Genomic DNA, 114,319 nt, shown 5'->3' with positions numbered 1-114,319 from the left:
ACAAACTTAATTTCAGGCAGTTAATTAGCAGGAATATAACAATAATGCGTTTTATTGAACGAATTAATGCAGTTATATCGTAATACATTTGCGCGTGTTCATTATACGACGATGAATTGAACAACGCAAAAAATAAATAATAACGTTTCTTATTTTCTTAGAAATTGTAATAATAATTTTACCTTATCGTAGTTATTTTAATTTGTTTGTATTAAAAAAATGTGTAACATTGTTTCTGAGTATATCAGCAACAGACAAAAGGATACAATCTAATAACGAGCTAAAATGGTATCAAAATTAATCAAAAATTATTTAGGAGTTTAGGCGTGAAAACATTTTTGCTTAAATCCAATATAGAAAGAAGAAAAAAGAAAGAAAATAAGTTAATTCACTTTTTAGTGTCACAAACAGTACATCCTATCTTAGATATTACATGACTGTCTGTGACACCAAACAGAAAGGGTTTACAGCTCAGCATTAGCCGTTCATCGCTGGAAAGCAATGCGCAGCGCTGATTTTCAGCTGAGACCCGGGTGACGTCACAGTCAGTTATAATTATAAACTAAACATCTAATCAAAATACTTTAAATACATTCAAAATAAAAATTCATATAATAAGACACAAAATAAAAAACCAAAAACAAAAGCCTTGATAAGAGCGTATAAATAAAATGATAATAACATAAAGATAAATGCCAACATACAATAATTAATATGACATATAATATATATAAATATGAATACTTATACCAATTAATAGACTGTACCTAAATATGTTATTTGCATCTAAAGTTCCCACTAAATAATTGATGCCTCCACTGCATAATATTCTAACTCTTTTTGCCTATATAACATGAACTTTTTCAATTTCTGAGAGAAGCTAAATTTGGATTGAGACTCGCGAATTGGTGGCGGAATGTTGTTCCAGCATCGAGTGGCGGCATATTTAAAACATAATAATATTTGGGTTTGAGCTTTTTTAATATCAATAAAAAAGCTCAAACCCAAGCATAGTAACAATATCTACACCGTAGCAACAATATGTAAATTAATAGTAACTTAGTAAACAAAAAAAAACACGGATAAAAATTTTGGAAACAGCTGTTTAGGTTAAGTAATGTTATGTAGACACTTACTATTTTAAAAAACAAATTCCTTAATTGTAATATAATTTATGGCCGTGGATAGTAAATACTTAATTACTATTTTAATTATTATTTTAATGAACACATACTCTCTGAACACGTATTCGGTAAATATGTACATGTATGTATTTCATATTATACAGCTCATAATATCATTCAGGGAAAAATGTCGTGACGTACGGAAATGGAACCGCGAAGGGAAAAGCAAAACGCAGCGCGAAAACGTACAAGCGATCGGCCAGTTCGTTTGTGGCAAGCGTAACTAACACAATACCTCCGAGAAAAATAAATACCTACCTGCGTTTTTCGGGAAAAAATTGCAAAATTTTCGTAGTTTTGTGAGTGTTTTTTTTACTGTATAACAGTTAAAACTTGTTTTTTTATTTGTGTGAGTGTTTTATAATCTGTATTTTGATAATAAAAAAATAATTAAATGTAAATTTTATTTGTAACAAAAAATCAATTAAATGCTAATTGATAGTTAGTCGTGGATGAATAGAAGAAACTACAGGTAGGTTTATATAATTGTAATAATAGTAAGTTATCATTTATTTATAATTGCATACGTACAAAAAAGTACCGCAATTTGTTTGTAGGTATAATAATATTGTGGAATCACTTCGTACCTAATTACTTTTTCGAAAACTATAAAATAATGTTCATCAAAATAGAAGACGATTCGCCCGAGTTGTTTACGATCCCATAAGGGTACGGGGATATAATATAGCCTATGTTACTCCTTATAACATCAGCTGTCTGCCAGTGAAATTTCGTTAAAATCGGTCTAGCCTTTTCAGAGATTAGCCGGAACAAACAAACAGACAAACAAAAATTTTGAAGTTAACTCCGTAGAGCGAAAGCTGTTAATTTAAGTTCACAAACAGATAATTTATATCATGATTTTTACAATATTACTTACTATAAAAATAATATTCATTTAATACTTTATGTAATTACTGGATAAGCAATTTTGGTTAAGGTTAGTATTATGATGGGTATTTAAATATAGAGGTCCGAATACGGCCTTTACTTCGTCAATAGTAATATGTTTGACCTTAAAGTTCTTTTTCTTAGCAAACTAGAGTCTCGCGATTTCTATTGTGCGTAATGATTACAAATTACAACCCAAAATCTTTGCTTTTTAAAACATACATACTACCAGCCGCCCACGACTTCTTTTTTTATTCGTTACAAGTTAGCCCTTGACTACAATATCACCTAATGCTAAGTGATGATGCAATCTAAGATGGAAGCGGGCTAATTTGTTAGGAGGAGGAAGAAAATCCACACCCCTTTCGGTTTCTACACGACATCGTACCGGAACGTTAAGTCGCTTGGCAGAACGTCTTTGGCGGTTGGACTTCACATGCATACAATTATGTTTTCTTCAAATGAAATGAATGATTTTCATACAAATCTTAATGAATGATTTTCATAAAATAAAAAATAAAATATTTGGAATGGTATTGGTATGAATAAACATAAGAAGAAGAAGATAAGCATGATTGTACAAAAGATAGATTAAAATAAGTTCATCATTAACATTAAAACATTATATAACATTATATTCGCTCACTGTTGAGCACGAGTCTCGTCTATGTCTAGCGTTTTGGCTTCTCGTTTCCGTACTGCGAAGTTATGGAATGACCTTTCAGCTTCCGGTTTTCCGTACAACATACAATATCTTCAAGTCAAGATTGAATAGGCATCTACTATGCAAGCGCGTTCCACCATAGGCTGCATCATCGCTTACTATCAGGCCTGATTGCATCCAAGCGCTCGTCTACTCAGACTAATTAGATAAAGACATGCCTCGCAAGACATTATTTTTCTGTCAAAGTATATGATCAACGATCTTATGCGATTATAAACACTGTCTCTATAGAATCGATGTTTCATAGTTTACAATCGTGTCCGTCGGTTAAAAACCTCCGTAAAAATACCTTTTTGTGTAGTTAAATGGTGTAAAAAACGAACAAAAACTGCTAGTTTAGTATAAGATATGTGTGAAATCTAAGCTCGTTTTCCTTAGAAAATGGCAGAAAATTTTGTTTGTGAATTTGGGTGCGATACTAGTCCTTATGTATTTAGTCTGAGGCTCGTCTATTATAAAAAAAATAATTTTGAAGGCGATAAACGATTGAAGGTTATTTACGTAATTCTATCTAATATATCCGGATGCGATGGTGTTATTGTTTTAACTTAGTTATTAGCACTATGTCGAATACATTTGAATGTACCGACTCAGATGTATTGTTTATTTTTCGTCTGTCTGTCCGTCTTTTAGTAGACCGGGCATCACACTGAAATTACTGAATGAATTCAAACGAAACTCGATTTTAATTTAGGAGGCACGATTTAAGACCATAATACGAAAAGGCTTATAGGATACTTTTTGTCGCAAAAATGAAATCACGAGGGGGAGAAACAGGGGTTGTTTGTAAGGAGAGTCCTTAATTTTTCAAGTTACATTTTTAAAAATTGGTAATACTAAAAATAATCTCATTCATTAACAAATTACTACTCTTAAAGGGTGTAAAAAGGTGTTGATTTTTTAAAAATATAAATCGTTCATGATATTATGAGTAATATGTAAAATGATTAGTGGAAAATGAAATACATAAAACATGCAAAAATATAAATAGAAGGGAATGAAATAGGGGTCGAATCGATTTCTACGCGGTCAAAGTTGCGGCTGTTTGCTAGTATTTTTAACCGACTTCAAAAAAAGGAGGAGGTTATCAATTCGTCGGAATCTTTTTTATATATCTGCTGGCTGCTGTGAAGTCCCAACCAACTATATAAGAGAAAACAATATGTTTTTTTTTGACGCAGTTGAATCACGACTGTGATGTTTGAAAGTCCCTAAAAAGGCCAATGTAGACGTTCATCGGCTGATGTGATGATGATGATGATGATAATGGGACTTTTAGGGTAGTGGTAGGGATAGGGAAGGGTTAGGGAATAAGTGCATAAGTTAAAGGTAAGCTTGACCGGGTCTGCTAGTATGTTTTACGTATACAAGTGAAAGTAGTGGGAATGTATGTATATGAAACTTTGCAATTATTATAATAGGTGGATATCTAAACATTGTCCCATAAAATATGTATTTAATGTGGACATAATTGTATTGACTATGTGTCTACATAATAAATATTTACATTTATGGTAATAATAAATACATAAATGCATTTATGTTAGTGCATTAACTGTAATCAATACAATCTCAATGAAGGCTTGGATACTCGGTAGAAAAGTATAATATGTAAAAGACGCACTTAATGCTACTTATCTCCTGGTATTTTCTATTTGCGTTTTTTTCTTTTCTTTGTAATAATGGTGAGATAAGTTAGTAAGAGCCGTGATAGACCAGTGGATACGACCCCTGCCTCCGAATCCGGAGGGAGTGAGTTCTAAACCCGTCCGGGGCCTGCACCTTCAACTTTTCAATTATGTGCATTTTAAGAAATTGAATATCACGTGTCTCAATCGGTGAAAGAAAACATCGTGAGGAAACCTGCAAACCAGATAATTTTCTTGATTCTCTGCGTGTGTGAAGTCTGCCAATCCGCATTGGGCTAGCGTGGTGGACTACTGGCCTAACCCCTCGACTCGAGCTCAGTAGTGAGCCGAATATGGGTTGATTCCGAAAATGGTAACCAACTGATTTATTTGCAAATTATTATCAACGTATGGTCAAATTACCTAGCTCAAAAACTATGGGTTGCCAACCAACTGTATAAAATAAAACAATACGATTTTTTTTTTACCTACCTTTCCTAAAAAATCCTTCAAAGTACACATTAATGTTAAGGTACTTAACAACATAACATTGTAATTAAATCACTAGAAGTATGAATTTTATGAGTATGTGTGTAAAAAGGCTCTAATGGCATATTATTTAGCCAAATTGTTAGTTTTATGATAAAAGCGCTTAAGACAGAAATTATCACTCGTAATTTCTGAGAATATTAATTCTTGTCTGGAGGGCAAGAATGTCGATTTCGAGCCCATGAATGAGGTTTGTAATTTGTATGTTTTCTCAACTTTAGAGGTAGAGTACGTATGAAACTTATTACCTTAGGTAAAGACGCGCCGCCATCCGATTTAGCGTTCCGGTACAAACCAGTTAGGGTATTCGGTAAGTAAGCCTCACCCACGTACTTCCAAGTCAGCGATACCTTAGATAGTATCATCACTTACCGTCACATTAGATTGCAGTCAATTTGTCCACGAATAAAATAATTCTTACAAAGTTAACCCAAAAATGCTTTTTTAATGATCACGATTTTAAGTATCATAACCTTATGAACATAATTAAAAGAGCCGATGGACGTTGGGGTCCCAAGGTGCTAGAATGTTGACCCCGCACTACAAAGCGCAGTGTTGGTAGACCCCCCACCAGGTGGACTGACGACATCAAGCGAGTCGCAGGGATTCGCTGGATGCAGGCGGCTCAGTATCGTGATGTTTGGATGTTCCTACAAAAGGCCTATGTCCTGCAGTGGACGTCCATCGGCTGATATGATGATGAAGGTTCAATTTCCGGGTTAAAATTCAAACTGTAAACTACTTTGGAAAAAGTTCGTTTTTGAACGTAAATGTAATCCAAGTACCTTTAACTATATTATATTATTAGGTTGCGTAAATCAACTATTTTTTTATGATCTGAATATTAAGATGCTGTTATTTCACAACAGACAGATACTTGAATTTCATTTATTTGTGTAGATACGATAATGTAGATTGTTTTTTAACATTGAACTAATTTACAAAGGTCAATCTTGGTAAAGGTGGATGCAGACTGAATACACGCTTTTGGGTGTGTAACCACGTGGTTGCTTCTAGCCAAATAAAGACAAAATCTAAAAGACATAATATGGAAATTAACAACTATGAACTCAAATAAAATTATATTTAAATGAAAAATATTTTCTGATGATTTTTAAGTTAAATTAAAAAATTAAGAATAATAAAGAAAAAATCTAAAATTACAATGTCATAAATAAAACAACCTATGAATTTAATTAAAATTATGAAAAATATTATCTGTGGACATTTGAGTTAAAAAAATTGTGTTATTGGACACTACACATAATTATGATAGATACTTATGTTGTTTTAGAGAAAAAAAGCTTCTTATGTATTGTATTTCAAGTATCCATTACAAACTTAATTTTTTTTATAGCCTCAATAGCTCATTGGTAAGAGCAGTCGGACTCATCACCGAGGGGTGGTGGTTCGATCCCCGCCCCGTTGATCTATTGTCGTACCCACTCCTAGCACAGTCTTTCCCGACTAGTTGGAGGGGAATGGGAATATTGGTCATATTTTAAAAAAATATGGCATATTCTTTTTATTTTTTAAAAAAACACCAGTCTCTAGTTTTAAGTGGGTCGCCATATTTATTGACTTTTATTATAATAATTTTAACTGTTGTTATCCGATAGGGAGCGTTATGTATGCGTCCATTATTAATAATGTGTATCAACCTTAATATTTTTAAAAGTTTACCTATAAAAAAGAGTCGTGTTACCTTGAAAAATTAAAAGCTTGTTTTTTAACGAATACAAATAACGCTTCAATAAATAACCAGTTCTAAAACTTTAATATTATTAACTTTGTCAACATAAAGATGATGTAACTTTCAATTTTAAGGTGCATAACATAGACTATGTAATAAGCAGACGGTATCTGATATACAGGGTGATTCGGACTTTAGTACCGATATTTTTTTTCGTGGTTCAGTATCATTAATAGAACATAAATCTACAAACAGTTCGATACATTTTATGTAATTTTTTTTTATCAATTTATGTCTCAGAAATAACAAAATAATGGACACATTACCAAACAAACTGCGCAACTGCTGGCGGCACTTTGTAAGACGCCGACAAAGAAATACCGGCCGTAGGCATATCGCTTCGGCTTCGACTGACGGGGGTGGCAGAGGTGAGGGGATCGAAAAACCCCTGAGGACGCCTACCGAATTGCCGATGGGCGACCAGTGACAGACAATCTGCCGTCGCTTGCGCATTTACTATGTCGGGATTTTCAAATTGCGACTATTACGAAATGGGGTGAGTGTATTTGCTCAGCAATGAACGCCTTCGTGCAGCTTGCACAATGTACGAGTGAGTGTTCCTAGGCCACGAGCCCAAGGAATCCTGAACCCCGCAGTGCCTAATGTGAGGAACAAGTGTTTTAAATAAACTAAATGAAAATTTTATTAAAACGTGCTCGGTTGTGCCTTGATAGGAATGGACTTCATTTCGAACAATTGTTAAAATACAGTGATTAAAATTTTCAAATTAACAAAAACAAACTTAGTAAGTAGATATCATTGATTAATGTAAATATGCTGATTACAATTTTTTAAATACGCCTTCAATGCAAAAGTTTGCGAAATAATAATCATCATTTGTATTTCATTATTTCAATCGAAAGTTCATAGTTTTTATTATTATTATTACGCATGCACTTCAGGCATTATTGATGGTCCTAAGCCCAATAAAGTATGAAAGGAATATCGGTACTCAGCTCAAAAGTGACGACCTTTAATTATTATAAAAATAATAGGTATCAAACAAAAATAAAATAAACGCACAAAGGTCAACGGCCCTCGGCGCGGGCGCTCGCTAACCTACCTACCAGCTGATTTTGTAGTTTTTAGTACAGCGATAGGGTGACCCTCAAATTCTGTTTAAACGTAAATAACTTTAGCTAACGATAACTTTGTTATTTTTGAGTTAAAAAAAAAAAGAAAAAATACGTGTTCATTAAATTTTGTTTATGTACAAAATATAAAAATATCCGTACTAAAAAAAATTTCTTCCTGTATAATGACGCTGTGTCTATGTGTGAATGTGAAGGGTATTGCCTGATTTAGGATATCAATGGCGGTTTGAAATTTTAAATGGTGAAATTGTCATTTGAATCATTAAATACTTAATAAATAATTTGCATGCCAAATTGGCAAGATACATTTACCATCTACATCTACCGACCACTTGTATATATATATATATAATGCATGTATCTGCAAATAAATAAATAAATTAATTGATTGATTGATTGATTTGTCTTCATATTATGTGCATATTATGTCTGCGTGTTTGCGTGTACGTATTTTATATGCGAACTGGTAGAATTAGGGGTGCGTCACTTTTTGGTTCAGGAGACGGAGTCTGGACTTTTTATTACGTCTATGGTGTATAACATATTATGTATGTGTATAAATAGTTTCTTATTTATTATTAGCTGATTGTCGCGAATTTTCACATCTGAAATTAGGGTCATATAGGTATATATTACCTCGTTGATCCAGAGGTAATCCTATGTGGTTTTGAATTAAGCGATACTGGGTTCAAATCCTGTGTCGGCTCATGGAATACCTACTAAATAGCGTGGTGGGTGTAAGCTCCATATACCTATACTTTCCTGTAAGGATTGAGCACTTTTATTCTTTACAAGTTAGCCTTTGACTGAAATCTCACTTGATGGTAAGTGGTGATGCAATGACGGAAGCGGGCTGACTTTATAGGCGTAGGATGAAAATCCACACCCATTTTTGTTTTTATATGACGTCGTACCGGAACGCTAAATCGCTTGGCGGTACTTCTTTGCCGGTAGGGTGGTAACTAGCCACGATCTAACCTTCCCACCAATTATGAGAACCTCAATCGGCTCAGCCAAGATCGATCCCAGGACCTCCATCTTGTAATTTCACCGTGCACCACTGATCCACGGAGGCCGTCAAAACGCATGGCTTTAAAATAAGTAGATAATGATGGAATACTTCGTGATTGAAAAGAATCATTCCTATTGTTCTTTTTTAAAAAACTACCAACGTACTAAACGCAATATTGTAATGTTAATTTTCACAGACATCAAGTGATTTGCTCAAACAATGAAAGGTCGGGGCTACGCTGTGAAGTGGTCGCGGAGGCTTTGTAAACGCGACCTGGGAACTACGGCTTGTTCCCACCAAGCCAACGATAGTGAGAGAGGTGGGTAATATTCGTATAACTAAAGTGGTGGTAAGTTAAAAGTAAGCTAAAGTTTCTTCTATTCTAAAGAACTTTACAATAGAAGAAGCTTTAGGTTTACTATTTAAGGTATCTTTGACAATCGATTATTCTCCGGTCGTGTTGTTCTCCCTGCCTAGCCATTAGAGCAGCTTCGGATAACCGTTTACAACATTTTTTGAAGTTTGTAGTTAATTTTTTTTTTTTTACACCAAACGGAACTTAAGCTAACTTATCCTAATAACTAACCAAGTCATGCCCACGTGGAATGGTGGCAAGAATACTGGCTGCATTTCCACGCTGGACAGCCAGGCTGATCCTTTGCGCAAAAAATGAGCCAGCCCTTCTGTCACCAGTTGAGGCAACTAGCCGCGGTGAAAATTAAATTACCTGTACCTATTTATTTTACGCGAGTAACACTGCGAGGTGCAAGTACTATAATAATCATCATCATCATCAGTCATTATGCATCCACTGGACATAGGCCTCTTCTAAGCAGCGCCAGACCGCTCTTTTGGCTTTTTGCATCCAATCGATGCCCGCCACCTTCCAGAGTTCGTTATGTCATCGTCGTATGTAGTATAAAATAATAATATAATCGTGCAATGCTTTCGATCTATGATGCAAACCGATTTATATTTCAGTTTTAGATAGTTATAGTATAATAATAATAATAATAATAATAGCCTTTATTAACAATTTACCTTAATATAAAAACTATACAATATAAAAAAATTACGACACCAGTAAATCGTCTTGCCTTTCGGCATAGGCCTCCCCCAAGATCTTCCATGCCTTGCGATCATGAACTTTCCTTTTCCAAAGTGTTCCTGCTGTCATCTTCAAATCATCTTCCCATCTTCTTAATGGCCTGCCGCGTTTCCTTTTGTTGTCTCTAGGGTACCAAACAGTTACGTCCTTAGCCTCTTAGCCTTAGTTATAGTATTAAGTTGCAAAAAATGTTGAAATACATCTCTTGATTTCATTATTTTTGTTGCACATCCGTAGAGATAAAAATTTATGATGACATTTAAGATAAACCTCATTAAGTTTTATGGAGATTTCTAGATTGTTTAATTACTTAAATGCAGTTTCATGTTTCAAAATACATTTCCTTTTTATTCATAACGGAACGGTTACGGTGTTTATGTGAAATAATTTCGGGACAAAGGATATGGTCCAAAATTGTATGGAGCCCAGGATCAGTCATTGTACCCTGGCGGAAATAAAAGAATATTTTTTTTTTTAACTATTTTTATTATACAAATCTACGATTTTATTTTAATTCTTTCGAAATTATATTCATTCTCTCCCAAGAAATGCAACACTATTCAGGGTAATAATGGCAGATTGATGACGATTTCAAGGCAGTAGTCGATTTGACGTTTGCTGTCAATTGTCATGTCATTGCTTTAAGGGCGCCATCTTGTTATAACTCAAAAATTCCGGTTTTAATTTTATTTATTTCTTTTTATTTAGTTAGATTTATTCACTTTAATAAATTTTAATAAAATCCTTGTATTTTTTAAATTTTATTGATACGGGTTACAAGAGTGGACCTGAAATGGACCATCTCCTTCAACATTTCATAGTTTTTTGTTAAATTTTACTCCTTATTCTCTTACTGCTCTACTCTCTTATTTCCTTCGGTCTTAAAACATTTTTTAGTAGAGTTGGAAGATCGTTTAATATTTAGTATCATCAACTTCTCAACTTGACCCATCAACTGAGAATTGTTTCACAGAAGACTGACAGAAGCTAGTCGTACGAAAACTGCATGAGTTACATATAATTATTAATCCGGCTATTATTGAATAAAATTGATTCGTACGGCTTACAGCAATAATCACTTTCTTTACAGAAAATAGAATCTCCTAAATCTTTAACTATACTAAGGACCTGATAGGCTGCTAGTCGTAGCAGATATCTTTAACCAAGCACGCTATCGCTAACATTTGGACTTTAAACACTGAAATAAGTGAATTGCCTTCTTCTTTCCTGGGCCTTTTCCGCACTTGGCCACTAGTGGTTAGCCGTTGTACGTAGGTCCATTTAGTGCTGGTCCCGCTGGAGTCACTCCAGCTAACCAAGCTCGCTCCAGAAACTTAGCAGGCCGTCCAGGTCGTCGAATGCCTCTTGGAGTGTTGCTGGGGATCCAATGTGTGCTGCGCGTTGTTCAGATACACCTTATCATAACATGTATAGGGGTTTCCTCTTCCTCCATGCATGCTCTGCATTGCTGTTGTGGGTTGCCTTGTTAACTTAGCTAACTAAGATACGCACCTAACTAAGGATTGTTTGATATTGCATTAATCTTTATTCTTATACGTACATAATACGACTCTACAAAAAAAAATTCGTTCTTTGTCCTAAAGTTTATACTATTATTTTCCAGTTAGTTATGCACAAAAAGGAAAAGAAAATACCTTTTTTCGGTATAAAGTTTGCTTTTGTGATAGTTATAATAATAATACTCATTTTTAAATTCTTTCATAAATTTTTATTGATTGATTGATTATAATCGATATCCCTTGTACTTTCAAAACTTAAATATAATAGAATTGATTAGTTAATTTATAAAACAATCGAAGACTGGATTGTTCAATAAATTTAGCTAATAACTTTTGCCATCGCGACCAACACACGATCAGTTTTATCTGACGTCAAACCGTTAGCGCTGCAGGCATGTGGATTTATCGAATAGTGAATGGCTAGCGTACCATAAGTTTTGACTTCCTCGTACATAACTCGACAACGTATGTATAAGTTGCAAGCGTGTTTTACCGTAGGTCGTGTCTTCGATTGCAATTGCCATTAGGTGGGATTGCAACTAATAAAAAAGTTGGAAAACTATGCAATTAATACATTCTTATTAGTAGTGTAATAGTAATTATTTGCATAATGCCCTGGCAGTTAAGTTATATGAGCCGTATCAATGCACGATTGGGTGATTGTTGCATAAATGATCCGATGAAATTGCTAACAAAATTAACGTCATATCCATTATATCGATGCATTAAACAATTAAAACACACTAGCCAGCGCGGTTTTAACTGTATGGTTCCCGTTCTCATGGGAATACGGGGTTGTGTGTGTGTGTGCCTATGATACTCACAAATAACGTGGTTTTCTATTGGTAAAATATTCAAAATCAGTTCAATAAGTCCAGAGATTACCCCCCACACCACAAACTTTATCTCTTTGTAATATTAGTATAGATTATTATCATATAATATTTATGTAGGTAAAAAGAATATAATCAAAAATTAAATTTGGTTTTTTTTATAGGTGGTATAGCCTCACGACAAATCGCCAGTCACAGAACCAGGTCAACCCACGCTGCAGCGACTTCTGTTCTGGAAACCCTGGTGCCGTCTGTGAAGACCTGGGACGAGGTGCCTGGTCCCAAGCCGTTGCCGCTGCTTGGAAATACTTGGCGATTCATCCCTTATATTGGTGAGGATTTGTTATTAAGTTACAATCTACACCATGATTTTGATATGGCATATAAGAACAACTTATTTTTTTCTGAATGTGTATGGAATGGATTTTCATCCTCCTCCGAACTAGTTAACCCGCTTCCATCTTAGACTGCATCATGACATACCATCAGGTGTGATTGTAGTCAAGGGTTAACTTGTAAAGAATAAAAAAAAGAGTCCGATCGAATGTCAGCAAGTTGATCTAATTTAGTTTCCTTAATTGACCCTATATTTATGCATTTTCTCCGACTGGCAAAAATCTTGTAATGAGTAATACTCAGAGGCACATTCATCCGCCCTCCTATACTCGCGTCATATAAGTGGGCGGCTAAATGTGCCTCTGAGTATATTAGTATGGAGTATTTATCTTTACTTGGAGTAAAGACCGGATGGATTGAGCAATTGATTAGTGTATTTGTATGGACCTTCTAATAAATTGTTAATAGGAAGTTTGTCTTTTCTTTTCCTTTCTTGATTATAAAATCAACGATATTTTCAATCCTGACCTTTTAAAACTTTTCTGCATAATATATGTGTTTTACATTGAAATTGTTATGTTTCATTTTCAAGGTCAACATAGCTTGATTTTAAAACCGGCTGATTATAGTTTTATTATTTTTTTATCGATTTGAATGCATATGTCCATAATTTAAATAAATATGTAGGTCTAGGTAGGTATTTACCCTCGACTGATGATTTTTATTAAACGAAGGTGTTTATAGAAAATTAAATTTGTAAATTACGTATTGCTACATACGTCGGTAAACAATTTTAAATAGGTATTAGCTATGAAGCATGTACCTATACGTCCTACTACGTTATTGGCAATGATGTTAAAAACTCTACAGATGGAGCGGCTACGACAACGTCGTGTTCCGTACGCTCCATCTGTATATTATTGATTAATCTGTGTTAATATGTATTAAAAGCAGATTTTCCCAGTTTGGTTAATTTTTCTTACTTTTTTTTTTTATTGTTTACAAGTTAGCCCTTGACTACAATCTCACCTGATGGTAAGCGATGATGTAGTCTTAGATGGAAGCGGGCTAACTCGTAAGGAGGAGGATGAAAATCCACACCCCTTTCGGTTTCTACACGGCATCGTACCGGAACGCTAAATCGCTTGGCGGTACGTCTTTGCCGGTAGGGTGGTAACTAGCCACGGCCGAAGCCTCCCACCAGCCAGACCTGGACCAATTAAGAAAATCTCAATCTGCCCAGCCGGGGATCGAACCCAGGACCTCCGTTTTGTAAATCCACCGCGCTAACCACTGCGCCACGGAGGCCGTCAGGATATGCATATCCTGATCGTCAACCTTATGCACACTGGTGCAGCATACAAGAATCGAACCTTAGGCCTTTCCAATCGGAATCTAACCCAATATGCCAAAAATTCAATTAAAATTAATGTTTGTGAATCCACGATTTTCAGAAATACTTAATGATATTCACAAAATGTTTTTTTACTAATATTTTAAAGAGTAAAGTTTGTGGTACTGTAGAGGGTAATCTGTGGATCTACTGATTCGTTTTTAAAAATTCTTTACCACTAAAGCCACGTTATTTGTGAGTGTCATAGGCTATATTTTATCCCCGTATTCTCACGGGAACGGGAAATACGCGGGTGAAACTGCGGGGCGTCGGCTGTAATTCTAAAGCGACTCTTTTTTCTCCGTAAATATGCTCAGAGGCACAATTATCCGCCCACTTTAATATGACGCGAGTATATTAAAGTAGGTAGATAAGTATACATAACAATAGAAATAAGTTGTGATAGGAGGATAGTTATGTCGTCGTCATCAACCCATATTCGGCTCACTGCTGAGCTCGAGTCTCCTCCAGTCTCTCCAGTCCAGTCCAGTCTCCAGAGGTTAGGCCAATAGTCCACCACGCTGGCCCAATGCGGATTGGCAGACTTCACACACGCAGAGAATGAAGAAATTCTCTGGTATGCAGGTTTCCTCACGATGTTTTCCTTCACCGATTGAGACATGTGATATTTAATTTCTTAAAATGCACACAACTGAAAAGTTGGAGGTGCATGCCCCGGACGGGATTCGAACCCACACCCCCAGAGGTCATATCCACTGGGCTATCACTGCTCTTATGATAGTTATGTAATAGCAATCTTTTCTTTAAGCCTGTATCTTTGTCGGCGTCTATCTATTCGAATAAAAAATCACAGCATCGAATTTAAAGCGATAACCTTGCCCCGGTTCCCGTATTACGTAACAGCTCATCATCATTATCATTATGAAAGTTTGGTGCACGATTTGTATTCAGTACATACATTGTAGTGTATTAAACGTTGCACCTATCACGCAAGTAACGCGTCTCTTCAACGCATACAAAATGTTTGATTCAAAAAATTTTTGGTTATCTTGTGGCGAACGAACTCTTTCGTTCGCCCACTTTAGGTTAGGCCATCTACATTCACATTCCAGATTCATTTCATATTTAGAATTCCCTCGACCGCGCATGCGTGGATATATTGTTTCGCCCATTCATTACATCTTGACCAGTTCTCCATTCCACACCGCTTCATCTATTTGATAGTACTTTTATTTTATATCCTTTTACAATTATTATAATCAGTGAAAGAATAAATATACATCAATACAATCGTCGCCTTATATCAATATACAAATATAAAACCTCAATGGCGATAATCTGTATTGATTCTGGTTATTGTTATTTTTAACCGAATTAAAAAGGAGGAGTTTCTAACTTCGATGTGTATGTTTTTACCTCAGAACTTCGCTCATTTATTAACCAATTTTGAAAATTCTTTTTATGTTTGAAATAGATACTTCTAGATTGGTCCCATTTCATTTTCATGAAAATTGGTTCATTAGTTTTGTTTTAAAATCCAAATAACTGAAATGCTTCTTTGAAGTCGATTCCTTTTTTATGTTAATAAGATTTTTGTTTTGACACGGTCAAGTGGGTAAGTGTGATCGAGGCTTTATTAATCGCTACTTTTAGAGCATCTTATATTATATTACTTACCCGCGACTTCGCGTGAATTTGGGATATTTACTATCCTGTGGGGACTGCCTTTTAGAGAGAGAATTTCGGAAAATAAAACGACCAACTCATTCCAGAATTTTAGTCTCTCTAACTAACATTATTTGTTTTTTTTTTATAAATATATAGATTTTACACTTTATATCGTCTTTTGACTCATATTATAAGAAAATTAGAGTCGACCGCTTTCTTGAATTTGTGTCATTAATTAAAAAAAAAACAAAAAGATTTCTTTTTAGTATGTATGACTCAATAAATGATTGTTGATACAGTTCTTAAGCTCTACGTAGTAGCAAGTCCAACTTCCTTCGGAATTTAAAACTAAACACGTGTCTTGCGTAAGCACTAAGCATGGTGCACCGGTTTTAAATGCATTCCAGTAATTACTGACACTCGTGTGTCGCAAGCTTGACACGGTCAAGTGGGTGAACATGGCCGAGGCTTTATTAATCGCCACTTTTGCTACAAAGATCTTATATCTTACTAGCTGATGCTCGCGACTTCGTCCACTTAAAATTGGAATATTTCCTATACTGCGGTGGTGAATTTTGGAAAATGAAATAACCAAGTCTGTAGGAGATACCAGGAAAGAATGTTCGTACGTACCTTGTCTAGCTGTTGTTTCCGTCTCTCCGGGTTACCCCTGCTTTGCATAGCTGCAGATAGGCTCTTTTAAATACTGTCTGACAACTGATTAGTTGGTGGATGGATGATTCTCTGCTCGTATTAGAACATGATGATATGAACACTGACTTGTTGTTTTAAGCGTTTGAAGTAGAATAGGCTCTTGTGTTGACTGACAAGTGACAGCTGACAGCTAATGACGTCCAGAAACGTCTGAACAAATCTCCTGATTTATGTCATACACTACTTTATACCTTTTGTCAATACTTGTGATAACACCATAGAAATTAGAAAGCCAAAGTCATTCTCAAACTAACAGCTATTGGTTTCTATACACATAAATATATATATTTAACGTTTATATATGTGCTTGTATATAAAAGCAAAGTTGATTGCTCCCTTGAATTTGTATCATGAAGAATTAATTCATATTTTTTTAGTACTTATACGGGCTAATAAACGGTGATTGTTACATTGCAAGTCCAACTTCCTTGAATATAAAACTAACTTGCGTCTTGCGTAACCACACGGTGCACCGGTTTCAAATGCATTCCAGTAATTACTGGCGCTCGTGTGTCGCAAGCTTTATACGGTCAAGTGGGTGAGTGTGACTGAGGCTTTATTAATCGTTACTTCTCTAGAAACTTATATTATTGTAATTGATTTTCGCGACTTTGTCTGCGTGTGTCCTTAGAACATATCGCAGAAGTGTGACCGAGGCTTTATTAATTGTTACTTTTCTAGCATCTTATTATATTAGTCTAGTTGATACTCGCGACTTCGTTCGCGTGTGTTTGGGATTTTTATTGTTCTGCTGAAACTCCCCTTAGGAACACCTCGCGTAAGTGTGACTGAGACTTTATTAATCGTTAATTTTTTTAACAACTCATAATACTATTCTATTTAATACTCGCGAGTTCGGCCGCGTGTTTTTGGGATTTCGTTTTATTTTTGGGAATATCTACACTTTTGAGGAACACTTCGCAAAGCGTGTCGCTCTGTTTAGGCGTGTTTTTTTTAGGCTATAATTTTTATAGGCTATAACATTTACTTACTATAATAAATCCTACTTTCAACAACCTCATGATACATTATGCACTATTCAAATTCTATCTCGTTAGTCAAAATGTTAATCTGTGGCTCCGAATCTTGAGGTACTAGGTTCGAGTCGCGGTTCATAATAAAATATTGAGGTTTACCTACTTTTTTACAAAAAAATCTTAGTTACAATTCTCAGCCCAGAATTGAGAGGTCTTTGTACACCTGTCCCTCGGAGATAACGTTAAGCCCTCTGTCTCAGTCATTATCATTATCATCATCCTGATATCCATCCAAATATTATCATCCAAGCCTGCCAACTTGCATTGGAAAAACGTAGTGTATCTTAACTCCATACCCCATAGAGGTAAAGTTTGTAATATTGTAGGGGTAATCTCTGAATCTACTGAACCGACTTTGTTAATGCCTTTACCACTAGAAAGCCACATTGTTTATGAGTGTCATTCTATTAATATTATAAATGCGCAAGTTTTTATGGATGTTTGTTAATCTTTAACGCCGTTACTACTAAAGCAATTTGCCTGAAATTTGGAATGAAAGTAGATTTTACTTTGGATTAACACATAGGATATTTTATCCGACAAAGTCCACGGTTCCCGCGGGATTTGTAAAAAACTGAATTTCCCTCGGACAAAGACGCGGTCGGCTGCTAGTAGGCTATATTTTATTCTCGCATTCTCACGGCAACGGGAACTACGCAAGTGAAACCGCGAGGCGTCGGCTTGTCTCCAATAAGGAGAAAGGCCTGGCTTTGTAGTGGGTCAGGCTGATAATGATTATTCAGATTCGGGCTAGTACACAAGCACTTTCAGAGTGCACAAATTTCATTGCAACTCCTTTTATTGTAACTCGTCAAATCAAAAAGCGTGACCGCACTATCGTTACGCGTTACACAATGCAACAGAGAGATGTATGCACGGGTAACTTAACACGATACTTCAATATGAATAACTTGCTTCCTGTCCTTTTGTTATTAAAAAGGGGATTTTTGGATTTATAAGGTAACTCCCATAAATAGGGAGTATACCTTTAAGCACGTTGTTGAGTCATCATCATCATCACCATAAGCAGATAGACGTCCACTGCTGGACATAGGCATGGATCTCCAAGCACAACGGTCTCGAGCCACCATCATCCAGCGAAACCGCTTTATATCCTCGGTCCACCTTTTGGGGGGTCGACCAACACTATGCTTTCCGGTGCGAGGCTTTCCATTTCAGCACTTTGGGACCCCAACGTCCAAAGGCTCTTCAAACTATGTGGCCTGCCCATTGCCACTTCAGCTTCGCAACTCGCTGAGCTATGTCAGTGACTTTGGTTCGCCTGTGGATCTCCTCATTTCTGATTCGATCACGCAGAAACTACAAGCATAGCTCGCTCGCTGATTGACTTTGAGCCTTCTACTGAGGCCCATAGTTAGCGACCAAGTCTCGGATCATCACTGGCTACACGCACTGTTCGAAGACTTTCGCCTTCATTTCCACACACACACTTTGGCTGGTGAGAGGCTTCGGCCGTGGCTAGTTATCACCCTACCGACAAAGACGTGCCGCCAAGCGATATAGCATTCCGGTACGATGTCGTGTAATAACCGAAAAGGGGTGAGGATTTTCATCCTCCTCCTAACAAGTTAGCCTGCTTCCATCTTAGACTGCATCATCACTTACCATCAGGTGAGATTGTAGTCAAGGGCTAACTTGTAAAGAATAATAAAATAAAAAACTTCGTTGTTGAGTAGTTCCACCAAGTAGAGTCCTTCATATTGGTAGAGCAAATAAGCCAACAACCAGAAATGCTCAACAAGCACATCAGATAAGGATTAAGTTAGTCTAATAGTTAGTCTTTTTCGAAATGCACAGCTTTTAGCTATTACTAAAAGGTGTGCATTTCGAAAATGTAACTATTAGAGCGTAACCTAATGGAATGGCAGGGTACCAACGTTACAAAAGAAGAGAAATATCCTTGTAATTCTCTTCTCGGGCCACGAGCGCAATTTTTTTTATTTTGAAGGAAATAATCTCTCAAAAGCCGTGACAGCTCAGTGGATATGACCTCTGCCTTCGATTCGGAGGTTGCAGGTTCAAATACGATCCGGGAACTCTAACTTTTCAGTTATGTGCATTTTAAGAAATTAAATATCACGTGTCTCAAACGGTGAAGGAAAAAAACCGTGAGGAAACCTGCATACCAGAGAATTTTCTAATTCTCTGCGTGTGTGAAGTCTGCCAATCCGCATTGGGCTAGCGTGATAGACTAAGGCCTAATACTGTTGAACCAAATATGAACCCCTCCCATTCTGAGAGTTTCCTCTCAGAATGTTAGGGGTTCATATTTGGCTCAACAGTGAACCGAATATGGATTGTCGATGATGGTGAATCCCCTACTATTACGTAAAAACATATTTTTCTGGTAATAAAGAAAAAGAGTTTAGGGCACAACTAAATAAAATAAATTAAACTTTCATTAATTTATTTTATTTGATAAATTGCTTTAAACTCCTTAGCACTTATACCACGGTCTTTACGTAGGAATGTAGGTATGCCCTTTTCTAAGTACTAAACTAAGTATTGCCATGTAAACCGCAGTGAAACTTGCCTAGACTGGTCCCGTCCTATGAACCGCTCTGTCTGAGGCAACTCTCACCCGATACTACCTACTAACTACGGACTTATATTAAGCTAGATACCGCAAGACGTCCACCTAAGTGTGTCCGAAAAAGAGCCAAGCGCCTATTTGTCTTTACTTCTTCTTTAAATAGTATCCTATTTTAATTTATGTAATGTAAAATACGTACTTATTAATTTTTTATACAATCAGTTTGGCGATTGTAATCTTTATATTTCGGATATTTATACGAGTATGTAGTAACACTTAATTAAACAGGTGCAAATAATAAATTATATTTTAATATACTTGTACTTGTCATCAACCCATATTCGGCTCACTGCTGAGCTCGAGTCTCCTCTCAGAATGAGAGGGGTTAGGCCAATAGTCCACCACGCTGGCCCAATGCGGATTGGCAGACTTTACATTTATATAAGACGCAGAGAATGAAGATAATTCTCTGGTATGCAGGTTTCCTCACGATGTTTTTCCTTCACCGATTGAGACACGTGATATTTAATTTTTTAAAATGCACACAACTGAAAAGTTGGAGGTGCATGCCCCGGACAGGATTCGAACCCACACCCTCCGGAATCGGAGGCAGAGGTCATATCCACTGGGCTATCACGGCTCATACGAGTATGTAGTAACACTTAATTAAACAGGTGCAAATAATAAATTATATTTTAATATAATTATAAGAAAACTTGTTGTATTTAATTTGCTTTTATTTTTTGCATATAAAAATAAATACATTTCCAAATTGAAAATATTCAATACTTATTGAATCTTTATCGTATAGAAAAAAGAACTATTTTGATCATGTTAGCTTTCACACAGTAAAATTGCTTCTCAATCGGCCCATTCGTCTCGAAGCTACGATGCCGCAGATATTCACACAGATACGTCAATCTTATAACACTGTTTTATCTTACGTAGGGATTTAAAATTCACATCGTTGGATTCCCTACTGACTAGCAGCGTCTAATATAAATGTAAGTGCATGCTAAAGTGTATTCTTGTGTCTAGAGAGTTGATCTGAAACTGAGATTTACTCTGCTTCTTAGTTCGATAATCCCGGAAGTTCTGTTTAGATTATAAAATTTTGTTTATTTAAGCTAAGATACCACAGATACACGTCAAACACATAACCTTCATTTTACGTCAGAGTTTGAAAAGTAACAACATTTATTCGTTCAGAATAAACATGCGGTGTCTGTATAAATAAAAGCCCGTGCTACAGTAGATTCTCGTGTCTAGAGAGTTGATCTGAAACTGAGATTTACTACGCTTCTTGCTTCGATAATCCCGAGAAAGGTAAAAGGAAATGTTTTAGAAGGTTTGAGCTATTGTTATTCAATACGTTTTGACTGACGACTATAAAACTGTTGGAACTTCAGAGTGCAGTTTCAAGTAGTAATTTTTACGACTAATCTACGAAACGGCAGAACTGGTGTCTGGTGTAGTAATTAAGGCTATTTTTTTATTTCAATATTTTTTGAGTAAATACTACGTACGTTCGGAAAAATAATATTTGCTAAGTAGATTTTGTCCACTTTCCGATTAGTTTGTGTATACGACAATAGTCAAGCGGACAAGATCGAACTGCGAACTCTCGGTGGTGAAGTAAGGATTTTCCCTATAGAAATGGGATCCATATTATTAAAATATTATTCTTTTAATTACAGGAGGCTATTCAGTAGAACACGTAGACAAAGTATGCTTATCGCTACGAGAAAAGTATGGGAAATGCGTCAAAATGGCCGGTCTACTGGGCAGACCGGACATGCTGTTCGTCTTCGATGCCGGCGAGGTGGAGAGAGTCTTTCGAGGAGAAGATGCTGCTCCACATAGGTATACAGTTTTGTAGGGGGGATAATCCTCTCGGGCATTCGTGTTCAGTAGTATGTAGGTTATTAACTATGGTAGACAATATACGAGTACGTCATCATCATCATTCATCATTATCAACCCATGATCGGCTCACTGCTGAGCTCGAGTCTCCTCTCGGAATGAGAGGGTTAGGCCAATAGTCCACCACGCTGGCCCAATGCGGATTGCACACACGCAGAGAATTAAGAAAATTCTCTGGTATGCAGGTTTCCTCACGATGATTTCCTTCACCGTTTGAGACACGTGATATTTAATTCAACATCCTCATCCATCCATCCATTATTTAATCATGCAATATGCAATGCAATTATCCATCAAATGCACGCCATTGCTCGTCTTGGGTAAAAGTGACTCCTACCGGCTAAAAATTCATGCCTTAGAAAAAATAATCTTAAGTCCCACCTGTGCGAGCAAATGCAATGCAATGCAATTAGACAAAATGTCATCCAATGGCTGTGGAGTTGTCCCAGTACCATCTCTTTCGTCTCAGCGCATTGGAAGAGATAGCGGTATTTCCGGTTGCGCCACCATTGGTTGACGACATTATTTCGTTGGGTGCATATTAGCAGCAGGGTCGGCCCGTCTATACGGCGAACGGGGCAGTCGCTCCAGGTGCTAAATCCTAGAGAGCGCCTAAATGATAATTCTAGTCAACCATAGACGGTACTGCGCCTGATTTTCAATTGGTCACCCCAGAGTATAGTCGAGATCTTCGCGTTCCATTCTTACTTTACACTCATAATTTGGTATAGTTATCAGCTTATTATTAGGAGCGAACAGGAGAGGCGCCTTATTTGCATCTCGCTCCATTTTAAAATTTACTACGGGCCGGCGCTGATTAGCACTACTAATAGGTAAGGTAATCGTTTTATTCTAACTTACATTTTTCAGGCCATCCATGCCATCGCTAATGTACTACAAGCATACACTGAGAAAAGATTTCTTTGGCGCGGAGAAAGACTGCGGTGGTGTTATTGCTGTGTAAGTAAATATAATAGCAAATGTTTTAATATGCTCCATTGCGTGTTATTTATTTCGATTTATTTCCACACGCTAATCTAAACTTACAAATATCTATATAATAACAGTATATTGTTTCATAATATTCATCATCATCATCATCATCATCATCATCATCATTATCATTAATAGCCGATGGACGTTGACGGCTGGACATAGGTCTCTTGCATGGAATTCCAAACACCATGGTCTCGAGCCGCCAGCATCCAGCGGCTCCCTGCAACCCGTTTGATGTTCTCGGTCCATCTAGTGAAAAGATCCAAGTTTGACCTTTCCGGTGCGTGGTCACCATTCCAGCACCTGGGACTGAAACGTCCGTCGGCTCTTCCAACTGTTCCCTGTTCATTGCCACTTCAGCTTCGCGAATCGCTGAGCTATGTCAGTGATTATGGTTCTTCTGCGGATCTCCTCATTTCTGATTCGATCACGCAGAGAAACTCCAAGCATAGCTTGCTCCACCACGCGTTGAGTGACTTTGAGCCTTATAGAGTATATTGTTTAACACTGTGTAAAAAGAGGAACTCTAGATTCCATAGATGCTGACATCTGTAACACCGTAGGGTTTGGCTAAGCTCAATTTTCAATGGAGTCACAAGCATATTCTGTTGTACAAATGTGATGAATACCTCTTACATAATTTTACTCCAAGAAATTTGTGTTTTTCCAGACATGGCGACTCGTGGTCAGCGTTTAGGACAAAGGTCTCTCGTGTAGCTCTGAGCACCGGCGCAGCTGCACAGTATACGCACCAAGTTGGGGAGGTGGCTGATGCTTTTGTCGACAGGTAGTAATTTTTGACGGCCTCCATGGCGCAATGGTATGCGCCACGGAGTGTTGTGGACTTACAAGGCGAAGGTCCTGGCTGGGCTGATTGAGGTTTTCTTAGGTCCTGGTCGGGCTGGTGGGAGGCTTCAGCCGTGGCTAGTTACTACCCTATCGACAAAGACGTGCCGCCAAGGATTTAGCATTCCTGTACGATGTTGAGTAGAAACCAAAAGGGGTGTAGATTTTCATCCTACTCCTAACAGTTAGCCCGCTTCCATCTCAGATTGCATCATCACTTATCAGGTGAGATTGTAGTCAAGGGATAACTTGTAGAGAATAAAAATAAAGTAAAACACCATCAATTTCCCAAGTCCGTGTCAATGAAAATTTCTTGGAAGAAAGAAAATATCAATTTTCATAGTCCGACCTAGAATCCGAAGGAACTCATGGTCCGAACCTAAAGGTTACCAACCACGGGAACGAGATCAACATCAATTACTAATATTGTAAAGAGAAAATATTTGATTGTTTGTTTGTTTGAAGGCTTTGAAACTACTGGACTGATTTGAAAAATTCTTTCAATAGTGGAATCCTACATTACCTTTATCAATATAGGATATTTAAGCTCCATGTTATTATAGTGACCATGGGACAGCTTCAATAGCCCCATGGTAAGGGTGCTAAACTCCCATCAAAATTTCATGGGTTCGATTCCTGATGGCTGGAATATTATCGTACCCACTCCTCATAAGTTATTATGAGAAATAAAGATTACTAAATAAAGGAGGCTAAAGAGAGAATGTTACTAAATGAAGGAGGATAAAGAGAGAAAGGCGGCTCGAGACCGTTGTGCTTTGAGGTCCGTGGAAGAGGCCTATGTCCAGCTGTGGACGTCTATCAGCTGATAAGTAAAGAGAGAAGGGAAGAGACACAATTAATTGTAATATTTTCTTTACAGAATACGTGAAACAAGAAACCCGGACTTAGAAACGCCAAACGATTTTTTAAATGAAGTACACAAATGGTCTTTGGAGTGTAAGTTTTTCATGTTTTTTTTTTCACTGATTCGCAACTAAATTAAGGTGTAATACAACTACTATCAGCGTATTTTAATAGTCCACTATAGGACCAGGGTCTGTAGTCATGTGGAACGTTGATTCTCTTTCTACAAAAGCTAACGCTTCGAAAATAAAAATGTATTGGAATGACATTTGCTATCGACAAGTCACGTAATCAAGTTGTCGATCGCTTCTGTCATTCCCCTACATTTTTTTAGTTTTCGAAGCGTTAGCGTTTGTAGAAAGAGAGTCGACGTGCCCACTCAACCCAGACTTTCTCTTGTGATACAGCAGAGTCAGTGGAGTTCTGATGATGTTTGTTATGTAAATGATGATTATAATGATGATGGTAATCATGATTCCAGCCCTTGGACTAATAGCCCTGGATACGCGACTGGGATGTTTCGAGTCACATGAAGGGTCTGAAAGCCAGCGTCTCATAGATGCTGTGAATACGTTCTTCCTTTGCGTCGGAGAATTGGAGCTCACAGCTCCGTGGTGGAGGATATACCCGACCACTATGTTCAAAAGATATGTGGCCGCTCTTGATACTATTCTCAGGTATGAAATACCTATTTCATTCTTGGTTAGCTAGATTTTAAAAATAGGGTATGAGAAATGAAGATAGAGTTATGACTTAATCGTGATACAAAATATTTCATGACTATGCTCATCTTGCTGTTAAAACTTTGTGTATGTTACGATTGTGGCGAGCCGCTATCAACAAGGCAAACCATGGTGGTAGGATGTTTTACTTTCAAGCCATCTTCCAGTATTTGACATAACAAAAATATGCCCCCTGAAAATTGTCTCACATGGTTACCAATATTCTAGGTTCACGAAAATCGAAAATCATGTTTAATGACATTTTTTTTAGGATCTTGCTCAGATCACTTCCGCTCTAATTGTGTTACCAGCTTTTTCTATTTCTTCTAGGAGAGTTACCAATTGATTTTAAATATCTTTCTTTATCTATTCTGGAAAAATATTTTATACTACTAAAAAATGCATCTGAAAATACGTATCCATAATATCTTTTCTGCCTTTAAAAAGTCTTTGGCGCGAATATTTCTATTCTACATTTGTAATGTACATGAATTTCCTATAAATTGTAATTTTCCAGCGTAACTCTGAGTCATGTAGAGCGAGCACTGAAGGAATGTTCAGTGAGCGGGAGCAAGTCCCTGCTGCAAGACCTGGTGACCGCGGCCGGGCCCAGGGTGGCTGCTGTGGCAGCCCTTGACATGTTCCTGGTGGGGATCGACACGGTACGGCATATGATAATGAACTATCCATACTATAATATTATAAAACTAGCGGACGCCCGCGACTTCATCCACGTGAAAATTGATGTAAACTTTCAACTACCCCTACCCTACCCTACCCCTACCCTACCATACTCAACCCCTACCCTACCCATTAAGGCTGCACACGCGACGAAAGCTTAAAAAATGGAGTAACTTCTCCCGTTTTCCCAAAATTTCCCTTCACTGCTCTGCTTTTATTGATCGTAGCGTGATGAAAAGTATACATATATAACCTGCCCAGGAGTATGAAGAACAATTGTACCAAGTTTCGTTAAAATCCGTCGAGTAGTTTATGTTTCTATAACGAACATACAGACAGACAGTCAGACAGAAAGACAGACAGACAGATAAAAATTTTTCTGATTGCATTTTTGGCATCAGTATCGATCACTAATCACCCCCTGATAGTTATTTTGGAAATATATTTCATTTACAGAATTGACCTCTCTACAGATTTAATATAAGTATAGATGTTTAAATAAGTTTGTCTGTCTATTTGTTATTCTAAGCTGTTGATCAGATTTGAATGATAAATTAATTGTAACTTGGAGCAGTACATTGGCTGCTTTTATATCGGAAAAATCCATGCCTGCCACGAGATCTGTAAAAAACAGAAATTAGTCTGCTAATAGAATATAAGCAACAGTTACGGATAACTAAGCAGTTTATTACAATAAAAAGTAGCTTTTTTTTATTCTTTACAAGTTAGCCCTTGACTACAATCTCACCTGATGGTAAGTGATGATGCAGTCTAAGATGGAAGCGGGCTAACTTGTAAGGAGGAGGATGAAAATCCACACCCCTTTCGGTTTCTACACGGCATCGTACCGGAACGCTAATTCGTTTGGCGGTACGTCTTTGCCGGTAGGGTGGTAACTAGCCACGGCCGAAGCCTCCCACCAGCCAGACCCGGACAAATTAAGAAAATCTCAATCTGCCCAGCCGGGGATCGAACCCAGGACCTCCGTCTTGTAAATCTGAGGCCGTCAAATTATATCAGGTTATATTTATCTCTTTACCCAAATTTAGTATAATCGATTCTGTGGTTTAGCCGTTGTAAGGTAGGTAGATAGACGGACTTTAGCATTTATAATAAAGAAGAAATATATTCTTCATGATGACAGTTATTGATGTAGATACCTAGACACAACAAAAGCTTACGTTTCTCTTAAACCAAAGCATCTTCCGAATCAGTTGACTCATATATGCTTTATTCTAAATTTTTAAATTCGCTGGTACAATTAAGTTTATAAACGTTCAACAATTGGGTTGGTACATTTGGTCTTCTCTATTTTAACATTCTTCTTATGTTATGCCTTTTCTAGACCTCAAACGCTGTAGCATCGACTTTGTACCAGCTGTCTCTACGTCCAGACGTGCAAGAGAAGTTGCATACTGAAATAACAAACGTTCTCCAAGGTCGTCCGTTGAGAGCTGGAGATGTCAGTCAGATGCCGTATTTAAAAGCCTGCATTAAAGAAGTTTTAAGGTAAACTTTCAAATTAGTCTCTTTACTCGCACCTATGAGAAATTATGTCGCCAAACGCTCCTTTACGACCCTTTGCAGAAAACCGTTAAATTAATCTTTAACGGTTTTCTTCGAAGGGTGTTTGGCGACATGATTTCTCATAGGTGCGAGTATTATCTCATTATTTATATATTATAATTGAAGATCTGGACTATTACCTCAAAAGCAATCCTTTACCTCACTTCATACTTGCTTTGCGAACATTTTCTGCATGCACTGTCTCAAGTAAATATTGTAAAAAAATGACAAATAGGCAGAGATAGTGCTTAGGTAATGCTTATATAATAACGCTTCATTGCCAACGAGCTTTCTTGCCATCCACCACCGATTCCCAAAACAGCGAGCTACCTACAAAATATAAAATACAAGAATCAGTAAGATGTTTGTTTTCTGTCACCAAGTAGCTTTGCAGTCAGAAGGGTATGGTTACTGGTTTAATTACAGGCATAATGACACATCGTAATATCAGTCTATGCTTTATTCATAAAAAACAGCGCATTGTATTTTGTAGTATTTGCTGTGCAGTGCTTTGTTATTGGCGCAACCATTCTAGTATTACTATAAAATAAGCACTTATGACTGGTATATGTCAGTAGCAATAACTCAAGTAGAAAAATGTATACACCAGCCCCATTTGTATTTCTTTTATGTTTATTTCTTTTGCGTTTCGATATTTAAAATTGTATTAATAAATCTATAATTATTCCTAAAACTTTCTTTCTTTTTAGGATGTATCCAGTTGTAATCGGTAATGGACGCCAGTTGACTAAAGATACTGTTATTTGCGACTACAACATTCCTAAAGGAGTAAGTATAATTCGTTTTTGGAACTTTTTGCTGCTTCTGTGTTTTGCTAAAAATGCTCTAAATTAAATAATTACTGGATAATTGCACTATGAAAGAACAAGTCGTGCATCACTGTTATGAAATGAAGAAAAAATATTATGATGACAGAAGCGCTGGCCTATATTTTTGCGGAAAGGACCAGCCTTATATTTTCTGTGACCTGGCTATCCAACGCGATTAAACAGCCTTATTTTTCTCCTCGTAGAAAAAACAATTTGCTTAAAGATACCATAATGCTCTTTTCAGACCCAAGTGATTTTCCAACACTACGTAATGGGTAATAGCGAGGAATACTTCTCAAAAGCGTCAGAATTTCGTCCGGAACGCTGGATACAGCGGTCACATTACAAGCACCATCCATTCGCATCTTTGCCTTTCGGATTTGGCAAGCGAATGTGTCTGGGTCGAAGATTTGCTGAACTGGAGATGCATGTCGTGATTTGTAAGGTAATATGACTATCGCAGTGAGTTTTTGGATGCAGGTGACTCAGGGCTATGATGCTTGTATTCCTACAGCATAAGTCCTGCAGTGGACTTCCATCAATCCATGTGATTATGATGATCATCACTATCAATATTAACAATCCCCGCTCACATGGGTGTAATCTATACTAATATTATGAAGAGGTAAAGTTTGTGGTTTTGTTGGGGGTTATGTATGGATCTACTGAACCTATTTTAAAAACTTCTAGAACGCCACGTTATTTGTGAGTGTCTTAAGCTATATTTTAGCCCCATATTCTCACGGGAATGGGAACTAACCGGTAAACGGGCGGTGTCGGCTAGTTAGACATATAGTCGTATAGCTCGACGGTTAGAATCAAACTATCTTTGACGAACGACCTTTCAGACGGCATTTTATTTTATTTTAATTTTGGCATATCTATTACAAAAATAATATTCCTTACCCTCCAAGTACCTGAAAAATGACTGTCTAGTCATCTCAAATGTCTAGTAGGTTGTGATCGAACCACAACTTCTCAGTGTTCTCATATTTCCCAGTGGGAAAACAGGCTCGAATCCAGTTCCTAGTGATTGTTAAGCTAACCCTGGCCCAACGACGTAGTTATATGCTTATTCACAGATTATATTTTGCAGATGGTGCAAGCCTTTAAGATGGAGTATCACCACGAGCCGTTGGACTACCACGTGCATCCGATGTATACGCCCAACGGACCGATACGACTCAAACTGATCGAACGTTGATAAATATTTGTGTACTTCCCACTTTACAAATATATAAAAGTAACGGAAGCTCGCAACTTCGTCCGTGTGGAATTAATTTTTTCACAAATCCCGCGGAAACTATTGATTTGTCGACGATAAAAGTGAGCCTATATATTGCTTAATAACCGCTCTTTCTTTTCCATTAAAATCGGTTCTGCCGTTTGAAATATTAGTACGACAAACAGACATTTTCTTAAAAGTTCAATTGTGTTTAAGTATTGTGTAAGTACGCACTTTATAAAATACAGATGTTTGAAAATCACACACATACATTTTTTTTATTTTATTTAATATAATACATATTATATACTTGTAAGGTCCCTTACTGTAATAGCAGTAAGTCACCGTCTCACCACTACACTGTTATATACTATAATGGCCAGCAGCACACGTCCGCCTCCTCTCGATGCCAGAGACAGACTGACTAACTTTCTCTCACTACCGGTGTATATATACACAAACACTACATCCCTACCTTTTTAACAACTTTAATTATTTTTATATTTCCTCCATTCTTACCATACATAGTGATTTCCAACCACATGTGGTTCAGAATTAAAGTAGTCGAAAGTATTTTCCATTTCCTTCCAATACTCTCTTTTTTTCCTTTCCGAAGTTTTTAACCCAATTTCAATTTAATGAAATTCCGAAGTCTTATAATTGATGATAATCTTAGAACTCGTAATAATAAACTCGTTTTCTATTTAGCGGCCCTCGCTTTACGGCTCGTGCCCTAAAACTACCTTGTATATAATGGGCCTTTTTAGCTTCTTGTATATCAACCTACTATTTTTAGTCAGATTTTTTTTTATTTCTAACGCCAACAAGCAATGTTATGTATTGGTTCCAAGGATTAGAAAGGGGAAAATTGAATGGAAGAATAAGAAAAGGCTTGCACATTATTGCAGAAGAAACAACAGAAGCTTATTCGATCAGAAAACTTTTTTGATTAGAAACTTTTTAGAAAACAATCTAGTTGTTTAATGTTAAAATTTGAGATCAATCGGTAACTGTTGTTATTGTCGCTTCTAATTGTCTATCACAAGACCCGTATTAGAAACGATCTTCACCCATCTGTTTATTAGATGAAAAGAGTTTTATATCAAATTTAGTACGTTAAAAGTATATTGCCTATTGGTCCTTAAAATTTCCTGGCAAATCATTATTAACTATTATTAATGATAGTTTGGCCACGAGTTTTGAGGCGAGCTACTTGCAATATATTTTAAAATTTGAGAAACATTTAATGTATCTCACTTAAACAGATGGGTGAAGATCGTTTCTAATTCGGATATTTTACTATCTTATATAGATGCGTTTGTCACAACATCAAGTGTACCCTTAATTATAAATTACAAATGACAGTGACAGAAAATTTGTGTTTTAATTTTGTAAAACTTTTCATAATAATTTTCGATGTTATTTTTGTAAGCATGTACATTGTACATACCAAAGGATAAAATAAAAATACTTTTCCACATTCATAGAATGTTTTATTTAGATTGACTCAACAAGCAATCCTACTAACATTTAATTTCTTCGTTTAAATTCTTTTACCTGTCATTCTGTATTGTGGAAAACGAACTCACGAATGGACGGAGCATTAGCACCTACTCAAACGTAGTTCGGTTCAGAACACATCGGAAAACGTGATTTTCTTATATTGGCGTGATCCTAGAAACCTTTTAACTTATAACAAACACGCAAGAAGCTCTCCAATAAATTTATATTGCTTATAAGTAACCATAACGACTTTTTTAATAGCTTTGAAAACATTTATGTTTTTTTCTCCAAGTTAAGCTGTAGAGTTTTCAATATATCGTGTTGTTCCAATTAAAAAACTTGTAGCTAGAATTTACATTTTGCAGGTAGAACATAAAAAATGTACAATAAGCAATGTGTAATTCTACTAAACATACGTCAAACTGAGTTTTGAAAGATCAATGGAAGACATCTTGATTTAACGTCTGCAACAATTAGCAAAATTTTTTCATGATTTTTCACATATGGAATAAGGTTAGGTTAGGTTAGTTATAATCATATAAACGTCATAATGAAAAGGCGTGTTTTCCGTCGCGTCTGAACTAGTAACAATATTAATTTAAATATAATAATTATAATTGAGAGTATTATCATTTGTAAAATTTTCTCACAACACAGAATTGAGGTTCACATAAATCCACACAATATTATTAATATAGATTGGCAAAAACTTAACTATAAAATTTAATGGCCACAATATCGTACTATTATACTGGTAAATATTTACAAATATATCACAAATTAGTATATAATATATGCATAAAAAATAATAATGATCGAAAAAGATATAAATTTAATAGTTTTCTTTTTTAAATATACATAGTGTTTATATATTGTTGACTAGGTTATAGGTAATTGTTTTATCATTCGGAAGCAGTATCAAGCAGCTCTCAGATATAGCTGTTCTAAGCCTAAGCGTGCATGCTATAATTATTTGTTAATACAAAAAAATCACAATATATCGATTCAACGATGAAAATATCATGCGCGCCTAGTCTTTTATCCTATGGCACTATTTTATTTAATATTACAAAATAGGCATTTAGATTGCCTGTATATTTATTTATAAAGCATTTTTAGGCAGTGAACGTTTCAATACAATAAAAAATAATATATTCACGGGAAATATGACAATTATATATCGTAATTTTATATATAAAAACATATTACTTACATAATTAGACACGTATTCTCATATATCACAAATAAAAGTTATTGATTAGCAAGGATGAGTATTATTTTCTATACCTTTAAGGTTTTTCTTCGATCTTACAACATGTACAACTAATATAGCTATCGACATAACAACAATGATGGACCCTATTATTCCGACATATGCATTCTCAGACAATGCTGCACCAGATTGAACTATATCTAGAGTTTTCGACAAATCTCTTGCGTTTCTAGTTCTTGGCTTAGTTCTAGCAAAGTCGAAGTTATCTGAAAAACAAAATGGATACTCTTAATTTTATAATAATATTGTGAATGTATGGTTTGGAATGGTTAAATTAGAACTATTCGGATTGTCAAAATAAATATTCGTTAGAAATTGTCTGATATTTTGAATATTGTAGTGTAAGGTAAGCAAAAAGTGTTTAAAAAGGGATGAAAGTCGATCGAAAGAGAAAGAAGAAAAAATAAATTGTACTTGTATAACATAATAAATATGAATGTATGTTTTTAATATGTAGCCGTATGAAATTTGTTCTTACCAATTTGTAACTCTGTATCGTCGTAGTAGTCAAAACTTTTCTTGACTAATCTTCTAGCGGATTTTATTTCATTTTCTGCGGGGTAGGGTGGCAAGTATGTAGTTGGGGGATTTGTGCTACTGGGCGCGAATGGTTGGGGGCATTTTGGATCTTTAGAACCAGGGTAGCAAGAGCTAGGTGTTGAAGTTGGTGTTGTTGGTTTGGGACAACGTGGGTCGGTGCTGCCAGGGAAGCAACGAGGAGGTTCTGGTGTTGTGGGTTTGGGACAACGTGGGTCTGAGCTACCAGGGAAGCATCGAGGAGGTTCTGGAGTAGTGGGCTTGGGACAACGTGGGTCAGAGCTACCAGGGTAGCATCGAGGAGGTTCTGGAGTAGTAGGCTTGGGACAACGTGGGTCCGAGCTACCAGGGTAGCATCGAGGAGGTTCTCGTGTCGTGGGTTTAGGACAACGTGGGTCCGAGCTACCAGGGTAGCACCGAGGAGGTTCTGGAGTAGTAGGTTTGGGACAACGTGGGTCCGAGCTACCAGGGAAGCATCGAGGAGGTTCTGGAGTAGTGGGCTGGGGACAACGTGGATCCGAGCTACCAGGGAAGCATCGAGGAGGTTCTGGAGTAGTGGGTTTGGAACAACGTGGGTCTGAGCTACCAGGGAAGCATCGAGGAGGTTCTGGAGTAGTAGGCTTGGGACAACGTGGGTCTAAGCTACCAGGGAAGCATCGAGGAGGTTCTGGAGTAGTAGGCTTGGGACAACGTGGGTCCGAGCTACCAGGGAAGCATCGAGGAGGTTCTGGAGTAGTGGGTTTGGGACAACGTGGGTCTGAGCTACCAGGGAAGCAACGAGGAGGTTCTGGAGTAGTAGGCTTGGGACAACGTAGGTCCGAGCTACCAGGGTAGCATCGAGGAGGTTCTGGAGTAGTGGGTTTGGGACAACGTGGGTCTGTACTGCCAGGGTAACATCTTGGAGGTTTAGGTGTAGTAGGTTGAGGACACCGTAAATCTGTAGAACCTGGGAAACATTTAGGTCCTGGTGTTGAAGGTGGTAAGTAAGTGGGTGGATTTAGAGTTGTTGGTCTTGGTGGTTGAGGACATTTAGGGTCTGGTGATCCAGGATAACATGCTGGAGTTGTTGGCTTTGGTGTGGTTATTTTAGGACAACGTGGGTCGGTGCTGCCAGGGAAGCATCGAGGAGGTTCTGGCGTAGTAGGTTTGGGACAACGTAGGTCCGAACTACCTGGGAAGCATCGAGGAGGTTCTGGTGTCGTGGGTTTAGGACAACGTGGGTCCGAGCTACCAGGGAAGCATCGAGGAGCTTCTGGAGTTGTCGGTTTGGGACAACGTGGGTCCGAGCTACCAGGGAAGCATCGGGGAGGTTCTGGTGTTGTGGGTTTAGGACAACGTGGGTCTGAGCTACCAGGGAAGCATCGAGGAGGTTCTGGAGTAGTAGGTTTGGGACAACGTAGGTCCGAACTACCTGGGAAGCATTGAGGAGGTTCTGGTGTCGTGGGTTTAGGACAACGTGGGTCCGAGCTCCCAGGGAAGCATCGAGGAGCTTCTGGAGTTGTCGGTTTGGGACAACGTGGGTCCGAGCTACCAGGGAAGCATCGGGGAGGTTCTGGTGTTGTGGGCTTAGGACAACGTGGGTCTGAGCTACCAGGGAAGCATCGAGGAGGTTCTGGAGTAGTAGGCTTGGGACAACGCGGGTCTGAGCTACCAGGGAAGCATTGAGGAGGTTCTGGTGTTGTGGGTTTGGGACAACGTGGGTCAGAGCTTCCAGGGAAGCATTGAGGAGGTTCTGGAGTAGTAGGCTTGGGACAACGTGGGTCCGAGCTACCAGGGAAGCATCGAGGAGGTTCTGGTGTTGTGGGTTTGGGACAACGTGGGTCTGTACTGCCAGGGTAACATCTTGGAGGTTTAGGTGTTGTAGGTTGAGGGCACCGTAAATCTGATGAACCTGGGAAACATTTTGGTCCTGGTGTTGAAGGTGGTAAGTACGTTGGTGGATTTAGAGTTGTTGGTCTTGGTGGTTGAGGACATTTGGGGTCTGGTGATCCAGGATAACATGCTGGAGTTGTTGGCTTTGGTGTGGTTATTTTAGGACAACGTGGGTCGGTGCTACCAGGGAAGCATCGAGGAGGTTCTGGAGTTGTGGGCTTAGGACAACGTGGGTCCGAGCTACCAGGGAAGCATCGAGGAGGTTCTGGTGTTGTGGGTTTAGGACAACGTGGGTCCGAGCTACCAGGAAAGCATCGAGGAGGTTCTGGAGTAGTAGGCTTGGGACAACGCGGGTCTGAGCTACCAGGGAAGCATCGAGGAGGTTCTGGTGTAGTAGGCTTGGGACAACGTGGGTCTGAGCTACCAGGGTAGCATCGAGGAGGTTCTGGTGTTGTGGGTTTAGGACAACGTGGGTCCGAGCTACCAGGGAAGCATCGAGGAGGTTCTGGAGTAGTAGGCTTGGGACAACGTGGGTCCGAGCTACCAGGGAAGCATCGAGGAGGTTCTGGTGTTGTGGGTTTGGGACAACGTGGGTCTTCACTGCCAGGGTAACATCTTGGAGGTTTAGGTGTAGTAGGTTGAGGGCACCGTAAATCTGTAGAACCTGGGAAACATTTAGGTCCTGGTGTTGAAGGTGGTAAGTACGTGGGTGGATTTAGAGTTGTTGGCCTTGGTGGTCGAGGACATCTGGGGTCGGGTGATCCAGGATAACATGCTGGAGTTGTCGGCTTTGGTGTAGTTAATTTAGGACAACGTGGGTCGGTGCTGCCAGGGAAGCATCGTGGTGGTTCTGGCGTAGTAGGTTTGGGACAACGTGGGTCCGAGCTACCAGAGAAGCATTGAGGAGGTTCTGGCGTAGTTGGTTTGGGACAACGGGGGTCCGAACTGCCAGGGAAGCATCGAGGAGGTTCTGGAGTAGTAAGAGTTGGAGTGGTTGGCTTAGGGCATCGTGAGTCGGTACTGCCAGGGAAGCATCTAGGAGGTTCTGGTGTAGTTGGTTTAGGACATCTTGGATCATTGTTACCTGGGAAACAACGTGGAGCTTCGGGAGTTGTAGGTCTCGGGCAACGGGGATCTGTACTGCCAGGGTAACATTTTGGAGGAGCCGGAGTAGTGGGCTTAGGGCATCGTGGATCAGTACTACCAGGGAAACACCTTGGAGGTTTAGGCGAAGTAGGTTGAGGGCACCGTATATCTGTGGAACCTGGGAAGCACTTGGGTTCTGGCGTTGTAGGTGGTAAGTACGTGGGTGGATTTAGAGTTGTTGGTTTTGGTGGTTGAGGACATCTGGGGTCGGGTGATCCAGGATAACATGCTGGAGTTGTCGGCTTCGGTGTAGTAACTTTAGGACAACGTGGATCTGTGCTACCAGGGTAGCATCGCGGGGGAGCTACAGTTGTAGGTTTTGGACAGCGAGGATCTAAACTACCAGGGAAACATTTAGGAGGTTCAGGTGTAGTAAGTTTGGGGCATCTTGGATCCGTGCTTCCAGGATAGCATCTAGGAGGAGCTGGTGTAGTTGTTTTTGGGCATCGTGGGTCCGTACTTCCAAGATAGCATCTTGGTGGAGCTGGTGTTGTTGGCTTGGGACAACGTGGATCAGTATTTCCTGGGAAACATTTTGGCGGTGCGGGTGTTGTTGATTGTTGACAACGTGGATCACTGCTACCTGGGAAACAACGTGGAGGTTCAGGAGTTGTGGGTCTGGGGCAACGGGAGTCAGTACTGCCAGGGAAACATTTTGGAAGTTCAGGGGTTGTTGGTCTTGGACATCGTGGATCTGTGCTGCCGGGATAACATCTTGGTGGGGCAGGTGTTGTTGGCTTAGGGCATCGTGTATCAGTGCTGCCAGGGTAGCATCGTGGAGGTGCTGGGGTTGTTGGTTTTGGGCAACGCGGGTCCGTGCTTCCAGGATAGCATCTTGGTGATTCGGGCGTTGTTGGTTTCGGACAACGGGGATCTAAACTGCCAGGGAAACATTTTGGTGGCGCAGGTGTTGTTGGCTTTGGACAACGTGGATCAGTGCTACCAGGGAAGCATCGTGGCGGTGCTGGAGTTGTAGGGACTGGTGTAGTTGGGCATCGTGGATCTCTACTACCGGGGTAACATTTAGGTGGTTCAGGTGTAGTAGGCTGAGGGCATCGAACATCAGAAGAACCTGGGAAGCATTTTGGTTGTGGTGTCGAAGGTGGTAGATACGTTGGTGGATTTAAAGTGGTTGGTCTTGGTGGTTGAGGGCAGTTAGGGTTTGGTGACCCAGGATAACATGCTTGAGTAGTCGGTTTAGGAGTGGTTGGCTTAGGACATCGTGTATCAGTGCTGCCAGGGTAGCACCTCGGTGGAGCTGGTGTTGTGGGCTTTGGACAACGGGGATCAGTGCTGCCAGGGAAACATCGCGGGGGCGCTGGAGTTGTTGGTTTTGGACAACGGGGATCTAAACTACCAGGGAAACATTTTGGAGGTTCAGGTGTGGTTTGTTTAGGGCATCTCGGATCCGTGCTACCAGGATAACATCTTGGCGGTACAGGTGTTGTTGGCTTTGGACAACGTGGATCAGTGCTGCCAGGGAAGCATTGTGGAGGCTCAGGTGTAGTGGGTTTCGGGCAACGGGAGTCTGTACTGCCTGGGAAACATTGAGGAGGCTCAGGGGTTGTTGGTTTTGGACATCTTAAATCTGAGCTACCGGGATAACATCTAGGTGGAGCAGGTGTGGTTGGCTTAGGACAACGTGGATCAGTACTTCCAGGGTAGCATCGTGGAGGAGTTGGGGTTGTCAGTTTTGGACAACGAGGATCAGTGCTGCCTGGGAAACATCTTGGTGGTGCAGGTGTTGTAGGCAGTGGCGTGGTGGGCTTAGGGCATCGTGGATCTGTGCTACCTGGATAGCACCTTGGTGGAGCTGGTGTGGTTGGTTTAGGACAACGTGGATCCGTACTTCCAGGGAAACATTTTGGTGGTGCTGGAGTTGTTGGTTGTGGGCAACGTGGATCACTGCTACCTGGGAAACAACGTGGAGGTTCAGGTGTAGTGGGTTTCGGACAACGGGAGTCTGTACTGCCTGGGAAACATTGAGGAGGCTCAGGGGTTGTTGGTTTTGGACATCTTAAATCTGAGCTACCGGGATAGCATCTAGGCGGGGCAGGTGTTGTTGGCTTAGGACAACGTGGATCAGTACTTCCGGGGTAGCATCGTGGAGGTGCTGGGGTAGTCAGTTTTGGACAACGAGGATCATTGCTGCCTGGGAAACATCTTGGTGGTGCAGGTGTTGTAGGAACAGGCGTGGTGGGTTTAGGGCATCGTGGATCTGTGCTGCCAGGGAAACATTTAGGCGGTGCGGGAGTAGTAGGCTGAGGGCATCGTAGATCGTTGGACCCAGGGAAGCATTTAGGTTCAGGCGTCGAAGGTGGTAAATACGTTGGTGGATTCAAGGTTGTAGGTCTTGGAGGTTGAGGACAATTAGGATCAGGTGATCCAGGATAACACGCTGGTTTTGTCGGTGTTGGAGTTGTTGGTTTAGGACATCGTGGGTCAGTGCTGCCAGGGAAGCATCTGGGGGGTGTTGAAGTTGTTGGTTTAGGGCAACGTGGGTCTGTACTACCAGGATAGCACCTTGGAGCGTCTGGCGTTATCGTTTTGGGGCAACGAGGGTCAGTGCTTCCAGGGTAGCACTTTGGTGGAGCTGGAGTAGTAGGTTTTGGACAACGGGGATCTGAACTACCAGGGAAACATTTTGGAGTCTCAGGGGTTGTTGGTTTAGGGCACCTTGAGTCTGTGCTGCCCGGATAACATCTAGGTGGAGTTGGCGTGGTAGGTTTTGGACAACGAGAGTCATTGCTACCAGGGAAGCATCGAGGAGGTTCTGGTGTTGTTGGTTGGGGACAACGAGGGTCAGAGCTACCAGGGTAACATCTTGGTGGTTCTGGTGTTGTCTGTTTAGGGCAACGAGGGTCAGTGCTTCCAGAATAGCACTTTGGTGGTTCTGGTGTAGTAGGTTTAGGGCAACGTGGATCATTACTGCCCGGGAAACATCTCGGAGGTTCTGGTGTAGTAGGTTGAGGACAACGAGGGTCAGAGCTACCAGGATAACATCTTGGTGGTTCTGGTGTAGTAGGTTTAGGGCAACGTGGATCATTACTGCCCGGGAAACATCTTGGAGGTTCTGGTGTAGTAGGTTGGGGGCAACGAGGGTCAGAGCTACCAGGATAACATCTTGGTGGTTCTGGAGTTGTTGGTTTGGGGCATCGAGGGTCAGTGCTTCCAGGATAGCACTTTGGTGGTTCTGGTGTAGTAGGTTTAGGGCAACGTAGATCATTACTGCCCGGGAAACATCTCGGAGGTTCTGGTGTAGTAGGTTGAGGACAACGAGGGTCAGAGCTACCAGGATAACATCTTGGTGGTTCTGGTGTAGTAGGTTTAGGGCAACGTGGATCATTACTGCCCGGGAAACATCTTGGAGGTTCTGGTGTAGTAGGTTGGGGGCAACGAGGGTCAGAGCTTCCAGGATAACATCTTGGTGGTTCTGGAGTTGTTGGTTTGGGGCATCGAGGGTCAGTGCTTCCAGGATAGCACTTTGGCTCTGATGTTGTAGGTTTAGGACAACGTGGATCGTTACTACCGGGGAAACATTTTGGTGGTACGGGTGTAGTAGGTTGTGGGCATCGTTCATCTGTGGAACCTGGGAAACATTTAGGTTCTGCTGTGGAAGGTGGTAAATACGTTGGTGGGTTCAGGGTTGAGGGTCTTGTTGGTTGAGGACAACTAGGGTCAGGAGATCCTGGATAACACGTAGGCTTAGTCGGTGTTGGAGTCGTCGGCTTAGGACAGCGGGGATCTGTGCTACCTGGGAAACATTTTGGTCGTTCCGGAGTAGTTGGTTGAGGACAGCGAGAGTCAGAGCTACCAGGGAAGCATTTAGGTGGTTCCGGAGTAGTAGGTTTCGGGCAACGAGGGTCATCGGTGCCAGGGAAGCATCTTGGAGGTTCTGGAGTCGTGGGCCTTGGGCAACGAGGGTCATTGCTGCCAGGGAAACACCTTGGAGGTTCTGGTGTCGTAGGCCTTGGGCAACGAGAATCATTGCTGCCAGGGAAGCATCTTGGAGGTTCTGGAGTTGTAGGTTTTGGGCAACGAGGGTCATTGCTGCCGGGGAAGCATTTGGGAGGTTCCGGAGTAGTAGGTTTTGGGCAACGAGGGTCATTGCTGCCGGGGAAGCATTTGGGAGGTTCCGGAGTAGGTTTTGGGCAACGAGGGTCATTGGTGCCAGGGAAACAACTTGGAGGTTCTGGAGTCGTGGGCCTTGGGCAACGAGGATCATTGCTACCAGGAAAACACTTTGGAGGTTCTGGAGTTGTAGGTCTTGGGCAACGAGGATCATTGCTGCCAGGGAAGCATCTTGGAGGTTCTGGGGTTGTAGGCCTGGGACAACGAGGATCTGTACTACCAGGGAAGCAATTAGGAGACGGAGATGTTGGTTTGGGACAACGCGAATCCGTCGAGCCTGGATAACATTTAACCGAAGGTTCTGTGGGTATTTGACATCTAGGATCCTTAGAGCCCGGGTAACATTCTTGTGGTCTTATGGTTGTTGAGACTTCTTTTGTTATACCAGTGCAGCTTGAGTCACAGCTGCTTGTGCAAAGCTGAAAATAAGAATTATTCATTAATTTTTGACCAACTTGTATGTGAGGAGAGAACCTGTGATTGAAACACAGCAAGTACATAAATTGATTTTGCTTTTTAGTAACAATATTATAATATCATATAACTTACCTCAACATTACATGTGAGATAGACTTGGTCGGTTTCTGGAAACCGGAAAGCGCTTATTTTGCTGTATGCAATCAACGTTGCGCCACTTTTGCCTGTGTTCGTAGACTTCTGCCATACATCAATGAATTTCTTTTTCCTAAAAAATATAAAATAGTTGTAGGGGAAAAGGAATATTGGCCATATTTAAAAGATATGGCAAATATTCTTTTATAACGCCACCACGAATTCAGATCCAACAAGGGCTTAGCAGGCTTCAAGTAAGTTAGCGGTCTTAAGTCAAGGTTCCGGAATCTATCCAGAAGATAGTTCTATCGAAAAGATAAATCTATCCAAAATATAAATCAATCTTCTGGATGGCTATAACTTGGCAAACCAGGTTAGGTATAGGTTGGTGACACTCCCATGAAATGCGGGGAAAGACTGCGCGGGTGTGAAATCGTGCGTGCGGGAAAGTGAGGTGCATCATTCGTGGGGTTTTCATTCATCGCTACACGCCCTCCGCATGAACCATCGGGAGTGTTACGAACGAACTTGCCAAGCTATAGCGAATTTTGTTATACACTCACTTGGGACATCCCTCCTTGTCAGTAAGTTGTATTTTGTTCGTCTGCGGGCTGTCATACTCCTCGTTGTCGTATGCCCAACAATCGTGGATCTTCAAATTGAACTGATTTCTGATGTCCTTCAGGTAAATCAAGATGGTGAGATACTCGCCGATCTTTATAGAACTTTCCAGTGGAGTAGTCTGTGGAATATAAAAAGGTATATCATTTAAGTAATATTATGCGTGCGTAAGGTATATCATGCGTCAGGTGACACAAGAGCAAATAATTTTACCCTAAAAGTCTTGCCTTTCAGAGGGTAGTCTTGCCATTCGCGTCAGCGTATTGGGTACCTTGCCTATGGGTGAACAATTAGATGGTGTGTATTTGTTATAAGTATTGTATTTATTTAAAATTTAGTTTTTTTACTTATTATTTTTCTTCGTAGTCTTTATTCATTTTAATTTAATTTAGTAGACTTAGTTTACAAGCACTTTTGAAACATCAAGTTTGACTATTTCTAAATTTCCGGTTCTGTTTAGAAGAGCCGGCAATAAATTCAACTGTTGCTCTTTCAATGCCTCTGCAAGAGTGCGTGGTGTTTAATTTGCAGTTACTAAAGCGTCATGGGGACTGATTTGTTTGATTGATTAGATGAATAAATCCTTTTTTCGATGATTTCACCGGTGGGGAAAAAAAGCTACAGACCTTAAAGACAATTTTTATTACTTCGGCATACTGAAATTGTTAGAAAATTTTAGCGATTTTTGGGGAATTAATTCCTTAAAAATGAAAAAAGAAAATGGTTTGAGAACAGAAAAATGAGGGTTTATTTTGTGACTTTGGAACCCTTTCATGTCCTTAGGATTTGCGCAAATCGTTAGATTTTTGAAATGCACACCTTTTAGTTATTAACTAACTTTTTTGGCGAGCTAGTTACACATTTTTGAAGTTAGTTTTTTTTTCGTTGTCTGAAACGTACCCCCGGGCTCATATTTGGTGGAGGTACTCAACAACGTGCAAGATATACTTCCTAATGTTCATCTACTGCGCTAAAGTTAATTAGCAGCCCGTATTGTCATGACAGCTAAGCATTATTTCCGACGCGCGTTGACATTTAAAAACATTTTAACTTTAGTCATTCGTTGATTTCCTAACGTAATGGTACGGTTCCACAGTCCTTTTCTTGATTATGTCTTCTATTGATATTCAATAAACAGTGACTTAACATGAAGTTAAGACTTTATTTTATCCAAATCTGATATGTTAACAACTGTTTTAAAATGCAGTACCATGCCTTGACAAGTTTTTAATATAAACGTAGCAAGTCAAACTCAATGTCAAAATTCATTTATTTCAAATAGGCTTAGTTTACAAGCTCTTTCGAAACGTCAGGTAATACTATTAAACTTAACATAATGGTGATAATAATTATTCGATAACATAAAATTAAAGTTACGAGGGTTCCAAACGCGCCTTGGTCCGAGAAGAGCCCACAACAAACTCAGCCAGGTTTATCCTTTTTTAGTTTATCACCATTTAACAATAGGTATAATTTAGCCTGGCATGTAATACATTTAATTTCCAAGCAATTTTGTCGTTTACGTAATCATTGACACTATAACATCTTTTCGTCCGAAATTCCTCAGTGCCTGAAGACAAAAGTCTTCGAACAGTGCGTGTTGCCAGTGATGACCAATGGTTCCGAGACTTGGTCGCTAACTATGGGCTTCATAAGAATGCCGACCCCCCACCAGGTGGACTGACGACATCAAGCAAGTCGCAGGGATTCGCTGGATGCAGGTGGCTCAGTATCGTGATGTTTGGAAGTCCCTACAAAAGGCCTATGTCCTGCAGTGGACGTCCATCGGCTGATATGATGATGACCATATAATACGACTTTTCTATAAGCAAGTTAAATGGAAGCAAGTAAAGACTTACATTGGGGAAGACTCCCTTCTGGATGTCCATCCAACATTCGACGCCGCCCGCTGGTCCCTGCACCGCCACCACGTCCAACATGTCCACCATGAAGGGCTTCAGCCTCAGTATGTGCGACTGTTCCTTTCTCCTACCACCAACGGACACTTCCAACGCTGTGTTGGTACAAGACACCTGGAAAATAGTTTCGAAATTATTATACGAGTACAGGATTTGAAAAGTATTTCAAAATTCATTTAATAGGGATGATGACTAGCTAAACTAAAACAAATATAATTAATAATTATTTACAATAACTAAATACAATAATATTTAAATTACTAGTAACTAACCTAACCTAAACTTATTATAAAAATAAAATAAAAGGAAATATAATATTATGTCTACAGACTTAGGCATCGTACAATTCATCCAAATCGATAATCATTGGTAAAGTGACCAGAAGGCTGGCAGTATTGCATCGTTGTATGGCAATACTGATTCTCTGACCTAAATAAGGAACAGCCTTCTGGTCACGGGAGGCGTCGATTAATCGCTTTGCGATTTCTTTAAAAAGAAAGCAAGTACTCGGACGTATTAATAATACCTATTATAGGACTCAAAAGTGATTACAAATATAAGAAAACTAATGTCGAACAAAGGTTATGATTCACAACACTTGTCAGGACAACTTAATCAACTAATCAAACTGTAAGCAAAATAAGGCCCTAGAATGGCAGAGAATGACCTTGAGTGGAGTCACGCACTTGAGAACGATGTATGTAGGGCTAAAGGATCCTTTTACAGATATCTAACACTCCCCTTTTCCACTCAAGTCACTCTCCCCGCCAAGTAACCCATAAAGAATTACACAACAAGAGATGTGGACGTCTCGAACGCCACGAGCACACTGAAGCCGTCCGTACCGTAAGTCGTTCCTACGCGGCGATAACATACCTTTCTAGCAAAATCGTAGGGTCCTTGCACCAAATCATCAGCCTGGAACACGAGCACATTGTCGATGGTCCCGCACGCGTTGCAGAGAGGTCTGGACCCGCAGCCGTTCAGCGGCACTCGGAACGAGTACCGGGACTGGCTGCCTCCCAGGGACACATACCTGATGGAAGGAGAAGGTATTTTTTGTATTCTTTACAAGTTAACCCTTGACTACAATCTCACCTGATGGTAAACGATGATGCAGTCTAAGTTCGAAGCGGGATAACTTGTTAAGAGGATAATGAAAATCCACACCCCTTTCGGTTTCTACACGACATCGTACCGGAACGCTAGATCGCTTTGCTTTGCCAAAGCCTCCCAGCCAGACCTGGACTAATTAAGAAAACCTCAATCGGTCCAGCCCAGGATCGAACCTCTGTCTTGTAAATCCACCGCGCATGCCACTGCGCAACGGAGGCCGATAGCGGAATAGAGGTAAATGAATAGCAAGATGTCACTTGGCTACTCCTCTCATTGATAAAGAAGGAAAGAATTTATTTCAAAAATCGTTTTACACTATTGTAGTGCCTGATAGATAGCATCGGAACACCACTATGTCATATTTGGCACAACCTTGAAAAATGATCCAGCTCAGCATGGTGCTGCATGTACCAAGCAAATACATACAGCGCTGATTTTTAGCTGATAACTTTGACACCACGGAAATGCGTAGTCACATAGCGAGAGAAAACGTATTATATATATGAAAACGTATATGTATATGATAACGTCTATGTTTATTTATCATTGACTAGAGACGTAAAACGTGGTGTCAGGACTAGTCTTACACGTAACTAACCCCGCTAACCCCATCGATCCCATAAGCAAAGTAAGTGTCTTAGAGTAGCGAAGATTATCGAAGATGCCCTTAAACATCCCCAATGTTTTTTTTTAACCCTAGAGCTTGAATTTGGCAAGGCTTTGGCGCTCGCGAATAACCCTCAGTGATGCTGCTGCAAGATACAAAGAACAGTAAACCATTTTTTTGTGTACTTCGCAAACTCTTCAAGTTTCAATTTAATATTTTGTTTTGTGTGAGTAATTCAACTATTTAAAAATGGCGATAAGTATTTTAAAATATTATTTTAAATTAACTTTATAACTTCGCACCATTTATTTAAACTACCATTTATTAATATTGATCTAGGCTCTCAATTTAATTTCCCGCCACATATTAATTTTTGATGGGGTCTATTAGATTGATTTTGCTATAAACTCACTTGCACTTAGGGTCATTTAAGTAACCCTTGCTGTATATAATCCCATCGAAAACATCCGGGAACTCGACGGTGACTTCGATGAAGTCTGCCGAGCACTGGACGTCTATGTCAGGGGAGAGAGGGGAATCAGCGGCTCGGGAACCCCTCACGAAGTGCACCCCAGTCTCCTCGCTGGTCTCCTCGAAGAACGGTGACAATGCATTCTCCCCGCCCAGCTGGAGGTTCAGCTCTGCCGCTGTGAGTGTCTGGACATCTGGAACAGCTGTAGCGAGCGACAGCTACAGCAAACATTGTTTTTTTTTTAATAATGAGCTTTACGGTTCTGGTTTCTAGCCCTTTTGAGACAGCAAACATTGTTTTTATTATTACACAAAATAAAGAATAAATTACAAAGAGTGTTTACAAGCAGTGTTGTTAAGCCGGTGAAACCCATAAAAAATAAACGTCACGCATCTCCTTGACATCCGCAGATACAAACTTTTGTTATAATTTATATTTTAAAATTTAAATTAATAACAATTAATAAAATTAAAATTAAATAAAATTACGTAAATTAATATAATAATCAATAATTACGAATAAAAATATACTCCATCTTATTTCTTTAGTTTATTATGTACCACGCCGTATTTTTATAACTCGCAAGTGCGAGTTTCGAATTCACCTCTATCTCTCTCTGTTTAACACGATACTATAGAAAGAGAAAGATAGCAGTGACTTTGAAACTCGCATTTGCGAGTTATACAAAACAACGTTAGAGAATAGCCGCCCTGATCTTGCTCAACATTTATTTTGACTTTGCCTCCCAGCAGAATTTACAAACCACCTGATTCTCATGACTCAGTAACCCTCAAACTAGACTATTACAATAATAATTAAAAAAAAAACGTACACTATCAATAGATCTTCATTATTCTAAAATTACACGTGTATCTAGTAAACTGCCTCCGTTATGAGATTTATTGTTGTAATGCCCACTCCGTTATCGAGTTATCTGTGTGATTATTGTTGGTAGTCGAACAATGCGAGTTTTTTCCATCTCACGCGTTATTTCGACTTACAAGCGTTGGGAAATAAATGCGCTATATTGTCTCGCGATATGGTTTTTTTGGATATTCGACTTTTGTATCAATTTTATAGCTCGGTTGTTACTTATCTATACTTACTAATATGTATATGTATAAAAGCAAAAAGTGTGCTTGACGTACAACGATGAAATTTTGCAGGGAGGTAGTTTATAGTTAGTGTACATCCGCTAAAAAAGGATTTTGCGACAGGGCCGGATTAAAGAGGTCTAAGGGCGGATAAAGCGTATTGGGTAGGTGCTTTGGCCATGGTTGAACAATTAGATAGCGGATGTTCCTTCTAAATATTCCTTTTTTAAATTCAAGTTTTATTCTGGTAATTCTTAGCTTTAATTTATTTTAATTTAATTATTATATTATGTATTAGTCTGGACATATATTTTTTTTGGAACCATGTAACACGTCTATTAACACGTTCGCTGCGGTACGAGGTCAATTGACCTCGTACATCTATCGTCTTAAGACACAAAACAAACACTACACACTACAATAATGTGTTGACCTTTGACTTTGCGCTTAAAATCGAATAGATACATTATGTAAGCACCAAAACGTGATATATTAAACAGAAACTGAGCTCTATACTACAGCCTTTCTTGATGAGTACTGTTTACCAAGAAATAAATAAAAAATGAGGGTATAAGTATAATTAACTTGTTCTTAATTTGATGAAACTAATTTGATTAATAAGCTTAGAACAATTAAATATGGTTAATATATTTTATATAATATTTTAAAAACAAACCATACATTCTTTGAGCTCGTTCGAGATAGAACTAAAGGCTTTTCAATCACACTAATATTATAAACCGAAAGTTTGTGTGTGTTTTACTACAATCTCACGTGATTGTAAGATGATGCGGTCTAAGATGGAAGCGGGGTCAGGAGGAGAATGAAATCCACGCCCCTTTCGGTTTCTACACGACATCGTACCGGCTCGTTAAATCGCTTGGCAGTTCGTTTTTGCCGGTAGGGTGGTAACTAGCCACGGCCAAAGCCTCCTACCAGCCAGACCAGGACCAATTAAAAGTACCTCAATTGACCCAACCGAGGATCGAACCCAATCCGTCTGATAAAAAAAAATGGTAGTGATCATAATTATTATTGTTGTTTAAATACAGTGTTTCTATTCAGTCCTTCGAAGTGTTGATTTGCAGGCGATGGTCACTAACCATCAGTAGGCTTGTTACGATAATTATTCTACTAAAGTAAATAAGTAATTTACCTGCACGAGTGCAATCAGTGCCGCTATGCGCATGACAGTCGCTTCATGGGGCCCTGGGGACAAAGAGAAATATTTATTAATTCTTCTACTATATAAAAATAAGTCAGGTTTTCCTTCCTGACGCTATAACTCCAGAAAGCACGAACCGATTTCCACGGTTTTGCGTTCGTTGGAAAGGTCTCGGGCTCCGTGAGGTTTATAGCAAAGAAAATTCAGGAAAAGGTAGGGGTAGGGTAGGGTAGGGGTAGGGTAGGGTAGGGGTAGAGTTGGGTAGGTGTACTTGAAAGTTTACATCGAGTTCCACGCGGACGAAGTCGCGGGCGTCCGCTAGTGTTATTTATTTATTTAAACAGGACACCAACACGTTACTATATCAATCTTACAACAAATATAAAGAAATATATTACTTGTGGCAATTATTGCAGAGTTAATTTAATATTTTAAAAATAAAATTAAACTATTATAATACAGGTCCGTGGTACAGGAGCGCCCAGATGCTCCCTAAGGAGGTCAGCAAATATTTTAAGTATTAGCTTTAATATATTATAGATTTAGTTAATTTATACACTTGCATATTCTTCTACTAGCTGACGCCGTGTGGTTTCATCCGCGTGGTTCCCGTTCCCATAAGAATATGGGGATAATATATAGCCTATAAATGGGCTGTCTAACACTGAAAGAATTTATCAAATCGGACTTGTAGTTCCTGAGATTAGCGTGTTCAATCAAACAAACAAACAAACTCTTGAGCTTTATAATATTAGTATTGATAATATAATACAATTATATATATAATATAATACAAATTCTTCATTGTTAATTTTTATTTATAATAACCGATGAGGGAAGTTAATTAAATAAATTGAATTAAAAATTTAATGACTTATATTATCACAGTTAAATAGGCAACCTATTAGCAATACGTCAATGTGAATATTATATCACTTATTTCCTGTCAACAATAAATAACAGATGAGGGTTGTATTTTTTATGCCGGATCTTAGACCATATTAATTGTAGACTCAACCACTAGTTCTAAGATGATCTAGTGGTTCTAGAAGAGCCTGTACGAATCTTTACAGTCACAATTATGGCGGAACCCAGATTTTAGACTGGGCCTTTCGTCTTATAGTAGGAGAGCCGAAGAGGGGATTTTTGCAGTTACTTCAGCGCGGCAGATGAACATAAGAAGTATACCTTGCACGTTGTTCAGTACCTCCACCAAGTATGAGCCCTTAATATTGGTGGGTGCGATTAGGGCAGCCAAAAAAAAAAAAAACTAACTTCAGAAATATTCAACCAGCATGTCAGATTAAGATAAGGTAGGTGAGTTGATAGCTGAAAGCATTTCGAAAATCTGATGATTTGAGCGTAACTTAATGGAATGGGAGGGTTCCAACGTTACAAAATAAAACCTATAAATTTCTGTTATCGAGCCACGATTGCAGTTAATTTATGTAAATATGTTTTCTGATGATTTCAGTAAGCCAAAGTAATAATAAATTGTCTTTAAAGTCTGTAGTTTTTTTCCCCACCGCTGAAAGCGAAAAAAGTACACAACCATTTTATTCTTTTTATCATCTAATCTACTAAATCTAATCGATTCCAATGACGCTGTAATAACTGCAAATTTAGCATCACGGGCTCCCCGACTATTACAAGTTTTGACTTACGCTCAACGAGGGGACAAGATCCTTTCACAATAGGATAGCATAAGTGATAAAGTCTCATGTTAAGAGGTCCAAAATGTTTGACATATTAGTGTCAAGAGACATCTTCAATAGATGCGGAGTTTCGTAACCGTTTACCCGTGATTTGTCACGAGCTCACGAGCCGGCGAATTAAATGCCGTTTTGTTTCCAATGGTTGACAGGTCAATGTGACTATAGAATGTGAGCCTGTGATAGCAAGACATGCCTTTCATTATCAACCCATATTTTGTACATTCTGTACATTGAAGTAATTTTGAAAATTTTTGTTGGGGGGAATTATATAAAATCGATACTGAAGCTAAAAATTTTTTTTTTTCGATTTTTGTCTGTCTGTCTATCCGTTTTTTTTTTTTTGTTATTCGGGCATCACGCTGAAACTACTGGATGAATTCAAATGAAACTTGGCACTGTTTAAGACCATAATACGGAGAAGGTAAAAAGATACTTTTAATTGCAAAAATAAAATAAAAAGGGGGTGAAATAATGGTTGAAAGTTTGTATAGAAAGTCCTACATTTTTAAAGTTACAGTTTTAAAAATTTGTTCAGAAATCATAAAAAATATACGAAATATGGTGGTGGTATACGATGGTATTCAATAATTTTTAAAATTCAAACTCTAAAATGGTGAAATAGGGTTTGAAAGTTTACATTGATTTTTTACGCGGACGAAATCGCGGGCGTCCGCTAGTATGAAATAAAAATTTAAATCTAGAACGATAATGAACTATTTAAAAAATAGAAAAAAATGTCAACTAGCCTAATTATGGTGTTTGAATTGTTTGTTTGATTGTTTTTCAGATCATGCTCCTACACTACAGATAAGTGCATTAACCAATTATTAATGCACTTATCTATAGTATAGGAGCATGACCTGACAAATAATCAGCTTTCAGGCATATCTGGCGGTCGCAAGCTCTCAGTACACTGTAGGAACTAAGGGCCGTATAAATCGTGCGGGCAAGTGATTTTTATCGGCCGTAAGTTTGTCTCGATAATGTCAAGCGGTTTTAATGTTTACTGCTGACGCAATTCAAGTTACATCGGGATTGTTGTTACGATTTGTTTTATTGTATTTTGTTTGTTAAAGGGAATATTATGTTATTTTGAAATGTTTATATATAGTTTTTTTCATTGCGTCATCAACCCATATTCGGCTCACTGCTGAACTCGAGTCTCAGAATGAGAGGGGTAAGGCCACCACGCTGGCCCAATGCGGATTGGCAGACTTCACACACGCAGATAATTAAGATAATTCTCTGGTATGCAGGTTTCCTCACGATGTTTTCCTTCACCGATTGAGACACGTGATATTTAATATCACACAACTGAAAAGTTGGAGGTGCATGCCCCGGACTGGATTCGAACCCACACCCTCCGGAATCGGAGGCAGTTTCTTTAAACTTTCCAAATCTTAAGCTTCAATAGCTGAATGGTGAAGCGGTCAGAGTCATCATCGAGAAGTTTTTTTTTCCTTCTTTTTCTATAAAAGTTAGTCCTTGATTACAATCTCACCTAATGGTAAATGATGATGCAATCTAAGATGGAAGCGTTAGGAGGAGGATGAAAATACACATCCGCATCATCGGTCCAGTACTTAGCACACAGATAGGCTAAATACTGGACCGAAGAATCCAGTTTTAGTCATCCAAACTTTAATAGAAAATATAATATTAAACAATCACACCAAAAGTAGTTAGGCATTAATGATTAAAAGATACTTTACAAAATACGAAAAATTACGAAAAAAATAAATGAACCTAACTAACGTATTATTTGCAGTAAATAAACATACAGACGAATTGAGAACCTCCTCCTTTTTTGAAGTCGGTTAAAAATTAAATTTGAACGCATTCTAAGCAGACAATCAAAACAAGAATAAATTAAACCTAGGAAACGTTTTTCAAAAACAAAAAAAAAACCTGTGCTATAAAGTAAATTGTTAAATAATAATTAATGAACAATAGGGTCAAACTACATACTAGCGAACACACGCGGAAGTGCCCGGGATCACGATGGATGACCTCACGAATCTTCGAAGCCTCACAAATTAAAGCCTTCGTGGTCTGACATTTAAGACAAATATGCCCATCTTCGATTAAGTAAATGCTTCGCGTGTATAGAAAAAAATGTTTATGAGTTATGGCATATCTATGACGGACATTCTATTAATTGATGGTTAAAGCTTTAATGGTTTTAATTGTGGATGGAATTTTTAGTGGCATCTTGTAGAATCTGGGTTGACGATTGTAACAGATAAAATAAATAATTATTAATTTACTGAACAGTTCTTTTCAACATTTTTATTAAATGTTTACGTAAGTTTAATGAATGTGTTTGTTAGTTAGTGGTGCTAATATGCAACCAGTGTAGAGAAATATAGACAAAATTTCGTCCAATCGTGTTGAAGTTGTTCGAGACCCCATCTTTTTCGTGTCAACGTAATAGTTCAGTCAATCTGTAATTTAGGAATAAATTCAAGAAAAAGTTTGACTTCATATAACGTTAGGGGGGCATGTAAAGATGTTAACTGTAGATTGGCGGGGTCCCCTCCTGTTGTTTTTGAGAAAATCCAAAAAAAATTTGAAACGCGTTTTTCTCCGAATCAGGTTTCAGGGAAAATTTTATTGAACAAAAAATGTAGAGGACTATGTGAACTACATTTTATGTCATTAAAGCAACATAATATGACTAAAAATACAAACAGTAGGTGGCGCTGAAGTATTAAAATTAAAAGGGGTTTTCGTTATTTTTGTTAATAAAAAATGATACAGATAAATTTTTTATCTGTACTGTGAATGAGAAAGTTATTTGTCATAAAAAACTACAACTATATTTAAACGGTAGCGATATTTTCATTGGTTGAATTTTGTCTATTTCTCTATACGAGATTATTTCGTTGGTCGCATATTAGCGCCACTGGCCTCCCTTGTTTTGATAGAGGAGATTTGGAGCAACTCACCATGCAGTATGATGACAGTTTAACTCTATAACGAATCCCTTTTAGATGATAATGATAGTATTCTAGAGCACGGCTTAACGTGCTCTCCGAGGCACAATGCAAGTATGAAATGAATGAAATGAAATGATTTGACTGTACAAGTGCTTAGTAATAAACGATTTCTTTACTTTACGTTCAATATTTGACTACAGACGTCTCAAAATGTACAATTACTGCTTGCAATTTACTTTCCTTTATACTGGCCGAAATTATTAAGAAAGAGAAGAAAGAGGGAGAGAAACCTAGTTAAAATCAAGAGCTTTTGTATAGAACGAACAAGTATTGAATGAATTAATACAAAAAAACATTGTTAACCATTTGACTCCTAAATAGACGACCGGTCGCCCATCGTATCCGTTACGTGACATGTAAAAAAATATAAAGTAAACTAAGGGCAAGGCGAGCACAGTATCATGCTCCGCGCGATAGAGGAATATAAAGATTTTTTAAATGGTTCAAAACGGTAGACTAAAACCGCATTCCCTGACTGTCGGCTTCTTCAACGCAGACGGGCATTTCGATAAAATACTCGCGGGCAGCGAATGGTTAACGTAAATTAAGAGTAGGTATAATAGTGATTTTATTAACAAAACTCAATTAAGGCCACAATATCGTGTACTATTACGTACACTATTATATTTACTAATTGATTGTCATTGTCATTATAGAATAATACCCTATGAGCTACATGTAGAAACAATTATGAGTTTTCCCATGTTTTTGTTTACGTATGTATGCATGTAAAGACAATGCAAATTCCTAACCTGCTTAATGCGGTTATTGTATGCGTACTGCACCTACATTATATACCTAAGGTTTATTTATTGATAGTAAATTGTCTATGAAATATCGTCGTCATCAACCCATATTCGGCTCACTGCTGAGCTCGAGTCTTCTCTCAGAATGAGAGGGGTTAGGACAATAGTCCACCACGCTGGCCCAATGCGGATTGGCAGACTTCACACACGCAGAGAATGAAGATAATTCTCTGGTATGCAGGTTTCCTCACGATGTTTTCCTTCACCGATTGAGACACGTGATATTTAATTTCTTAAAATGCACACAACTGAAAAGTTGGAGGTGCATGCCCCGGACCGGATTCGAACCCACACCCTCCGGAATCGGAGGCAGAGGTCATATCCACTGGGCTATCACTGCCCCTATGTAATATAATTAATGACAATTTACCTACTTAAGATATTGCAGAACCACCACCTAACCTAGTGATTATTATTAGTAATCGATATAATAATTAAAAGGAAGTTTTTAAATACAATTGTTACTATTAAAACAGTGTCACCGAAGGACAACGAGGTGTTCTGATGTACTCGTAGAGGTACAAGCAATTCTGATGTTTTTTTCTTCTTTTCTGCGTCGTGTATCCTAAATAAACTATATATTTTTTTCAGAAAAGAGAAAAATAATGAGAGTAAATTTATTACCAAAAATAAAAATTTTAATAAAAAAAATACAACCGACTTCAAAACCAAAAAATGTAACCAGTAAACTAAAAAGCGAAAAATAACATCATAATATGTTCTACCTGCTGATCAGTATGAAGGCGGTGCTACGGTCCAGGCGTCTTTGAGTAATCGGTGTACATACATAAAAAAAAAAATACCGACCGAATTGAGAACCTCTTCCTTTTTGAAGTCGGTTAATTATTGAGCAGTAGAAGTATTTTGGTTTGACTACAAAAAAACTATTATTTTTTTTGGTTGTTAGCAGGTGTGTTCACGATATTCTTGAATCTACTAAACGGATTTTCATGCGACTTCAGAGAAAGATTAAGTTAAATCTGGTGCAATATAATTACAAGTAGCTCTTTGTAAATAGAGTTATATAGATAAAGATTTTGCTTGAATCCTAATCATCTCCTATCTACTACTCCTCTATATCTCCTATCCGCTACTTGAACCCCTTAAGTGGGGTCGGAAAAATATGTCAATCTTTTACATTCGTCTCTATTACTCGTCAACTCATCATTCACTCCCTTACACACATGTTCTCTTTCACACACTCCAGCCATCTCTTCTTTGGCCTTCCTCTCCTCCTATGTCATGGTCTATGTTTCATTATGGGTGTGTCTATGCTTGAATGATTGATTAAAATAACAAATAGGTAGATCCAAAAAAACAAATCCCGCTGGCTAGTTTATAAGTTTTAAAATAACCCGAGATAACTCGCAGTTCGAAAAGCTCTGAGCTTCAATGATTACAATTTAAATCTCTGATGATGACACAAAGGTCATTGCTAAACGCAAGGTGTATGTGATAATGAAGACTTTCTGATTACTTTGTATAGTTCAAGGGTTATCTCATGAGTGGCAATGTGGCAAACCTTCCACTGGGGCGATTGTGATTGCCAAATCGGCATCGTATTTGATTGTTTATATAGTTAACACTATTATTTCAAGTTAAGAAACGATATACAGTGGACAAGAAAACACTTATTTCGAATAGCATATTTCTACCCTTCTGACCTTCGACAGACAATATAGGTACAGTAAAAAAAGAGAGAGAATTTTGATTGTAATTTAAATTATAATACAATGATTATGTATTTGTATATTTAAATCATTAAATAAATTAATACATATCCGCTAAGTATAATGACACACGCGTCGGATACAACTGACATATAATATCAAACTACCTTCCAATAACAATTAGCTACTGTGTCAGAGACTTGGGTATAATCGAAAGGGTTGGCAACACTGGGAGACATAAATAGCACAATGGAAAAGTTTTTATTTTACAGTAGGTACTGGCAACATTTCTGCTTTATCGGGTTGAGAGTCTGATAAAGTAAATTAAGCTAAAGGGTCAAAAAAAAAGTATAACCTATGCTCCCATCGTCTCTCAAAGATCATGTAGTGAAGATTAATTTTAAAATTTACAATATTATTTTTTTTATGCTTTAAAAATTAGATTACAATCTCACCTGATCGTAAGTGATGATGGAATCTAAGATGGTAGCGGGCGAACTTGGTAGGAGTAGGAAGACAATCCACACCCCTTTCGGTTTCTACACGACAAAGTACCGGAACGCTAAATCGCTTGGCGGTACTTCTTTGCCGTTAGGGTGGAAACTAGCCATGGCCGAAGCATCCAACCAGTCAAAAAAGCAATTTCAAGACCAGTTTTTGTGCTTCGTGCAATATGCGGCGCTCCTTATAATGCAGTATTACATAGACACAATATATTATGTACATTGTACATACTCGTATATGTGCGGAGACTAAACATAACTTGGGTAGGGTTCTGAAGATGTATATCATTACCTTGGTATGTGTACTCTTGGCATTTAGAAATTACAATAATGTGTAAATGTAAATAGTTTATTAATAAATTGTAAATATACGAAAAAAATATTTTTAGAAATAAACTTATCATAAAGTAATCATTTCACATTATATTGATACAGATATCAATAATCTACATAATCTCTATAATACTCTATAATATTATGGAAGTAATTATAGAAGCAAATAAAGTCAGGTTAGTGACTTATAATTCCAGTGACTGAAGCAATCTGGATGTTTAGAACAGTTACTTACTCGTATTTATAGCCTAGTTTAAATACTACTTTTATCCCAATATTCTTATGGGATCAGAATTAACAAATTGCAAATTACGTTATATGGCCAAATAAATCTTGCCATTCTAAATCACAGTAAAGTAACTAAACATCTTCTTTTGTAGAGAAGAGATGATTTGGAAAGGCAAAAGCAGTACTCCTCTTTCCATTGATAAAGGATTATGATCTTAGATGATGCATTATGGAACACTTACTATACCTGTATTTTTTTTATTCTTTACAAATTAGCCCTTGACTACAATCACACCTGATAGTAAGCGATGATGCAGTCTAAGATGGAAGCGGGCTAACTTGTTAGGAGGAGGATGAAAATCTACACCCCTTTCGGTTTCTACACGACATCGTACCGGAACGCTAAATCGCTTTACGGTACGTCTTTGTTGGTAGGGTGGTAACTAGCCACAACCGAAGCCTCCCACCAGCCAAAGTAACAGTATGGATAAATTTAATATAGTATATAGGAATGCAACGTTAGACTTTTTACAGGCAACAGTTTCAATGTAAAATTTACGATGATAAAAATAAATTAAAGTACTTAAGTAATTTTTTATTGCATAGTATTTTTAATAAATAAATGACCTTTATAATAATAATAACCAACCACTTTATGTTACGTACACATAATAAAATTAAACTGCCAACCTATTACGGTAATAAGAAAACTTGACACTAAAACTTTATAAGACATTAACACATCCTTTATCAGTAACCATCAAGACATAAAGTATTCTAAAAGGCATCAAAGTATGAAGAAACGTAATCCGCAAAATATCTTTAAAGGAGAATTACGAAACGGAGATGCCAAGTTGCGTGACATTGAACCAAAAAAAGAAATTACCCACCTAATAATACTGAATGAAATCGAAATTTATGTGGGATTGGGTTGGTTAAAGTGGGCCAGGGTCCTAGTGACATCACAGTCGCCGCAGACCCTCGGTCTGAGAGACCGGTTGGACAGGTATGTCGCTTTAATGTGAATCTCCGCCATGTTATATAACTCGACATAATATCTGTAATTGATAGGCAGAATCAATATTGGTTTTGCGGTGTTTTCGAAATTTAAACTATTGTTTTTATAAAATGATCATTATAGACATTAGCTATTTATTTTAAACGATCCACTTTCTTGTAATAGTGGAGGAGCATTGCACTGTAGGTTTCTTATTCTTAAATCACTGAAGACAAATTAAAAAAAAACAACTCTGTCAAGTCCCTACAAAAGGTCTATGGGCTGCATGATAATGATGATGACTCTGCCTAGAGGGTCAGATTAAGTACAAGACGGCACAGTGGTGTGCGCGGTGGATTTACAAGACGGAGGTCCTGGGTTCGATCCCCGGCTGGGCCGATTGAGGTTTTCTTTATTGGTCCAGGTCTGGCTGGTGGGAGGCTTCGGCCGTGGCTAGTTACCAAAACTACTGGAAAAGAACGATATTAGAATTTATAGCTTTAAACCACCTCAATACTAAAATTATGTTTTCTTAGATCCATTAAACCTTTTTGGGGCACCAACCAATAACGAAGCCATTCGGTGTAATGCCACCCTCTTCGGAAATCAGAACATCACAATTTTTTTTTTTTTCATTTATAATTTTTTGGATACTTATGCTTACTTACAAGGAATAATATCAAAATAGAGTTATAAAGTAATTTAGAAAAAAAATCTTAAAAGCAATTTTAATGGCATTGGTTGAAAATTACTGTCAAATTAGAAAATGTTTAAAAAAAATTAATCGAACTACATACCCTAAATATTTTTCACAGAAAACAAAGTATTTTTCATGTCAATTTCCTTATCGTTTATTCGTAACAATAAATATTCAACAATCAAATTTAAAAATGATGTCGTATACTGTGGCATAAAATGCACAAATGAGACGTAAAATTTAAATTTAAATAGTACAATATTTACAATTTATCACGGTTTACGGAACGTCATTTACGATAGGTAAACTAATACAGCTGCCTTATTAAATTATTACAGTATTTAGTCAATTTTCCAGTCTAGTTAGAACTGTTGTATATATTCATTTACTCTTTGATTATTGTAAAGAAAGGTCGTTTACCTCAAGAAAATGATTGACAACTTTATTACTCAATTGGCAGACGCCTCGCAGTTTCACTAGCGTAGTAAATAAAATATAGCCAATGTTATTTGATGAAGAAGTCCACTTATTTCCCGTGTCCGTGAAAATACCGAAGCTAATGTTATTTAGTTATGAAGTAACTTTCTAATATTAAAAAAAAATTAACATGAAAGTAAGTAAAAAATAGGTTTTGAGTGAAATCGTAGCATACAAAGTTCAACAAAATAAAGTTTAGTTTAGATGAAAAGTACTGAATGTAAGAACAAAAACAAAGTTTAGTTTAGATGAAAAGTTCTGAACGTGAACTCAGTTAGTTTTTGATTGTTATCTCAGGTGTTAAGTGAGCAATTAAAGTTATTAGTATATTGGAATTTATTATTATTATTATACTTAAAACAAATACCAATATATTACGTATTACCTTATTTGGAAGGGGAGCATTTTTGTTTCTTGTTAAATTGGTCAAAATCAAAATAATATAAAGAGGTAAAGTTTGTGAGGTTGTAGGTGACAATCTACGGATATAAAGAACTTGTCTTGAAATTGTTTTACTAATAAGGCTAATAAGGCTATAATACATATTAGGCTATATTTTATACCACTTGTGTAGGCAAACTTCCGGCGCCCCACGCGTATTGATTAGGGGCCCATCAGCTGATCTCAATGAGAGCCTCCAAAGAATTCTTCAGATCGTTAGGCAATGAACTACTTACGGTCAAAGGGTCGCGAGTTGATCTAGGTTGGTTGACCCTAGCTGACTCCCTAGGGAACGAGAGTTACGCGGAATATACCGCAAGGTGTAAGTTTGTTGATTATAAAAATTTATACCGAGATATTCAAGATTGTGCCCTTATTCTTTACCATTTTCTTCGTAATAAATCCGTCGTTATTTCGTAAATCTTGCGTTTATTCATCTAACATTTAATGGAATAATAGACGACCCGCGTGGGTATTTATAAGATGAACTTTACTATGACTTATGATACGTTGCGTTCAAAGATATAATCGCTTTATGTGAAATTCATAACTGTGTGTAACGTTACCAGAGATTATAATAGGAAAAGGTTTTGTAATGGGAATGATGACTATATAGGTTTGAATATATTGTTTTTTATGATACATTCGGGTAAATAAGGCCAATGTTAACTAATTTATACATAAAAAGCAAAGATTGTCTGGCTATTTGCAAAAAAAAGGGATCTGCGGTAGCGCCGCAAATCTGACCCTTTAAATCCCTGTAGCTCCGAAAGTTTGCAGATACCCTGTACCTTTTACAAAATTGCTTTACTATAAACATATAGTACATAATTACTCTTAATTTTAATACAATTTAAAAAACAGTCATCATCCCTATTATTTTCAAATTAATTTGCCTTAATGTGTCTCAGTACTGATATTTAATGGAATAATAGACGACCCCCCACTAGGTGGACCGAGGATATCAAACGGGTTGCAGGGAGCCGATGGATGCTGGCGGCTCGAGATCGTTGTGCTTGAAGGACCATGCAAAAGGCCTATGTACAGCAGTGGACGTCTATCGGCTGATAAGGTACTGATATTTAGCGCCGGATATATCAAGGTCAGTGTTATTTTAACTGGATTTAAATTTAAGATGCGTCCATTTCAAGTATGCTTAATTTACATTTCTCTGATGGTAAGCCATTTGGTATAATCGGCACGAGTAATTTTTTTATTTTTAAATTTAGCCCTTAATCTCACCTGATGGTAAGTGATGATGCAATCTAAGATGAAAGCGGGCTAACTTGTTAGGAGTAGGATGAAAATCCACCCCTTTCGGTTTCTACACGACATCGTACCGGAACGCTTCTAAAATTTCTAAAATTATGTTATTAAAGTTGTCTTTAAGCCAATTAACTGAAAATATCTATTAATAAGAAACTGATTTATAATTTTCTAAAAGACATTTCTGTTTTGTACATAACAAAAAAGGGGTAACGTATGTAATCGAATTGTAAATATTGTGAGTTATTGATTCATTATTTCATGCATTATTATAAAATTTCTTAACAAGTTCATTTAACATGAAAGAACATGGTTTATGTATGGTAACCGTTTAAGTCTTGATCTTTAACTTTGCGGTTACGGTTACATTTATGCCAGCCCGACCCGGATTACGAGTATGTTAAAAGGTTAACAATAAAATTGCACATATAACTCAAACTCTAATTAAAAGTAAAAATGCAACATTTATTCACGCTAGTAAAAATTTAAAACTTGTTTATTGCGAGATGTTTCAAAAGTGCTTTTAAAGTAAAAAGCTTAGTTTACAAGCACTATTGAAACGTCAAGTTGGACTATTTGTAGAGAATCTACCACCAGTTTGGAAGTGCTGGCAAGAAACGGATTGTAGACAATTAGGAACGACCTTCACCCACCTGGTTAGTGGAACAAAAGTGTTTTATATCAAAATAAGTTGTAGGTTGCCTTAAAAACTCCTGGCTAAAATGTCTTTAATGATAGTTAATAATGGTTAATAATATTTTTTTAGGCAATATATTTATATATCATTATTATATAATTCTATATTTAACATAAAAAATTGGATATAAATAACTTTCATCCATCATCATCATCCAATAAACAAATGGGTGACGATCTTTTCTGATCTTAGAGACTACGAGTATTAGAGCTTGGTTTCCAATTGCCACTAATTCATTGATCCCATAGCATCCATACTTTCAATACGGAGTATTGTTACTCGCTGATAATGCAACTTTCCATTGATACAAGTTTTAAATTTGGTTTAGTAGTAGATATACTGCGTTAAAGAGTAACAAACAAACAAACTCCTTTTATTTATAATATTAGTTAGGATTGTTGATTATAAGGAAAAAGATAACACATGGCAATTAATATGGAATTTATATTAAATGTTAACTAAACGGTGTCAAGTTTTAACCATGTTACAACATTAAACATAATAAGGAAGAAGGTTATAACAATATTACAATAAGCTAGTTTATATGTAAATCTATCGCCACCATCAAGTTTGTTCAAAATATTTCCAAACGAGGTAATTTGACCAAAATTTTGTGGTCATATTTTTTTAATTACAACCGTTAGCATTAATTTTATGGGTAGATATTATATTTTTTTGTTTGAATAGTCGTGATATATATTAAATTAGGAATTTATAATGACTATAATTTATGAACATTCTAGACGATTGTTTAAATATTGAGTCATAAATGAGAAGAAAAAAATCTTTAGATGGTTAGTTTTTTAATAACTTTAAATGAATACTTATGGAACTTGATCCTTTTAGTGACTCTCAGTGGGTTCTTAAAGGTCGCCATTGACGGTCAATTATTCTCACGTTTCTGAAAAGCAAACTGCATTACCCACGCGGTATACAAGTCATGTACGCAGTGACCAACACGCGACCAATTATAGTCGTGGGTGAGAAACGAAAGAATAATTGATCGTTTGTGGCTAGCATAAAACGGGATAAAAATGTAGCGATGTCAATGACCTTCACTCAAAATTACAATTTTCGCTCGAAGATGTTTTTCCATCGCAAAATTACAGCTGTAATTACATGTTACCCAATCAACAAAAATCATTAACCAAACAAATTATATATTTATTATTTTATGTTAGTACCGTGTATCTAATTTCTATATTCCCTCTCCTATAGGTACGTATACATAATAAAAATAGTACCAAATTGACATTACATAAAATTAGACATTACAACTTGTATCAGTAATTGCAATTTATATTGTCAAGTATCTGTTATGGAAATAAAGGCAAATATTATTTACTCTCTCATTTATTTATTAGTTCTTTTTTTTTAATTTTTAACAATGTCAATATAAGTATAAAATACAAAACACTATTAAAAATTTATAAAAAAATCCACCCTCCCGGTGCGGGACATTTGAGTGCCCAAGCAACCGGTGGTCAGGGCTCCAGAGTGAGGAACCTCCTCACAATACGCGCCGTCTCAAGAATCACTGCATTTTATTATTATTATTACCTATAGGTAGGTAGGTCTGGCACCAAAATGGGATAAAGATGAAGCTACATCAACGACCTACAGTCAAAATCACAATTTTCGCTTACAATGTTTTTGCATCGTAAATTACAGCTGTAATTACATTTTACCCAAACAAAATTACATTAACAAAACTCACTATGAACTTAGGGTTTTATATGCCAGGGTCATTAGGTTCTTGTTGAGTAAACTGTTGTAGCCCTAGGTTGTGCAAGTCTAAATTACGGAGATTCGGGCAGAGAGACGCGCAATTAAGGGCCCCTCTTGACTCGCCCTACATTGTGCAATGGAGGAATCGATTTATTAAAATAAGCAGTGGCGTGCATAAGGTTTTTAACTAGGGTATGCACTATAAGAAAATTCCTTGTCCTAACTATGTATTCTGTGGTCCAACATAGGTTTGTATTGAGTTCTTAGGATAGGCAGTGCATTTTTGCATGTATGAAATGCACGCCACTGAACATAAGGAGTGTAAATGTTTTTTTTATTAAATATTTTAAAGTAACATAATATTATGTCATATAACCCGTGGACCCGTAGGAATACGGGAATAATATTAAGCCTATAGCCTTCCTCAATAAATGGGCTATCTAACACTGAAAGAATTTTTCAAATCGGACCAGTAGTTCCTGAGATTAGCGTGTTCAAACAAACAAACAAACTCTTCAGCTTTATATTATTAGTATAGATTATATCAGTGACGTGCCCAAAATCGAACCAGCACCCCTCGGTGATGAGTCCGACCGCTTTATCGTTGAGCTATTGAGGCTTTTACTGACGGCCTCTGTGTTGCAGTGGTATGCGTGGTGGATTTACAAGACGAAGGTCCTGGGTTCGATCCCCGGCTGGGCGATTGAGGTTTTTTAATTGGTCCAAGTCTGGCTGGTGGGAGGCTTCGGCCGTGGCTAGTTACCACCCTACCATGTAGAAACCGAAAGGAGTGTGGATTTACATCCTCCCCCTAACAAGTAAGCCCGCTTCCATCTTAGATTGCATCATCACTTACCATCAGGTGAGATTGTAGTCAAGGGCTAACTTGTAAAGAATAAAAAAAAATACTTACTTAAGTGGGGGGGGGGGAGGATTTGGGCTTTGTATGAAAGTTTTGATTTATAATACTCATTCATTCGTTTATTTTGAGTTGGTGGGTTTAAGTTCCATATACCTTAAAGTGAGCCGTTAAAATAGGCTCATATGAGAAATAGGTAATAATTATAATATTTTATTAAGTGTTCCAAGAATGCTATTGACTCATAGAAATTAGCTTTGTCGTGTATTTCATACAAAGAGATTACACAGCCTATTAAAATGTAAAATAAAACGCTATGCGCATACAGATGTTTAAGTATAGAGGACTCATACACTGTGATTGTTATGTTTAAACGAACTCGGGAATACCTTGCTTTATATTATAACTAGCGGACGCCCGCGACTTCGTCGTGTATTTTAGTTTTTTACAAATCCTTTGGGAACCATGAATTTTTCCGGGATGAAAAGCCCTTAATGTTAATCCAGAGTAAAATCAATTTCTATTCCAAATTTTAGCCAAATCGGTTCTGTAGTTGCGGCGGTAAAGAGTAACAAACATCCATACAAACTTTCGCGTTTATTATACTAGTAGGATTATTAAGATCGTTGATTTTTAGCCTTAGGGATAGCATGTGGACCAAACCATGTTTAGTTTTGAAGGCCTCCGTGGCGCAGTGGTATGTGCGGTGGAATTACAAGACGAAGGTCCTGGGTTCGATCTCGGTGGGAGTCTTTAGCCGTGGCTAGTTACCACCCTACCGACAAAGAGGAACCGCCAAGCGATTTAGCGTTCCGGAACGATGTCGTGTAGAAACCGAAAGGAGTGTAGATTTCATCCTACTCCTAACATGTTAGCGCTTCCATCTTAGATTGCATCATCACTTACCATCAGGTGAGATTGTAGTCAAGGGCTAACTTGTAGAGAATAAAAAAAAGTTGATTGATACATTACATTGTTAATTTTTAATGTGTAAAATGTAAATGATAGCTGTAAAAGGTAACTCGATACGTGAAGGTTAATGTAAGTCGGGATTTTGTACTAAATAACATGTACTAAAAACGATTTTATAGAACATTTGCATATGTACTTTGTAGAGGTTAGAATTTATTGTTTTCTGTTAAAACAAAAGCCTGTAATAGCCGGACCTTCTTCATTAAAAAAAATAAAAGTTGGTTAAAATAGACAGCTATAGAGTTTGGAATGTGTTGGTTTTGGTAGGTACAAGATTTCAAGAGTCCATACGTTCAATTGTCACAAAAAAAATTATTTTATTCTCACTGTCACAAAAAAACGTAAATTTTTCTCGCCGTAATTTGAAAAGTTATGTTTCCATTTTTCAATCACTTAGCTTCGTTTCATTTTACAACCCTTCGAAAACACTATTGAAGATCATATTTCAAGCTAACGTTTTGGGGTATAGGGTAAAAAATATGTAATACTTTGTACTTGGACTATTTTGAGGCAGCCACCACGGCCATAATTCAATAATAGAGATGATGACAAGATTTTAAATTATTTTTCGGGTTAATAAAGTCAATATTAACTAATTAATACTATACATAAAAGACAAGATTGTCTGGAAGATTATATATAATATATAAAAGATTTCTTCAATATCAATTGAATCTTTTAATGTAATTAGATGAATTTTAATGCTGTCTTACATTCAATGTGCAACATTCATTCAATGTTTCTTACATTCAATGTGTTACAAATAACAAAGATATTTGATTGAACGCCTATCTATACAACGATCGAACGATATACAATTTAGAAAACTGTCTTTGCCTACTGTACTCTACAGTTGGAGTATAAGCTAACGAACTTTCAGTTTTAATGAAACGAGGACCTGAGAAGGAGGTCTAGCCATCGCAGACCCTTAGTCCATATGTACGAACTGTTGTAAAATTTGATTGACGTTATTAATGTTCAATTGGCTTCGCGTAATAATATTATTAATAAAAATTGATGCTCCTAACCTTTTCCGTGCGACCAACATTACCTTTTACAATTTACATGCACTGGGTATGAATAAATCGTGAATATTTCTGATGTTATCCTAGATTATTATCAATTTGAAACCTTGATAAATATCTACTTATTTATTTTCTTTTTTACTCGACTACGGCGAAGTCAAAATGAAGGGTACCGCATATCTTCTGTGATTATGCCAGGAACAACTCCATTAAACCTACCTACATATAGTGTATGTACTTGTATGTAACATACATACAAGTACATACACTATATGAATAAATATCAATACTTGCTGAGATTAGCGCATTAAACCAGACAAACAAAGTTTTCACCTTTAAAGTAATTTGCCGAAGAAGCTTAGCGGTAAGAACGTCTTTATATATTTTATTTAAGGACAACTAAGGAAAAGGATTCTGATCTTACCATAAGAACTAACACGGCAAGGGTTAGCACAAGTTATTCAACTCGTGTACTCTTATCTGGTTTCTATCTATACAGGTATCTTATCGGAATGTTACATTGCCTGTACGTCCTAAACAAAAAGGTTTTTTTGGTCTAGGAACGTTCTGGACTGCATAGGTACTCAAGCAGATTATATTACCAACTCGGATAAAATTTTCATTATCACACTAATATTGTACCTAAAGGCGAAAGTTTGTGTGTGTGTGTTTGTTCCTCCTTTACGCTGCGGCTACTGAAGCGATTTAACACATAGATTACTTTTTATTCCGGAAAAATCCATGGTTTCCGCGGGATTTGTGAAAAACTGAATTCCACGCGGATGAAGTCGCGGGCGTCCGCTAGTATAATAGTTATGAATATATAGAGTAATCTAAACATTATTCAATAACAAAAACATTTTTTAATAATATATTTCCTTCGTTTCTAAGCGAAAGCCCTGACAGCGGGTACGACAATTTTATTATAAGTCCAACGGCCGGGATATAACTCAAGACCTCTCGGCATTAAATCCATCCACATAATCGTAGAGCTATTGAGGTTTTGAATATAAATAATATCGTCAGGTATCAGGTCGTATCATTTTTTAGTAGTTATTAATATATTTGAGTCTAGAGAACGGATTTTTTATGTTTTCATAAATGGCAAAGCGTAGGCGTTACATTGTATGGACTAAGAGTCTGCGAGCGCTAGATGTACCTTTTTTTTATTCTTTACAAGTTAGCCCTCGACTACAATCTCACCTGATGGTAAGCAATGCATGCAATTAATGATTCCGGGTTCGAATCCAGTCCGGGGCATGCACCTCCAACTTTGCAGTTGTGTGCATTTTAAGAAATTAAATATCACATGTCTCAAACGGTGAAGGAAAACACCGTGAGGAAACCTGCATACCAGAGAATTTTCTTAATTATCTGCGTGTGTGAAGTCTACCAATCCGCATTGGGCCAGCAAGGTGGACCTGGCCTAACCCCTCTTATTCTGAGAGGAGACTCGAGCTCAGCAGTGAGCCGAATTTGGGTTGATAATGATGACTAACCTTTGGTAGGAGTAGGTATGAAATGAGGTAGATCTGACTACAACATGCCCTCGTTCTATAAATTTACGATACCACATTTTATATCTTGACGTAAAGTTCAAAACGAATATTCTTCAAATGACGAGTTAACAAATCATCAAAGAATAATAATATGAACATAATCATAACTCATTGCCAATGTATTAACTCATCTAAATATGATCATAATGGACTTGTATGATAACGGAAGTGTTGGCTGATCGTCGAAGATTTAATCTTAACTAAACTACGAGTATCTATTGAGAATTACAAATTATAAGCACCTGTCTTCAAGGTTTAGTATATTTTAAGACTCAATAGAAATATTTTTTTTTTGAAAAAAAAAACTGTTATTTGTTTCTGTAATTAGTATTTCTCAATAATCTATAGCTGTGCTATTATCATACAGTGGTAAAGTTTTTGGTATTGTATTTTTGGATATCCTGAACCGATTTTGAGACAATCCTTTTATCACTTAAAAACCACGATATTTGTGAGTGTCATATTTTATTCCCGTATTAGAAACCACAAAGCTAGTTATTATATTATGTAAGCGCTTTTTCACTTGTAAATGGCGTAAAAGTCTAATAGTCTTAGGCATTTAAATAATAATTTAGATTTCAGATAACTTAAGATCCGGCTCTCTTCTGCTGCCCTATTCACTATTTTGGTATTTATTAACAACCTATTAAAATAAACATCAAATCAATTGACAAATTATCATTTACCTACTGTATGATATCCACCAGTAAGCTCGGGATGACATTTTCATATAGAATCTCAATTTCGTATATGGCAATAAGCATACGTCAAAGATATTGACTAAGCCTGCAGATAAGGTTTTAAATAAGCTTTTTTTTACAATAGAAATACATAATTATTTATAAATTTTAATTAATGAACATTAAAATCTGGGTCTCTTGCAAGTAAATTAGTAACAATGACCTCAGGAGGTCGCAAATCAACTATTTGTCAAGGCTTTAGTTTCATTAGTTGAAGACCGCAAAAATTAAAATAACCTTTGAATAAAATCAGATGAGTAAGCGAAGCAACAGGCATTCACTTAATGAGCAGTCGTGAGAACAGAAGGCTCTTTAATGTATATTAAATACATATTATAACACGTCAAAGCATAGTCATTGCGGCAAGATCTAAGAAGTGTTTTTTATAGAATGTTAATTGTTATACAGCTTTGAAGATTTCTCAGCAATATTTAATTTTGTTGTCTTTCTTCTTCTTTATGAACCCATATTCGGCTTAGGAGAGCTCAGACTGCTGAGCTCGAGTCTCCTCTCAGAATGAGAGGAGTTAGGCCAAATAGTCCACCACGCTGGCACAATGCGATTTTTAGACTTTATACACGCAGATAATTAAGAAAATTCTCAGGGATGTAGGTTTCCTCACGATGTTTTCCTTCACCGTTTGAGACACGTGATGTATAATTTCTTAAAATGCACACAACTGAAAAGTTGGAGGTGCATGCCCTGGACAGGATTCAAACCTACACTCTCCGGAATCGGAGGCAGAGGAGACTCGTGCTCAACAGTGAGCCGAATATGGGTTGTCAATGATGAACAGTATCTATTCATATGTAAATGCATGAGAGTGTGTATTCCTTGACAAAGCAAACCAATCATCGTTTCCACTTTTTAGTCAGCCTGTGAGAAGATCACCCACCAAACTCCATTGTCCTAGCACCTCGTCGGATTCATGAAATGATACAGTACAGGATTACCCAATACCAGACCATTGTTTCAACTTTACCGCGATATATTATATTGACATGCCCTTGAATTGGAGTCAGAGGATTATTTATATGTAAAACAGAGGTTTTAAATTCCCACCTTCTTGGAAACAATTTATTTGTTTTGTTTGGACTAAGTCGCATCCATCTGCTAGTGATGGTTGCGACTTAGTCCAACCGAAAATCAATTTAAAATTTCATCCCCTTTTTAACCCCTTTACATTTTACATTTTAAAGATAATCAATGTAACAATTCATGCAACTGTAAGTTGGAAAATGACAAAAAAACATTTAAAATTTCAACCCCTATTTATCCCCAAAGGGGTGAATATTAAAAATTTATTGCAACGTTGAAAATTATTTTTTATATTTTAGTGTTCCCTTTATCGTAAACTAGCGGACCCATCCAAGCTTTGCTTCACACAGTACCCCCTAAAAACCACAAACTTTTTTTTTCTTTACATCTTTACTATTAGTATAGATTATATAGATTAAAGTTTGGGAACCCCTGACCAACAGATCTTTATTATAAACTTAGCATCATAACAAGCAATAGTGACCATTTGAGGTCAAAGTCAAGTGGAAAACAAGTAATTTATTAACAACAGATAATCCATCGAAATCGTGACATTAAAATGTACGGCAAAGGCCTTTAAAATTAATTCATTAGCCACACGCATATTTGAATAATGTGTCCATATCTGCGACACGCTATGAAGACCGTTTTGAGAGCTTTTAGTAGGTTTCTGCAAATATTAACAGAAAGTAGTTGTCAGAATAAAATAAGTTTGTTCGTTAAAGTAGTTTTTAAGTTAAAGTACTATTTAAAAATCTTAAATCTTTACTATTACTTTAATAGGACTTTGTAAATATAAAGTTAACAAAGACATGTTTCAATAGATACGAGTATATGTATAGATGTAGTTAAATATTTTTTAGCTTTAACAAAAAGATAAACAATACTTTTGTATGTGTTTTAAAATCATGGTTTGTATTAATTCTAGATCGTAATCATTTTTCACGCCTACAACACTAAACTAACTTTAATTTACTTTATTAACACTAAAGTAATAATAGCAAGCAGTAAAAATTATTTATTTTTAACCGATTAAATAGTTGTATTAATTTAAAAAATATATACGTTACAACTCACTAAGAGTTACTCAAGTAACATTGAGAAAGTAGCCATAAATGTTTACGAAAAATACGCATCCTACGCGTCATAACGGCCCTTTTAACGTGTCGATGCTATGTTTGATTACAATCATTGTCGATTAACGCAAACGGTGAAATAATCGGCCATTGTTGATACGCCACCTGTCAGTAAGTGATACACGATCTTCTAAAATCAAAAGGTCAATAATAATAAATAGGTAACTACGATTTATGATGAATGAATACTTTTGTAAGGCTACGTAAATAGTACTACTTCGTCGGTCCAGTGTCTTCAATGGGGTTTTAGGTTCGATGCCTGGGCAATGACATATTGAGTTTTTCCTTCTTTTGTGTAATTTCTGAGCAGAAGTCCAGATCGTGTTATGATGCAGTGTAATAAATAATCAAATGGTATAAATACACGATAACAGGTAATAATTTTGGAAATCGAAATGGTCGATATTCCTTTTTTTACCCATGTTTACTAGAATTATTTGGCAAAATAAAATTTTTAGACACTATTTAGATATTTGGAAAATTTTTAAAATATGAAATTATGTTGATGCGTGCAAAAATTATAATAAAACTAGCGGACGCCCGCGACTTCGTCCACGTGGAATTCAGTTTTTCACAAAAAATGCGGGTACCATAGATTTTTCCGAGATGAAAAGTAAAAAAGTAAAATCTATTTGCATTCCAAATTTCAGCAGAATCGGCTCAATAGTAACGGTGTTAAAGAGTAACAAACATCCATACAAACTTTCGCGTTTATAATATTAGTAGGATGATTTATGTACTGTAACTTTTTCATCGAAAATCATACGTTAAATTAAATAAAAAAAAATCATACGAAAATCATACATTTTCTTTTATTATAGACATAAAGAGGCAATAAAAAAAGTTTGATCTTAATCATCTTATCCGTTTCTTCGATCACTAAACATGTATAATTGTATATATTATAATATAATATATTTGAATATATTAGACATTAAATAGCATGTTGAGAATTGATTTCAAATGAACTTTTAAATATATCAATCGAGTTTTAACAAAACACAATAAACCTTGAAATGCAACCTGAAGATTTTTTATTTTAAGCAGCCGATGATGAGAATCTTCAATTAATATGCAAAATGGTATTTTGAGAAGATATAAAACGGGTCGAATCTGCTAGCCTTGACATATGTTAAATTTACGACAGAGTAATGTGTTTTTATATAATTATTGTCTCATTTGAAGCGAACGTGGGCGTAGCTTATTAGTTTATTTACTAACTCTAGTATTGGATGCAAATATTCTTGGCTTCTTTACCTCATAGGTCTTATGTCAGCTGGCCTATCATCGATCGTTCTTTACCTCATAGGTCTTAAATCAGCTGGCCTATCATCGATCGTAGATCGTTAGATGGGCCTCAAAGAGTCGCGGGATTATCATTAGTTTCGCACATTGAGTACGTCATCACTCGTAACACATTTCTCTTTATTCATGTTGTGGCTTGTGTTTTTACACTTCCAAAATGAACAAGAAGGCATAATTAAGGGATTAAAATTTAAAAAAAAAAAAATTAAATATTTAAATATTTTCTTAAGTCCACGTCCACTCACAGCATGTGCTTGTTACTTATTATGAACTAAGATAAGATGTGCGTGCACGTCTTTGGGTAATGATATAAAATTGTGCGTTCTTTAGTGTGGAGGGGCCCATCTAACGATTTATATCGATGTGGCCTTCACTAATTTGGTCTTTATTAACAATCTATCCTAGAGCCGTGATAAAAGCTATAGTTATTATGATGAATTGAGGTTTAAAAAATTTTTATAAACTTTTTTTCAAACTGGTAACATAATCAGGTTGTTAAGGATCTATGGGTGTTGGCTTTTACGAAGTTCGTTAAGAATTATAAACATTTTTTAACACAATATTTTAAAACAAGTATTATAATCTCATGTGGAGATTAAATTTAAAATTCTAATGATTTACTTGTATAGGTATTATAATGTTGTGCTATGAGAAATTTAACTTTTTTTATTAACTCTCCTTTGGCCTTGAATTTTATTAGCTAATTTTATTTATAAATTTTTTATGTAATATTTATGTATTTTTATAAATACATAATATTAAAATAAAAGATTGATATTTCTATATCAGTCTTCTACAAGAAAACATGATAAATTTTTCAAAGGCTGTTTTGTTTATTCCTATCCGAAAATACAATGGTACCAAATTTTGCTCGTAAACATTTACTACTAGTGAATAATACTAAAAGTGAATAGGACTAAATAGTGAATAACATCATCATTAACAACCCCTATTCGGCTCACTGTTGAGCACGAGTCTCCTCTCAGAATGATTGGGGTTAGGCTAATAGACCGCCACTCATCATCGAATGCGAATCGGCAGACTTCACACACGTAGAGAATTAATGAAATTCTTCGGTATGCAGGTTTCCTTACGATGTTTACCTTCACAGTTTGAGACACGTGATTTTTAATTTCATAAAATGCTTCATTGAAAAGTTGGAGGTGCATGCCCCGGACCGGATTCGAGCCTATACGCCTTTCGAATCGAAGGCAGAGGTCATATTCACTAGGCTATCGCAGCTAGTATCAGTGAATAATTTAATATTATTTAATTTTAGTGCGAAGTAATTTGAAGCCTCAATAGCTCATCACCGAGGGGTGGTGGTTCGATCCCCGCCCCGATGGTCTATTGTCGTACCCACTCCTAGTCTTTCCCGACTAATTGGAAGGGAATTTGAATATTTGTCAAATTATAAAATATATAGCAAATATTCATTTTAAAAACAGACAAAATTAGCAATCATTAGTAATTCAGTATGCCTAGTGGGAGTTTTCAATATTTTCATACTGTTACTATCGCGTTGACGTAAACGCAAATTTATATGGAATTGAAACAGTTGTGCGGTAGTGCCACTAGATGCCGCTGTTTCAATTCCTTAGAAATTCGCGTTTACGTTAACGCGATAGTAACAGTATCAAACAGCCACTAGTCTCTCAGTATAATTTTTGAAAAATAAAACGTCGTGACAAATATATTACTACACTATGATATGAAGACCTTTTAATATAAAACATTAAAAGATATAATTTAATTATTATTTGAAGACCTCTGAATAAAATACATAAATTAATTAAAAGCTATAGTTTTAAATATCCATTTCGAAATAATATTGCTTTTTTTAAAAATTTACATTATAATGCATCAGCAAGCAGTGATCATTTGAACGCTAATAGAACACGTAAACATTACAGACGCGAAAGGTCATAAGTGTAATAAATTTTGAAATCGAGAGAAACGGTGATGAATTTTAACAGGCATAAAATCTATTTACTTTTAATATGTACTTGTCACATAGACTTCCCTTGTAGCCAAATTGCTCGTCGATTCTCTATCTACAATCGCAAACGCATCGAAAACTAGAAAAATTTATGCGAATGACATTTGCTATAGACAGGTCACGTGATCAAGATCTGTCATTCCCATACATTTATGTAGTTTTCGAAGCGTTTGCGATCGTAGAAAGAGAATCGTCGTGCCACTTGGCTATAGGCGCTGAGCCGTGAGCCGTACCTACTGTTTGAAATGAAATGAAATGAACTTTATTTGCCTGAATACACTTAATAAATACACAAGATGGACATACAAAATATAAAGTCACAGTGTATTGCGATATAAATGGCGCGCAAATTTTACAATTTATATAATTGTTTGAGTATATATTTCTTACCTACAATCATAAAATTGTTTTAATTAAGTAATATAATTTAAATTTGAAATAAGCATAAAATTATACATATCAAAACGAATTTTTTTTTGTTTGTATTTTTAGTCGTATGATTTTGCTCCAATGACATAAAATGTAGTTTAAATTGTTGTCCTCTACATTTTTTGTTTTATAAAATTTTCCCTAAAACCCATAGATTCGGAGAAAAACGCGTTTCAAAAATTTTTTGGATTTTCTCAAAAACAGCAGGAGGGGGGACCCTATCTACAGTTAACATCTTTACATGTCCCCCTAACGTTATTTTAAGTCAAACTTTTTCTTGAAATTATCCTGAGGGTAGGCATTTATTTCATTACAGATTGACTGAACTAATAGCCCGGTTCATATTATGATCTCTGTCTTCGATATATTTTTTTAATTCTTTACAAGTTAGCCTTTGACTACAATCTCACCTGATGGTAAGTGATGATGCAATCTAAGATGAAATCCACACCCCTTTCGGTTTCTACACGACGTCGTACCGGAACGCTAAATCGCTTGGCGGTCGGTAGGGTAACTAGCCACGATTCAACAACAAAAAGTTGCGATGTTGCGGATGAAACCACGAGGCGTATGCTAGTTTGTGTACGTTGATTAAAGAACCTGCCGTAGAAATACCAACGATTCAATACTTAATTTGTATTATGCAACACACACATAGTGCACGTGTTATATAACACGTATAATGATGTATTGACGACTTGATTGACTGTTCTCTTTTGTGTTTGTGAACCATGATTATAATGTACGCATACGAAATAAATATCTAATATGTGACGTCTATATATATATTTATTATTCTTATATCGTGAGGATTTTAAAATGAAACATACATAATGATTATGTTACAATTAGAAAAACGTTACTAATATCTTCACTAAAATTCATCATCATCATCATTATCAACCCATATTCGGCTCACTGCTGAGCTCGAGTCTCCTCTGAGAATTAAAGGGGCTAAGCCAATCCACCACGCTGGTCCAATGCGGATTGGCAGACTTCACACATTTAAGAAAATTCTCTGGCATGGTTTCCTCACGATGTTTTTCCTTCACCGTTTCAGACGCACGGCTCGTGATAGCCCTTTATTATATTGAGGTAAAGTTTGTTGTATTGTAGGGGATAATCTCTGAATGTATTGAAGTATTGAACCAATTTAGAAAATTCTTTTATCAATAGCCACGTCATTTCTAAATTGGTTTAGGTCTTATCTGTTATAAAATAATATAGGCTTAACTTGAGGGGAAAGTAGAATATTGGTCATGTTTGACACTTGACACATCCTTATCAGCTATTTTGACGTCCTGCTATTGGTATACAACATATCCCCTCTAATATTAAAAAATCCGTTAAGACATATTATCTTAGTCACTAGTGACATATTATCTTAGTCACTAGTGACATATTTTATTTTATTAGAATATTTATCATACGACATAATGATATAATAAATATATTAGTGTATTTTATGATATTTATAATTATTATATAGTTTATGTATTAGTGTGTAGTTATTTTTATGTATGTATAATGCACATTATTATTACGTAAACACCACCTACAGTTGTCTTAATAAGCTCTTAAGTCTAAGGTTGCCTGGAAGAGATCGCTACTAAGCGATAAGGCCGCCTTTTGTATTCTACTTTTTCTTAGTTTCTGTTTTGCTTGTTTTTATTTATTTATTGTGGTGTACAAATAAAGAGTACTAAATAAATAAATAAATATTATCTATACTAATATTATAAAGCTGAAGAGTTTGTTTGTTTGATTGAACACGCTAATCTCAGGAACTACTGGTCCGATTTGAAAATTTTCTTTCAGTGTTAGATAGCCCATTTATCGAGGAAGGTTATAGGCTATATATTATCTCCTTATTCCTACGGGAACAGGAATCACGCGAGTGAAACCGCGCGACGTCAGCTAGCATATGATATATTGAGACCACCACGCTCGTTCAACGCGAGATGGCGGACATGACTAATATTCCTAAAAAGTGACTCTCACTCGGACGCAGTCGCGTGCATCCGTTAGTCTTGTTTAATTTAGGTCAACTACCAAGCTAAAGCCAAACCGCAAACTTGGCTATATATCAACGACACAGACAAGAAAGACAAATAAAAGTTACGTCACAACCTATACTTGTTGTGTTGATCCATAATCGCCATTGAAAGCGAAATGACTAACGGAAACTATCGTGCCTAACAGATGAACGACTGGTGAATTCTAATATGACGAAAAATAGCGTCTTGTTGTAATAAATTTTATATTCTATATAAGAAAAGAGTTTTCTCATGTTATGAAAACTCTTTTTGGAGATAATCTTACATAGGTACTACGTTAAAGGCTAAATTGAAGGCTCATGTGGCTCCTTAGTATAAAACTAGCGAACGCCCGCGACTTCGCGTGGAATTTAGTTTTTCACTAATCCCTCGGCAACCATGAATTTTTCCGGGATTAAAAGTAGCCTATGTGTTAATCCAGGCTATAATATATCTCAATACCAAAGTTCAGCTAATTCGGTTCAGTATTCGAGGCGTGAAAGAGTAAAAAACATGCATATCATCAAAATCATCAGTTTTCGCAAATCTCGGGAAAAAATGGTTTTTTTCGGGATAAAAAGTAGCCTATGTGTTAATCCAGAGTTAAATCTATTTTCATTCCAAATTTCAGCCAAATCGCTTCTGTAGTAGCGGCGTTAAAGAGTAACAAACATCCAAACATCCATACAAGCTTTCGCGTTTATAATATTAGTAGGATTAATACAGAGTTTCAAATACGGACATCCATCCAGTTACTGATATGTGTAAAAGTTCCTTATCTGAGTGCAAACAACTTACGCGGTTAAACACTTTTTAACCGATTTCCAAAAAGGAGGTTCTATTTTCAGCTGAATGTATTATCTATATCTATATCTATACTAATATATAAAGCTGAAGAGTTTGTTTGTTTGATGGAACGCGCTAATCTCAGGAATTACTGGTCCGATTTGAAAAATTCTTTCAGTGTTAGATAGCCCATTTATCGAGGAAGGCTATAGGCTATATATTTTTCCCGTACTCCTACGGGAACGAGAACCACTCGGGTGAAACCGCGCGGCGTCAGTTAGTGTTTTATACGTGCAGTATTTACCATAGTGCATAGTCGTAAGTCAAGTCGTAGCTTTACGGAAATAGTATCCATCGATTGTACGTCTCGAGTCTTGATTGAGCCGCCGGTCGATCACGAGAGAAAGCCTCATCAACGTGGGAACAAGTGGATGGCATATTGTACGAAGGCTTTCAATAGTTCCTTATTTATGCACAAAAGGCCAAAGCCTTTATTTAAAAAAGCCTTTTTCTTATTTAAATATGTTTAATAAAACATATAATGTGAATTTAAAATAGGAAATATAAGTATTGGTAACCAACGTAACAAAGTAGGTATGTTTGTCTAGTGAAGGATCAGTGTCTCTTGATCGAGAGATAGAATTGAAGAAAAAAAAACGCTTTCGACGCGGTTATTTCGCAGAATTATTAAAAAAAATACAACTTCAAAACATTTTAAACATACCCACGAAACTATATATAAATAAAAAGAGAAAAATAACATTATTGTAAGAAATAGTAATCTGAGGCGGATATGACGTGGCGTGGCGCGACTTGTTTCCGTAAAGAGTAGGGAGTTCGAGAGGGGTAGCGATCGGTTGACGGGAACGACTTTCGATATGAAGCGCTCGTCGTACGGTCGGCTTCAGTATGCTCATGGCGTTCGAACCGTTCACATTTCTTGTCGTGTAATTTTTATGGGTTACTTGGGATAGGCGGGGAGAGTGACTTGAGTGGAAAAGGGGAGTGTTTGTTAACTGTCAAAGATGCCTTTAACCCTACACACTATGTTCACAAGTGCGTGACTCCACTCAAGGTTATTCTCTACCATTCTAGGGTTTTATTTTGGTTACAGTTTGATTTGTCAATTAAGTTGTCCGGACAAATATTGTGAAACCTTTCTTCAATATTGGTTTTCTTATTTTTTATATCCACTTTTGACGCTTCTGCTAAAAAGTATTTTCTACCTATTGATTGTGTGTTCTGTACAAAAGACTAGTAAAAATTTTATTGTAGGATTAAAAAAAAAATTAATGAAAGCATTTAAAATTCAAACCCAAAAAGAGTTTCTTACCAATATAGAAGAGAGCCATTGTTTATTGATTTCGGCTTACTATTAAATTTTTTTTTAAACCTTTTGATAAGCAGGTGCAGGGCCGGACCGTCCATACGGCGAAAGGAGCGGTCGCTCCAGGCGCCAAATCCTAGGGGGCGCCGAAATGGTAAAGACAAGATCGAAAAGAAATTTATGTGATGAATTTACGTGCGCGAAAGACGCCATAATTGGATCTCGCTCCATTCTAAAATTTACCTCGGTCCGGCGCTGAGCAGGTGTATACCTACACCTAATAAACAAAAAATACTACGTAAGTATCTGATACATACAATAAAATACTTTACTATACTTATCAATAAAATACCTTACTCATCATCTTCAATCAAGTGCTTCCAACATTTGCATGCAATTGATGTCATTAGAATTTTATGATCATATTGCATTTGATTCATGTACCACGATGGCTATCTACAGGGCAATACGTAATTGGTAAGAGCAAAAATGTAGTATACCACCATTTACGATGTTCCGGGTTCGATATGTATTCCTTCGAATCAAATTTCACCACATCCGTCCGTCTGTTCTTGGGTGTTGAATATTCTGTAGTATTTAGCCTCGTCTGATGTATTTGCAGATGATTTGTGTGCATTACGAATAGTTAAATCTGCAATCAGCCAGTTATTTGTGACAATTTCGTCGTCATCAACCCATATTTGGCTCACTGCTGAGCTCGAGTCTCCTCTCAGAATGAGAGGGGTTAGGCCAATAGTCCACCACGCTGGCCCAATGCGGATTGGCAGACTTCACACACGCAGAGAATTAAGATAATTCACTGGTATGCAGGTTTCCTCACGATGTTTTCCTTCACTGTTTGAGACACGTGATATTTAATTTCTTAAAATGCACACAACTGAAAAGTTGGAGGTGCATGCCCCGGGCCGGATTCGAACCCACACCCTCCGGAATCAGAGGCAGAGGTCATATCCACTGGACTATCGTGACAATTTAGTGCTTCTTTAATATGTATACTTAACATATAACAGGAGCTCCATATTTCTTTTGTTGTGTTGAGTAATTATTATATATATATAAAATGTCCCTTGTACTAGCTGTAGGTGTTACAAATTTAAAAAAAGCCGTGAAAAAAAATATTATATTATCATATCGTAGCCATCTTGCTAAATGCATGCAATTAAATGCCGGCATTATATTTGTTTACAAATATAATGACATAAGAAGTTTGTGAGTGTGGTTGTAGTAGTAATCTTTGGATTCATTCAATCTATATTGAAAATTCCAATAAAAAGCCACGTTATTTATGAGTTTCGTAGGCTATATTTTATCCCTGTATTTTTATTGAAACGGGAACTACGCGAGTGAAACCACGGGGCGTCTGCTAGTCATTAAGTAATAAGATGTTTCTACCAGAGAAATGTCCTTGAAATAATTTATTCCAACTGGTTTTATCATATTACGTTTTATGTGGGTAGAAACAGAAAAATATAAATTACGGCCATTAATCTTTGTTCATTCTTTTAAAAGTTCTTGTAAAAAACTAGTTATCAAAAAGTGATTAATGGAAATTTATTGGGCTGATAATATAAGTTCTGCAAGATTTTTTTATAGTAATTATTTATTATTAGCAGACGCTCCGCGGGTTCTCCAGAGTAGTTCCCGTTCCCGTGAGAATACAGGGATGAAATTATAGCATATACGAAGAACGTGGCTTTCTAATGGTAAAAGAATTTGCAAATTCAGAAGATCAATCTCTATTTGTATTTATTGCCAATATTGTAGAGAATGACATTCCCTATAACTTTTGTTACAAAAGTCAACTTTTAGTATGCTAAAATATATGTTTATACAAATATTCAGCGTGATAGCCGTAGGGCGTAGGTTCGAATCCGGTCCGGCTTTGGGTTATGTGGATTACAAGAAATTAAATATCAGGCGTCTTAAACGTTGAAGGAAAACATTGTGATGAAACCTATGTGAAGTCTGTCAATCCACATTGGGTCAGCACCACGCTGACCCAATGTGGACTATTGACCTAACCCCTCTCATTCTGAGAAGAGACTCGTGCTCAACAGTACGCCGAATATAAGTTGCTAATGATGACAAATATTCAGCTGGGTATATCAAATTTCGTGGTCAACTTACTAGGACGAATGAACCATTAGCGTTTACCACACAATGTCATTTTGTAACTGTTTACTTGCAAAATGGGTGAAGCGTTAAACAAATCAATGTATGCAAACATTGCAGAGCGAGACGAGTCGGTACCTAGTCAGTAGTCGGGCACGTACGGAGATGACATATACGGTGCTCGTATCAGATTTGAGATGGTACGCATTGTAATTATTTTTCTCTAGGATACACCATGTCAAGGACGATAGATTCCGCGATTTTATGCGAAAATATGAATGACTAGCTGACGCCGCGCGAATAGGAATATGGGGATAATATATAGCCTATAGCCTTCCTCGATAAATGGGCTATCTAACACTGAAATAATTTTTCAAATCGAGTAGTTTCTGAGATTAGCGCGTTCAATCAAACAAACAAACTCTTCAGCTTTATAATATTTGTATAGTTGAAACACAAAACACACAAATAGAATAACTGCTGCTTAAACTTTTGTAACTCAATAATTATTTTTGGTGATATTGGAAATTTACTTGCAAATAAAAAAATATAATACCGTTTTTTGGATTCCGCAGTCGACTAGGAACACTTCTAGTTTCGCAATGTCCGTACACAGTACTATTTGTGCAGTGTAATATATTTATGGTATGTATTTCTCATTTATCTCATATCCTACTTCCTAAAAATATTAAGAACGCGAAAATTTGTATGGATGTTTTTTTGGATGATTGTTACTCTTAAAGGACGCTACTACTGAAGCGATTTGGCTGAAATTTGGAATGGAAAGAGATTTTGCTCTGGATTAACACATAAGCTACTCTCTACTCTTTATCCGGAAACATCTATGGTTCCCGCGGGATTTGTGAAAAACTGAATTTCACGCGGTCGAAGTCGCGGGCGTCCGCTAGTAATATTATAGGGCCAGCTAAACCAGTGCCAGTGGTCATTTATGTATACGTGAAAAAACCCTACGATGCGCGTGACTCGACACGCACTTGGCCTCATTTTACCCAACTGCAAGAAGGGTTATGTTTTTCGCGCGTATCTTGTATGTATGTATGAGTATATGTAATATTCTTTATTACCTCATATCTTCCAAACCACTGAACGGATTTACGTAATTAAGATATCGTTAGATTTGTCTCAATAACCCAAGTGTTCTTAGATAGGTGAAACTAAAAAAAAATAACAAGACAACTGTTTTCTAATTGCTTTCTGTACTTCTGGACTGAGCTTGTTTTTCTTCATTTCAGTTTTTTATACTTTATGCAGTCGGGTTTTTTTAATTAATTTATTTATTTACCCTTAAAATGTGTCGTATGTATGTTAAGCATCTAGACTCCGCGTGACACTAATTCCCGCGGCTAAAACCTAAACTAAAATTGACAGCGTATTACACAAATGACAAAAGACCGTCATTACCAAATGGCACACATTAGCGCCGCGTCTGGGGGACTTGTTTCGTGGCGCGGAGTATATGTCACGTTCTTAGAATACATACATTACCATCTGTAAATAACTATGTATATAACCAATTATTTGACGTCTTTACAACAGTATTCGATGTCAAGTTTAAGAACATTTCAATACAGATGTTATCATTGAATGGCATACTTAGGTACACTGTTAACTAACTACATATTAAGTAATTAACATTTAAAATACACACACAGAGGTTTTCGCGTTAGTATGTTTATATTATTAGGCCAGTCAATATACCATATGAAACCCCAATAAGAGGGTATAATTTTTTCCAACCCTCTGGCGTGCTCGGAAAGGGGTGAAAAGAGGTTAAAGTCGTTTTCGTTTAAAAATTCGTTAAATAATTCTTCTATACAGGTGGGGATTTTGAAGGATGGTGAAATTAATAATCAATAAAAGTGAAAATTTGTATGAAATCAAGAAACAGTTTCATACAATTTTTCCAATGATCATTTTATTAAAAAATCAATTGAATTCATAAAAAATAACGATTTCTTATTTATTTAACTTATACTAATAACCATAGAAAGTTAATGCTTTCATGGCAATTATCTTCATAGCTTACCTGCGAAATTGACCTTGACTTTCACGGAGAATATGAGAAAGTCAAGGTCAATTATAAATTATTCACAGGTACTTTACTGCCTTTATGCAGGCTTTTGATAACACAGCCTAATTATTTACGGTTAGTTGACGACCCGCGATTTTACCTGCGAAGTTAGCGTTTCCGTTTTGCAGACCTCATGATCTTATGTCGGAACAGTTCATCATCATATCAGCTGATGGACGTCCACTATAAGACATAGGCGTTTTTTAGGGATTTCCAAACATCACGATCCTCAGCCGACTGCATATAGCGAATCCCTGCGACTCGCTTGATGTCGTCAGTCCACCTGGTCGACCAACACTGTGCTTTCTAGTGCGGGCTCACCATTCCAGCACCTTGGGACCCCAACGTCCATCGACTCTTCGAACTATGTGTTCCACCCATTGCCACTTTAGCTTCGCGACCTTATGATTAATCAACGAGGCTATTCAAGTTTCTGAGTTTAGCCCAATCAAACTACACTAATTGTAAACACGAAAGAGTCGTATTTTTGTATGTGGTACGTTTAATTGTACAATTAAAAATTAATATACATAAAATATCTTATTTAATTATTATAATAATGATAATAAACAACATCTAGGAAGATGGTATATCAAATAAATCGCGCATATAATGGAACGTAAACGTAACCTTCCCTTCCCGCACTCCTCTCTTCCCCGCACTTATCAATCTTTCATTATTTCCTCGTCCTGTGACCAATCAAGACAAGAAAAATCAAGAACGCTTAAAACTATTCGTTTTCTTTTGGTGTGCTCAAAGTGTCAGTGACAATAAACAGCTGCTCATCATCATCAAGTTGATCAATAAAACCGCTAGGAATATGAGAGCGTAACGTGGAGAACGAAGAAGAAAGAAAATAGAAGCCATTAAAGGTCAGTCCTTTCAATTCATTCTTCATACCCTATCCGAGAAGTTTCTACAGTCCACTGTTCTTAAAAAACAATAAAATAAATTATTTACGCTCCAGTATGTAACGAATAAACTCAAAAGCTACGAGACCGATTTGAAAATTCTTTCACCAATGGAAAGCTACATTATCACGGAGTAATTTAAGCTATATTTTATCCCTGTATCCTCATGGTAATGGGAATTACGTGAAACTGCGAGATTTTGCTCGTTATCTTATAAATAGGTATTTCGTGATGAAGTGACATTGTTGTTTATTTAACAATTATCCATACTAACAATATAAATGCGGTAGTAAGTCTGTCTGTTAACTTTTCACAGCTAAATCACTGAAACAATTTTGATGAAATTTGGTATAGAGATAAATCGACACCAACAACTTAGACTACGAAACTCGAATTTTAGGTTGTAGGTATTTTATGTCAAATATCTTAAAATTAATTTATAAATACTCAAAAATAACGAAGTTACAAATCTTGTATATCTTGGCAGAGTTTGCTGTGGGCTCTTCTCGGACTTTGGTACCCTCGTAACTTTAATTTGAAGTTTTTTTTTTATCACCATTATTTAATGGTGATAAAAAAAAACTTCAAATTGACATAACTTGACGTTTCAAAAGTGTATGTAAACTAAACAAAATTTTGATTTTGATTTATATTACGCTCTTTGCTGGTGTCCAAACAGGATTTTGAAGCAGAACTGAGGCTACTTTTTATCCCGAAAAAACCTATGGTTCCCTCAAATTGTGGAAAAAAATAGAATTCTACGCAAAGTCGCAAGGCTCCATTAGTTATTTTATAACCAGGTATGTCGTGATGCAGTCACATTGTTGTTTATTTAACAATAATTTTAGACAATCGCAAGTTCTGAGGTATGTTCAGACATTGCGCAAATCCTAAACCTTCAGAAGAAGCTTAGTAATAGACGTTTTACGATGGCTGTACAAAATTCAATGGTGAATGTAATGGTTTTACAAATTCTTCATAGTTTAAACGTACGTATGACCTCTTGTTTAAATATAATTTTATAAGCGTACCTAACCTATTAAAAGGTTTGTAAGAAAACTGATTGGTAATGAAAATTTATTGATTAAATCAAAAAGAGCCCTTTACAGGGCCTATCATTTATTTTTATCTCATCTGATGGTAAGTGATGATGTAATCTAAGATAAAAGCGGGTTAACTTATTAGGAGAAGAGTGAAAATCCCTTCGTACCGGAACGCCAAATCGCCTGGTCATGCGTCTTTGCCGGTAGGGTCTCTCTTTTCTCTCTCTCTCTTCATATAGGAGATAGGTAGGGTAGGAGATAGGAGAGGACTGCGATCACATCTGATGTTAAGTGACTAAGATAGTAGCGAGAAAGAGTTACAAGACATAGCTCTGACAGTTTCTACGCGGCATCGTACCAGAACGCTAATAAATATCCAAATCGGTTCAGAGAACTAACCGTGGAAAGGTAACAGACAGAAAGACTTACTTTCGTATTTATAATATAGTAACCCATTTTTGGCTCACTGTTGAGCACGAGTCCCTCTCAGAATGACAGGTGTTAGGCCAATAGTCCACTACGCTGGCCCAAAGCGGATTGGCAGACTTCACACACGTAGAGAATTAACAAAATTCTTAGGTAGGTAGGCAGGTTTCCTCACGATGTTTTTCCTTCACCGTTTGAGATACGTGATATTTAATATCTTAAAATGCATACAACTAAAAAGTTGGAGGTGCATGCCCTGGTCCGGATTCGCATCCACACTTTTCGGAATCGGAGGCAAAGGTCATATCCACTGGGCCATCACGACTCATTATAATTATAATGAACGTAAAATAATTCTTCTATTTGACTGTAACAATTCACTCGCAACGTTTAAGCAATAATCTTGCACGTTAAAACAATATGGCATACATTCGTTGAGTCATTATTTTTGACATTTTCTATTTGATGAAGTGTGATGTTATAAAGAGTAGATTTCCACTTAAAGTTGCGTAAAAAATGTAGCGTAGGCGATTGTTTGCGTTTGAAATAGTTAAAATAGCTTTAGTTCTTGACCTCCTATTATCCATTTTAATACTACCTACTCGTAGCGGATGCACGCGAATTCGTTTTAATGGTTATTTTAGATGATAGTTTTTGAACAAAGTTAGTTTTTGTTTTTTGACAGATTTGCCACTAATTTTAAAACGATTTCAAAAAAGTATTATGATGAGGATTAGGAAGGAAGGATTATGATGCAGTTTTTTTGTATGAAAGCCAACATTTCTAAGATGCTCAGCTCAGCAATCAGCTCATAAGTTGATGTTATCAAGTAACTTAGACTATCCGTATTCCGAAGGAAAAGAGTTCAACGCGGTTGAATCCACGGGGTGTCCACTGGTTACAAGCAATAAAATGTTATTTAGTACAACATCCTGGAGCTAATTTTTAATGAATAAAATATAAAAAAAACAGTCTTTATCCAAAAGATCGTATAATAACAAAGATAAGTAGGTACGAGTAGGTATTATTCCGTTGTATGTAACCGGAATTAGCATTAATCAATTCAGAATAAATTTAAAAATATTATTCACAATATCTATATTATGGACATGGACAAATAACAATATAGAAACATGGACATACCATAAGATACTTTTTATTCCGATATGAAACCGTACGTACAAATAGAAAGACAGACAGACAAAGATTTAAAAAAGTTTTGATTATGTTTTAGTATTGTGTAAATATAGTTAATGACCAATTTATGGTGATAATTAATAATCTTTTAATATAGATATGGGACCGACTTCAAAGACGTATGTAGGTACTTCAGCTGTTTGGATTTTAACACAAAATTACTAAACTGATTTTCATGGAAAATGGAATAGGACCAATCTGGAAAAAATTTTTTTTCAAAATTGGTAAATAAATGACGACGTAATGAGGTAAGAAACATTAAAAAAAAATCACGTACTGAATTGACAACCTCCTCTTTTTGAAGTCGGTTAAAAGTCACCAAGACTAAGATAAAAAGCTAATTTTACAATGTGTTGACTCGCGTCAAAACAATTTCCATGTAACAACTTATTCACAACTTAATACACCTAGCTAAGCCGACTGAGGTTGTGTTTCGACACTTTCGCTTTTAAACCCCGACGTCCGAGACGAATCTGGGCGTTTGTTTGGACGACACGAGTGATTTGCTAGTAATGTTAGTAATACTTCACGTAATGACGCGCCGTTACTTCACCAAGAACAAGGCTATTGTGGAGGAAAGTATTACTTGGAAATGTGACACCATTTTTTTTCACTTTACTCTGTGATTGAGTGGATAATTTTTTTTTTTATTCTTCACAAGTTGTGATTCTGTATAAGTGATGATGCAGTCTAAGATGGAAGCGGGCTAACTTGTTAGGAGGAGGATGAAAATTCACACCCCTTTTCGGTTTCTACACGACATCGTACCGGAACGCTAAATCGCTTGGCGGTACTTCTTTGTCGGTAGGGTGGTAACTAGCCACGGCCGAAGCCTCCCACCAGCCAGACATGGGCCAATTAAGAAAATCTTAATCGGCCTAGCCGGGGATCGAACCCAGGATCTCCGTTTTGTAAATCCATCGAGCATTCCACTGCGCCACGGAGGCCGTCAAAATAACGGAGGGAATAAAAGTAACTTTGTTTTCAAATATAATCTAGTAAATGTATGTCCCGGCAAGTAATTTGAGTCAATCACAACACTCAACAAACAAAATATTTCAAAGAAAAACGTTAAACGCATGATCCGTTGTTGTTATACAAAAAAAAAAAAAACAAAATACAAAAAAAATACATTAAGTATAAATAATATAGTGTCAGATTTCAACATCCTGGAGATAATTGTTAATAGGTAAATAAAATATGAAAAATCGTCTCTAACCAAAAGATGATAACAAAAATAGGTAGGTACCATTCTGTTGTGTTACCGGAATTAGCATTATCAATGCAGAATAAATTAAACAATATTATTATATTAATAATATCTATCTCTGGGCGGACAATGAAACAAATGAGTCACTATTATTAATAATGTTAATTTATACGGAGACAAAACATTTCCAGGGACAAGTGAATTAATTTAATTACCTAGTTTTTAAACAAAAACAAAATGTTAAAACAAAGATAACAATATCAACTGTTTTCAACTAAAGAAAAAAAATCAAAAAAATGATTAAATAGTAATACATTAAATGATACTTATGCCTATTTCTATAATTTTCATAATCAATCAATGTTTCATAATCAATTAATATGAATAATACTCACGATAGTTTAAATTCTAAAATTTCTATAATTCGTAAAATAAGACAATTTCTTTCGATTCCGATTATCTATTAAATATCTAATTTTATTTTATTTATCTTAACGGTTTTATTTATCTCGCCCTGTTTGTTGAGTAGAGTGTAGTAAATGAAATTTTACGCCTCCGTTACATAACGATAGATTACATATTTTTTAAAAATCAATAACTACAATATGGGTATCAAATGAATGAGCTTGTCTTGCTAATGAAGTAGATACACCATGAATAAAATAGTTATCAATATGGCTGCCAACCAAATGACAAATAATTCTGTAAGTCATATTGTATTTTGTATATAATTTTTAATCATAGTCATAGAAGTCTTGACAATAATGTATAATAATTTTAATTTTATCTAAAAGGGGTAAAAAAGGGAATGAAAGCTTATCTCGATTTTATCGCAGACGAAGTTGTCTTCGCTAGTAGCTATTCTTTGATAAAAAAAAATAATACTTACCTATAAAAATACCGCTTATTCTAAAATAATTTCTTATATCTTGATCGATGATGTGAAGCAAATAATTTGTAATAATAAAATTGTGCAACAAATGTTAACTTTTTCATAAAGTATAATATTATGTGACTTCGCTGACATCTTTATTCGATAATTATTAAAATTAAATAAGGTAAAGTTCATCGTTCACTTTTATTATTAGCTGTCAATTTATATATGCATTTAAATTATACCATTCTAAAGCTAATTTTAATTATTACCTAACAAGGTTCTGTGATGCATGCTGGGGATATTATTTAATAAATGTTTTTACCGGTATGCAACGGAAAAAATCAATTTATCATCATCATTTGCAACCTATTTTCGGCTCACAGTTGAGCACGAGCTCCTTGAGAGGAATGAGAATGAGAGGGGTTAGGCTAATAGTCCACCGCGCTGGTCCAATGCGGATTGTCAAACTTCACACACGGAGAGAATTAAGAAAATTCTCATGTATGCGCGATATTTTTCCTTCACCGTTTGAAACACGAGATATTTAATGACTTGAAATGCACATAACTGAAAAGTTGGAGGCGCATGCCCCGGACCAGATTAAAACTTAAATCCGAATCGAAAGCTGAGGTCATATCCACTGGGCTATCACGTGACTCAGTTATACAATAATAAGAAAGAAAGAAACATGAATCGACAAATTATATAATGATTAATTTATTTTGCTATCATCCGCGGAATGCCGACGAACCCATGCGATAACGTCACCTAGGCCCGACAAAATACTCTCAACAAAAATCGACAAAAAAGAGAGTAGTTTGTCGGACCTTCGTGACGTTGTCGCAAGGGTTCGTCGGCTTTTCGCGGAGGATAGAAAAATAAATAAATCATTATATAATCATGGTGAATTTCCGCAAAATCGAATCGACAAAGTTGCAAAACTTTCATAGATTCGGCTTTGTCGCAAAAAGTTTTCTAAAATAATTGGATTATAACTAGCTTGGAATATTTCTATTGTAAGCGAATATAATCATAAAACGGATAATACTATCGATTGAAAGTTGACTCGGTCGTCGTTATCGATAAAATCGATTAATTACACGCTTGTCATCGATATTGTTAATCATTCTACAGCGTCACAAATAAGGCATGTAGGTAATTATTTACATGAAGTAATAAATTATTGTCTCCAATTTCAATATGCGCCTATAATTAGTTTTAAGTTAAATAAATTATACAGTGTAACATTGGCGATAATATGGGAAAATCAGAACACAAAATACAAAATCGGGATTCTCGTTATCGCCTTTTTTCAAAAACATCAATATCAACCCATATTCGGCTCACTGCTGAGCCCGAGTCTCTTCTTAGAATGAGAAGGGTTAGGCCAATAGTCCATTTTATTATAATTTTATTTAATGTACAGATTCTGTTTCCACTCTTTTGTTAATAGATATAGTCGTAGATCGATGCTAAGTGCTTTTGATAACATAGATCGCATCAACATTAAAACACTACCGTACAGTAATTAATTCATAATAAAACTATAATTATTATAATAGCCACATCGAGTCCATAATAAAAATATATTGCTAGCTGTAAACGGCTTTAAATTGCAAAAGAGCACGCCCATTGGAGACGATGCAAGTCGTAATATTCCGTATGTAATCGTCCCATAGGTTTCGCAACAGTCCCAGCCTATCGGATCTTTGCCAAATTGCCAGTCGGCGTTTCAATGAATGGCAAAACTGTAATTACTTTTAATTTAGCGCTGACATTTGACCGATATGATCACAGAATACTCATATTTATATTTGTTTGATAAAGTCTTGGACACACTGAATCGGATGCAATTGCGTTCTTTGTTGTACAGGGGTGCGATTCCGCTATTTTACACGAATGACGTACTTTTCGTCTATATCACGTCTTATTCGAATTTCAACTATATATTTAAGTTAAATTGGTAAATAATATATAATTGGCGTTAGGCCAATACAAAAACGAGGAGGGCATCTCCTCGTTTTTGTATCGGCTTGGCCGCCTAGATTTAGTCTCAGCGTTGCGTCCTAGATTTATCTCTTATAAAGAAGCCTAATTCTTTTGCATCCAATGACATGCAACTACATAAATTAAAAAAAATCACAACATTATCACTCGGGACGTATATATCAACCTATAGGAATGACTAGCTTTGTGATATAGTTTAAGGTTTTATACTTAAGTTGATTACAAAATGGGAGTAGAAACAAGTTATTACAGTTTCGCCATTCATTGACACACCGACTGGCAATTTAGCAAAGGATCGATAGGCTGGGACACTCTTACTCAAACCAGTGTGCTCAGCCATAGCATTTGGTAAAGTTCCAGTACTGTTCGTTCATTGCTCGTTTCTATGGCAACTTTGTTGATAGTACCATTGTCATTTTGGCATCCTTTAAATATAAAGTTGAAATTCTATTAAGACGTGTTGTAGGCGAAAAGTTCGTAGTTCGTGTAAAATAGCGGAATCGCGCCCCTGTACAACACAGAACGTAACCTTGAACGCAATTGCATTTGCTTCAGTGTGTCCAAGACTTTACCAGTGTCTCAATACATGAGTAATTGTAAGGACAGTGAATTATGGCTCGCAACTAATTACCCATGTGAATCTTTAGACAAATAACTTGCTTAGTGCTATTAGTGCTGACTAATGACTATTAAAATTATTTTTTTAAACAAGAGGTTCTTTATCTTTTTATACACATTTTTTATACACACAGTATAATAATGGTGGAAAGAGCTTGCCCAGAAGGCCTATTCACTCTAGGACATACAGACCCTATTCATTTTTGGCTGATATAGCCTATTAATTCTTGGCTGAGTTTGTTGTGGGCTCTTCTCGGACCAAGGCTCCTTTGGAAACCTCGTAACTTTAATTTTAAGTTTTCGACTTTACTTACCACCATTAAACCATGACACTTGGCTGAGTTTGTTGTGGGCTCGTCTCGGACTCCTTTGGAACTCTCGTAACTTTAATTTTAAGTTTTCGTCTTCACTTATCTACCACCATTAAACCATGACATAACTTGACGTTTCAAAAGTGCTTGTAAAGTAAGCCTAATTGAAATAAATTAATTTTGAATTTTGAATTTTTGATCCTCATGTTGTTAGGCAAAACGGAAGTTGGAAGAACATTCCATAGCTTTGATTGTCACTGAAAACATTTTTAGAAGTAACCTAACTTTTTTGGACTTTTACACAGCTGCAGTGATGTATGGTAATTAAAAAAAAGTTCACAATTTAGTCTCATTTTCATAACAAGAAATGTTATATAATAGGGAAAACGGAAGCTGGAAGAGAATTCCACAGCTTTGATTATCACTGAAAACATTTTTACATATACCTATTTTTTTTGCATTTTTGCACAGTTACCGTGATGTAAATTTTTGTAATTAAAACAATGTCTACAATTTAGTCTCATTTTCATAACAAGAAATGTTATATAAGCAAAAACGGAAGCTGGAAGAGAATTCCACAGCTTTGATTGTCACTGAAAACATTTTAAGATATACCTATTTTTTTGCATTTTTGCACAGTTACCGTGATGCAAATTTTTGCAATTAAAACAATGTCTACAATTTAGTCTCATTTTCATAACAAGAAATGTTATATAAATAAATTGTACGCGACAACAACGTAACATTTTTGAATGAACTGAATGACTCGGAGCTAGAGTTTTAAACAAAGCAATTTGGGAAGTGTATTGAGCTAACAACCGCTCGCTGTGGGTATACAGGCGTGAGAATTATTTCTAATTCGTAAATAATAGGCATTGCCCCATCCGCGTTATTTAGACTGAAAAGCACTTCTTTATCTTGGCTGAGACTAATTTGCGAACGGCTATTTACATCTGTCGAAAAGCTATCAAACACAAAACAATTGCTTGGGCAAGTTTATGGTTGCGTTGGACATATGCGTAATCCTTCGTAACGCGTCGGTTTAATGAGGTAACCTAGAATTAAGATGAAATGTGGTAAAGTAATGTCAAACTATTCCGGGAAGTCAGTATGACTTTGAATGTAATGTCCAATTGAAGATGAATAATATAGTACAGGAAATCTAGAAAAAAACGTATTAGAGTTGTGAAAGAAATACATGAGTCGAGATTTTTTAACCATCGGTAGGGAGCAACCCAACAAGCTTAACTTGAGTACATCGATCGAGAAAAATGCAATCCAAAAACTGTTTGAGTTTTGAGCTACTCCAAGGGGGGGGGGGGGGGGTCGGTAGATGTCGATTTGTATTAGAAACGACCTTCACCTTCCTTTATATTGGATATATCAATTTAGGTACGTTAAAAATATATTACGAGTGGGATGCCTAAATATTTCCTGGCCAAAACATTATTAACCATTATTAACTATCATTAATGATAATTTGGCCAGGAGCTTTCGTTTTAGTACAAATCAATGCCTCTTTTATCTAGTAGGTTGAGGCAACCTACTAGATAAAAAAGGCATTTATTTAACAAAAAATATGAATTTAACATTATTATTATCATCTAACCGCGGCTAGTTGCCTCGACTGGTGGCGGAAGACAAATGCAGCCAGTATTCTTGCCACCATTCCACGTGGGCATGATTTGTATAGTTATTAGGATGAGTTAGCTTAAGTTCCTTATTGTATTCTTTCTCAATAAATAAAAATCGGAAATTAGATTTCGACAAAAGTGAATTAAATTAATACCATCAAGAGTATCTGAATGGATCGGTCAAATGTATTCAAATGCCAATGGCATATAGTTCCGACGAAGGGGATTGTATCATTCGTAACCGTACCAATTGGCCTTATATAATTGGAGATGATACCGTTGCCTAATACAAAAACGTTGAGTAACACACCTATTTAACTTTTGAGATAAGGTTCGTTTTGTAACGGATAAGCTGACTGTAGTATATTCCGTGGAATTAATTTTAATCTTTCAAAAAATTGTTCAGTTAAATGTCGCCAATTTTTCGAAATTTACTTCATACTCTAGACTCTCTAGAGCATTGATTCCCAAAGTGGTCCAGGTGGACCCCCAGGGGTCTACAGAAGACTCGGTAGGGGTCTACGTTGATGTGACATTAAAATGGGGGTTCACGATACACATTTTTTTTTTATTCTTTACATGTTAATGTTAGCCCTTGACTACAATCTCATCTGATGTTAAGTGATGGTGCAATCTAAGATGGTAGCGGGCTAACTTGTTAGGAGGAGGATGAATATCCACACCCCATTCGGTTTCTACACGACATCGTACCGGAACGCTAAATCGCTTGGCGGTACGTCTTTGTCGGCAGGGTGGTAACTAGCCACGGCCGAAGCCTCCCACCAGACCTGAACCAATTGAGAAAACCTCAATTAGCCCAGCCGGGGATCGAACCCAGGACCTCCGTCTTGTAAATCCACCGCGCATACCACTGCGCCACGGAGGCCAACAAGGAGTTGGTTGGTGGTTGGTGATTAAATATAAACTCCCAGCTGAATTTCATTTTTCTACGTCTAGCGATTATTATATTTCGTGATGCGCTATCAACAAAAATACTGACGGAGGGAAAGCACTTCGCTTTCGACCTTTTCCTTTATTAACCGACTTCAATAAAAGGAGGATCTTAATTCGAGGCGTATGTTTTTTTTAATGTGTGTTACCTTAGATCTTCGTCATTTTTTTAGATTCCACGTACAACAAATCTTAAAGCCGCGGTACTAAGTCGAAATAGCTTAACAAAATGCTTTCAACATAGTGGAAATGCAGAGCTAACCGAGGTTGGATGTTATCTGGCATTGTGGCGGATTCTCACGGAAGATGCCGAACGACCCACTTGCACACTTACACGCGTTGTTGGCTGTTCGATTTGTTTCGTTAATACTACGTTTATTACTTAAATATTTTTACTCTCATTTATTTATGTCTCTTTTTTTAATTTTATTATTATTAATTATTTTAATTCTTTATTGCACACAATAAAAACAAAGATACACAAAATAAGAAAAAAAAATACAACATAAAAGTAAGATGCGCAAAGGCCGTCTTATCGCTGAAAGCGATCTCCTCCAGACAACCTTGAATTTTTTTTTCCATTATTTTTACAAGTTAGCCCTTTTTGGTTTCTACACGACATCGTACTAACGCCTTAACGGCTCCATCGAATTATAAGACGTTGTCATGTCAAAAAAATGTCGAAATTATAACTATTAACCATAATTTGATATATTTTTTACTTTCACACCCCAGGGTGCACTGCAGACTTGATGATTTACTTGACTATGTGTGTCTGGCGTAAAGAAAAAAGGTATTAGAAATAAAATCCACGAGGCTGAAGTTGCGGGCGTCCGCTAGTTAATCATCTAAACATATTTTACTTGTTGTTGTTTTCGCAAATTTACATTTGTTTCCATACATTATCTTATTTATTTACTAATCTTTTTGACCTTGTTAATAATGGCAAACGAGTGATGAACTTAGCGGAGGTTTAATAAATTATTATAATTGATATTCTAAAAAGGTTTATATTAATTTAAAAGCTTCCTACTTTGATTTATAATCGACTTAAATTCTGTATGTTATAAAAACGTTTTGTTTATAATAATGTTGTGGTCATTCTAATTGATGGTTGATGGTTGATTTAAATATAAATGCGACTATTTTAATAGCTTTAAAAGGCTCTATTGGCACTAATATTTAGGGCACGTTTATTTAGTACTAGCAGACGCCCGTGACTGTATCCGAGTTAAAATCGACGTAAACTTTCAACCCCTATTTCACCCTTTTCCAACCCCAACTATTTTCGCATGTTTCACATCATTTGAATTTGTTTAGTAGTTTTAACTTGATCACGTTGAAACTATTAAATGACTCAACAAAAACACGGACAGAGAGACAAATAAAACAATATTTTTGGCTTCAGTAACGATTATAAATAATGCACTCCATTTAAAATTTTCTAAATATCTTAAAAGTAGAGAACAGTTTTTTATTATAAGAATAGATAGATCTAACTAAGTCTCAGACCAATTATAGAAGGACCTGTATCACACTCATAGTCACGAACAAAATTGTCTGTCATTTTCTGAGGAAAACGAGCTTACATTTGGTAGATATCTTATACTAAATTAGAAGTTTTTGCCTGTTTTTTACACCATTCAATTACACAGAAAGGTATTTTTACGGAGCTCTTTAACCGACAAACACGATTACAACTATTTAACATCGATTATATAGAGAAAGTTTTTATAATCGCATTAGATCGTTAATCATATACTTTGACAGAAACGTAACGTCTAGCGAGGCAGGTCCTATAAAATTATTGGTCTGAGAACTAAGTACAAGCAATTGCCGTGAAGACCAACGAATTTTAATTTTGAACGTGCTTACAGTACAACACTATAGTGCATATCAAAAATTATAACCTCGATATCTTTATAGTCAATACCCTCAATTTGAGTGAATTGATTTGTGGTCAGACATCGACTCTCTGTCATGGCGAACCGCATTTTGATTACATAAGCGAAGAGGAGCCTACTGCGGGGCTATTATTGTTTTTAATTTAAAAATGCCATAAATAACCGTCTTTTGGAATACAAAATTAAGTTTTGGACAGCGAATTTTATTTATTTATTTATTTACTTAATCAATACCCGGGAAGACATTACAGTTGCCCAATTCGTCTTCCCAGGCTATACATACATTATAATAATAGATAATTACAAACAAAATTACAAACTATGACAAAAATAACATAAAAGAGAAAAAAAAGAAAGAAAACATTACTAATTTAAATACAAAAACATTAATCAATAACAATAATATACTTAACAATTTAACAAAACATAAAAATTTAAATGCCCGAAAAAACATCAATACTAATTAATAATAATTTAATGGTTTTTATAAGTTAGTATAATAGGTATATATATACACACACTATATATATACACTAAAATAATATTTATTAATTATTACGTAAGTATATGAAAGAAAAAATTATATATATATGTATATATATTGATATAGGATAATTTTAATCCCAAAAACTCAAAAAAAGAATTGCTATTGGATCCTCAAGGAAACATAGGCACCTACTTATATACGCAGAAAAAATGTAATAGTAAAAAAATACCGGTTATGCGAAAGGAATTCGAGAATTAACTAGATTATTATTAAAAAAACATTGATATTCGGGCAACCAAATGATAGAGTTATTATTTTTGGTACAAAATTATATTGCTTACGTGAATGTTAGGAAAATATCTCATTAAGAAAATCATATTGTTCATCATTAAAAAAAAATCATAGATTCATCCGGATAACCACCTGATATTACTCAATGTGAGGTGTGGTTACGCAACCAAGTCGTAACATCGCTTTCTCGCAACCTCTGACATTCATACAGTGGACATAGTTAAATTGTTGAGCTCTAGTTGAGCTGTTTACGTCAATCGTTCCTTTTGTATTGTCCTCAGGGCTACTGTAAGCTAGGAGAGAGGGTTGTAATGATCTCTATAGAGAATTCAGCGAGAGTTGCCGTTCTAGTCTCCGCAGGAGACATTTAGTACAGTAAATGACCAGAGGTCAACGGACGTTGTCAAATAGTGTATATACTGTTTACTATTGGTACATGTATTAGAACGAGTATCGTTTTGTACCAAAAGAATAAACTATAATATTATAAACGCGAAAGTTTGTATGAATGTTTGGATGTTTGTTACTCATTAACGCCGCAACTACTGGACTGATTTGGCTGAAATTTAAAATGAAGATAATAAATTACCCTAAATTAATACATCCAAAATCCTAAAGAAATCCATGGTTTTTGGGAAAAACAGATGTTTATGATGGTATGAATGTTTGTTACTCTTTCACGTCGCGTCTACTGAACCAAATTCAGAATTGAGATAGATTATAGTCTGGAGTTACACAAGGGCTGAATGTAAAAAAATATAGTTTTGTATATCTCCATGTTTTATAGTATGTATGGGAAAATGTAAAAAATTAATTTAAAATGTGATGCTGTCCAAAATCTTTGATAAACAAAAAATCCTTAGTTACAAAAAAATCAATGAATATGCTAGTTTATCATTTTTTATTTGTAATTTACCTAAATTATAAAAAAAAATAATTAATAAAATTGTTGTATTTATTTTTAAAATCATCAATGAAAAGTAGCGGCAAAATCGCGCGCCCACGACGTTGGCCGCAAAGACATGCCCATTTTAGGGTTAAAGAAGGCTGATTATTATGAATGAGTGACAACCAATCTTTGATGACAGCCATTTTTGAATAGAAGGCATAGAGCGACCAACGACTTCATATTGTACCTACAGATAGCAACACAGACATAGAAGTTTCTAAAAATGGATTGCTACTCGCTTAAGCTTACTGTGATATTTGGCACATTCGAGTATCATAATTTATGATTTTTTTTCCAATGAAAAGTTTTATTATCATGTTTGTATTATGTATAAATGATTTACGGCTTTGATTTGGGTTAAATGTATTCTATATTATGTAGATATTAATTAAATTTGATAATCTGAATATTTAACATAAATCTATTTATATTTAATACTTTATTTTGTTGATATGGCGTCGATTTCAAGGTTAAATTTGAGTAGTAAATAAATGCGATTTATACTTGAATAATTGAGGGTTTGTTTATAAGAAAAAGAGATCGCTCAAAAGTTATAAGGCCGCCAATTGTACATTAGTTAATTTCTTTATTATTATATTTTTATTTTTGGTATACAATAAAGTATAGTTCATTCATTCATTTATTTACTTCTTAATCTTACTAATATTGACCTCTTATAAAAAAAGACTCACTTTCAGCGACTCAAAAACGTCCTCACTAAATGAGTGCCGAAAACAACTTTTAGGTGGACTTTTCAAGTAGGTACTCGCATTGCAAATACGTTAAACGAAATATTTTCACCCGTCTAAGGTAGATTTTGCTCTGAATTTGGGATTTTATTGAAATCAGCTTTAATATTAAACGTATTTAGATTTAACTAGCGGACGCCTGCGATTTCGTCCGCGTGGAATTTAGTTTTTTGTAAAACCCTCTAGAACCATGGGGTTTTCGCGGATAAAAAGTATGTGTTAATCCTGAATAACATCTATTTCCATTCCAAATTTCAGCCGAACAAGCATACTTACACACTTACACACTTTCACACTTACACACAAACTTTCGCCTTTATAATATTAGTGTGATTGTGTGATTATCTTTAACTATTCTAAAACTTCGAAAATACAAATTTGGCAAGTTTCAAAGGGACACTTTCAATATCTGTATCTCCATTTAAATACCATATCTATGCTTATTAACAATAAATAAAAAAACCTTAATTAATTGACCAAAAAAGTCAGGCGTTAAAAAGGGCGCCAAATTAACCTGCTTTATATGTTTCATAATACCTTATATTACATCGAATGGTGTAACATTATTATAATGTTGAACTTTAGCCCTGCAACCTCCATTCAATTCATTCAATCCATGTCTTATCATTCACACGTTCTTTGGCAGTACTTCTTTTATGTCTGTCGTGTGTCGTGTACTATATTGCTTAATATGTCATTAACGTGACGAATGGATATTTTTTTTACATTTCGCGTAAATATTTGCGATGCTGTAACTAGATAGTTAATTTGTTTTTTTTTTTATTGATAAGCCAGAAATCTCTTAGAGAGAGAGACTTAGATTATTTTCTCTTTGTTATTAGTAGTATTAAAGTAATCGGGTGAATTTGTTCCGGCCCTGTCGCAAAATACGTACTCAGTGTTCGTCTACTAACTAAACTACCTCCCTACCAAATTTTATGATTGACGTTTCGCTTTTTATTAATAGCGTATTTCTTCATATGCCTTTATGTTCGTTATCAACCCATATTCGGCTGACTGCTGAGCTCGAGTCTCCTCTCAGAATGAGAGAGGTTAGGCCAATAGTCCACCACGCTGGTCCAATGCGGATTGGCAGACTTCACACACGCAGAGAATTAAGAAAATTCTCTGGTATGCAGGTTTCCTCACGATGTTTTCCTACATCATTTGAGACACGTGATATTTAATTTCTTATAATGCACACAACTGAAAAGTTGGAGGTGCATGAATGGAATCGGAGGCAGAGGTCATATCCACTGGGCTATCACGGCTTGCGTTTATGTTATCAACCCATATGTGGCTCACTGCTGAGCTCGAGTCTCCTCTCAGAATGAGAGAGGTTAGGCCAATAGTCCACCACGCTGGCCCAATGCGGATTGGCAGACTTCACACACGCAGAGAATTAAGAAAATTCTCTGGTATGCAGGTTTCCTCACGATGTTTTCCTACATCATTTGAGACACGTGATATTTAATTTCTTATAATGCACACAACTGAAAAGTTGGAGGTGCATGAATGGAATCGGAGGCAGAGGTCATATACACTGGGCTTGCGTTAATGTACTACATAATAAATACTTAATATAAAAAATAAAGATTCTAGGTATATTTAAACAGGTAAAGGAGATAATAATAATTCATAGATCCTATCAGACATAAGCGTGTTGCTGTAAATACTTTTGGTATTATTTATTGCGACACTGTTTTTTGTGTTTTATTTAAGGATCTCCTCAAAACCTGCCGCCATATACCTAATAATAATTTTGAAGCACGTTTATGTTGTTTCGTATCAAGGTATTTACTCGTATGTTACATTCCATTGCCGTGCCTATATTAGTCGGTAGGTAGCGTTGATTATATTTCGGTTATATAGATACTTACTAGATTATCGTTAATTGCAGCTTATGCTAGCCACTCATCTGATAAGTCCATATGCCTGCAACGCTAACGGCTTGACGTTTGATTAAACTGATCGTGTGTTGGTCGCGATCGGCATGATGTCATACACATTGCGACCAACACACGATCAGTTGATCAGTCACGTGCCTGCAATTTACAGGCTCATGAGGTTTTTTAAGTTAACAGGCGCAAGTCGGCACTTTGTAGAAAATGTTCTTTGGTTTATTCAATTCATATCGATTCAAAGTCGTTTCTCTCAAGTAGGTTAGCGTACAAGCATTTCTGAACCGTCAAGATTGTATTGAATCTTCTACCAGTTTGGTTTCAAGTCATACTCCAAATTATTTTGCTAATGCGTTTTAGTTACCTGGGCCTGTAGTCAAGTGGTGATTTTCTTTCTACAAACGCTGACGCTTCGAAAACTAGAAAAGTGTATAGGAATGACAGATCTTGATCACGTGACCTGTCGTAGCAGATGTCTATCCATTTTTGAATTTCCAGAGCGTTTGCGATCGTAGAAAGAGAATCGACGCGCCACTTGGCTACAGGCCCTGCTCCCCTAGTCAAGTGGCACGTCGATTCTCTTTCTACGATCGCTAACGCTTCGAAACTAGAAAGATGTATAGGAATGACATTTGCTATCGACAGGTCACGTGATCAAGATCTGTCATTCCCATACATTTTTCTAGTTTTCGAAGCGTTAGCGATCATAGAAAGAGAATCGGCATGCCACTTGGCTAGGGGGGCTGTTTATGAAAAGGATAGTTTATATACTACTCCACGATTACTACCTTTAGCCAGGGTTCTAGCTAGAAATTGAATTTAGGAAATTCTTATTTGAGGAACTGCGTCTTCATCGAAAGTCAATTTCAAGGATCTTACGTCAAATTACGGTCATCTCCGGTATAAGGTCTCCTAAGCTATTAATTAAACGCCAAACTTTCCTTGCCATTATGCATAATATTATGTAAATAAATTCCATCACAAACATGCTAAAATGCGGTTTGAATAAAGTGCTAATGTAGGGTTATTAGAATTACTTTTTTGTTGTTGTAAAAACTATTAATTAAAAAGGACCGACAAAAGAACAAAAGGTTATGTTATTAAAAGGTTATTAAGGTTTATAAACGTCTATAACGAGGTAAAAATTTACAATCGCACCATATACTTTGCATGCACAATAAATTACAAAAGAATTCCAATTAGGTAAATGCCCGCTCGCAATTATATTTTACTAGGAGACGCCGCGCGGTTTCACCCGCGTGGTTCTCGTTCCCGCAGGAATACGGGGATAAAATATATATAGCACTCGGGGCTATATATATTTTTTCTACAATCAACTACAACTACAATCTCATCTGATGGTAAGTGATGATGCAGTCTAAGATGGACGCGGGCTAACTTGTTAGGAGGAGGATGAAAATCCACACCCCTTTTCGGTTTCTATACGACATTGTACCGGAACGCTAAATCGCTTGGCGGTACGTTTTGTCGGTAGGGTAACTAGCCACGGCCAAAGCCGTGCCAGCAAGACCAGCCAGACCTGGACTAGTTAAGAAAATCGCAATCGGCCCAGCCGGGGATCGAACCCAGGACCACCGTTTTGTAAATCCACGGCGCATACCACTGCGCCACGGAGGCCGTCAAAACTAACTTAGCTAAGTTTTAACTTTAAATTACCGAATAAAAATACTTTTCTTTCTTTATTTCTTAATCATATTTATACGAGCGTCAGGAGGTTTGACGCGCGTTTTATGAGCATCGAGAAATACAAAGAGGTCACATGTAGGGAGGATGTAAAAATCATAGTTTGAACTCAATAATAATATATATTATTTTATAAATATTTTTTATAAATTTTTAATAGTGTTTTGTATTTTACTTTTATATCAACATTGATAATAAATAAAAATAAGGATTAATAAATAAATGAGAGTAAAAAAAATATGTGAATTTAACACTAAACATTCTTTAATACATTAAATATAGTTTATGGATGCATTATGGATAATGTGCATAATGATGCAATCATTAAAAAGTTTTGCTTTTGACGCTTGAAATTGACGCTCCAAGCGAAATTGGGGCAGTCCAACGGAGCGATAGTTCCGTGGCCCAGAGAAAAAAGTTTTCAAACGAAACAAAACGACACTTTAATTAACATTTCTTCCATTTTAAATGAATTTATTTACATTTTTGCTATCAAATTAACAAAAGAATTAGTAATAATTTTATGCACACTGAGCATGTTTTCGGCGGAGTTTGTATATCATTTACATAATATGTGTTTTCTCTTCGTGTTTTTTTTCTTTATTAGTAGATAGATGGGCACCCATTTTATATTGTAATGATCAGTATTAGTGAATAATGTACCGATGACACAACTAACAACTTCATAACTTCATGCGTTAAAAAAAATAACCTTAGCTTATCTTTCATTTTGGTCTTCGATCAAATCTTTCATTTAAGTTGTGATTTTCTGTACTAAGTTAAGTGAAGACGTCAAAATACTTTTGTTTTAGAAATGAGAATAAACTCAACTATTATTAGTCTGCAATTTATTTCAAGTAGTCTATACAAGCAAACCACGCTGGCCCAATGCGGATTGGCAGACTTCACATACGCAGAGAATCAAGAAAATTCTCTGGTATGCAGGTTTCCTCACGGTGTTTTCCTTCGTCGATTGACACAGGTGCCGTGATGGCCCAGTTGATATGACCTCTGCCTCCGATTCCGGAGGGTGTGGGTTCGAATCCGGTCCGAGGCATCCACCTCCAACTTTTCAGTTGTGTGCGTTTTGAGAAATTAAATATCACGTGTCTCAAACGGTAAAGGAAAATAATCATTATCAGATTATAATGATAATGTAGGCATACCATATCCTCGCAGCACGGATATATCCGTATGCCACCTATCCTTTCACAATATTTCAGACCCTAACCCAAGATCTTAATATATTTGGAAGTCGCATAGCCACATACTCGTAAATAGCTCTATGTGGTCTAGCGACTAGCGTAGAACATAAATGAACTGATATCAAATCAATGCACCCATAAACTATCACGCTCCATGTCACAATGATCGATCATACGATTATCTAAGGTTAAAAGAAGATAGGTGGGTCTCACTCGTGTAAACCAGCTAAAGGCCAATCTGATAAATGAAATATATGTCGTCGGTAAATGTTTTAACAAGAAGAACCATTTGCAATGCAATACTGGTTCAACAGAGGAAACAGTTCAAGCAGATCCCATCTATAATGCACATTTGACCTTGAAAGTGTATATCTTCTATATATATAAAAATGAATTGCTGTTCGTTAATCTCGCTAAAACTCGAGAACGGCTTAACGGATTTATCTTATCTTGATCTTGAAATGTTCGTGGAGGTATAGTGAAGGCCTAAAAGGTGAGAAAAAATCAAATAATTTCCGGGAAAACCCTAAAAACTGCCCTTTTCTATTTCCCACACAAACGTTTTAGAGTCACGCGGTAGGGGTAGGGTAGGGGTAGGGTAGTGTTAGGGGTAGGGGTAGGGTAGGGGTAGGATAGGGTAGGGTAGGGGTAGGGTAGGGGTAGAGGTATAGAAGGGTAGAGTAGGGATAGAGAATAAGTGCACTTATGTCAAAACGAAGCTTGACCGGGTCCGCTAGTATGTATATAATTATGTATATATGTTTATAATTCAAAGATAAATTAGCGCTTCACTACTATTTCACTTTATGTTAAGTGACTAAGCGATACAAGACGATTGGATGGTAAATTGGCAATGGTTGGATTCAACTCGTAGCTTAATACATTCTTAAATTGCTGCCTGGTAATTGAATTGGTCCGGGGCATGCACTTTCAGTTGTGTGCAATGGTGAAGGAAAACATCAAAGATAAACTTGCATACCTGAAAATTTTCATATCTCTCGACGTGTGTGAAGTCTGCCAATTCAGCCATTGGGCCAGCGTGTTGGACTATTAGCCTGACACCTTTCATTCTGAGAGGAGACTCATGCTCAACAATGAGCCGAATTTAAAGACGATGAATCAAACTTATAACCCTATGCTTGTAAAATAACGCAAGTTTTATGTTTTTATTTTCACAGCTCTGCCTAAGAATAACTGAATACTAGAAAATATTAAAGACATTTTAGTCACGCGTAGCCCTATCTCGTATAAAAAATGTTAGTAGGTAGAAAAAAGATCGCATTCAATAAAAATTAGAATAAAGAATGTTACCTAATATTCTGACCTAGTTTGTATCCAGCGATGTTTACCTAAATGGCATTTTCTCTGGCACTTTTCCAGCTTCATTCTATAGACTGTTTTAATACATACGTTAGTATTCATTTAAAAGTAAGGCTTTGTTCTAATAAATAAACTCGCAAATAATAAAAATTAATTAAAACAAAACAATGAGAGATGCAACTGGAATCGGAAAACGAAGGTAGGTACTGGTTGTTCAAGAATTAAATACCTTCCATATAGGGGCTTGATACATGCGGAGAATAAATAAAGGCGAGACGAGTGTTTTGAGTACTACAACTACATCTCAGTATAATAAGCTTGTGATATTTAAGGTTCCGTATCTAAAAAATGAAAAAAATAGGACCCTTGTAAGCCTTGACCCTGTCTATCAAGACCCTTCAAGATCCTTCGGGGATGTGCAGAAATTGTGAAAAAAAAACAAACTTCTGAGTTTACGTATAAAAAAGATACGGCCTAGAAGATATATAAGAGAATTTAAACACATACTTTCCGTTGACCTAGAACTATGAAATTTGGCAAGTAACATCGTTATAACAGAAATAGTTACTTGAAAAAGAATACTAAATTAAATCTTTAAAAGCTTTGTAAAAACAATTCGATTCCTGTAGAATGATCCTACGTACGGAACCCTTGGTGAGCAAATCCGACTCGTAATTGTCCGGTTATTTTACTGTGAATTCCTTGGATGAAAAATACATTTTAATATTTTACATCCAGGACGCAAACCTCAAACGTGTGGTCTGCAGTCATAGACAATTAATCTAATAATAATTGTCTAATCTAATAATGTTCTAATTGTCTATGACTGCAGACCATCTCCTGCTATATATGACTATATAGCAATATATAGAAGATGCTCATGTGAGAATTTTAACTGCAATCCGTTTTAATTATAATAAATCAATACAAATAAGGGTTCCATGTTTGTACATACAGTCATTTGTACGTACAAACATGAAACCCTTTAGATTAATCTCTAGATTAGAATTTCGCTGGATGAAGGCGGTACGGAATCATGATATTTGGAAGTCCCTACAAAAGGGCTATGTCCTGCAGTGTACGTCCATCGGCTGATATGATGATGATGATGACGTACATTCGGAACCCTAGAAAATCAGTATAGAAGGTATTTATTTGCATCTACATCTACTGCGATACTTTGTGCAGGCAATTCAAAGGCCTACGGCGAGTTACGATCACATTTTAGCGATAAATACAATAGCTGTTCATTCATTTCAATGTGCGGAAGAACATTAGCTGTGTTTAATCGATGTTACAAACATTTACCTATCTTTTACAAGTACAAATAAAGTACAAGTAAAATCAGTAGATATTGGCAATATTGCCATTTTTCATATTATTTAGCCCACTGGTTAACCTTGAGGGTATGTAAGTTCGTTAAAATATCATTTTTGTACCAGAAATTACCAACTGTATCTAACATTTAAAGTAGGTATAAATTTAAGGATATATTTTTCCTTTCTATTTTTCATTATATTTTTCCTCTAACAATTTTTCACTGTTTTACATCAAAAATTTTTAGCAATTTACATCATTTATATCATTTTTAGCAATTTATAAACAATTTGGTATTCACAGCATACATAAATAAATAGATAAAATAGACAAAGAAAAAAATAAAATAACAAAAAACAATAAAAAATATTTCTTCGTTTTGTTTTTTTGCTGTGCAATAAAGTATATTCCGATTTGAAAAATTCAAAATTTCAAGTGTTAGATTGTCCATTAATCGAAGAAGGCTATAAGCTATATATTATTCCGTATTTCTACGGGAACGGGAACCACGCGGGTGAAACCACGCGGCGTCAGCTAGTATACTATAATGTCGACAGTGCATTTTACGCCATCTAATTAAAATCATCGGATCTATTACATTAATAATATTTTATGATATCCAATAAAATAATTTAAATATTATGTTGGTAGACAGTCTGCAGAAGTCGTTATGGCATTGTGAACCAAGTTCCTGCTATACCCAGACCTACTTCATTTATGAAACCGAATGGTTAGCCGTTGAGTTAATGCTCGTACCATAGGTAAGTACAGTTTTTTTTTCAATTTTATGGCTTGATGGTATGTGATAATAAAATCTAAGATGGAAGCGGAAAATAGTAATTCACCATGGAGTTTGCACCGTGGTGGCATTAGAAGGTAATGTCAAGGGTCCAGACTCCTAACCATTTAAATTTAAAGCGTATATTTTTTTACATTTTCCTCAGCATAAAAACTCTTTTGTTACCAATGACTTAGCATTTTGGCTACTTTAAAAAAAATACTTTTAAAAGACTCACTATATCAAAGGATCTTTAGCGATAAAATATCACGTGTCTCAAACGGCGATAGAAAACGACGTAAGGAAAACTGCATCTTAGAATTTACTTAATTCTTTACGTGTGTGAAGTCTGCCAATACGCATTGGGCCAGCGTGTTGGACTATTGGCCTAACCCCTCTTATCTCAGAGAGGACGGTGAGCTGAATATAGGTTGTTAATGTTGAAGTACATAAGAAAGGAGCATAAGCTAACAGCCTATATTATATAATATTATATTTTAATATATATTATTATATATTGACGACTTCCGTGGCGCACGGGTATGCGGGGAGGATTTACAAGACAGAGGTCCTGGGTTCGATCTCCAGCTGGGCCAATTGGGGTTTTCGTAATTTGTCCAGGTGTGGCTGGTGGGAGGCTTCCGCCGTCGCTATTTACCACCCTACCGGCAAAGACGTATCGCCAAGCGATTTAGCGTTCCGGTACGATGTCATGTAGAAACCGAACGGGGTGTGGATTTTCATCGTACTCCTAACAAATTAGCCCGCTTCCATCTTACATTGCATCATCACTTACCATCAGGTGAGATAGTAGTCAAGGACTAACTTGTAAATTATTAAAAAAATGAAATGAAATTCAGAAAATGAAGCATGTGTGGCTGCTGCAAGTTCTTGTTCTATTGCATCCGACCTTTGTGTGTCGTCAGCTGCACACGACTGTTATGTTGAATACTAAATGACTAGAGCTTTAGCATTTAGCGCATTCCCATTAAATTCATTGTTAATATTACAAATGATTTCGCTATGTAACAAATATACGTATGTGAGAATTTATATATAATTTTTCAGCTAATTATTATTAACAACTAATAACTTCATTTATGTAATGCAGTTATTCCTAGATAATATTTTGGTCTGTTTGATACAGAAAACTCGAAAAAAAGTACTATAAATAGATGCTATTTTCGGCAGAAGTATTCCAAATTCTTGGTATTTCTCCTATCTTCCTCTAAATTTTGAAAAAAATTACTAAAAATAAAATAAATATCTGATAAAAATTAACTACCTATATTTTTGTGGAATATTCACATATATAATACACAATACATATTCTCTTTTTATTATAAAAATATATTCGAGATATATAACCTTTTATTAATATTAAAAGATAATTTTATTGTTTTATTGCATATAATAGTTTATCAAAACAGACCACGAAATATATGTATGAAACGCGTTGAACTCTTTTGAACGGCAAATATTTTTGACCTAACTACGAGTATCTTAATACCGAGTTAGTGTTAGTGTTTTACATAATATGTCTAGATATTAATTATTAATAATAAAACGTTAGAATTGTATAAGATATTCGTAAACAAACATAATATTTTTATATATTTCGTAGCTAACGTAATAGATTTAACGGCAAACTGTTTTGACACACTTTCAAAAACTTTATGTAAATGTTATTTCAATCATCTCCGATATGTAAACATACATAATCTGTAAATAGCTAATGTTTTCAAATTACAGTGAATTGCACAAGTCTAATTAACGAAAACGTTGTTTGTAAAAGGCTAAAGCAATTATTTCCTTTATTTATATGACGAACGAAAACGACAACGAAAACTGTTTTCTTAAACTTCCAAAATATTAAGAATTTATTTTAAATTCTTCGTAAGAAGCGATTTAGAAAAATAATTTAACTATATTGCTATTTATACTGAAATTTATTTACGTTAGGAAAATCAAAATTTTATGCATTCACAAGTCTAGCGAGTTTAATAATTATAGTATATTAAAAAAAAATTAGATTAACAATAATCAACATAGTATAAAAGTTAATAATGAACAGACATATATACAAAAGTTCGATTTTTATTATAAAATCAAAATTGAAATGTATAATATAATATCGGTTTACTCAATTAAAAAAAGAACTCTATCACATAATTATTATGTTTATTTATTACCAATTAAAACTATAATAATGTTTTAATTTAACAATTAATTTAGTCGCTGTTCTAACAACATCAACGTCAAAGGCAAATATTTATTGAATATAATCCGTTACGTTTATTTAAACGCCAATTAGTAATGTTTATATTAAGAAAACTAATCACTAACAAAATATTGAAAAAAAAAATCTTTATTATGTTACAATTACTAGTACAATCCATGATTTTTCAGTTTTTATTTAAAATAAAATATCTTTGTAACTAATCAAATAATTAAAGTAACCAACAATTTTGCCGGTGCGTATTTCTAACTAAAAAAAAAAAATAGTATAACTATTAACATTGTGGATGTAATTGTAGCATTAAAATATATTTTTTTTAGTAATACTAAATTAAAAAAAAAACTCACCCTGTATAAATTTAAAAGAAACACGACACAACTCACAAGATAACTAACTAAGTAACTAACGTAAGTCCGTCTTTCGCGTGCGGTGGGGTCAGAGTGCGTCGCTTCCCAACTCGTGTGTGCGCGCAGTGAAAGTGCTTATATAGCCTCTGATGTGCAGCATCCGAACAATGTATCCTTCTGGGATCTATTGATTGGAGATGCCACTTTATCATGTACTAGCGGACGTCGATGACTTTGTCCGCGAAAAAATTAATCTACACGTACAAAGGAGATGGTCCATTTCAGGTCCACTCTTGTATCATTAAAATTTAAAAAATACAAGGATTTTATTAAAATTTATTAAAGTGAAATCTAACTAAATAAAAAGAAACAAAAACCCAAGTTTTTGAGTTATATCAAGATGGCGCCCATAGAGCAACTATGACATGACAATTGACAGCAAACGTCAAATCGATTACTGCATTGAAAACGTTATATATCCGCCATTATTACCCTTATCAATGTTGCATTTCTTGGAAGATAATGAATATTATTTCGAAAGAATTAAAGTAAAATCGTAAATTTGTATAATCAAAAACAATTTAAAAAAATATTTTAGTTTTTGCAAAGTACACTACGAAATAAACGAGTAAAACAAATTCATCCCCACTTTACATGTAGGGGAGGTACCATAAAAACAATATTTTTCAGGATTTTATTTTACGACTTTGTTTACATTTTTAATGTTCATACTAATTTATACCTTTCTAGAAGGTACTAATAGTCTCTGCGTTAAACCGCGAACAGAAGGACGGACAGACAGACGGACATGGCGAAGCTATCTATATATCTATGTTATTTATGTAATATTAGGGAATGAAATGAAAGTCAAAAACGATATAAAGTGACAAAGAAAGAGTCCCATAAAATTTATTTTATAGATCTTATATTTATAGAACTGTAAAACGTGAATACTATAATTTTATAAGTCACCACATTAAAGTTCCAATGCTGATGTGAAAGAATTTTAAAAAACTTTTAAAATAATTTTTTACTCTAGTTCTGAAGTTTTCTATTCCGCGCCTTTATCTTTGGACAGTAAATATATCGGTATGCAGTTTTTGTCATAATCATCATTTGCCTATTTTTAATAGCCTATTTAATGTCCTATTTAATGGACTATTTATAATACTATGCACAGTCTTTTGCAAGATTTATTTATGACCTTAATACATGCTGTATTGTTACTGCCCAAAATGATTAACGACAAGCTACAATAAATCTAGATTAATTACTGTCAAAATGTCAGAGTAGTCAGTTGATTATTCCGGACGCGATTTATACAAAAATAAATCGTTCACAACTCAATTTATGTTAAACTTGTACCGTTTAATAAACAGATGAGCAAAAAAGAGAGGGATACTTTTCTGACAAATTTCGGTCAGCTAAATTAATTAATTGCTAATTTAATCGACACCTCCCGTGACCAGAAGGCTGGCCTATATTTAGGCCAAAGAATTAGTATTGCCATACAACGTGGCAATACTGCCAGCCTTCTGGGCACTTTACCTATGATCGTCGATTCGGACGAATTCTACGACGCCTGAGCCTTTAGATATAATTTAAATTTAGTATATTTTGTTTTTAATTTTTATAATATGTAGTTAAAATATTTAGGTACGTAGTTTTAATATTATTGTAAAACTTTATAAAATTGAATGAATAAAATATTATTAATTATGTAAAAAAAAAAAAAAAAATTGTCTTTAAAGTTTTGTAATTATTTCTTCACTGCTTAAAGAGAAAATAGTATATTAAACTAAATTATAACTAAGAAATATAAATAAAACAATCCATACTTATATTTTATATGCGAGAGGAAGTTTCTCTGTCTCTTACCTTTCACGGCTAAACCGCAAATGTGATTTGGATGAAATTTGATATAGAGATAAACTGGACCCTAAAGCAGTATAGAAAAAAATCATAGTACCTGTGGGATTTCTAGATAACAAAGTCGCGAGCGTCCACTAGTTAAGTATATATTGTTACGGAGAACCCTATTACTACAGACGTAGGGTTCATAATCGCTTGCATGTCGGGTTGTTTACATTTGAGATAATGCCAAAATTTTGTGCCTTGTTTACGCCAAATTTTGTAGAACGTCGTCGGCATACGCGTGTTTGGTAGGCATTCCAAAATAATCTAGAAATCGTTGGGGCTAGTTTAGTACGCGTCGGATCGGACGATCGGGCAATTTCATTTTGGAAACGAAGTGGAGTGAACAGCAAGTGACAAAAGCGATACAAGTGAACAATAATTGAACTCGGCTACGATTTTGGACAACGAATTGCCTACGTTTGGAAGTGTGCATTGATACTTGGATTAAGGAGTGGAATAAAGTCTTATATGAGTCACCAGGTGGTAAATTCCAAATCCTCTAACCCTAGTTCGTAACAATATAAACTAGAAATTCTTCCTATCATCTAATCTATCAAATCTTATAGCGCCCCACAACGCTCAAGTAAGTACATTTTTAGCATCATGGGCTGCTCTACAATACTGATCGACAATTATTATATCATTTAGGGCTATACAAGATATCCCGTAACGCGCATCTTATGGTTACTCGTAGATAAAGTTAAACATGCCTCATTTAAGAATCTACTGCAATACATAATTAGAATAATATAAAACGTTTTGCTATTGTCTATTAAAAGATCCATCCTCTATATCAGCAGATCTTTATCGAATCTTGGCCAAATTCATACGGAACCACTGTGAATAAATAACCTTGATGGGATATAACAAAAGAATCGTTCTAATTGATTTAGGCAAAAAAATACATATACATCGTAAAAACATAGTATAAATGCCCATTATGTCTTGAATAGGTAATTTTTAAAACTGTGTTAATTTATTATTTTTAACTGTGATAGGCTTAGTCAAAATTGCCTTTACGATAATTATTAGGTGTGTACCATTTATCCAATTGCAATTATGTGATCCATTTAAAAAAAATTGTAAAAAGACAGAATTGAATATTATATTAGTAGTCGCTATTAATTGAAATTCTACCTTTTATTAAAATAAAAAAATCTATATTTCAAAGAACGGTATTGTCAATAATGACATTCAATAATCACTTTTGTATCTGAGTGTATTATGTTGTGTGATGGTGTAACATAATAAATTGGTGTTTTTTTAAATTATTTATTATATATCTCGATCATTTTTGTTTAAAGTTACTTTTGTAATCTATGTTAAAATAAATTTACATAATTATATATGATCATTAAGAATACTGAGGATTTGAATTCAAAATTCATTTATTTCAAGTAGGCTCAGTTTACAAGCACTTTTGACACGTCAGTTGACTATTTGTAAAGATTCTACCACCGGTTCGGAAGGCAGGTTCTGCTGAGAAGATACCGGCAAGAAACTCAACAGTTGCTCTTTTGAAAAAGTCGTACAGTATTACAATTTACATTTGATAACAATTAAATTACAATTTCTTATAGTTTTATTTCCTGTGTGAAGGTGGAAGCTGATCCAATGGCCTCCAAGCACCTTTGACGTTAAGGAACTCATCAATAGTGTAGTAACCTCGACTAAGTAAATGTTTTTTAACACATTGCTTAAAGTTGTGCATTGGCAAGTCCATCACAGTCTTGGGGATCTTGTTATAGAAGAGTACACCCAAACCCACAAAAGATTTTTTTACTCTTTGGAGACGATATTCAGAAATAACTAACTTATGCCCGTGTCTAGTAAGACGTGGGTTTAAATCTCCTTTTCGTTTGTACAAATTAATATTTTATCTTACATAAACTATACTGTTATATATATATATAACAGTATAGTTTATGTAAACGTATGTTGAGGAACATCCTGTGCTTTATCAGGTTGTGGGATATAGAATTGTGTCCGCTTAATGAACAAAGGTGACGTATTTTAAGACTACCCTACTACCATTGATATTTTCTTCCTTTACATTTCTTAGTCATTCTGGTGAGAGAAAGCATTTCTCAATCGGCCCAGCCGAGGATCGAACCTAAGACCTCCTTCTTGTAAATTCACCGCGCAAACCACTGCGCCACGGAGGCCGTCAATATTATATAAGTCATAATGTGTTATTTTTTGTATTTCAGATTAAGTTCATAAAGGAAAATTTTATAATAGCATTGTGCAAACACGGTCAATGTTAAAAGCACTAATTCGGAATAAAGATACCTACATTCGGATTTTGTTTGTACTCGTATTGTCACTTAAATATACTCAGAGGCCCAATTATCCGCCCAGTTTAATATACTCGCGCCATATTAAAGTGGGCGGGTAATTGTGCCTCTGAATATAATAAAATATTAATCACCACAATGCGGGTTGGTAGGTTTATTACGAGTACATGTTAACAAACTTATTCAGGACCTCGTAGTCGTAGGGTGCTTTTAGAGGGCTTTTGTCCTTTGGGTTCTAACTATAAATTTGATGAAAAGAAAAAGACTGAGCTGAATTAATGTCATTTATTGACGTAAAAATACCTTCCACTATCGATAAAATGTCAATTACAAATCTATTTAATGAATCCTGTTTAACATGGCAACATTGTAAAAAAAAGGTTAACAGGACTTTCAAAACTAATTTCAAATGATTGCCATATATGGTAAAGTTGGTAAGTCGTAAATAATTCTTAATATTGCAAGAAGTAAAGTACGTTGCGGAGTTAAGTTGACATTACTATAGAATAAAAAAAGATTATGGTTAAATTTTAACTGAGTCATGTCAGCCGATGGACGTCCACTGCAGGACATAGGCCTTCCAAACATCACGATCCAGAGCCGCCTGCATCCAGCGAATCCCTGCGACTCGCTTGATGTCGTCAGCTCACCTGATGGTCGACCAACGCTGCGCTTTCTATTGCAGCGTCGACATTCCAACACCTTGGGACCCCAACGTCCAGTGGCTCTTCGAACTATGTGCATCGCGACTCGTTGAGCTATATCGGTTTCGACTTTGATTCTTCTGTGGATCTCCTCATTTTTGATTCGATCATGCAGAACTAACTATTTAACTAAGTACTAAGTTTTTATTGGTAATTGTGAGACGGTGCTAGTAAAAAAACCTGGTAGAGTTTGTTGTTGGCTCTTCTCAGATTAAGTCGCGCTTGGAACCAATACCTTCAGTTGCCTCAGTTGTAATCAAATATACTTTTATATTTACAAATGAATAATTACCACCTAGTTTTTGGCCAACATAACAATATTTTTTATATATAAAATTTGTGGTGTTGTAAGAATTTTCAAAATCGGTTTAGTCGATACAGAGATTACCCCTTGAAATACTACATACTTTAACTCTTTATAATATTAGTAAAGATTACTTAATTGATATCTTAGTTCAAATGAACTAAGAACATGCGTGTGCTACACAGAAAAATGGATAAAATTCCTATAAAACGTACTTTCATCATTCAAATCTGTATTGAGGTTAATACAAAATTGCTAATTGCTCTACGATTTTTTTTTTCTCCGAGGTCAATTTTTCATTTTTATGAAAATAATAATCAATACATATAATTAAAAGATAACCCTGTTTTCTCTAATGCTTATATATAGTTATTTACTCGATACTAAAAATTAATCAAGCTTTTTAAAATTTTTGTCTTTCTGCCTGTCTTTCTGTTTGTCCGGGGTAATTTCTGGAATGGCTCAACCACTGGTTGGAAGCATAGACTGTTAAAATTTCAGACAATAATAAAATGAGGTAAGTCTGGTTTCCGCAGGCTCCCAATCATTAAAATGAGATCGGTGTCTGGGTATCATGTTTCGGTTTTGGTTATTATTTCATCAATTTATTATTACGACCAAAATATACAATAGCAAGAATTTCCCATCACCGCTTTTGCAATGTACCCTAAAAAATTTTCTCAATGTCAAAGCCACTACTATTTGCTTCAGAAATATTTTAATGAAAACTTATAGACGCCAAAATACACAAAAATCGTTCAAATTGATCGTCATCAACCCATATTCGGCTCACTGCTGAGCTCGAGTCTCCTCTCAGAATGAGAGGGGTTAGGCCAATAGTCCACCACGCTCGCCCAATGCGGATTGGCAGACTTCACACACGCAGAGAATTAAGATAATTCTCAAGTATGCAGGTTTCCTCACGATGTTTACCTTCACCGATTTAGACACGTGATATTTAATTTCTTAAAATGCACACAACTGAAAAGTTGGAGGTGCATGCCCCGGAGTGGATTCGAACCCACACCCTCCGGAATCGGAGGCAGAGGTCATATCCACTTGGCTATCACAGCTCTTCAAATTAATATGAAATAATAAAAGAGGGAGA

General features: G+C 36.2%; 2 protein-coding genes across 3 annotated transcripts; one reads left to right on the top strand and one right to left on the bottom strand.

The window, feature by feature from the left end:
- Positions 1-1,366: 1,366 nt before the first annotated feature.
- LOC112055731 (probable cytochrome P450 49a1) lies at positions 1,367-29,874 on the top strand. Of its 2 annotated transcripts, none has more exons than XM_052888529.1 (13): positions 1,367-1,483; positions 9,032-9,154; positions 12,461-12,628; positions 21,657-21,822; positions 22,753-22,842; positions 23,549-23,665; positions 24,605-24,681; positions 25,070-25,265; positions 25,828-25,972; positions 27,337-27,500; positions 28,268-28,346; positions 28,632-28,832; positions 29,484-29,874. In XM_052888529.1, exons 2-13 carry the CDS (start codon positions 9,055-9,057, stop codon positions 29,589-29,591), a joined length of 1,611 nt encoding a protein of 536 aa, XP_052744489.1. In that variant the 5' UTR covers positions 1,367-1,483; positions 9,032-9,054; the 3' UTR covers positions 29,592-29,874. The 2 variants fall into 2 exon arrangements, with proteins under 2 accessions (XP_052744489.1, XP_052744488.1); XM_052888528.1 differs by lacking the exon at positions 1,367-1,483 and adding an exon at positions 1,490-1,656.
- A 1,209-nt stretch (positions 29,875-31,083) lies between these two features.
- On the bottom strand, positions 31,084-108,146 carry LOC112055730 (mucin-2). Its single transcript, XM_052888527.1, has 9 exons — positions 107,990-108,146; positions 47,612-47,664; positions 45,302-45,579; positions 44,043-44,202; positions 43,107-43,280; positions 41,190-41,368; positions 40,624-40,759; positions 32,867-40,493; positions 31,084-32,594 (listed from the first exon to the last, which is right to left on the bottom strand). Exons 2-9 carry the CDS (start codon positions 47,642-47,644, stop codon positions 32,374-32,376), a joined length of 8,808 nt encoding a protein of 2,935 aa, XP_052744487.1. The 5' UTR covers positions 47,645-47,664; positions 107,990-108,146; the 3' UTR covers positions 31,084-32,373.
- Positions 108,147-114,319: the final 6,173 nt, after the last annotated feature.

This window comes from Bicyclus anynana, chromosome 23 (genome assembly GCF_947172395.1).
Source record: "Bicyclus anynana chromosome 23, ilBicAnyn1.1, whole genome shotgun sequence".
NCBI lineage: Eukaryota > Metazoa > Arthropoda > Insecta > Lepidoptera > Nymphalidae > Bicyclus > Bicyclus anynana.
Note: the sequence above shows the minus strand (reverse complement) of the source record. Positions and strands in the feature narration are given on the sequence as shown.

Bases quoted from the DNA above. Each gene is read 5' to 3' on its own strand.
- LOC112055731 (XM_052888529.1), top strand. From the start codon at position 9,055: ATGAAAGGTCGGGGCTACGCTGTGAAGTGGTCGCGGAGGCTTTGTAAA. The intron at 12,629-21,656 runs GTGAGGATTTGT...TTTTAATTACAG, and splicing joins GCGATTCATCCCTTATATTG to GAGGCTATTCAGTAGAACAC. The intron at 21,823-22,752 runs GTATACAGTTTT...TACATTTTTCAG, and splicing joins GAAGATGCTGCTCCACATAG to GCCATCCATGCCATCGCTAA.
- LOC112055730 (XM_052888527.1), bottom strand. From the start codon at position 47,644: ATGCGCATAGCGGCACTGATTGCACTCGTGCAG. The intron at 44,203-45,301 runs GTGAGTTTATAG...TCCTTCCATCAG, and splicing joins TTAAATGACCCTAAGTGCAA to GTATGTGTCCCTGGGAGGCA. The intron at 40,494-40,623 runs GTAAGTTATATG...TCTTATTTTCAG, and splicing joins ATCTCACATGTAATGTTGAG to CTTTGCACAAGCAGCTGTGA.